At 43.1% G+C, this 121,896-nt stretch overlaps 1 protein-coding gene across 3 annotated transcripts; it reads left to right on the forward strand.

Annotated features, from left to right (window-relative positions):
• Window positions 1-21,520: 21,520 nt before the first annotated feature.
• WASL (WASP like actin nucleation promoting factor) lies at window positions 21,521-121,459 on the forward strand. Of its 3 annotated transcripts, none has more exons than XM_068135900.2 (11): window positions 21,521-21,769; window positions 57,348-57,479; window positions 57,715-57,798; window positions 64,925-65,021; window positions 65,109-65,174; window positions 65,436-65,604; window positions 69,812-69,854; window positions 71,784-71,937; window positions 79,563-80,152; window positions 115,342-115,450; window positions 118,176-121,459. In XM_068135900.2, exons 1-11 carry the CDS (start codon window positions 21,662-21,664, stop codon window positions 118,235-118,237), a joined length of 1,614 nt encoding a protein of 537 aa, XP_067992001.1. In that variant the 5' UTR covers window positions 21,521-21,661; the 3' UTR covers window positions 118,238-121,459. The 3 variants fall into 3 exon arrangements, with proteins under 3 accessions (XP_067992001.1, XP_067992020.1, XP_067992010.1); XM_068135919.2 differs by having other exon boundaries at window positions 65,460-65,604; XM_068135909.2 differs by having other exon boundaries at window positions 65,109-65,165.
• Window positions 121,460-121,896: the final 437 nt, after the last annotated feature.

Genomic DNA, 121,896 nt, shown 5'->3' on the forward strand with positions numbered 1-121,896 from the left:
AAAGGGACATAGGAAATAAATTACAGAGGTAACGACGTACTGGGGATAATTACCCATAATCCCTGGGCTAATTAACATAACCCACTCCTCGTAATGGGGACGAAGATACACCTATTCCGAACACACGGTCTACCGGATCCATACTTATGGTACATTGAGGTGGTTCTTCTTCTTCGCGACAGTTGGAGCACACTAAACTGTACATTCTACCTGGCGTATGGTATCCCTACACCCAACAAACGTAACAATATTCTCTAAAAAAAAGTCTCAAGGGGGTCTATATTGTCTAAAAAAGTCAAAATGGATCAATATTGTCCAAATAAGTCGAAATGGATCTATATTGTCTAAAAAGTCTAAAGGGGTCTATATTGTCTAAAAAAAGTCGAAGTGGATCTATATTGTCTAAAAAAGTCTAAAGGGATCTAAATTATCTAAAAAAGTTTAAAGGGATCTATATTGTCTAAAAACGTCTAAAGGGTCTAAAGCTCTAAATGGTCAAGGGTCCAAGCAGTCCAAAGGGGATCTAAAGATGTCTAACATGTCTAAAGGGTGTAAAGGATGTTAAGGGACTTGGTTTTGTCAGAACACAAAATGTTTTTCCACATGGCTTCAGAATGTCCGCAGTGTTTTTTTGCATATCTCAAACCGGACTCAAGGTGGGCTTTTTTGAGTAATGGCTTCTTTCTTGCCACTCTACCATACAGGACAGATTTGTGGAGTGCTTGGGATATTGTTTGTCACTTGCACACAGTGACCAGTCTTTGCCATAAAGACCTGGAGTTCTTTCAAAATTGCCATTGGCCTCTTGGTGGCCTCTCTGATCAGTCTCCTCCTTGCTTGGTCATCCAGGTTGGAGGGCCGGCCTGATCTAGGCAAGGTATTGGTGGTTACCATACGCCTTCCACTTCTTACGGATTGTCTTGACTGTGCTCCAAGGGTTATTCAAAGCCTTTGAAATATTTTTATGCCCATTCCCTGATCTGTGCCTTTCCACACTTTTATCCCGGAGGTCTTTTTAAAGCTCCTTGGTGCTCATGGCGGAGTCTTTGCTGTGTAATGCACTACCCAGCAGAGGAAACCGACAGGAACAGCTGATTTTATTCTGAAATAATCAGAATCATTACAATTTAACACAGGTGGAGGCCAATTAACTTGGTGTGTGATTGTGAAGGTGATTGGTTACATCTGAGCTAATTTACAATTGCGATTATAAGGGTTGCACTGAAACAACCAAGATATTCTAGTTTTGTATTTTAATGAAGTTTTTGAAAGTTGTAGAATTGGTTTTCACTTGGAAGTTGTGGGTTAATATGTGCAAATAAAGGTGGAAAAAGTCTGATTTAATGCATTTTAATTCCAGGCTACAAGGCAACAAAAGGTGAGAATTTTGAAAGGGGATGTAGACGAGTAAGTACTGTATATGAGCTGAGCGTCGTATTATTACAAGTGGAAGGAATTCTGAAGGTTTATCATGAAACCACATTCTTCTTTTTCCCGATCTTAGAATGGAATTCTGAAGATTTATCTCTCAACCACATTCTTCTTTTTCCCAATGGAATTTGGAAGATTTATCTCTCAACCACTTTTTCTCAATGGAATCTTGAAGATTTATCTCTCAACCACATTCTTCTTTTTCCCTATGGAATTCTGGAGATTTATCTCTCAACCCCATTCTACTTTTCCAATGGAATTCTGGAGATTTATCTCTCAACCCAATTCTACTTTTCAAAATGAAATTTGGTAGATTTATCTCTCAACCACATTCTTCTTTTCTTCCAATGGAATTCTGAAGAATTACCTCTCAAACACATTCTTCTTTTCCCCAATGGAATTTGGAAGATTTATCTCTCAATCCTATTCTTCTTTTCCAATGGAATTCTGGAGATTTATCTCTCAACCCAATTCTACTTTTCAAAATGAAATTTGGTAGATTTATCTCTCAACCACATTCTTCTTTTCTTCCAATGGAATTCTGAAGAATTACCTCTCAAACACATTCTTCTTTTCCCCAATGGAATTTGCAAGATTTATCTCTCAACCCTATTCTTCTTTTCTCCCAATGGAATTCTAAAGATTTATCTCTCAACCACATTATTATTTTTCCCAAAGGATTTCTGAAAATTTATCTCTCAACCACATTATTATTTTTCCCAAAGGATTTCTGAATATTTATCACTCAACGACATTCTTATTTTCTTCCAATGGAATTTGGAAGATTTATCTCTGAACCACATCCTTCTTTTCCAATGGAATTCTGGAGATTTATCTCTCAACCACATTCTTCTTTCTTCCAATGGAATTCTGAAGATTTACCACTCAACCACATTCTTCTTTTCCCAATGGAATGCTGAAGATTTATCACTCAACCAGATTCTTATTTTCCAAATGGAATTCTGAAGATTTATCACTCAACCACATTCTTATTTTCCCAATGGAATGCTGGAGATTTATCTCTCAATCACATTCTTCTTTTCCCCAATGAAATCTTTGAATATTTATCTCTGAACCACATTCTTCTTTTCACAATGCAATTCTGAAGATTTATCACTCAACCACATTCTTCTTTTCCCAATGGAATTCTGAAGATTTATCACTCAACCACATTCTTATTTTCCCAATGGAATCCTGGAGATTTATCTCTCAATCACATTCTTCTTTTCCCCAATGAAATCTTTGAATATTCTACTCTTAACCATATTATTCTTTTCTTTTTATGTAATTCTGAAGATTTATTTCTCAACCACATTCTTCTTTTCCGCAATGGAATCTTTGAATATTTTTTTCTCAACTACATTATTCTTTTTCCCAATGGAATTCTGAATATTTATCTCTGAACCACATTGTTCTTTTCACATTCCAATTCTGAAGATTTATCACTCAACCACATTCTTCTTTTCCCAATGGAATTCTGAAGATTTATCACTCAACCACATTGTTATTTTCCCAATGGAATGCTGGAGATTTATCTCTCAAGCATATTCTTCATTTCCCCAATGGAATCTTTGAATATTTATCTCTCAATCACATTCTTCTTTTTCCCAATGGAATTCTGAATATTTATCTCTCAACCACATTCTTCTTTTTCCCAATGGAATTCTGAATATTTATCTCTGAACCACATTCTTCTTTTCCCCAATGGAATTCTGAATATTTATCTCTCAATCACATTCTTCTTGTCCCCAATGGATTCTTTGAATATTTATCTCTCAACAACATTCTTCATTTTCCAAATGGAATTCTGAAGAGTTATTACTCAACCACACTCTTTTTTTCCCAATGGAATTCTGAATATTTATCTCTGAACCACATTCTTCTTTTCACAATGGAATTCTGAAGATTTATCACTCAACCACATTCTTCTTTTCCCCAATGAAATATTTTATGATTCATCACTCAACCACATTCTTATTTTCCCAATGGAATGCTGAAGATTCATCTCTCAACCATACTCTTCTTTTCCCCAATGGAATTCTGAATATTTATCTCTCAACCACATTCTTCTTTTCCCAATGGCACTCTGAAGATTTATCTCTCAACCACATTCTTCTTTTACAAATGGAATTCTGAATATTGATCTCTCAACCACATTCTTCTTTTCTTCCAATGGAATTCTAAAGATTTATCCCTCAACCACATTCTTCTTTTTCCCAATGGCACCCTGAAGATTTATCACTCAACCACATTCTTCTTTTCCCAATGGAATTTGGAAGATTTATCTCTCAACCACATTATTTCTTTTTCCCAATGGAATTCGGAAGATTTATCAATCAGCCATATTCTTATTTTCCCAATGGAATTCTGTATATTTATCTCTCAACCACATTCTTCTTTTTATCAATATAATTCTCAATATTTATCCCTCAACCACATTCTTATTTTTCCCAATGGCACTCTGAAGATTTATCTCTCAACCACATTCTTCTTTTCCCCAATGGAATTCTGAATATTTATCACTCAACCACATTCTTCTTTTCCCAATGGAATTCTGAATATTTATCTCTCAACCACATTCTTCTTTTCTTCCAATGGAATTTCTAAAGATTTATCCCTCAACCACATTCTTCTTTTTCCCAATGGCACCCTGAAGATTTATCACTCAACCATATTATTCTTTTCCCAATGGAATTCTGAATATTTATCTCTCAATCAAATTCTTCTTTTCCCCAATGAAATCTTTGAATATTTATCTCTTAACCATATTCTTCTTTTCTTTTTATGTAATTCTGAAGATTTATTTCTCAACCACATTCTTCCTTTCCCCAATGGAATCTTTGAATATTTTTCTCTCAACTACATTCTTCTTTTTCCCAATGGAATTCTGAATATTTATCTCTGAACCACATTCTTCTTTTCACAATGCAATTCTGAAGATTTATCACTCAACCACATTGTTATTTTCCCAATGGAATGCTGGAGATTTATCTCTCAATCACATTCTTCTTTTCCCCAATGGAATCCTTGAATATTTATCTCTCAACGACATGGTCAGGTTCACTATGTCAATAAATTATATTTCGTTCAAAATCATGGTAGATTAGCAAACCTATACATTTTTGGAAAGGTTATAGCATAAGGAAACTAAAAATCAATGTTTACATTTGGAGAGATACCTGTATGGCGGCCATTTTGGATTTTCAAAATGGCCACTGTAAAATACATATTTTGTTCTATTTCTGCCTCTAATTACCCTAAAAACTTTTAAAAATATACTAAACCTATATTTTCAGGGACAAGGAATCCAATGAAAGTATCAAATTACTGCTATGGGGAATGGTAAGCCACGAATCAAAGGTTTTGAATTGCAAAATACTGTCTTTATATTCGCGATAAGTTGCATAATCAAATACATGTTATCATTTTGTACAGGCAGTTAATAACATCAAAATGTGTCACAATAATTCATATCACCAAACATACACAGGCAGTCAACAAAACCATATATACACATGCAGTCAGTATAACTTCACATCTACACAGGCAGTCAATGACAAAATATACACGATTACAGAATATGCCATTTAGAGTTCGTCATCACTGTCCTGTGTGTCGTATCCGACAATATAGTCCGCATCGTTTTCACAGTCCGTTCCACACAAGCAAAGGTCGGTCAAATTGATTGGCAAATCGAATTGGTCGAATGGTCGATCGAATCGAATTCGATGAATCGAATCGAATCGAATCGATCGAATTGGTCGAATGGTCGAATGGTCGATCGAAGCGATTGGTCGAATGGTCGAATGGTCGAATTGGTCGAATGGAATTGGTCGATTGGTCGAATTGGTCGAATCGAATTGGACGGAATTGGCAAATGTAAACATTGATTTTCAGATTTTCCATGTAATAACGTTTCCAAAAATGTATAGGTTTGCTAATCTACCATGATTTTGAACGAAAAAACATAGTGAACCTGACTAACATTTCTTCTTTTTCCCAATGGAATTCTGAATATTTATCTCTCAACCACATTCTTCTTTTTCCCAATGGAATTCTGAATATTTATCTCTTAATCACATTCTTCTTTTCCCAATGGAATGTTGGAGATTTATCTCTCAATTCCATTCTTCTTTTCCCCAATGAAATATTTTATGATTCATCACTCAACCACATTCTTATTTTCACAATGGAATGCTGAAGATTAATCTCTCAACCATACTCTGCTTTTCCCCAAGGGAATTCTGAATATTTATCTCTCAACCACATTCTTCTTTTCCCAATGGAATTCTGAATATTTATCACTCAACCACATTCTTCTTTTCCCAATGGAATTCTGAATATTTATCTCTCAACCACATTCTTCTTTTCTTCCAATGGAATTCAAAAGATTTATCCCTCAAACACATTCTTCTTTTTCCCAATGGCACCCTGAAGATTTATCACTCAACCACATTCTTCTTTTCCCAATGGAATTTGGAAGATTTATTTCTCAACCACATTCTTCTTTTTCCAAATGGAATTCTGAATATTTATCTCTGAACCACATTCTTCTTTTCACAATGCAATTCTGAAGATTTATCACTCAACCACATTCTTCTTTTCCCAATGGAATTCTGAAGATTTATCGCTCAACCACATTCTTATTTTCCCAATGGAATCCTGGAGATTTATCTCTCAATTACATTCTTTTTCCCCAATGAAATCTTTGAATATTTATCTCTTAACCATATTCTCCTTTTCTTTTTATGTGATTCTGAAGATTTATTTCTCAACCACATTCTTCTTTTCCCCAATGGAATCTTTGAATGTTTTTCTCACGACTACATTCTTCTTTTTCCCAATGGAATTCTGAATATTTATCTCTGAACCACATTCTTCTTTTCACAATGCAATTCTGAAGATTTATCACTCAACCACATTCTTCTTTTCCCCAATGAAATCTTTGAATATTCATCTCTTAACCATATTATTCTTTTCTTTTTATGTAATTCTGAAGATTTATTTCTCAACCACATTCTTCTTTTACCCAATGGAATTCTGAATATTTATCTCTCAACCACATTCTTCTTTTCACAATGGAATTCTGAATATTTATCTCTGAACCACATTGTTCTTTTCACATTGCAATTCTGAAGATTTATCACTCAACCACATTCTTCTTTTCCCAATGGAATTCTGAAGATTTATCACTCAACCACATTGTTATTTTCCCAATGGAATGCTGGAGATTTATCTCTCAATCATATTCTTCATTTCCCCAATGGAATCTTTGAATATTTATCTCTCAATCACATTCTTCTTTTTCCCAATGGAATTCTGAATATTTATCTGTCAACCACATTCTTCTTTTCCCCAATGGAATTCTGAATATTTATCTCTGAACCACATTCTTCTTTTCCCCAATGGAATTCTGAATATTTATCACTCAATCACATTCTTCTTGTCCCCAATGGATTCTTTGAATATTTATCTCTCAACAACATTCTTCATTTTCCAAATGGAATTCTGAAGAGTTATCACTCAACCACACTCTTTTTTTCCCAATGGAATTCTGAATATTTATCTCTCAACCACATTCTTCTTTTCACAATGGAATTCTGAAGATTTATCACTCAACCACATTCTTCTTTTCCCAATGGAATGTTGGAGATTTATCTCTCAATCACATTCTTCTTTTCCCCCAATGAAATATTTTATGATTCATCACTCAACCACATTCTTATTTTCCCAATGGAATGCTGAAGATTCATCTCTCAACCATAGTCTTCTTTTCCCCAATGGAATTCTGAATATTTATCTCTCAACCACATTCTTCTTTTCCCAATGGAATTCTGAATATTTATCCCTCAACCACAATCTTCTTTTTCCCAATGGAATTCTGAATATTTATCTCTCAACCACATTCTTCTTTTCCCAATGGAATTCTGAATATTTATCCCTCAACCACATTCTTCTTTTCCCCAATGGAATTCTGAATGTTTATCTCTCAACCACATTCTTCTTTTCCCAATGGAATTCTGAATATTTATCCCTCAACCACAATCTTCTTTTTCCCAATGGCACTCTGAAGATTTATCTCTCAACCACATTCTTATTTTACAAATGGAATTCTGAATATTGATCTCTCAACCACATTCTTCTTTTCTTCCAATGGAATTCTAAAGATTTATCCCTCAACCACATTCTTCTTTTTCCCAATGGCACCCTGAAGATTTATCACTCAACCACATTCTTCTTTTCCCAATGGAATTTGGAAGATTTATCTCTCAACCACATTATTTCTTTTTCCCAATGGAATTCGGAAGATTTATCAATCAGCCATATTCTTCTTTTCCCAATGGAATTCTGTATATTTATCTCTCAACCACATTCTTCTTTTTACCAATATAATTCTCAATATTTATCCCTCAACCACATTCTTCTTTTTCCCAATGGCACTCTGAAGATTTATCTCTCAACCACATTCTTCTTTTCCCAATGGAATTCTGAATATTTATCTCTCAATCACATTCTTCTTTTCACAATGGAATTCTGAATATTTATTAACTCAACCACATTCTTCTTTTCCCAATGGAATTCTGAATATTGATCTCTCAACCACATTCTTCTTTTCTTCCAATGGAATTCTAAAGATTTATCCCTCAACCACAGTCTTCTTTTTCCCAATGGCACCCTGAAGATTTATCACTCAACCACATTCTTCTTTTCCCAATGGAATTCTGAATATTTATCTCTCAATCACATTCTTCTTTTCCCCAATGAAATCTTTGAATATTTATCTCTTAACCATATTCTTCTTTTCTTTTTATGTAATTCTGAAGATTTATTTCTCAACCACATTCTTCTTTTCCCCAATGGAATTTTTGAATATTTTTCTCTCAACTACATTCTTCTTTTTCCCAATGGAATTCTGAATATTTATCTCTGAACCACATTCTTCTTTTCACAATGCAATTCTGCAGATTTATCACTCAACCACATTCTTGTTTTCCCAATGGAATTCTGAAGATTTATCACTCAATCACATTCTTCTTTTCCCCAATGGAATCCTTGAATATTTATCTCTCAACCACATCCTTCTTTTTCCCAATGGAATTCTGAATATTTATCTCTCAATCACATTCTTCTTTTCCCCAATGGAATCTTTGAATATTTATCTCTCAACCACATTCTTCTTTTCACAATGGAATTCTAAAGATTTATCACTCACCCACAATCTTCTTTTCCCAATGGAATGTTGGAGATTTATCTCTCAATCACATTCTTCTTTTCCCCAATGAAATATTTTATGATTCATCACTCAACCACATTCTTATTTCCCCAATGGAGTTCTGAATATTTATCTCTCAACCACATTCTTCTTTTCCCAGTGGAATTCTGAATATTTATCTCTCAACCACATTCTTCTTTTCACAATTGAATTCTGAAGATTTATCACTCAACCACATTCTTCTTTTCCCAATGGAATGTTGGAGATTTATCTCTCAATCACATACTTCTTTTCCCCAATGAAATATTTTATGATTCATCACTCTACCACATTCTTATTTTCCCAATGGAATGCTGAAGATTCATCTCTCAACCATACTCTTCTTTTCCCCAATGGAATTCTGAATATTTATCTCTCAACCACATTCTTCTTTTCCCAATGGAATTCTGAATATTTATCACTCAACCACATTCTTCTTTTCCCAATGGAATTCTGAATATTTATCTCTCAACCACATTCGTCTTTTCTTCCAATGGAATTCTAAAGATTTATCCCTCAACCACATTCTTCTTTTTCCCAATGGCACCCTGAAGATTTATCACTCAACCACATTCTTCTTTTCCCAATGGAATTTGGAAGATTTATCTCTCAACCACATTATTTATTTTTCCCAATGGAATTCGGAAGATTTATCTCTCAACCACATTCTTCTTTTCCCCAATGGAATCTTTGAATATTTTTCTCTCAACGACATTCTTCATTTTCCCAATGGAATTCTGAATATTTATCTCTAAACCACATTTTTCTTTTCACAATGCAATTCTGAAGATTTATCACTCAACCACATTCTTATTTTCCCAATGGAATTCTGAAGATTTATCACTCAACCACATTGTTTTTTTCCCAATGGAATTCTGGAGATTTATGTGTCAATCACATTCTTCTTTTCCCCAATGGAATCTTTGAATATTTATCTCTCAACTACATTCTTCTTTTCCCCAATGAAATCTTTGAATATTTATCTCTAAACCATATTCTTCTTTTCTTTTTATGGAATTCTGAAGATTTATTTCTCAACCACATTCTTCTTTTCCCCAATGGAATCTTTGAATATTTTTCTCTCAACCACATTCTTCTTTTTCCCAATGGAATTTTGAATATTTATCTCTCAACCACATTCTTCTTCTTCCCAATAGAATTCTGAATATTTATCTATCAATCATATTTTTCTTTTCCCCAATGGAATCTTTGAATATTTACCTCTCAACCACATTCTTCTTTTCCCAAATGGAATTCTGAAGAGTTATCACTCACCCACACTCTTTTTTTCCCAATGGAATTCTGAATATTTATCTCTCAACCACATTCTTCTTTTCACAATGGAATTCTGAAGATTTATCACTCAACCACATTCTTCTTTTCCCAATGGAATGTTGGAGATTTATCTCTCAATCACATTCTTCTTTTCCCCAATGAAATATTTTATGATTCATCACTCAACCACATTCTTATTTTCCCAATGGAATGCTGAAGATTAATCTCTCAACCACATTCTTCTTTTCCCAATGGAATTCTGAATATTTATCCCTCAACCACACTCTTCTTTTTCCCAATGGCACTCTGAATATTTAGCTCTCAACCACATTCTTCTTTTCCCCCATGGAATTCTGAATATTTGTCACTCAACCACATTCTTCTTTTCCCCATGGAATTCTGAATATTTATCTCTCAACAACATTGTTCTTTTCTTCCATTGGAATTCTAAAGATTTATCTCTCATCCACATTCTTCTTTTTCCCAATGGCATTCTGAAGATTTATCGCTCAACCACATTCTTGTTTTTCTCAATGGAATTTGGAAGATTTATCTCTCAACCACATTATTTCTTTTTTCCCAATGGAATTCTGAAGATTTATCATTCAACCATATTCTTCTTTTCCCAATGGAATTTTTAATACTTATCTCTCAACCACATTCTTCTTTTTCCCAATATAATTCTGAAGATTTATCACTCAACTACATTCTTGTTTTTCCCAATGGAATTCTGAAGATTTATCTCTCAATCACATTCTTCTTTTTCCCAATGGAATCTTTGAATATTTATCTCTTAACCATATTATTCTTTTCTTTTTAAGTAATTCTGAAGATTTATTTCTCAACCACATTCTTCTTTTATCCAATGGAATTCTGAATATTTATCTCTCAACCACATTCTTCTTTTCACAATGGAATTCTGAATATTTATCTCTGAACCACATTGTTCTTTTCACATTGCAATTCTGAAGATTTATCACTCAACCACATTCTTCTTTTCCCAATGGAATTCTGAAGACTTATCACTCAACCACATTGTTATTTTCCCATTGGAATGCTGGAGATTTATCTCTCAATCATATTCTTCATTTCCCCAATGGAATCTTTGAATATTTATCTCTCAATCACATTCTTCTTTTTCCCAATGGAATTCTGAATATTTATCTGTCAACCACATTCTTCTTTTCCCCAATGGAATTCTGAATATTCATCTCTGAACCACATTCTTCTTTTCCCCAATGGAATTCTGAATATTTATCTCTCAATCACATTCTTCTTGTCCCCAATGGATTCTTTGAATATTTATCTCTCAACAACATTCTTCATTTTCCAAATGGAATTCTGAAGAGTTATCACTCAACCACACTCTTTTTTTCCCAATAGAATTCTGAATATTTATCTCTCAACCACATTCGTCTTTTCACAATGGAATTCTGAAGATTTATCACTCAACCACATTCTTCTTTTCCCAATGGAATGTTGGAGATTTATCTCTCAATCACATTCTTCTTTTCCCCCAATGAAATATTTTATGATTCATCACTCAACCACATTCTTATTTTCCCAATGGAATGCTGAAGATGCATCTCTCAACCATACTCTTCTTTTCCCCAATGGAATTCTGAATATTTATCTCTCAACCACATTCTTCTTTTCCCAATGGAATGTTGGAGATTTATCTCTCAATCACATTCTTCTTTTCCCCCAATGAAATATTTTATGATTCATCACTCAACCACATTCTTATTTTCCCAATGGAATGCTGAAGATGCATCTCTCAACCATACTCTTCTTTTCCCCAATGGAATTCTGAATATTTATCCCTCAACCACAATCTTCTTTTTCCCAATGGCACTCTGAAGATTTATCTCTCAACCACATTCTTATTTTACAAATGGAATTCTGAATATTGATCTCTCAACCACATTCTTCTTTTCTTCCAATGGAATTCTAAAGATTTATCCCTCAACCACATTCTTCTTTTTCCCAATGGCACCCTGAAGATTTATCACTCAACCACATTCTTCTTTTCCCAATGGAATTTGGAAGATTTATCTCTCAACCACATTATTTCTTTTTCCCAATGGAATTCGGAAGATTTATCAATCAGCCATATTCTTCTTTTCCCAATGGAATTCTGTATATTTATCTCTCAACCACATTCTTCTTTTTACCAATATAATTCTCAATATTTATCCCTCAACCACATTCTTCTTTTTCCCAATGGCACTCTGAAGATTTATCTCTCAACCACATTCTTCTTTTCCCAATGGAATTCTGAATATTTATCTCTCAATCACATTCTTCTTTTCACAATGGAATTCTGAATATTTATTAACTCAACCACATTCTTCTTTTCCCAATGGAATTCTGAATATTGATCTCTCAACCACATTCTTCTTTTCCCAATGGAATTCTGAATATTTATCTCTCAATCACATTCTTCTTTTCCCCAATGAAATCTTTGAATATTTATCTCTTAACCATATTCTTCTTTTCTTTTTATGTAATTCTGAAGATTTATTTCTCAACCACATTCTTCTTTTCCCCAATGGAATCTTTGAATATTTTTCTCTCAACTACATTCTTCTTTTTCCCAATGGAATTCTGAATATTTATCTCTGAACCACATTCTTCTTTTCACAATGCAATTCTGCAGATTTATCACTCAACCACATTCTTCTTTTCCCAATGGAATTCTGAAGATTTATCACTCAACTGCATTGTTATTTTCCCAATGGAATGCTGGAGATTTATCTCTCAATCACATTCTTCTTTTCCCCAATGGAATCCTTGAATATTTATCTCTCAACCACATCCTTCTTTTTCCCAATGGAATTCTGAATATTTATCTCTCAATCACATTCTTCTTTTCCCCAATGGAATCTTTGAATATTTATCTCTCAACCACATTCTTCTTTTCACAATGGAATTCTAAAGATTTATCACTCACCCACAATCTTCTTTTCCCAATGGAATGTTGGAGATTTATCTCTCAATCACATTCTTCTTTTCCCCGATGAAATATTTTATGATTCATCACTCAACCACATTCTTATTTCCCCAATGGAGTTCTGAATATTTATCTCTCAACCACATTCTTTTTTTCCCAGTGGAATTCTGAATATTTATCTCTCAACCACATTCTTCTTTTCACAATTGAATTCTGAAGATTTATCACTCAACCACATTCTTCTTTTCCCAATGGAATGTTGGAGATTTATCTCTCAATCACATTCTTCTTTTCCCCAATGAAATATTTTATGATTCATCACTCAACCACATTCTTATTTTCCCAATGGAATGCTGAAGATTCATCTCTCAACCATACTCTTCTTTTCCCCAATGGAATTCTGAATATTTATCTCTCAACCACATTCTTCTTTTCCCAATGGAATTCTGAATATTTATCACTCAACCACATTCTTCTTTTCCCAATGGAATTCTGAATATTTATCTCTCAACCACATTCGTCTTTTCTTCCAATGGAATTCTAAAGATTTATCCCTCAACCACATTCTTCTTTTTCCCAATGGCACCCTGAATATTTATCACTCAACCACATTCTTCTTTTCCCAATGGAATTTGGAAGATTTATCTCTCAACCACATTATTTCTTTTTCCCAATGGAATTCGGAAGATTTATCTCTCAACCACATTCTTCTTTTCCCCAATGGAATCTTTGAATATTTTTCTCTCAACGACATTCTTCATTTTGCCAATGGAATTCTGAATATTTATCTCTAAACCACATTTTTCTTTTCACAATGCAATTCTGAAGATTTATCACTCAACCACATTCTTCTTTTCCCAATGGAATTCTGAAGATTTATCACTCAACCACATTGTTTTTTTCCCAATGGAATTCTGGAGATTTATGTGTCAATCACATTCTTCTTTTCCCCAATGGAATCTTTGAATATTTATCTCTCAACTACATTCTTCTTTTCCCCAATGAAATCTTTGAATATTTATCTCTAAACCATATTCTTCTTTTCTTTTTATGGAATTCTGAAGATTTATTTCTCAACCACATTCTTCTTTTCCCCAATGGAATCTTTGAATATTTTTCTCTCAACCACATTCTTCTTTTTCCCAATGGAATTTTGAATATTTATCTCTCAACCACATTCTTCTTTTTCCCAATAGAATTCTGAATATTTATCTATCAATCATATTTTTCTTTTCCCCAATGGAATCTTTGAATATTTACCTCTCAATCACATTCTTCTTTTCCCAAATGGAATTCTGAAGAGTTATCACTCACCCACACTCTTTTTTTCCCAATGGAATTCTGAATATTTATCTCTCAACCACATTCTTCTTTTCACAATGGAATTCTGAAGATTTATCACTCAACCACATTCTTCTTTTCCCAATGGTATGTTGGAGATTTATCTCTCAATCACATTCTTCTTTTCCCCAATGAAATATTTTATGATTCATCACTCAACCACATTCTTATTTTCACAATGGAATGCTGAAGATTCATCTCTCAACCACATTCTTCTTTTCCCAATGGAATTCTGAATATTTATCCCTCAACCACACTCTTCTTTTTCCCAATGGCACTCTGAATATTTAGCTCTCAACCACATTCTTCTTTTCCCCCATGGAATTCTGAATATTTGTCACTCAACCACATTCTTCTTTCCCAATGGAATTCTGAATATTTATCTCTCAACCACATTCTTCTTTTTCCCAATGGCACCTTGAAGATTTATCACTCAACCACATTCTTCTTTTCCCAATGGAATTTTCAATATTTATCTCTCAACCACATTCTTCTTTTTCCCAATATAATTCTGAAGATTAATCACTCAACCACATTCTTCTTTTCCCAATGGAATTCTGGAGTTTTATCTTTCAACCACATTCTTCTTTTTCCCAATAGAGATCTGAATATTTATCTCTTAACCACATTATTTTTTCCCCAATGGAATTCTGAATATTTATCACTCAACCACATTCTTCTTTTCCCCATGGAATTCTGAATATTTATCTCTCAACAACATTGTTCTTTTCTTCCATTGGAATTCTAAAGATTTATCTCTCATCCACATTCTTCTTTTTCCCAATGGCATTCTGAAGATTTATCGCTCAACCACATTCTTGTTTTTCGCAATGGAATTTGGAAGATTTATCTCTCAACCACATTATTTCTTTTTTCCCAATGGAATTCTGAAGATTTATCATTCAACCATATTCTTCTTTTCCCAATGGAATTTTTAATACTTATCTCTCAACCACATTCTTCTTTTTCCCAATATAATTCTGAAGATTTATCACTCAACTACATTCTTGTTTTTCCCAATGGAATTCTGAAGATTTATCTCTCAATCACATTCTTCTTTTCCCCAATGGAATCTTTGAATATTTATCTCTTAACCATATCATTCTTTTCTTTTAAGTAATTCTGAAGATTTATTTCTCAACCACATTCTTCTTTTCGCCAATGGAATCTTTGAATACTTTTCTCTCAACTACATTCTTCTTTTTCCCAATGGAATTCTGAATATTTATCTCTGAACCACATTCTTCTTTTCACAATGCAATTCTGAAGATTTATCACTCCACCACATTCTTCTTTTCCCAATGGAATTCTGAAGATTTATCACTCAACTGCATTCTTCGTTTTCCCAATGGAATTCTGAATATTTATCTCTCAATCACTTTCTTCTTTTCCCCAATGGAATCTTTGAATATTCATCTCTCAACCACATTCTTCTTTTTCACAATGGAATTCTGATTATTTATCGCTCAATCACTTTCTGCTTTTCCCCAATGGAATCTTTGAAAATTCATCTCTCAACCACAATCTTCTTTTCCCAATGGAATTCTGAAGATTTATCACTCAACCACATTGTTATTTTCCCAATGGAATTCTGAATATTTATCTCTCAATCACATTCTTCTTTTTCCCAATGGAATTCTGAATATTTATCTCTCAATCACATTCTCCTTTTCCCCAATGGAATATTTGAATATTTATCACTCAACCACATTCTTATTTTCCCAATGGAATTCTGAATATTTATCTCTCAATCACATTCTTCTTTTTCCCAATGAAATCTTTGAATATTTATCTCTTAACCATATTCTTCTTTTCTTTTTATGTAATTTTGAAGATGCATTTCTCAACCACATTCTTCTTTTCCCCAATGGAATCTTTGAATATTTTTCTCTCAACTACATTCTTCTTTTTCCCAATGGAATTTTGAATATTTATCTCTGAACCACATTCTTCTTTTCACAATGCAATTCTGAAGATTTATCACTCAACCACATTGTTATTTTCCCAATGGAATTCTGAAGATTTATCACTCAACCACATTGTTATTTTCCCAATGGAATGCTGGAGATTTATCTCTCAATCACATTCTTCTTTTCCCCAATGGAATCTTTGAATATTTATCTCTCAACCACATTCTTCTTTTCCCCAATGGAATCTTTGAATATTTATCTCTCAACCACATTCTTCTTTTCACAATGCAATTCTGAAGATTTATCACTCAACCACATTCTTCTTTTCCCAATGGAATGTTGGAGATTTATCTCTCAATCACATTCTTGTTTTCCCCAATGAAATATTTTATGATTCATCACTCAACCACATTGTTATTTTCCCAATGGAATGCTGAAGATTCATCTCTCAACCATACTCTTCTTTTCCCCAATGGAATTCTGAATATTTATCTCTCAACCACATTCTTCTTTTCCCAATGGAATTCTGAATATTTATCCCTCAACCACACTCTTCTTTTTCCCAATGGCACTCTGAAGATTTATCTCTCAACCACATTCTTCTTTTCCCCAATGGAATTCTGAATATTTATCACTCAACCACATTCTTCTTTTCCCAATGGAATTCTGAATATTTATCTCTCAACCATATTCTTCTTTTCTTCCAATGGAATTCTACTGATTTATCCCTCAAACACATTCTTCTTTTTCCCAATGGCACCCTGAAGATTTATCACTCAACCACATTCTTATTTTCCCAATGGAATGGTGAAGATTCATCTCTCAACCATACTCTTCTTTTTCCCAATATAATTCTGAAGATTAATCACTCAACCACATTCTTCTTTTCCCAATGGAATTCTGGAGTTTTATCTTTCAACCACATTCTTCTTTTTCCCAATATAGTTCTGAATATTTATCTCTTAACCACATTCTTTTTTCCCCAATGGAATTCTGAATATTTATCACTCAACCACATTCTCCTTTTCCCCATGGAATTCTGAATATTTATCTCTCAAGAACATTGTTCTTTTCTTCCATTGGAATTCTAAAGATTTATCTCTCAACCACATTCTTGTTTTTCGCAATGGAATTTAGAAGATTTATCTCTCAACCACATTATTTCTTTTTTCCCAATGGAATTCTGAAGATTTATCACTCAACCATATTCTTCTTTTCCCAATGGAATTCTGAATACTTATCTCTCAACCACATTCTTCTTTTTCCCAATATAATTCTGAAGATTTATCACTCAACTACATTCTTGTTTTTCCCAAAGGAATTTGGAAGATGTATCTCTCAACCACATTATTTCTTTTTCCCAATGGAATTCTGAAGATTTATCTCTCAATCACATACTTCTTTTCCCCAATGGAATCTTTGAATATTTATCTCTTAACCATATTAGTCTTTTCTTTTTATGTTATTCTGAAGATTTATTTCTCAACCACATTCTTCTTTTCCCCAATGGAATCTTTGAATATTTTTCTCTCAACTACATTCTTCTTTTTTCCCAATGGAATTCTGAATATTTATCTCTGAACCACATTCTTCTTTTCACAATGCAATTTTGAATATTTATCTCTCAACCACATTCTTCTTTTTCCCAATGGAATTCTGAATATTTATCTCTCAATCACTTTCTTCTTTTTCCCAATGGAATTCTGAATATTTATCTCTCAATCACATTCTTCTTTTCCCCAATGGAATATTTGAATATTTATCACTCAACCACATTCTTATTTTCCCAATGGAATTCTAAATATTTATCTCTCAATCACATTCTTCTTTCCCCCAATGAAATCTTTGAATATTTATCTCTTAACCACATTCTTCTTTTCCCAATGGAAGGTTGGAGATTTATCTCTCAATCACATTCTTCTTTTCCCCAATGAAATATTTTATGATTCATCACTCAACCACATTCTTCTTTTTCCCATTGGAATTCTGAAGATTTATCACTCAACCACATTGTTATTTTCCCAATGGAATGCTGGAGATGTATCTCTCAACTACATTCTTCTTTTCCCCAATTGAATTCTGAATATTTATCTCTCAACCACATTCTTCTTTTTCCCAATCGAATTCTGAATATTTATCTCTCAATCACATTCTTCTTTTCCCCAATGGAATATTTGAATATTTATCACTCAACCACATTCTTATTTTCCCAATGGAATTCCAAATATTTATCTCTCAATCACATTCTTCTTTTCCCCAATGAAATCGTTGAATATTTATCTCTTAACCATATTCTTCTTTTCTTTTTATGTCATTCTGAAGATTCATTTCTCAACCACATTCTTCTTTTCCCCAATGGAATCTTTGAATATTTTTCTCTCAACTACATTCTTCTTTTTCCCATTGGAATTCTGAATATTTATCTCTGAACCACATTCTTATTTTCACAATGCAATTCTGAAGATTTTTCACTCAACCACATTCTTCTTTTCCCAATGGAATTCTGAAGATTTATCACACAACCACATTGTTATTTTCCCAATGGAATGCTGGAGATTTATCTCTCAATCACATTCTTCTTTTCCCCAATGGAATTCTGAATATTTATCTCTCAACCACATTCTTCTTTTCCCAATGGAATTCTCAATATTTATCCCTCAACCACATTCTCCTTTTTCCCAATGGCACTCTGAAGATTTATCTCTCAACCACATTCTTCTTTTTCCCAATGGAATTCTGAATATTTTTCTCTCAATCACATTCTTCTTTTCCCCAATGGAATATTTGAATATTTATATCTCAACCACATTCTTATTTTCCCAATGGAATTCTAAATATTTATCTCTCAATCACATTCTTCTTTTCCCCAATGAAATCTTTGAATATTTATCTCTTAACCATATTCTTCTTTTCTTTTTATGTAATTCTGAAGATTCATTTCTCAACCACATTCTTCTTTTTCCCAATGGCATTCTGAAGATTTATCGCTCAAGCACATTCTTGTTTTTCACAATGGAATTTGGAAGATTTATCTCTCAACCACATTCTTCTTTTCCCAATGGAATTCGGAAGATTTATCACTCAACCATAGTCTTCTTTTCCCAATGGAATTCTGAATATTTATCTCTCCACCACATTTTTCTTTTTCCCAATATAATTCTGAAGATTTATCACTCAACCACATTCTTCTTTTCCCAATGGAATTCTGAATACTTATCTCTCAACCACATTCTTCTTTTCTTCCAATGTAATTCTGAAGATTTATCCCTCAACCACATTCTTGTTTTTCCCAATGGCACCCTGAAGATTTATCACTCAATGACATTCTTCTTTTCCCAATGGAATTCGGAAGATTTATCACTCAACCATAGTCTTCTTTTCCCCATGGAATTCTGAATATTTATCTCTCCACCACATTTTTCTTTTTCCCAATATAATTCTGAAGATTTATCACTCAACCACATTCTTCTTTTCCCAATGGAATTCTGGAGTTTTATCTTTCAACCACATTCTTCTTTTTCCCAATAGAGTTCTGAATATTTCTCTCTTAACCACATTCTTTTTTCCCCAATGGAATCTTTGAATATTCATCTCTCAACCACAATCTTCTTTTCCCAATGGAATTCTGAATATTTATCTCTCAACAACATTGTTCTTTTCTTCCATTGGAATTCTAAAGATTTATCTCTCAATCACATTCTTCTTTTTCCCAATGGCATTCTGAAGATTTATCGCTCAACCACATTCTTCTTTTTCCCAATGGCATTCTGAAGATTTATCGCTCAACCACAGGCTTGTTTTTCGCAATGGAATTTGGAAGATTTATCTCTCAACCACATTATTTCTTTTTCCCAATTGAATTCTGAAGATTTATCACTCAACCATATTCTTCTTTTCCTAATGGAATTCTGAATACTTATCTCTCAACCACATTCTTCTTTTTCCCAATATAATGCTGAAGATTTATCACTCAACTACATTCTTGTTTTTCCCAAAGGAATTTGGAAGATTTATCTCTCAACCACATTATTTCTTTTTCCCAATTGAATTCTGAAGATTTATCACTCAACCACATTTTTCTTTTCCCTATGGAATTCTGAATATTTATCTCTCAACCACATTCTTCTTTTTCCCAATATAATGCTGAAGATTTATCACTCAACCATATTGTTCTTTTCCCAATGGAATTCTGAAGTTTTATCTCTTAACCACATTCTTTTTTCCCAATGGAATTCTGAAGATTGCTCACTCAACTACATTCTTCTTTTTCCCAATGGAATTCTGAATATTTATCTGTCAACCACATCCTTCTTTTCTTCCAATGGAATTTGGAATATTTATCTCTCAACCACATTATCCTTTTCCCAATGGAATGCTGAAGATTTATCACTCAACCACATTCTTCTTTTTCCCAATGAAATTTGGAAGATTTATGTCCAATCCACATTCTTATTTTTCCCAATGGAATTCTGAAGATTTACTTCTCAAACACATCCTTCTTTTCCCTCTGGAATTCTGAAGATTGGGCTCTCAACTACATTCTTCTTTTTCCCAATGGAATTCTGAAGATTTATCACTCAACCACATTCTTCTTTTCCCAATGGAATTCTGGAGTTTTATCTCTCAACCACATTCTTCTTTGCCCCAATATAATTCTGAATATTTATCTCTCAACCACATTCTTTTTTCCCAATGGAATTCTGAAGATTGATCACTCAACTACATTCTTCTTTTTACCAATGGAATTCTGAATATTTATCTCAACCACATTTTCCTTTTCCCAATGGAATTCTGAAGATTTAGCCCTCCCTCTCTTTCGCCGAAGGCAGACAGGTTTGGTGCTACCAAAGCAAAAATCTCATGGCAAGGATTACATTTGGTTGTTTATTTCTGCATTCGCAGAGGGCAGAGCAGAGAGTACTGATGTAAAAAATATATAAGCTCACGGTATTTTGAAGGAAAATTCCTGGTCGGGTGAAAACCTTTAGTTTATTGATAATTTTAAATCTTATAACTTACTGTCCGCTTGCATTTTTCATTCATATGTTCCATCGGAAGGATTTGTCGGTGTAGCTGGTGGTGCCGCTATATGCGGTGTATAAGTAGAGTACAGTGCGGTCGAACACGGTTTGTTCTAATTTTCTGTATTTTTATTTGCAGCGAAACGTTACGTTTTGAAACAAGTTATCCATTATTACAGCTACCATTATTTATATGCGAATACGTGCTTCCAATTCTTCCGAAACAGCCTCTCAAACCCCAAAGAAGGAGCAAAAGAACGCATGGAAAGCAGGATGTGTTGTATTAGCTTCAAAACATTGCGTTGTTTCTCGTAATGAACTACGGGCGGCGCTACCATTCTGGTCCGCCTCGCTCTTGTCACTCCCCGGCCCCCGCCTGCCTCGCCATTTTAGGCTGCAGCGGGAGGATCGCAAAGCTTTGCGCCGTTCCTCGCTGTCCACGTCGACCTCGCAGCTCGCCCATGATCCTCTGACTGGCATGACGACGTCCAGGCCAAAGCGGTCACCCCCGCAGAACGCGAATTCCCTCCTTCTCACACCACACGAGAACGACATCGTGTTCGGCTTCCTTGGACGGAAGTGTGTGGTACGTGGGTAGGCCTCGGGCTTTTCACGGGTTTCCTTGTGCCAACTCGCCAGACGTGAGCGCTCCCTCGGCGGGATTCATTCGCCTCAATGACCGAGTGCGTGGTTCGGATCTCGAGTGTCTTTGCGTGATCCTCGTCCTCGATCGATCAATGGGAAATTATCGTTTTTATTAAGAGGACCGGTCGGTCGGCGTCGGCGCAAAGTTACGATAATGAATGATGTTTCTCATCCACGTTGATGTTGCGAGTGCTATGATCACCGACGTGGGGTATTTAGATGAGAAAACTCATCTTCCCAAGTAAACGAGCCCAAATTATTCCGGGCGACGAGGAAAGCTTCATAATTGCCGAGAGATTAAAGGGAAAGGTTAAAACAGAACTTTCCAATTTAATCCTCGTGCGAACCGAACTGATCACCGTTTGAATCCTGATAAGTCGGATGTTAAAACATGTATATTGTTCCGAGGCCAAATTGGTCTTTTATGACGTATAATTATATTTATATATAATTATAGTATATTTTTATTTTATTTTACCTTTTCCACACTGGAAAAAGCTGTTCAGCATTCAGAGAGCCCACATTGGGGTCTCTGCGGCGTGCGAGATTACTGTACTCCATGGTGCGAGATTGCTGTACTCCATGGTGCGAGATTGCTGTACTCCATGGTGCGAGATTACTGTACTCCATGGTGCGAGATTACTGTACTCCATGGTGCGAGATTAATGTACTCAATGGTGCGAGATTGCTGTACTCCATGGTGCGAGATTACTGTACTCCATGGTGCGAGATTGCTGTACTCCATGGTGCGAGATTGCTGTACTCCATGGTGCGAGATTACTGTACTCCATGGTGCGAGATTGCTGTACTCCATGGTGCGAGATTGCTGTACTCCATGGTGCGAGATTACTGTACTCCATGGTGCGAGATTACTGTACTCCATGGTGCGAGATTGCTGTACTCCATGGTGCGAGATTGCTGTACTCCATGGTGCGAGATTGCTGTACTCCATGGTGCGAGATTACTGTACTCCATGGTGCGAGATTACTGTACTCCGTGGTGCGAGATTGCTGTACTCCGTGGTGCGAGATTGCTGTACTCCATGGTATGGTGTGAGATTGCTGTACTCCATGGTGCGAGATTGCTGTACTCCGTGGTGCGAGATTGCTGTACTCCGTGGTGCGAGATTGCTGTACTCCGTGGTGCGAGATTGCTGTACTCCATGGTATGGTGTGAGATTGCTGTACTCCATGGTGCGAGATTGCTGTACTCCGTGGTGCGAGATTGCTGTACTCCGTGGTGCGAGATTGCTGTACTCCGTGGTGCGAGATTGCTGTACTCCGTGGTGCGAGATTGCTGTACTCCGTGGTGCGAGATTGCTGTACTCCGTGGTGCGAGATTGCTGTACACCGTGGTGCGAGATTGCTGTACACCGTGGTGCGAGATTGCTGTACCCCGTGGTGCGAGATTGCTGTACCACGTGGTGCGAGATTGCTGTACCCCGTGGTGCGAGATTGCTGTACCCCGTGGTGCGAGATTGCTGTACCCCGTGGTGCGACATTGCTGTACCCCGTGGTACGAGATTGCTGTACCCCGTGGTGCGAGATTGCTGTACTCCGTGGTGCGAGATTGCTGTACACCGTGGTGCAAGATTCCTGTACACCGTGGTGCGAGATTGCTGTACCCCGTGGTGCGAGATTGCTGTACCACGTGGTGCGAGATTGCTGTACCCCGTGGTGCGAGATTGCTGTACCCCGTGGTGCGAGATTGCTGTACCCCGTGGTGCGAGATTGCTGTACCCCGTGGTGCGACATTGCTGTACCCCGTGGTACGAGATTGCTGTACCCCGTGGTGCGAGATTGCTGTACCACGTGGTGCGAGATTGCTGTACTCCATGGTGCGAGATTGCTGTACTCCATGGTGCGAGATTGCTGTACTCCACGGTGCGAGATTGCTGTACTCGATGGTGCGAGATTGCTGTACTCCATGGTATGGTGCGAGATTGCTGTACTTCATGGTGCGAGATTGCTGTACTCCATGGTGCGAGATTGCTGTACCCCGTGGTGCGAGATTGCTGTACCACGTGGTGCGAGATTGCTGTACCCCGTGGTGCGAGATTGCTGTACCCCGTGGTGCGAGATTGCTGTACCCCGTGGTGCGACATTGCTGTACCCCGTGGTACGAGATTGCTGTACCCCGTGGTGCGAGATTGCTGTACCACGTGGTGCGAGATTGCTGTACTCCATGGTGCGAGATTGCTGTACTCCATGGTGCGAGATTGCTGTACTCCACGGTGCGAGATTGCTGTACTCGATGGTGCGAGATTGCTGTACTCCATGGTATGGTGCGAGATTGCTGTACTTCATGGTGCGAGATTGCTGTACTCCATGGTGCGAGATTGCTGTACTCCATGGTATGGTGCGAGATTGCTGTACTCCATGGTATGGTGCGAGATTGCTGTACTCCACGGTGCGAGATTGCTGTACTCCACGGTGCGAGATTGCTGTACTCCACGGTGCGAGATTGCTGTACTCCACGGTGCGAGATTGCTGTACTCCACGGTGCGAGATTGCTGTACTCCACGGTGCGAGATTGCTGTACTCCACGGTGCGAGATTGCTGTACTCCACGGTGCGAGATTGCTGTACTCCACGGTGCGAGATTGCTGTACTCCACGGTGCGAGATTGCTGTACTCCGTGGTGCGAGATTGCTGTACTCCACGGTGCGAGATTGCTGTACTCCACGGTGCGAGATTGCTGTACTCCACGGTGCGAGATTGCTGTACTCCACGGTGCGAGATTGCTGTACTCCACGATGCGAGATTGCTGTACTCCACGGTGCGAGATTGCTGTACTCCACGGTCTGAGATTGCTGTACTCCACGGTCCGAGATTGCTGTACTCCACGGTCCGAGATTGCTGTACTCCACGGTGCTAGATTGCTGTACTCCACGGTGCTAGATTGCTGTACTCCACGGTGCGAGATTGCTGTACTCCGTGGTGCGAGATTGCTCTACCCCGCGGTGCGAGATTGCTGTACCCCGCGGTGCGAGATTGCTGTACCCCGCGGTGCGAGATTGCTGTGCCCCGTGGTGCGAGATTGCTGTGCCCCGTGGTGCGAGATTGCTGTGCCCCGTGGTGCGAGATTGCTGTGCCCCGTGGTGCGAGATTGCTGTGCCCCGTGGTGCGAGATTGCTGTGCCCCGTGGTGCGAGATTGCTGCGCCCCGTGGTGCGAGATTGCTGCGCCCCGTGGTGCGGGATTGCTGCGCCCCGTGGTGCGGGATTGCTGCGCCCCGTGGTGCGGGATTTCTGCGCCCCGTGGTGCGGCATTGCTGCGCCCCGTGGTGCGGGATTGCTGCGCCCCGTGGTGCGGGATTGCTGCGCCCCGTGGTGCGGGATTGCTGCGCCCCGTGGTGCGGGATTCCGGCGCCCCGTGGTGCGGGATTCCGGCGCCCCGTGGTGCGGGATTCCGGCGCCCCGTGGTGCGGGATTCCGGCGCCCCGTGGTGCGGGATTCCGGCGGCCCGTGGTGCGGGATTCCGGCGCCCCGTGGTGCGGGATTCCGGCGCCACTTGGTGCGGGATCCCGGCGCCCCGTGGTGCGGGATTCCGGCGCCACATGGTGCGGGATTCCTGCGCCCCGTGGTGCGGGATTCCTGCGCCCAGGGGGTGAGAGATTTCTCAGCTATGTGGTGCAAGATTTGTCCGCTCCTTTGTGCGAGATTTATCTGCTACATTGTGTCAGATTTCTCAGCAATGTGGTGCCAGATTGCTGTGCTCCATGGTGAGAGATTTCTCAGCTCGATGGTGCCGGATTTCTCAGCTCCATGGTGCCGGATTTTTCAGCTCCGTGGTGCTATATTTCTCAGCTCTGTGGTGCTTGATTTCTCAGCTCCGTGGTGCTTGATTTCTCAGCTCCGTGGTGCTTGATTTCTCAGCTCCGTGGTGCTTGATTTCTCAGCTCCGTGGTGCCAGATTTCTCAGCTCGATGGTGCCGGATTTCTCAGATCGATGGTGCCGGATTTCTCAGATCGATGGTGCCGGATTTCTCAGGTCGATGGCGCCGGATTTCACACCTCGATATTGCCAGATTTCTCAGCTCGATGGTGCCGGATTTCTCAGGTCGATGGTGCCAGATTGCTCATCTCCATCGTGCCAGATTTCTCAGCTCGGTGGTGCCAGATTGCTCTTCTCCATCGTGCCAGATTTATCAGCTCGGTGGTGCCAGATTGCTCTTCTCCATGGTGCCAGATTTCTCAGCTCGGTGGTGCTAGATTTCTCAGCTTAGTGATGCTCGATTTCTCAACTCCATGGTGCCAGATCTCCATGGTGCCAGATTTCTCAGCTGGATGGTGCCAGATTTCTCAGCTCCGTGGTGCCGGATTTCTCAGCTCCGTGGTGCCGGATTTCTCAGCTCCGTGGTGCTAGATTTCTCAGCTCGTTGGTGCCAGATTTCTCAGCTTGATGGTGCCGGATTTCTCAGCTCCGTGGTGCTGGATTTCTCAGCTCGTTGGTGCCAGATTTCTCAGCTCGATGGTGCCAGATTTCACAGCTCGTTGGTGCCGGATTTCTCAGCTCGATGGTGCCGGATTTCTCAGCTCGATGGTGCCGGATTTCTCAGCTCCGTGGTGCTATATTTCTCAGCTCTGTGGTGCTAGATTTCTCAGCTCCGTGGTGCTAGATTTCTCAGCTCCGTGGTGCCAGATTTCTCAGCTCTGTGGTGCAAGATTTCTCAGCTCGATGGTGCCGGATATCTCAGCTCGATGGTGCCGGATTTCTCAGGTCGATGGTGCCGGATTTCACACCTCGATGTTGCCAGATTTCTCAGCTTGATGGTGCCGGATTTCTCAGGTCGATGGTGCCGGATTTCTCAGGTCGATGGTGCCGGATTTCTCAGGTCGATGGTGCCGGATTTCACACCTTGTTGTTGCTAGATTTCTCAGCTCCGTGGTGCAGGATTTCTCAGCTCTGTGGTGCCGGATTTCTCAGCTCCCTGGTGCCAGATTTCTCAGCTCGATGGTGCCGGATTTCTCAGCTCGATGGTGCCGGATTTCTCAGCTCGATGGTGCCGGATTTCTCAGGTCGATGGCGCCAGATTTCTCAGCTCCGTGGTGCTGGATTTCTCAGCTCGATGGTGCCGGATTTCTCAGGTCGATGGCGCTGGATTTCTCAGCTCGATGGCGCCGGATTTCTCAGCTCGATGGTGCCGGATTTCTCAGCTCGATGGTGCCGGATTTCTCAGCTCCATGGTGCCGGATTTCTCAGCTCCATGGTGCCGGATTTCTCAGCTCCATGGTGCCGGATTTCTCAGCTCCATGGTGCCAGATTGCTCTTCCCCATGGTGCCAGATTTCTCAGCTCGGTGGTGCCAGATTGCTCTTCTCCATCGTGCCAGATTTCTCAGCTCGGTGGTGCCAGATTGCTCTTCTCCATGGTGCCGGAATTCTCAGCTCGATGGTGCCAGATTTCCCAGCTCGGTGGTGCTAGATTTCTCAGCTCCATGGTGCCATATTGCTCTTCTCCATGGTGCAAGATTTCTCAGCTGGATGGTGCCGGATTTCTCAGCTCGATGGTGCCGGATTTCTCAGCTCGATGGTGCCGGATTTCTCAGCTCGATGGTGCCGGACTTCTCATCTCGATGGTGCCGGATTTCTCATCTCGATGGTGCCGGATTTCTCAGGTCGATGGCGCTGGATTTCACACCTCTATGTTGCCAGATTTCTCAGCTCCGTGGTGCCAGATTTCTCAGCTGGATGGTGCCGGATTTCTCAGCTGGATGGTGCCAGATTTCTCAGCTCCGTGGTGCCAGATTTCTCAGCTGGATGGTGCCGGATTTCTCAGCTCTGTGGTGCCAGATTTCTCAGCTCTGTGGTGCTGGATTTCTCAGCTCTGTGGTGCTGGATTTCTCAGCTCGATGGTGCCGGATTTCTCAGCTCCATGGTGCCGGATTTCTCAGCTCCATGGTGCCAGATTGCTCTTCTCCATGGTGCCAGATTTCTCAGCTCGGTGGTGCCAGATTGCTCTTCTCCATCGTGCCAGATTTCTCAGCTTGGTGGTGCCAGATTGCTCTTCTCCTTGGTGCCAGATTTCTCAGCTCGGTGGTGCTAGATTTCTCAGCTCCATGGTGCCATATTGCTCTTCTCCATGGTGCCAGATTGCTCTTCTCCATGGTGCCAGATTGCTCTTCTCCATTGTGCCAGATTTCTCAGCTCGATGGTGCCAGATTTCTCAGCTGGATGGTGCCAGATTTCTCAGCTCGATTGCTAGATTTCTCAGCTCCATGGTGCCGGATTTCTCAGCTCCATGGTGCCAGATTGCTCTTCTCCATGGTGCCAGATTTCTCAGCTCGGTGGTGCCAGATTGCTCTTCTCCATCGTGCCAGATTTCCCAGCTTGGTGGTGCCAGATTGCTCTTCTCCGTGGTGCCGGAATTCTCAGCTCGATGGTGCCAGATTTCTCAGCTCGGTGGTGCTAGATTTCTCAGCTCCATGGTGCCATATTGCTCTTCTCCATGGTGCCAGATTGCTCTTCTCCATGGTGCCAGATTGCTCTTCTCCATTGTGCCAGATTTCTCAGCTCGATGGTGCCAGATTTCTCAGCTTAGTGGTGCTCGATTTCTCAACTCCATGGTGCCAGATTTCTCAGCTGGATGGTGCCAGATTTCTCAGCTGGATGGTGCCAGATTTCTCAGCTCGATGGCCAGATTTCTCAGCTCCGTGGTGCTAGATTTCTCAGCTCATTGGTGCCAAATTTCTCAGCTCGATGGTGCCGGATTTCTCAGCTCGATGGTGCCGGATTTCTCAGCTCGATGGTGCCGGATTTCTCAGCTCGATGGTGCCGGATTTCTCAGGTCGATGGTGCCGGATTTCTCAGCTCGATGGTGCCGGATTTTTCAGGTCGATGGTGCCGGATTTCTCAGCTCGATGGTACCGGATTTCTCAGCTCGATGGTACCGGATTTCTCATCTCGATAGTGCCAGATTGCTCTTCTCCATGGTGCCAGATTTCTCAGCTCGGTGGTGCCAGATTGCTCTTCTCCATCGTGCCAGATTTCTCAGCTCGGTGGTGCCAGATTGCTCTTCTCCATGGTGCCGGAATTCTCAGCTCGATGGTGCCAGATTTCTCAGCTCGGTGGTGCTAGATTTCTCAGCTCCATGGTGCCAGATTGCTCTTCTCCACGGTGCCAGATTTCTCGGCTGGATGGTGCCAGATTTCTCAGCTCGAATGTGCCGGATTTCTCAGGTCGACGGTGACGGATTTGTCAGCTCGACGGTGCCGTATTTCTCAGCTCCACGGTTCTGCATTTCTCATCTCGACCGTGCCGGATTTCTCAGCTCGACGGTGCCGCATTTCTCAACTCAAAGGTGCCGCATTTCTCAACTCGAAGGTGCCGCATTTCTCAGCTCGACGGTGCCGCATTTCTCAACTCAAAGGTGCCGCATTTCTCAGCTCGACGGTACCGGATTTCTCAGCTCGACGGTGCCGGATTTCTCAGCTCGACGGTGCCGGATTTCTCAGCTCGACGGTGCCGGATTTCTCAGCTCGACGGTGCAGGATTTCTCAGCTCGACGGTGCCGGATTTCTCAGCTCGACGGTGCCGGATTTGTCAGCTCGACGGTGCCGGATTTCTCAGCTCGACGGTACCGGATTTCTCAGCTCCGTGGTGCTAGATTGCTCTGCTCTGTGGTGCATTGCTGCTGCTCTCTGTAGTTGGATGGGCAGCCTATCTCTTGGGATTGTGTCCACCTTTTGTTTTGTTTAAGACAGCCTATAAATTGGAAAATATTTCTCCACTCTTGGAACTCTTACATGGCTGATGCTCATATCTGTACCCTTACCCATTGGGTGATGATCAAAAGCTCAGATGTTGGAGTGAGAAACCTCATAGGTGGGTTTAAAAAAAATAATTCACACGACACGGTCTATGGAGAACATCACATTTTCACATGACACGATATATCTATCTATAATTCCAGTAATCTCTGTGTGTATGTGTGTGTCTGTGTGTGTGTGTGTGTGTGTGTGTGTGTGTGTGTGTGTGTGTGTGTGTGTGTGTGTGTGTGTGTGTGTGTGTGTGTGTGTGTGTGTGTGTGTGTGTGTGTGTGTGTGTGTGTGTGTGTGTGTGTGTTTGTTTGTCTGTCTGTGACCGCTGTTTCTCGACAACCACGGGTCCGATATACTTGAAACTTGCCAGGTATATTGCTGGGGACCCGAGGATGTGCCTTTTCAAGGTTTGAAATTAATCGGACAAGTGGTTCCCAAGGTATGGTCACCGTACTCGCAAGCCGTTCGCTTTGGCTTTGCGAATGGACCAAACCATTTCATGTAAATAGAGGGGGGGGGGGGGGGGGTTCTACCGTACTCGCAAGCCGTTCGCTTTGGCTTTGCGAATGGACCAAACCATTTCATGTAAATAGAGGGGGGGGTTCTGTGGTCGTTACTGCCACGTGGTTTCAAAGTTTTTTTTTTGTTGTTGTTGTTTGCACGCATGTTTTTTTGCACCCACGTACGGGCACGCCCTAGTAGAGGATAATTAATGATTGTGTGCGTGCAATTTATTGTAAAAGAACAATTATAGTATCGGACCTACCTTTCCCTCTTTCATATTCGGATCTACTTTTGCGGACAGCTGCTTTGAACAACACATTTTCATGCTTTGTCGTAACCAGCCTTGACCAATCGAATGGCTGCGTACATCTTTTTCTGCGGTCTTGCTGACCAGCAAAACTGGGCTCTGCATACAATGCAATTTCACCTTTTGGAATGTGGTTTACAAACAAGAATCTGTACTGCACACTCAACAGTTCTTTTTATTTTCCCCCCCCCTGGCACAAGTAGTGAAAAGCGGGGTTAAGCTCTGGGCTCACTGTCTGTCTGTCTGGCTGTCTGTCTGTCTACAAACGTCAGATTATGATTGAGGAACACCTTTATTTCAATTGAATGTTGTATTCCCGTCAGTGAAACGACGGAACGAGAGGAAAAATATAACACGAGAACATGGATGGGTTCTACGAGCGGCAAATTTGATTGGTCGTGATGAGGAAAATTCCTTAATATTTTTCCCAAGTACTGCTAAACTCTAGGTTCGTTTTTCTGGTTATGTTACAATTCATGTTCAATTGACAACATATGATGAGGTAGCTTGAACAGCACACGGCGGAGCGTATGCCTATGCCAGGCTGAACAGTTAACGTTTTGTATCCCACTGATTGGCCGGGTCTGAATTTTCACCAAAATTTAATCAATTCGTGCTTGTCACCTGTCCAACAAGTTTCGTCAAAATCTGTCCATAACTTTTTGAGATGTCCTGCTCACAGACAGACAAACAGAGCACCCACATCAGGAGACTGGAAATGTGGAGTTTATTGAAAGTCCATACAAGGTCGATGGTGGTGTTACCCCAGATTGGCTGGTAAAGACCAACCTATCACCTTAGGTTTTAATTCAGAGCTTTCCTTTTCTAAGGCAGGTAGTCTTCATCACAGGTATCAATGCCTGCCTCTCTGACGCAGTCTGCTTTTGATGTGCCATAAACTCACCTTTCACACCTCTGCCATTTGTTGAAACAGTGTCGGCATGAGAAGCCAGGCAGAAGGGATTTTTTTGGCTAGCAGAGGCTATTTTAGATGCTGGCCATAAGGGGTGCTTTATTGAGTTGAGGTGCTGATCCCTCGATCCCCGCCCTGGTCAGTCCTCGCCCTTTTCCCCCAACGTTGAAGCAGGACAGGAAAAAAAAAAGATAGACAACAGCACAGTCCTGCATTTGCCCTCGTGTACTGTGAAATGAAATGAATGAATGATTGTTTTAAGGCCATTTTCCCCTCTGGAGCGGGGGTTAGCCTTGCGGGCCCCATGACAATCATGGTTTCCTGTTTGAGGCAATGTTTTTATGGCCGGATTCCCTTCCTGGCGCCAACCCTTAGTCGCCTCTTACGATGTGCAGGGATACGGTGTACCTATTCTAAATCGGTGTACACACTGGGATCATTCATCCCAGCAAGCTGGTACTCAATTTGCCGACCTCGGAAGGATGACAGGCTGAGTCAACCCCCCTGGCGTTAATTCAGCGATCGACCGGGATTCGATCCCAGGATCCTAGGATCCCAAGCCTACTCCCTAACCGCTAAGCCAACACCAGGCTACTGTGCTGCAGATATATTTTTGTAATTGATTAATGATGACGTGCTCAGTAAACGTGAAGATGATTGAAATAAAAAAAGAAACCATAGTGTTAAAACTCCTGCACCAACAGAGAAGGTGAACCTCAGCACCTATACAACACCTTTTGTTATCGGTGCTTGCTTATTCAGTGTCCACCAGTAGCCCGCGCATTCACTGAACAGTTAACGTCTTCAACTTTTATCAATGGTCAACGTGAAGGAATGCACTCGTGAGTGGAGGAAGGGAGGTTTGACTGGTCTCTTCAAGGCAAACCCTCCGTACTCCTCGAGTTTAAGCTTGTGTAACCACCTTCTTCTGGGCATCCTCTCTAAAGGTCATTCATGTGCAAATAAAATGGCTTGTAGACAGAAAGATACAACTCTCAGATAAGGAATTTGGGTTGCCACGGTCTTTCTCATTGCATTTATCTTATTGTCGGTTTCGCCATCGTTTCAGCTTCTTTGGAGCAACTTTCTGGGTGCCTTCAGCATAATCTCTTCCCCCTCCCACTCAGCCTTCATCTGCCAGACAAGATTGGAATCTGAGATTATAACTCCTTTTTGTGACGACTGTAAATTTATTGAGCACTGCCCACTTGTTATTCCACTTCTGATGTCGAAACTGCTGTTGCCATTTTTGTTGGCCATCAAAGGCACCGGCAGGCCTTTTGGTATGTTCCTTTGGCTCTGGATACAAATATTTACCTGTGCTTGGTATCCTCAAACCTAGTTTCTCACAGCACATGTGTCCCTGTACTGGTTGTTTTCGCAACATGAGCTGTGTCTAAGCATACAACTTTGGATGGGGGGGGGGGGGGGGGGGGTCGGGGGAGGGGGGGGGTCGGGAGGGGGGAACGTACCTGTTTTGTTGTTTTACAGTTTGAGATTATTTTCCACTTTATAAGCTTTGCTGCCATCTTTGTACTGTCTGGTTGTTCAATTTGAGGAATCCTTGGACTTTAGACAAAATAAAAATGGCTGGCAAGAAAACCAGCCCTAGTTAGACAAAGCGTGGCCCCACTGTTTTGGTCATTCCATCTGAGCACTTTAGGATCGTGGGGATCCCAGGTTCAAATTCCTATAATTAAATGTTGGATTTTTCTTGTCCATTGTCTGCTGCTGTCATTGTTCTTCATGTGATGTATGCCCTGCCATGATCCTTAGATTGTTGTATTTAAAATAAGAAAACTCATTTTTCCCCTCTCACACAAGCTGAAGGGTGAGGGGGAGGGGTCGAAGAACTGTCTCAGACAGACAGACAGACACACACACCAGACAACACGTACTTGGCTATGAACATGAGACAAACACAGCTGTCAACGTTCGATAAGGGAGGGTGGGGAGGAGTAGCTTCCCAGTGCCCTCTGGTTGCGACGAAGCTATCTTGTGACATTTCTTTTCTCTCCATAGTCAGCGGGGCAACTTAAGGAGAAACCTTACCCACTCCCCCAAATTGGAATGCCAACCCACAGGGTTTTTCCATGTTCTGTGCCCTAAATGCTGACCATCAAGCAAGGAAAGCCTGGTGTTGGCTTAACGGTTAAGGTGGCAGGCTTGAGATCTCAGGGTCCTGAGTTTGAGCCCCGTCGTGCTGTTGAAATAACTCCAGGTGGGTTGACTCAGCATGTCATCCTCCCTAGGTCGGCAAAATGAGTACCAGGTTACTGGTAATGGGGGGGCATTGCATCAGCGGCACAACCATGCCCCCAGAAAATGATGCAGCCAAGGAACCCCTCTAACTAGAGTACCACAGTTTGGTTGTATTGTCACAGTCGTTTGAGATGTCAGACACTATGTATATACCTGAAAATAGTTATCATGTTGTCACTTGTCAGAAAAAAAGAAATTTAAAAATATTGATGTTGTCGAACTCTTTTTACGGTTTTAGTATTTTGTTGCTTTTTCTGGTTGAGTCTGATAGCTCTGGATAAAAGAAAGCGTGTGCGTGGGGGACGGGGGTTTGCAACCATGTGTGTCTTTTAGTAGTTATATCTCCATATGCAAGTTTCAAAAGCTGGAACGGAGCCCTCCTAGGTCTCAAATTATCCACCTTCGTGTGCGCCCAAGTTGCTGTTATTGTCTGCTATCTCTGCGTTGGTGGGTTTCAGAAGGTGGAATGGAGACCTACCGTTATGGGCTTTGCATTTTGAGATGCTATCTAGTCTGATAATGTAAGAGCAAATTGGTGGTTCTCTTTTTCTGAAAGTGATAAATAATCCTGAGGAATGCTGATGAAAATGGCTAAATGGTAATGGAAAAATGTCGTGAAGATACATCCCATTTTCTTCCATGCATCCTTCCCCACCTCCACCCGACACCCGGCCTCTCCCCAACCCCGAAAAGAAAAAATGTCACTTCCAGATTAATTATTTAAATCAAAGTTGTAATTTAATGATGAAGGCATGAGTTTTCTGGCTTGTGAGTTAGAAGTTCAATTTGGGATAATATTATGTCCTTTCTTCAGAACCAAGTTATTTTGCTTTGTCCATTTTTAGGATTGGAACCTGTGTATCATCACATTGGGATTTAGTGTCCAAATGCCCTATACTGACTGTACTGTGCTGATTTGCACTTTCGTGTGATCGTCTAAGACTAGTATGCATTTGTTTTTGCCCTCGAGTGTTCTCACTATCAGAGCTTCGATTAACATAAGTCGAATCGGTCTCATTCCTTTGCGAGTACGCACTTGCATGTAGTAGCTTTTACTCACTCAACCGGATTTAGGATTTGAATATGTCATCGTGGGTGGATCGCTGGGTGTGGTAGCACTTACTATGGAGTAACGAGTTGAAATTTGGAGATTTGCCTTTTGCTAAACCTCATTTTGAAACTATATTTTACAGTACTTGGCGTTTTGACAATTGCTAGTCGATCATGTATCTCATGGTGGAAGGGAAAGGATTTGTGGTGGGAGAGTGTCAGGGAGGTAAAGGCGTTTGTGGCTTAAAGCTTCTCAAACATGGTCATGGGATATGGTATATTGAAGAACTACTCTTGCTCGTGAAGACTAGTGTTGGTGGACAGGTAGAACAATGGATAGAATAGTCAGAATGTTCACCATGTGTGTTAACCCGTCGAGGGAAGTAAGGAGAAGCTGATGTTTTGAGCTTTCACCCCTCGTTGGAGCAACAATCAGAAAAGCTCCGACGAAGGGTTAACTCACAAAAATGTCAGCATCTTTCTCCCCACAGTGGTCCCCTTGATTTTGTCAATTCTTCTATAATGGGATGTAGGCCTTATTTCTCAAGACATTTAGTTTTCCTGTGATATACCAAGGAATTTCAGCTTCATTGTTGGAATTTTTTCCTATTTAAGTCATGTTTACAGTCTGCAGGTGGTTTTAACGTTATTAAATGGTGCTCCATGAGATTTATTACATGGAATTTTTTTTTTTTGTTCTCTTTTGGCATACACTTTGGCGTGGTTGTCTGCATCCAAATTAAGATATATATTACCTTGACTTCCTGGCTGAAGATGATTCTTCACAACACCATATCCGTCGACATTCGGTGCCGATGTGAATTCCAACAGTTTTTTAAAATAATCTGGGGAATAAAATGATGAGAACTTGTGTTGAATTCAGGCTGCGATTACAGTTTCAGAGAGGTCACCATGAGTGAGTCAGGCTGGATTCCTTGCTTGGCTCTGCGGTCGAGCCATACTCGGGGTGGGGAATGCAAGCATTTTTTTTTTTGATTTCTTTTCAAGTTGGATTTTGTTTGGTTTGCTAATTTAATACTGCGTTATGCCTTGGTTGGTGGAAGAGGACTGGCACAATGTTCCTGCACTTGAAGCAGTTGGCGAGTGGGAGGGGGATTCATGAAAGATTGTTGTTATGGGATCACGGGTGAATAGTTGGGACCTGGAGGACTAAAGAGAAAGGCTGACACTATTAGGTTGTGGGATTGAGAGAGGAAGCGTTGTCAGCAACAAACATCCTAAAAAACAGCTGGGAGAGACATTCCCTCAACCTCGTGCTTTCGGCTGTGGAATGACAAGTGGTTGTGTGAAGTGTATTGTGACGTGCTTTTGTTTTTGCTTTGTGGACTTATTTACGGCCCCTGTTTTGACTCGGTTGTTTCTGATGAGCCACAGTTTTTGAATTGCAGTTTCTGCTGCTATTTTGTTACAGGAAGAATTTCTTGTGATTGTGATTTACTGATTAATAATGAAACTAAATAAATGTTATCATAAAATAATAAAATTATTAATCAATCGGCTAATAGAATACCTAAACCACCACCGTTTCATCTGAATCTGTAACTTAAAAAAAACAATTAAGTACTTAATCGAATAATTTAATAAGTAATTGATTAATTGATTAACCAATAAATCAAAAATAGCATTTACAGCCAAATCACTTGGTCATTGTCATGTCCAAATATCAGCTTCCTAGCTCAAAAGGTGCCTGAGATAATGCCCAGAAGAGAAAGGAAATCAATAAGTACTTAATCGATAATAATTAAATAATCAATCAATTAATTGATCATCATACTAAAATATGCCATTTCGTGTCTGTCTGTCCGTCTGATGAAATTTTGACGCCAATACATTCCGTCGTTACGTATCAAATCTCAACCAAACTTGATAGGATGACAAAGGCTTACTCTATGAAGGTTATAGCGCATTCATTTGCCCCCCTCACTCCCCAAGGGGGTTTTCTCCCCCGAGTGGGTTTTCCCCGCCATTGCCGTCAATGGCGTTGCGTGTTGAGGTGTATATCGATGTTTAAATTAGCTTTATCATGGTGTTTGTCCAAAGAAGAAGATTTATCGTGGCATTTTTCCAAAGACTCTTTTAATAACAAAATTAATGGTAATCGCATATTGTTAATGTTATTACAAAACAATATTAATACTAATAATGTCCCACTTCCCCAAGGCGTTTTTCCTGCAGTGATAACATGTATAAATAGCTTATAGTTATAATGGCATTTCCATGGGAACAACGGCTTCTACAGGAAGTAAAAATATTATAAGCCACAAACACGTATGCTGAGCTTTTTAAACAATCACTAATGTTCTTTATAACACGAAATGAAGAAATTTGGAGGAACCGGACATCCGTGAAGTAAGGTTTACTTAAAGAACTGAGCGAAGATCTACTGTACTCTATATAACCCACAAATGTTGGGTTTAATAACATGGCCCTTTCTGCTGCTATCGTGGCATTTTTCGTAGCGAACTTTTGAAACTCACTCCTGCTGTTTGATACGAAACTGAAAGGGAGAAGCTTGGGTTGTGCTCCTTTACCAAGCAGCTAGCTAGCGCTTGCCAAGCCAGCCATTCCTTAACGGTTTTGAATGCAGTGCTTGCTCAAATGCTTAAACCAAATGGTGATCTCTCCACAAGAAACTTGGGAAATGAAAACACACCCAATGTTCTTGAGATCCGACCATAGATCGACTGTAGTCTACATATTCCAAAGAGGAATGACCCTTTTTTCCGCTCCCTTAGTGAGCGGGTGTACTAGTTAATAAAAAAAACAAAAAATTACTGTTTTGCCAAAGCACTTTGCCAAAGCCTATTCTGCTGAAATTTCAGCTTCAAAGCTCAAAGGATGGCTGAGATATCTCCCGGACAAGGAAACGAACAAGAAACCGGAGTGAAAACTGAGTACTCACTTTCAGCATGTGTTGAGGCCCAGCGATTGTCATGCAGTGTCTGGAGATGGAATAGGAAAGGAGCGGTGCACAAAAAAAATTAAAATAAAATCAGATAATTGGCCTTCAGGCTTTTTTTTTTTTTTTTTTTTTTTTTTTTTTTTTGTATACTGAATCGAGGCTCGTGAAAGAGCTAACATTTACTTCACAAACAAATCAACCAGACAAACAAAATATATAAAAAGCGGGAGCGGAAAACAAGATGGGGAGAGAAGGTGAAGCACACAAACACAACATTTGAGAGCAGGGAGATGTGTGGAAGGGAGAGGGCTTGGGGGGAGGAGGCATGGGAAGGGGGGGGGGGGGGTGGAGGGAGAAGTATAAAACACAAGGACACCAATGACTTCCAGGACAGAAGTTGGTATTTCAAAAAAGTGGAATTGGGGTGAAATTAGCGGGGGTAGAAAAGATCAAGGTTTTGGATGGGGGAAGATAAGAGATGGTGGTGAACAGCTGTTTTAAAGACCTGGAGGGTGGAGTGGGATTGAAGAGAGTGAGGGAGTTTGTTCCAGAGGCGGGAGAAAAGAGGAATGAAGGAGTGAAGGTGAGCAGAGAGTCTTGATTTTGGCAGTTTGACCATAAGAGGGTTGCAGGCAGATGTTGTGCGACCTGTAGGAATATTTGCGGGACAGAGCCCAGAGAGAGCTGGGGGGGCAAGGCCAGAGAGGAGTCGGTAGAAGATGGAAAGACCACCAACCTGCCTGCGGTGAGTGAGTGAGAGGCCCTTGGAGTTAGCTTCATCGCGGGAGATTCCAATGATTCTGAATGCTTTGGTTTCAACAGCGTGAAGACGAGCTAGGTGTGAGGCAGGAGCACCAGCCCAGAGGGGAGAGCAGTATTCCATTGAGCTGCGGATGAAAGCCTTGTATGTGGTGAGGAGCTCAGGTGTGCCAAGGAAGGACTTCGCACGACGGAGGATGCCCAGTCGGCGACTGGCTTTGGAGGCCAGATTTGAAATGTGGTTTTCCCAGGAAAGATCATGGCAGATAGTGAGACCCAAAAGCTTGAGTGACAGAACTTCTTGGAGAGGATTATTCAGAAAGTGGATGGGAGGGTTGTCCAGTCGGTCTTTTCGGAGAGACATCGTAAGAGTGTGAGATTTGTCAGGATTGAAAGACATGTTCCACTTGTTTGCCCAGTCTGTGATTTTGTCCAGGTCTGCAGAGAGTGAGGAGGCAGCAGACTGCCGATCTGAGGGATGAAGAATGGAGCGACAGAGAGTAGAGTCATCAGCAAAGAGATACAGAGGATTTTCAAGAGAGTCAGAGAGATCATTGATGAAGACCAGAAAAAGGACAGGGCCTAGAACACTGCCTTGTGGAACTCCAGCCTGAACAGGAAGAGGAGATGAGAGAAACCCATTCAGGGCCACACGTTGACTACGACTAGAGAGGAAGTCCGCCAGCCATGCGTGGAGATTTCCATGGATACCAAAAGAGGAGAGTTTGGTGAGCAGAGCGGGGTGCCAGACCGTATCGAAGGCACGTGATATGTCAAGAGAGACTGCTCTAATTTCCTGTTTGGCATTGAGGACCTCCATCCATTGTTGAGAAAGCAGAAGCAGCATGTCCAGAGTAGAGTGTCCAGGTCTGAAACCAAATTGATGATCAGAGATCAAGCCATTGGAGAAGAGGAAAGATTTCATATCTGAAGCAATGATGGATTCCATGACTTTGCTGATAATTGGGAGAAGGCTGATTGGTCTGTAGTTGCTGGGATCTGTTTTTGCACCTTTTTTGTGCAAAGCGGTGATGTTGGCAGATTTCCAAGCAGATGGAAGATGACCTTGAGCAAAAGAGAGGGTGAAGAGAACAGAGAGAGGGAGTGAAAGAGCGGAAGAACAGGATTTTAGGACCCGTGGGCTGATGCCGTCAGGTCCAGTTGCAGAATCCGAGTCGAGGGTTGACAGAAACTTTTCCACCTTGTCAGGAGGAAAGGACACAGAGTCCAGGAGCAGCTGGGTACGACTGGGTACGGTGGGTACAGAGAGGGATGGGTTTGGGACACAAGATTTAGAGGCAAACACAGAGTTGAGGCATTCAGCTTTTTCGCGTGCGGAGTCAGCCGTGTGGCCATTTGAGGTGAGGGAGGGGATGGAGGGGGAACAAACACCAGAAACAGATTTGACCAGACGCCACCAGGATTTGGAAGAGGGAGACAGATAAGAGAGTTCGGTCCTGAGAACGGAGAGATATTGTTTCCTGGCTCTCCTGAGCGTGGACACACACTTGTTTCGGGCTTTGTGAAAGGAAATGAGATTTCCTTCCGTTGGATTTGCTTTCCAGGAGACGAAAGCAAGTTGTTTCTGGGCAATAGCCTCACCACAAGATTCCGTGTACCATGGACGGGAGGAAGGGTATGACAACAGAAGACGAGATGGGATAAATCTGTGCATGAGAGAGAGCAGTTTCCTTTGGAAGAATTCCCAGGAAGAATTTATGTCAGAGGCAGTAGAGATGGGAGACCAGTCCAGATGATTGATGGCTGCTTGAAGACCATGCCAGTTGGCCTGAGTGAAATGCCAGACTCGTCGACGCTGAGGAGGCTCTCTGAGAATGGTCAGAGAGATGTCCACTTTAACAAGCACATGATCAGAAGAACCGATTGGAGCAGAAGAAGAGCAGCAGACATTTTCAGGGAAGTTAGTCATAACCAAGTCCAGAAGAGAAGATGCTCCGTTGACTGAAATCCGGGTCGGGAAATTGACAGTTTGTGTCAGTCCCAGTGAGTCACAGAAGTCCTTTGCTGAAGAGCCATGGCTGGTGAGAGAGGTACCCACACCCAGCCAACTGGCATGGTGACAGTTGAAATCACCACATATGAGGAAGAGAGAGTTGGGATGGGTAGATAGAAGTTGGTCCATATTCTCAGACAGCGAGATGTAGATGGAGTCATCACTGTTTGGTGGACGGTACAACACACATATGAACAAAAGGTGGGAGCGAAGGGGAAGCCGTAGCCAAAGGTATTCCTGGGGGTGAGGTGGAGAGAGGGCAGTGCAGGGCGAGTGAGGAAGAGAGTTTTTTATAAAGATAGCAACCCCACCTCCAGGACGAGGCTCAGGTCTATCATACCGGAGTAGGGAGTAACCTGGGAGAGATACCAAGGAATCAGAGACATCGTGAAGGAGGAAAGTTTCTGTTAAGCAGATCACGTCTGGTTTGTCAGAAGCAACCTGTATGGAGAGATCAGACATGTTTGAGCGAAGGCCCCGGATGTTTGAGGTCCATACTGTTAAGGAAGAGGAAGGGGGAGCATCGGATACAGAACAGGGGGGGGGGGAGCGGTAGGGTAAGATGTGGAAGAGGAGGAAGAGGTAGGGAGAGCTGTTGAAGGTGTGTCAGAGATTACAGAATAGCTCGGAGAAAGGGAAGGATGGGGCAGACAAAAGGTTTGATGGTGATTGGGAGAGGCGCAGTGAGGTGTTATTTGACGAGGGGGAAGAGCGAGGCAGAAGGTTGAGGGAGATGAAGGTGAAAGTTGGAAGGGGGAAGAAGCGGGGAGGACGCTTTGAGGGGGAGGGGTGAGAGGGGAGTCTAGGAGGGGAGGAGTGAGGGAGAGTCTCGGAGGGGAGGGGTGTGGGGGGAGATTTGAAAGGAATGGGTGATTGGGAAGATTTGGAGGGGAGGGGCAAGGGGGAAGATTTGAAAGAGATGGGTGATGGGGATGATTTGGAGGGGATGGGCAAGGGGGTAGATTTAGAGGGGAGGGGTGATGGGAAATGGGATTTTGGGGTGATGGGATTTTGAAAAATGTACGATTAATGGGAAACGAACATTTATTGCAAAATGAGTTTCTTGAGACATTCGAGTCAAAAATACGTTTGAGGACGCTGGAGGGAGGATGGAGTGCTGGAGAGTTTAGGGAATGAATGAAAGATGCACTATAAGAGATGGAATTTTTTTTTGGAATGAATGGATTTGGTGAGCAAGTCGAAAGCATCCTTTTATAGAAGAAGAAGAAAAAGGTGTTATAGAATATGACAGAATATAGGTCTTCAGGGTTCAGATGAGACATTTTTTAACAACGTGATCACAAACAGCGTGGTCGAAGAATGAACGAACGAACAACTAAGAACGAATAAACGAATAAAAACGGAAGGAAATATTTTTGGGTTTTTTTTTTTTTTTTTTTGAGATTTTAAAACAAGGAAGTATGGGATGAAAAGACCGTGAAAACAGAGACCGGAAAAAAATTTCAGCGTGATCGGAGAACCGCTGAGACAAAAACAAAGCCTAAAGCCAAGGTTGGACACAGTAGCCTAGTACTACACTTAGGCCTCAGAATACACGATGAGAAAGACCGACGATTCTGTACACAGGTACAAAAAAACCAACGCCAAGAATACTATTAAAGACACCCCAATAGGTATATACAAGACCAGTTTCGACAAAAACACAATTGTGAAAAGTTACTTAACTTCGAAAGCGAACGTGCATGGACAGCTTTGAAGAGACGAGACCTCCAATCTTGCGCATGCGCAGATCCAAAGGTATACGGCTTCGATCGGGTCTTGTGCTAATACACTGCCTGCATTTTTCATTATCGTGTTTACCTGTTATTAAAAAGATTGCTATTCATAGGTTTATTTTAACACTAAGGTGTTCAGGCCTCGAGTGACTGATGCTCAAACACTGCTGTGATTGAGTAATATACAACAAACAACAACAGGCATTTTAAGGCCATTTCCCTGCAAGAGCGGGGGTTAGCCTTGCGGTCCCCATGACTATCTTCTCCATTTTACCCTATTTTCTGCATCTCCCCTTGTTATAACCCCCTTGCCCGCATTTCTTCTTCGACCATCTTTAGCCAAATCTTGGTCTTCCCCGTCCTCTACTTCCTTCCACATTCATTTCCATCACTCTTCTCAACCAGTCACTTTCATCCTTCCTCAACACATGACCAAACCATCTCAAACTGTTTCTCTTCACAGCATCCATCACAGGCTCTATTCCCATCATCTTTCACAATTCATCATTTGGCTTCCTCTTTCTCAACGATACTCCACACATCCACCGAACCATTCGCATTTCCACCCTTTCCAGCCTTCGTTGCTGCTCTACGTTCATTACCCATGTCTCGCTCCCATAAATCATAACACTTCTCACACATGCAGCATACACCTTTCCCTTCCGCTTCAACGACACTCCCCTCCTCGTCAGCATGCCACTCAGTTCCCGAAACTTCTTCCATGCACATCTCACTCTTGCAACCGTTGCCGAGTCTGATCCACCTTCTCCATTCAGCATGTCTCATAGGTAACAAAATGTTTTCACACCTTCCAGCTTCACGCCATCTCCAAGATCCAACTCAACATTTCCTCCATCTGCAGCTCCCTCTGTGCACACCTTACACTTTAATGTAGCTGCCACACTGGTTAATGACCCTCTCAAACCACTACATTTTTGATGAACCCACTCAGCGCACATTTTACATTGAATGGAGTTCACTCCGACACCCTTCCTGCACACAGCACACGGCCACTTCCCAGTTCCTTCCACCTCACCACATGCTTTACCACTTGCCATCACCTTAGTTTTTCCGATATTCACCTTCAGACCTTTTGTCTCCATACATTCCTTTCACTTGTTCATCTTCTCCTTCAGTCCATCCATACTTTTTGCAATCAACACCAGATCATCTGCATACAACAACTCCCACGGTAAACCCTCCTTTACGTTCCGAGCCAGCACCTCCATCACAGCTACAAATAGTAGTGGACTTAGTGCCGACCCCTGATGCACTCCCACCTTCACCTCAAACTCACCACTGTTCCCGTCCTTCGTACTTACAGCTGTGCGCTCTCTTTTGTACATTGCCATCACTCCTCTGATCAACCATTCCTCCACTCCTAACTTCCTCAAAGAGCATAATCTAGGAATAATTTAGTTTAGAAAACAAATAATGATGACGTCATCGGTCACGTGGTTTGGCCGCCATCTTGGAAAAACCGAAAAACTTGATCCAAAATGGCCGAATAAAAAAAGTACATTCCGGCAAGTCCTCGGTCTCTGACCGATTTTTCATTTGTTTGTTTGTTTATTTGTTTGTCCAGGTGATATCTCAGCCACCCTTCTTGCTTGGAAGCTGAAATTTCGGCACAATAGTGAGCAAGTACTTTGTCAAAAACTGTATTTTTTGTTTTTTGATTAATTAATTGATGAATTATTTAATTATTAGCTATTAATTAAGTACTCGTACATTCCCTTTCGCTTCTGACCATTATCTCATGCACTTTTTGAGCTGGGAAGCTAATATTTGGACATGACAGTGACCAAGTGATGTGGCTATCAAGGATATTTTTGATTTATTGACTAATCATTTAATCGATTAATTATTTATTGATTAATTGATTAATTATTGATTAATCAATTAATTATTTAATTTTTTATTAATGCCTTATTTAATTAAATTTATAAAAGATACATCTTCGGATGAAGCACTTGTGGTTTCGTTATGCTATTAGCCAATTGATTAAGAAAATATTTTGTGATAATCTTTTATTGATTTTAATTACACAATTAATCAATCAATTAGTGTACACCTTTCCCTTCCAATGCAGCGTCTGTGAGCTGCACTGCGGTATTGCCGGGCGCCGGAGGCACCCCGGCAATGCCGCGCTATAGGATATTTAATTATTTGGCATGGGGCCGGTGTACTTTGAATGTATCTGTACTTGTTGTACACCGCACCTTTCCGATGCCATCTCCAGGCATTGCAAATCGTCATTGCCGGGCACCATAGGGGGCTCGGCAGTGACGCACGCTGAAAGGGAGTACTCAGTTTTCACTCTGGTTGTTTGTTTGTTTGTTGTACACCGCTCCTTTCCTATGCCATCTCCAGGCATTGCAAATCGTCATTGCCGGGCACCGAAGGGGGCTCGGCAGTGACGCACGCTGAAAGAGAGTACTCAGTTTTCACTCTGGTTGTTTGTTTGTTTGTTTGTTTTCTTGTTTTCTTTCTTGTTTTCTTTCTTGTTTGTTTGTCCGGGCGATATCTCAGCCATCCTTTGAGCTAGGAAGCTGAAATTTCGGCACAATAGTGAGCAAGTCCTTTGTCAAAAACGGTATTTATCTTGCCAAAACGAAGTTTTTGCAAGATGTATTAGTCAGCTTGTATGTTTGTTTTTTTGTTTGTTTTTTTGTTTGTTTTTTTGTTTTTTTGTTTGTGGTTAATCATTTTTTTTCCACGTTTAGATCACTCTGTAGACCACAGTTATTATTGGAAACTCCTGTAACTTCGCATATCAGAGTCCTATAGAGATACCCTTCAGCACACAAAATTTTGAAGGTCAAGGTCAAAGGTCAAGGTCACTTTGTGGTCAATCATGGAGGTCGACGAAACCCTTATTTTTTGAGTAACTTTGATCGGATCGTCTCCAAACTTCATGGGAATCTAGTATATGGTCCGGCGCTCAGCTGATTAGTTTTTGGTGGCGATCGGCCTTGACCTTCATGGTTAGCGCTGGAGGTCGAAAATTATTGACCCCAAGGTCAAATGTTGAAGCCATTATTTTTTGAGTAACTTTGATCGGATCGTCTCTAAACTTCATGGGAATCTAGTATATGGTCCGGCGCTCAGCTGATTAGTTTTTGGTGGCGATCGGCCTTGACCTTCATGGTTAGCGCTGGAGGTCGAAAATTATTGACCCCAAGGTCAAATGTTGAAATCGTAGGTACCATATCTTCGCATATCTTCGCATGTAACTTCGCATATCAGAGTCCTATAGAGATACCCTTCAGCACACAAAATTTTGAAGGTCAAGGTCAAAGGTCAAGGTCACTTTGTGGTCAATCATGGAGGTCGACGAAACCCTTATTTTTTGAGTAACTTTGATCGGATCGTCTCCAAACTTCATGGGAATCTAGTATATGGTCCGGCGCTCAGCTGATTAGTTTTTGGTGGCGATCGGCCTTGACCTTCATGGTTAGCGCTGGAGGTCGAAAATTATTGACCCCAAGGTCAAATGTTGAAATCCTTATTTTTTGAGTAACTTTGATCGGATCGTCTCCAAACTTCATGGGAATCTAGTATATGGTCCGGCGCTCAGCTGATTAGTTTTTGGTGGCGATCGGCCTTGACCTTCATGGTTAGCGCTGGAGGTCGAAAATTATTGACCCCAAGGTCAAATTTTGAAATCGTAGGTACCATATCGAGTAATACCTCATATGAATGCCCTTGATGAGTGCTTCCCAGATCTGTAAACAGTTTGACGCTATGACGTCATTTGATGACGTCATGACGAAAAAACGGAATTTTCATGAAAAAATTATTTCCTCAGTTCTCATCAAAATCTTTCAATATCTCGTGGGCAGACATTCCTCAAAGAGTCGCTTCTAGTGGATAGCAGTTCTGTTCACCTCAGTGTGACCTGAAGCAAGTCACTCATGTTCACATTTTGGCAAGATACGGTTCACCCTGTGGGTGAGTTTTTTTTTTTTTTTTGATTAATCAATAAATTGAGGAGTTATTTAATTATTAGCGATTAATTAAGTACTTATTTAATTAATCAAATTTAATTTCTCTTCTGACCATTAACTCAGGCACCTTTTGAGTTAGGAAGCTGATATTTGGACATGCCAATGACCAGGTGATTTGGCTGCAAAGGATATTTTTGATTTATTAATTAATGAATTAATCGATTAATTATTTAATTATTCGATTAATGACCAAAAAATTTTTTTTTTTTAAAGTTACAGATTCTGATGAAATAGTGGTAGTTTATGTGTTCTCTGACCAAATTGATAAATAATTTAATTTTTTTATGATTATTATTTATTTATTTTCATTATTAATCATTTATTTATTTTCTTTCTCATTTGGCCAATATCTCAGGCACCTTTTGAGCTGGGAAGCTAATATTTGGACATGAGTGACCAAGTGATGTGGCTATCAAGGATATTTTTGATTTGTTGATTAATCATTTAATCGATTAATTATTTATTGATTAATCGATTAATTATTTATTGAGTAATCAATTAATTATTTAATTTTTTATTAATGACTTATTTAATTAAATTTCTGAAAGATACATCTTCTGATGAAGCACTAGTGGTTTAGTTATGCTATTAGCCAATTGATTATGAAAATATTTTGTGATAATCTTTTATTGATTTTAATTATACAATGAATCAATCAATTAGTGTACACCTGTCCCTCCCAATGCAGCCTCAATGAGCTGCATTGCGGTATTGCCGGGCGCCCGAGGCGCCCCGGCAATGCCGCTTCTGTAGGATATTTAATTATTTGGCATGGGGGCGGTGTACTTTGTATCTGTCCTTGTTTGTTTTCTTGTTTGTTTTCTTGGTTGTCCGGGCGATATCTCAGCCATCCTTTGAGCTCAGAAGCTGAAATTTCGGCACAGTCGTGAGCAACTCCTTTGTCAAAAACTGTATTTTTTGTTTTTTGAATAATCAATTAATTGAGGAGTTATTTAATTATTAGCGATTATTTAAGTACTTATTTAAGCCCTGGTGTTGGCTTCGCGGCTAGGGTGCCAGCTTAGGATCCGAGGATCCTGGGTTCGAATCCCGGTCGATCACTGAATTAACGCCAGGGAGGTTGACTCAGCCTGTCATCCTTCCGAGGTCCGCTAATTGAGTACCAGTTCACTGGTAATTCCCTGCTTGTCGTCAAAGGCGACAAACAGGGTTGGCGGCAGGAAGGGCATCCGGCCGTAAAACATTGCTTCAAAAAGGGGACCAACAAAAACAACAACAACCACGGTGCCCGAAAAAGGCCAACCCCCGCTTTGCGGGGAAAAATGGCCTCTAAAAGGTGGTTATTTAAGTACTTATTTAATTAATCAAATTTCCTTTCTCTTCTGACCATTAACTCAGGCACCTTTTGAGTTAGGAACCTGATATTTGGACATGCCAATGACCAGGTGATTTGGCTGCAAAGTCTATTTTTGATTTATTAATTAATCAATTAATCGATTAATTATTTAATTATTCGATTAATGACTAAAATTTGTTTTTTTTTTAAGTTACAGATTCTGATGAAATGGTGGTGGTTTATGTGTTCTCTGACCGATTTGATTAATAATTTAATTTTTTTATGATTATTATTTATTTATTTTCATTATTAATCATTTATTTATTTTCTTTCTCATTTGGCCAATATCTCAGGCACCTTTTGAGCTCGGCTGCTAATATTTGGACATGAGTGACCAAGTGATGTGGCTATCAAGGATATTTTTGATTTATTGATTAATCATTTAATCGATTAATTATTTATTGATTAATTATTGATTAATCAATTAACTATTTAATTTTTTATTAATGACTTATTTAATTCAATTTCTAAAAGATACATCTTCGGATGAAGCACTTGTGGTTTAGTTATGCTATTAGCCAATTGATTAAGAAAATGTTTTGTGATAATCTTTTATTGATTTTAATTATACAATTAATCAATCAATTAGCGTACACCCCTCCCTCCCAATGCAGCCTCTGTGAGGTGCACTGCGGTATTGCCGTGTGCCGGAGGCGGCCCGGCAATGCCGTGCTGTAGGATATTTAATTATTTGGCATGGGGGCGGTGTACTTTGAATGTATCTGTCCTTGTTTGTTTTCTTGGTTGTCCGGGCGATATCTCAGCCATCCTTTGAGCTCAGAAGCTGAAATTTCGGCACAGTCGTGAGCAACTCCTTTGTCAAAAACGCTATTTTTTGTTTTTTGAATAATCAATTAATTGAGGAGTTATTTAATTATTAGCGATTATTTAAGTACTTATTTAAGCCCTGGTGTTGGCTTCGCGGCTAGGGTGCCAGCTTAGGATCCGAGGATCCTGGGTTCGAATCCCGGTCGATCGCTGAATTAACGCCAGGGGGGTTGACTCAGCCTGTCATCCTTCCGAGGTCGGCTAATTGAGTACCAGTTCACTGGTAATTCCCTGCTTGTCGTCAAAGGCGACAAACAGGGTTGGTGGCAGGAAGGGCATCCGGCCGTAAAACATTGCTTCAAAAAGGGGACCAACAAAAACAACAACAACCACGGTGCCCGAAAAAGGCCAACCCCCCACTTTGCGGGGAAAAATGGCCTCTAAAAGGTGGTTATTTAAGTACTTATTTAATTAATCAAATTTCCTTTCTCTTCTGACCATTAACTCAGGCACCTTTTGAGTTAGGAACCTGATATTTGGACATGCCAATGACCAGGTGATTTGGCTGCAAAGGCTATTTTTGATTTATTAATTAATCAATTAATCGATTAATTATTTAATTATTCGATTAATGACAATTTTATTTATTTATTTAAAGTTACAGATTCTGATGAAATGGTGGTGGTTTAAGTGTTCTCTGACCGAATTGATTAATAATTTAATTTTTTTATGATTATTATTTATTTATTTTCATTATTAATCATTTATTTATTTTCTTTCTCATTTGGCCAATATCTCAGGCACCTTTTGAGCTCAGAAGCTAATATTTGGACATGCATGACCAAGTGTTGTGGCTATCAAGGATATTTTTGATTTATTGATTAATCAATTAATCGATTAATTATTTAATTATTCGATTAATTACTAAAAAAAAAAAAACTTTTTCAGTTACAGATTCTGATGAAATGGTGGTGGTTTATGTGTTCTGTGACCGAATTGATTAATAATTTAATTTTTTAATGATTATTTATTATTTATTTATTTTCATTATTAATCATTCATTTATTTTCTTTCTCATTTGGCCAATATCTCAGGCACCTTTTGAGCTGGGAAGCTAATATTTGGACATGACAGTGACCAAGTGATGTGGCTATCAAGGATATTTTTGATTTATTGATTAATCATTTAATTGCTTAATTATTTATTGATTAATTGATTTATTATTTATTGATTAATCAAATTAATTTTTTTATTTTTTATTAATGCCTTATTTAATTAAATTTCTAAAATATAGGTCTTCGTATGAAGCACTAGTGGTTTAGTTATGCTATTAGCCGATTGATTAAGAAAATATTTTGTGATAATCTTTTATTGATTTTAATTATACAATTAATTGATCAATTAGCGTACACCTCTCCCTCCAAATGCAGCCTCTATGAGCTGCACTGCGGTATTGCCGGGCGCCGGAGGCCGGAGGCGCCCCGGCAATGCCGCGCTGTAGGATATTTAATTATTTGGCAAGGGGGCGGTGTACTTTGAATTTATGTGTACTTGTTTGTTTTCTTGTTTGTCCGGGTGATGTCTCAGCTGTCCTTTGATCTAGGAATCTGAAATTTCGGCACAATAGTGAGCAAGTACCTTGTCAAAAACGGTATTTTTTTTTTGATTAATCAATTAATTGATGTTATTTAATTATTAGCGATTAATTAAGTACGTATACATTTCCTTTCTCTTCTGGGCATTATCTCAGGCACCTTTTGATTTAGGAAGATGATATTTGGACATGCCAATGACAGTGATTTGGCTGTAAAATATATTTTTGATTTATTGATTAATCAATTAATTGATTAGTTATTTAATTATTAGCGAATAATTAAGTACTTATATATTTCCTTTCTCTTCTGGTCATTACTTCAGGCACCTTTTGAGCTTGGTAGCTGATATTTGGGACATGACAATGACCAAGTGATTTGTCTGTAAAGGGTATTTTTGATTTATTGATTGATCAATTAATCGATTAATTATTTAATTATTCGATTAATGACAAAATATATATATATTTTTTTTTAGTTACAGATTCGGATGAAATGGTGGTGGTTTATGTGTTCTATTAGCCAATTGTTCTTGTTTTTCTAATGATTATTATTTATTTATTTTCATTATTAATCCTTTATTGATTTTCTTTCTCATCTGGGCAATATCTCAAGCACCTTTTAAGCTAGGAAGGAGTACTTTGAATGTATCTATACTTGTTTCACCTTTATTTACCCATCGTAACCCACAACTTCCAAGTGAAAAACAAATTCTACACATTTCATAAAATTAGTTGAAACTATAACTACTAGACTACCTTGGTTGGATAAGTGTCAACAAAAGGTGAAAATTTCGAAAGGGGGTGTACATTTTCCATAGGCACTGTACATAGCCATATATACATCTGCTCCATTGTCGATGAATTGCCAATGCAGTGATTTAGTACACCACCCCATTCCACCTTTATTAGTCCCCTACCCGGATGACATGTATGCTCTCCATCTGTCTGTCCGTCCATCTGTCTGTCCATCCCACCTGTAGTTGTCTGCACTTTTTTCCATACCCTTTAACATAATCAACTGAAACGTTTGGCTTTATTATGATAAGTTTGAGTTTCGGGGCATTTTGCCAATTTTTCACGAGTGATGCCTTTTTTGCTTTTGGGACCGATAGGGGACATATATTGCAAAGCAATTCTCCCTCTTCTTTTAATATAAGTAGTGTACTGCAAAACTGGAGGTTATTGGAAGTATTATGACAATAAATTTGTGTTCTACGGTCATCAAGTTTTTAATTCAATTGAAATAAAATAAATATTGCAGAACTTGTATAAATAAATTATTCCCAGTTTTACTGCCATTTTCCGCAGTGTCTATTTCATCAGCCTATCTAACACATACATTAGTTATACGTGCCTGTTGTATGTGTCCATTATGACTTCCTTAAAAATAGTAAATTTCCTGTTTGGAATGATTTTCATTTTTGTTTGATGCCAGACAGAGTGACTGAGTAAAAATATTATCTCACTCCTCTCTGCGCATGTGCGATCCGGACGAATTAAGAGACAAAGTATGGTAAAACTAAAGACTTGGCTTCATATTCATGGTCCGATTCTTGTTCAAAATATAACATTTGATGAAAATAAGTTGTTCCTTGATCATAAATGACGATCATAAACTGATGATATGGATGGACATGAACCAATCGCCTCACCCTGCTCTTTGCTCCTCTGTGTGCTGTACCGGTAATTAAAAAATTTACTCATATCCCGATCCTGGTCTTTACCAAAACCTAATAAATTCGCCCTTGGGGCCTACCCACCCTCTCCACCAAATTTCGTCCGAATCCGTTTTTAACTTTTTGAGCTATCCTGCTCACAGATAGACACATAGACAAACAGACAGGGGTGAAAACATAACCTCCATCCACCTTTGGTGACAGAGGCAACTAGAAAGCATCTCAAAATGCAAAGTCCAACCACGTCCACTTTGTACTCAAACTAAACTTAAACGAAAACCACACCGAAAAAAATAATAAAAAACGAATTCACCTAATAAAGGTTTGTTGAAAATTTGATGACAAACGCTCAAGTGGTAAAAACATTGTGGCTTGGATAGACACACTGAAGCTCCATAAGGTAAATAAAAAAGCACTGACGTGATTTAATAAAAAATAAAAAACTAGCCATCGTGCAAGGGGGGGGGGGGGGGGCGGACTAATTAAAATGCTCCAGAGACGTCATAAAATTGGGGGTAATGAACCCATCCATAAAGATGGGTTCTTTGCTAGTTGAAATATTAATTTGATCACCAAACGTGTGTAACATCCAGATTTACGTTACATCTGGCAAGCAGCCACAACAGAATTTATAGCACGTTCAAATGACATGCTGTTTGGTACATACAGTATTCGATTTGTCAGTTCTGGCTTTTTGGGGTTCCTTTTGATGACTCCAATGCGGTATTTGGTCTTCCTTTTGATTTGCTCGTCGAAGACGATATTCATGTTTGCATATCTGCAATGCCAATCCCACTGAAAGCTGAGAATGAGCTACATTTTAGAACAATGCAACAATTCTCCTTCATTCCTCTTTTCTCCCGCCTCTGGAACAAACTCCCTCACTCTCTTCAATCCCACTCCTCCCTCCAGGTCTTTAAAACGGCTGTTCACCACCATCTCTATCTTCCCCAATCCAAAACCTTGATCTTTTCTACCCCCGCTAATTTCACCCCAAATCCACTTTTTTGAGGTGACTTTTGACTTCTTTCCTGGAAGTCCTTGGTGTCCTTGCGTTTTATACCTATCCTGCCTCCCCCCAGGCCCTCTCCCTCCAAAAACATCTCCCGATGTCCCTGCTCTCAAATGTTGTTTGTGTGCTTCCTCCCCTTCTCTCCCCATCTTGTCGACCGCTCCCCTTTTTATATACTTTGTTTGCTTGTTTGTTTGATTTGTTTGTTTGATTTGTTTGTTTTGATAAATGTTAGCTCTTTCACGAGCCTAGACTCTGTATACAAAAAAAAAAAAAGGCATTTTGCTTTTTGGGGCAACAGTACAGTGCTTTCATGCCTATTTTAGCTCACCTGGAACGTAGTTCTGGGGAGCTTATGCGATGGCTCGTTGTCCGTCCGTCAGTCAGTAAACACTTGCAACTTCTCTGAAACTGCTGATGGGATTGTGACCAAACTTGGCACAAATGATATTTACCTTCGCCTGAGGAGAGGGCATTGCATTTGAGTCCGTTTGTTACTTGCTGGAATAGATTCCAGCAAGTATGTTGGTTGGTTTGTTTGTCTGTCTGTTTGTGCCCAGTACTACGTCTACATCATTGTACATAGCATCGCCATACTTTACACACATATTTGCCTTGCTATGGAATAGACTGTGCCCAATTTTTAACTTTCTCGGCCCAAGGCCTCCATTATGATGTCATAATTCGACAAGTACAAAACTTTATCCAATCAAGATGCAATTTCTTGAGCGCCATGTCGGCATAAACTGGTGGAGAAAAAAAATAATGATGTCATCGGTCACGTGGTTCGGCCGCCATCTTGGAAAAACCGAAAAACTTTGCACCTCTATATCTCCGAAAGTGCTGAATAGAAAAAATTGAGACATGGCTCATTGTAAAGAACTCTCCATGGGGAATAAAATATGTTAATGATGATGTCATAGGTGCCTCCATTATGATGTCATAATTCGACAAGTACAAAACTTCATCCGATAAAGATGAAATTTCTTGAGCATAATCTAGGAATAAATTAGTTTAGAAAACAAATAATGATGTCATTGGTCACGCGGTTCGGTCGCCATATTTGTTTTAACACAAAAGCCTTAAAAACCACTGAAAATACATCCTGGCGAGGGTTTGCAATCTCTGATTGCTCTTTTTCTTGTTATCCTTATTGTCAAGGTCACCCAAAACGTGAAATCAGGGGGGTCGAGTTTTCTTTTAAAATATATTTCAAACCACTATAACTCTAAAAGTACAAGAGATATGCATACACTTACTGTTACTGACATATAGGAAGGCACATACGTCATTTCATTTGGTACCATGACCTTTGACCATGAGTGACCTTGAAAGGTCAAACTCGAGGTCAAAAATTGTTTTGTTTTTTACGAGTAACTCTTAAATATTATCCGATTCCCTTCTAACCAACACCAAAATGTTCATTATTCAATTCCCGAAATATAACGTGGCATAAAATGGTCAACAATGCTTAGTTTTAATTATTTTTGGGGTCAAAGGTCAGGGGGCCAAGTTTTCATTGAAAATATATTTCAAACCACTAACTCTGAAAGAACAAGAGATATGCATACACTTACTCCGTTACCTTCCATTGCTTAGCGTATGTACATGTATAGATTTCCCGCCATTTTGATCCAAAATGGCTGATTAAAAAAAAAAAAAAGAATACATTCTGGCAAGTCCTCGGTCTCTGATTTGTCTGTCTGTGTCTGTCTGTCTGTTTGGCTGTCTGTTTGTGCGCAGTACTACGTCTACATCGTTGCACATAGCATCGCCATACTTTACACACATATTTGCCTTGCCCTGGAATAGACTGTGCCAAATTTTTAACTCTCTAGGCCCAAGGTCAAGCTCAAGGTCACCCAAAACGTTTGAATTGAAGCCCCGCCCTCAGGGCGGGTACCGTTGCTCGTAATATATAATGGCGATACAACAATTTTTACGGCTTTGCTTTGAAGAACGGAATTGAAGGGGGAGGACCGTGTTAATATGTCTGGTTGAAGGCTTCTGGGTGGTGAGGGGGCTTGAAGCCAGATTTTAATCTTACAGCCGCCATGTTGGTGCTCGCCGTCACTGCGATGCGAAGCAAAACACGCCTCAGAGCTGTCACATTCACAATCGCTATGTCGTATGTTCTCCCGATGTTTCCTTCATTGTAAAAACTACCAAGTCAACAGTTAAAAGAATTTTGAGCCGATAGGTGTTACGGCCTTGGCAAGATTGATGGAGACAGTGATCTGTTAGCTTATACACCGCCCAAATAGCAATGTGGAATTCTCATGTGGGGATCAAAACCCACGTCGTTTGAACTTTGGCAGAGGTCATTATTTACTTTTAATGATGTTTATATACGAATCGAAAAGAAGATAATTGGTTTTGGGTCATCCTTTCCACATATCTCGTGGGATTGTGTGTTGGAGACGACCATGATGGCGGGGAGTGATTGGCAAATCAAAAAAAAAAGTACACTCCGGCAAGTCCTCGGTATGACGGTTTTTTTTTTTTTTTTTTTTTCCGTTTGTCTGTCTTTGTCCACACAGAATAAATATGATTTTCTCTGCAACCGTTGGTCCAATTGACATGAAATTTTCATCGTAGGTGCAACTCCACCTGCAGAATTTTTTTAATGATAATTATGATGTCATCGGTCACGTGGTTTGGCTGTCATCTTGGAAAAACCAATAACATCTGCACCTCTATATCTATGAAAGCACTGCATAGAAGAAATTGAGACATGGCTCATTGTAAAGAACTCTCCATGGGGAATAATATTGTTACAGACGTGGCTTAGATGTTAGTTTACCGAGCGGTTTTGGTATGACCACGTCTGCACAAGTTACCGATTATACTCGACGTTGACGGAGCCGCGCTACGCTGGATCAATAAGGAAAAAGAAGACACCCGGCTGGGTTATAATGACAGACACCAATGTTTCGATTCTCAATTATATTCGTACGGAAAAGGTTAGATTACAGGGGCTAGAGGTATATCACAGGAAGACAGGCACTTAGACACACTTATATTAACCCCGGACAGACGACAGGTAAACGGGACAAGGCTGACTCACACGGGGGTTGATGGCAGGAAAGGCAGATAGCGATGGCTCAAGGTGCACTCTTGGCTCAAAGCAGGGTACAGTCCGGTCCAAAGATGCGGGGAGGTCACAGCGCTCGGAGGGGGCGTTCTTTCTCAGGCGGGTCTTTCTCGCTCAGCGATCGCAGGCAACGTTCTTTCTCAGGCGGGGCGCATCTGACTCAGCGCTCGCAGGTACCTCTTTCTCCAGCTGGGGGCGCATCTCACGTCACGTCCGCTAAGTCGCCACGTATATCCGGCGGGGAGTGACACGCCCTCGGCTCGTTAGCTCCGCCCCAGATGGAATCGGTCCGCCCTTCTGATTGGGTGCGGGGGGGTTACCAGGCTCCGCCCTTGACGAGGAGCTGACAGCCAGCCCCTCTGGTAACCCCGTGGAGCGCCGAGCCGGTGTGAGGACGCATCCTCCCCCGCGCCGCCGCGCCGCCCCCATCTCCTCTGTTGTTGTAGTTATAGTTGTGGAAGAAGATGGAAGGAGGTATGGAAGATGGAAGGAGGTATGGGGAAGGTCCTAAACTCACTACTGATGCCATATAATCACATTCTGGTGCAACGAAGAGTCATAATTAATGGAAACGAGGCCTTAACTGACATAGACTAAGAATAACTAGCAAGATGTCCGAAAGTTGTCTACGTGTGGTGCGGTGGACCTGGGCACGACATTTAATGGGGGAATAAGGGGAAGGTCGGCTCTACTGATTGTTGTTTACAGACAATGGGACTAGGGAATGGGGGATTGGGGATAGTTGGGGAGTATTGGGGAAAATAGGGGAATATTTACAAGCGGATATGGAGGCCAAATTCCATATTCGCAACAATATATATGCTCATGATGATGTCATAGGAGCCTCCATTATGACGTCGTAATCCGACAAGTATAAAACTTCATCCGATCAAGATGAAAAAATAATGATGTCATCGGTCACATGGTTCGGTCGCCATATTTGTTTTAACACAAAAGCCTTAAAAACCACTGAAAATACGTCCTGGCGAGGAGAAAAATTGTGGTCTCAGGAGGTACGAGGTGGGGGGGGGGGGCGGGGGGGGGAGGGTTCCTTTTGGAGTGAATGAGATCCAAAGTGGTGGTTTCCCCCCCCCCCCCCCCCCCCCCCCGAAATAGGTATTTTTTTTTTGTTTGTCTGTTTTAAGTCTTATGATTATGTTCGTTTGATTGTACATGCTGCCCTGTCTTCTAGTTCTAGCAACCATTGAAATCGGTTTAAAATACAGTGATACTGTTTAAAATACAGTGATACTGTTTAAAATACTTTGTCATTGCAGTATACTGCTTTATTCTACCAGGTGAGCGCCCAGGGGGTATTGCCCCTATTTCTTTTTTATTGTTATCTTGTTGATTTGTCTATAGTCGAGAATAACAGTCAAGCAGTTTTTAAATAAACACATTTATTGAGGAGCATCTTTGGGATTTTTACACCAAAATATTTTCTTGAATGGAGTAAAACAGGTTGCCATCGTTTGAATAATTAGCTCCTTTAAAATAGCACCTATAAATCGGTTCACTCGCTTTTAATTTGCAGTGCATTGTGTAATCTGGCTTGCAAGGAAGTCATGTGCATATCTTGACATTGAAATGTGTCATATGCATTGGCCTATAAAAATAAGTCTGAAGTCACTGTGTAATTTTCCATCCATCTTTCTTTTCTAAATGGAGGCATAAGTTGAGTACGATGTACTGACTTGCTTTTGTAATGCCAAATGTATTTTTGTCATTATTTTGATTTATAGACTTTATTGTACAACCACCTCCTCTTTCTTTCCTTAATAGAGCCTGGCGACAGCCGTGGTGCAAGTTTTCTGGGCAGAAAATGGATGTTGGCAGAAGAAGCATTGTGGGGTCCTTTGCTTTGTCAAGGACAACCCGCTGCGCTCGTACTTTTTTCGAGTTTACAACCTCAAGGTGAGAGCACCATGAGGCAACGTGTTGTGCTCCTTTTCTTATCTTTGTAACGCAATGGTTTGGAGGAATTTTGATGTGATGGAAGTCAAAACCAAATGTGAAAAATAATGTCAGAGTTCCCACTGCCCCCTCCCTCCCAAGGAGATTTCCATGATGTGCAAGCTCTCGTCACCATAGTTTGCAAATGCATGTACATGTTGTAATCTTCATTTTGTTTTTGACTGTCTTGCATTAGGGTGGACTTTCCTTTGAGCAAGAAATGTACACTTCGTTCACGTACAAAGCTCCGGCTGAGTTTTTCCACACGTTTCAAGGGGATGTAAGTATTTGTTACACATGAACATTCACAGCTGATGAGAGGTTTTGAAGGTAGTGATTTGTGGAGTTATGGTTTTTTTGAAGGAGGCGAAGAAAGGACTACGTAAACTGTGATTAAATTTGAATGGCAGTGGTGATTGCGGGTTGGTTGAGTTTCAATTAAAGGTCGATGGTAGGGCAATGTATTCGTGCAAGACTTTTGTGACAATGTTGAGTCGCGGTGATTAACCCTTTGAACCCTAGCGGTCAGTTTACCTGCTGCTATTCAAACGTCTATCTACCCTTGCTAGTGGTGAGAGCACTGTGAAGTGCTCTTAAAAGTAGCTCCTGTGGAATTTTCATGCTAAAATTGATTGTTTTGCTTTTCTGTATTGAATTGTGGTCAAACTATAGGGAAATGATTGGGTTCAAATTTTCCTGGCCCTGGGTCCTTATCCAGCTGGGCCCTTTCTGCCCTATGACCCCCTGGGCCTAGCTCTTCTTAAAATGAACCTACTTTCATAATCTTAGAGTTGTTTTCGGGGTTTCTGACGATCCTGAATCCATTTTTGACACTTTTAAAGTGACATATACATTCATTGATCCCCCCCCCCCCCCCCCGTCATTGGCAAGGTCGGGGGGGTGGGGGGGTGGTCCGTCAATGTACCCCTGTCCTGTAATAACCCTGTGCTTATCTTGGGGTAAATAAGAAATCAATGTGTCCGACATGAGTTGCTTGGGGGATTTTTATTTATTTATGAAGATGAGTCAATAAATGACACATCCCGAGCAATCTACACAGTGCATCATCAAGGGACCCGACTTAAACTGAACCGTCTGATGAGATGATCCAGCGATTTTTGCACAAGACTATATATGAAATAAAAACTGAAAATACCAATCACAATGTACACCTTTATTAATGGGTTTTTTCACAATGTAATCCAACTAGGATGAAAAACATGCTTTACAAGAATTGTTGTAAAAATTGGCAATGTACCTTCGGTTTGTCCTTTTTTGATAAACTCAGAATGTTTTAATTTACACAAGTACATAGTAATATTAAAAATACAAATACAAATCAAAAACGTAATTATTTATCATCCTTGTCCTTATCCACATCAATCGTCATCACATTAAACTGTTTGCTAATTTATTCATCATCCTCATCGTCGTAGGTATCATCCTTAATTACGTTTCCACAATCGCTGCCAAAGCACTTACAGAGAGAAGTAGAGGGAAGTCTGTTCTTGAAGCAGCTGCACCTTCCTTTACACCCTGATTTACATGCACATTTCGTCAGTTCAATCACAGCTCGAGGGACGGGCAGGGCGAGACACCTCACTGGAACATAAACACCTTCCTTAACATTCCAACCATTTTCTTCAATGGGAGGAAGAGCCGGACAGTTGGTAGTGTATGATCACGCATGGCAATGTAATTTGCACGTGTGATATGTGGTAGTAAGGCAGCACGAGTAGGAGGTAACATCTCTCCCTCCAAGTTCTTGGAACGAAACGTTTCCCATCTTAGAGCTGATACGGTTGTGGGACCTGCTGAGCAGTACACACGGCAGATGAACTGCTCCAAGCCTTTGACCTGTGGTGGCAATTCGCCATTGACCAGGACACTCGGAATAGGACCTTCACCAAGCACCCTGAAGCAGTTGATTGCTGAGTCATCTTCTTCAAGCTTCATGTAGGCGCACCAACCCAGGACTTCTTGGAAATACCCACAAATTTCCCACCCCAGGCAGCGCCGGTGGAATTGTGGAGTCCAATGAGTCCTTAGCATTTGTGACATCCAATAACTTGCACTCGCTCTACTACATCAATTTCTCTGTATTTTCTGCCCTTACCGGTCAAGAACTTGAGGCAAGTTAGAGCTCCCAGTCGACCATGAGAGACCAGGTCAAGAAGAAACGTGAGAACGTCAGTGTCTGGTGACCAAACACATATCTCCCGCCAAGCGTTCTCAGCTACAGATGACAGGACTTGGTGAGAAATAAGCGTATCGGCCTTTTCGTGTGAATGTTCTTCAAAGTTGTAGCCCTTTATCTTGTTGCTGGACACAACAACCAGCTTGAAGGTCATGTTATCAGCAAAGTTTTCAAGCAAACCCTGGGTGAACATGGTTGTCAGTCTACTTTTGGTCTTTGAGGAAGATAGACTCTCTTTGAGAGACATGGTGAGCTTCATTTCTGGGTGAATTTCAAATTCAGTGGACGTTGCTGCTCTCTTCTGGCATGCCTTGTTCTTCAAAGACTGCTCCAGGTAACGGTCAAATACCACTCTGCCGTCATCGTAGCCAACCATCATTATCTCAATGCGCTTGATGAATGCCTGTTGAAGATCAGAAAGCTTGTGCATGGTCGGTGTTTTCCTCATGCCCTGCAGCACAGCCATTGTGTCAACAAAATAAGCACACAAGGTGGAGAACCCTCAGATGCTCTTTCAAGAGCAGGGACAGATTGAGACAGTTTAGCCTTGGTTTCTTCAATGGTGAGGGGCAGGCCAATTGAGAGAGGTGTCTGGACATTCTGCTGAACCCCATCTTCCTTCTTTGGTTGATGCTTCACCTGACGATCAGTTCGAGTATTTTGGATGAGGAACTGGCAAGTGACGTCGACAACTTTGTCTACTTCTTCATTGCGAATTCCAGAAACTTTGAGAACATGACGGCCAAAGAGTAGATGAGTGAGGAAGAACTGGAGTGGCGGAGGATTCTCAAAGTCTTCAAAGCTACCGTTGAATGATCAGTTTCGGTACTCCATCATCTCCTCTCGTAGAATGTTTGCCTTGCTCCAAGTGGTCAATTGTGTCGTCATTATCCAGCATCGCAGACCGAAATTCCATAGCAATGCTAGCTGCTGTTGGGAGGACGAGATTGGCAGGCTCATTTTTGTGGAGCGATTTGACGAACTGGACATTAGGAAGCCGTTCAGATATCAGTTTTTTCAGATGCTTTTTTTTTTTTTTGTATTTTTTTGTATACTGCATTTTTTTTTTTGAAACTGATTTCAAACTGTTTCAAACAGTTTTCAAACTGTTTTGAAAACTGAATTGATGTTTTTTTTGTATACTGAATCGAGGCTCGTGAAAGAGCTGACATTGACTTCACAAACAAATCAACCAGACAAACAAATTATATAAAAAGAGGGAGCGGAAGACAAGAGAATGGGAAGCACACAAACACTTGAGAGCACACAACATTTGAGAGCAGGGAGATGTGTGGGAGGGAGAGGGCTCGGGGGAAGGAGGTGTGGGAAGGGGTGGGGGGTGGGAGAAGTATAAAACACAAGGACACCAAGGACTTCCAGGTCAGAAGTTGGTATTTCAAAAAGTGGAATTGGGGTGAAATTATCGGGGATAGAAAAGATCAAGGTTTTGGATGGGGGAAGATAAGAGATGGTGGTGAACAGCTGTTTTAAAGACCTGGAGGGTGGAGTGGGATTGAAGAGAGTGAGGGAGTTTGTTCCAGAGGTGGGAGAAAAGAGGAATGAAGGAGCGAAGGTGAGCAGAGAGTCTTGATTTTGGCAGTTTAACCATAAGAGGGTTGCAGGCAGATCTTGTGCGACCTGTAGGAATATTTGCGGGACAGAGCCCAGAGAGAGCTGGGGGGGCAAGGCCAGAGAGCCTTATGCTTGCGGTAGTTTTCTATCTTATTAACCTCTACCTGGTAGTACCTCTTCAAAATTGGCTGAGGTGAATGATGCATACTTGTCATGTTTAGGATAACATCATCGTCAGAGAGGGTGTCCTGAATGGAGAGGAGCAGCTGTTCATTGCATACAGAGCGAATGAGCTGGGCATTACTGTAATCTAATGAAGCGAAGCTGTGCTGTGCATAACACAAGCATTTCCTATGATAGTACCCAGAAGACAGCGGGGCTCCAGAATGAGATCTTGGGACAGGAAAATTTGAACTCCATCATTTTTCAACAACTAGACTCCAAATCAAACTGAAAATGCAAAAATATCAATTTTAGCACAGAAATCCTACGAGATTACACTTCATACCACACTATGCGACTGGTCTACTGGCTGCCACATGCTATATATAGATATATATATGCAACTTCCTGAGCAATTAGCGGCTCCATTACACTACACCTAATCTTTGGTCTGTGTTGACGCTAATTGCTCAGGAAGTGCGAGGGAGGCTTTTTATGGAGAATTATTGTGCATTGGAAAGCCGAGCAATAACTGCTGGTTTGACTGTCAGCACAAAGTAGAGTGAAATGAATGAATGAATGATCGTTTTAAGGCCATTTTTCCCCGCTACAGCGGGGGTTAGCCTTGCGGGCCCCATGACAATCATGGTTCCCTGTTTGAGGCAATGTTTTTATGGCTGGATGCCCTTCCTGATGCCAACCCTTAGTCGCTCCTTACGATGCGCAGGGATACGGTGTACCTATTCTAAACCGGGGTACACACCGGGATCATTCATCCCAGCAAGCTGGTACTCAATTTGCCGACCTCGGAAGGATGACAGGCTGAGTCAACCCCCCTGGCGTTAATTCAGCGATCGACCGGGATTCGAACCCAGGATCCTAGGATCCAAAGCCGGCACCCTAACTGCTAAGCCAACACCAGGCCTAACCGCTAAGCACAAAGTAGAGTACTGGTGCTAAACTCAACAACAAGAAAGCAAGACGGTCCATGATTCAAAATATCATTTATTTGCAATTACTGGGCTATAACAACATTTTACAGGCAGAAAACTGAAATAAAACAAATTCAACTTTTCAGTGATTTTTATCCAGGGAGCCCAGGGTGGGGGAGCTGAAAGTCCAAGGAGCTCAAGGTTCAAACGGTTAAGTAGATTGGAATCTTTGAAGGATTTAAACTTGTTTCATTTGATCAGATTTATTTTCCTTGTCTGGTATTACCCCGCGCACCAAAGCAAAACGGGGTTAAGCAAAAGGTTAATGTCTGTCCATCTGTCTGTCTGATCAGTTTATGATTGTCAGTTTATGATCTTGGAACAACTTGTTTAAGTCAAATGTTACATTTTGAACACGAATCAGAACATGTATCGAAAGACAAGTTTGCTATTGTACCTTGTATTGGCTCAGAATGCGCCCTGGCCACACATATACAGAGAGGAGTGAGATAATATTTTTTACTCTGTCTGTCCTGCAGTTAAACAAAATGGAAAATCATTCCAAACAGGAAATTTACTGTTTTTAAGGATGCTTTAAAGGACAAACAACAGGCACAAATAACTAATGTGTGCAACGGGTTGGATTGGGTGATGCAATAGACATGGGTAAAACGGTAGTAAAACCTGGAATTTATTTATTGATATGCCTTTAAACCTTTATTACCCTCGCCAGAGGAGAGGTTATTGCATTTGAGTCCGTTTGTTTGTCTGTCTGTCTGTTACTTGCCGGAAAAGATTCCGGCAAGTATGTTGATCGGTTGGTTTGTCTGTTTCTGTCTGTTTGTTCGCAGTACTACGTCTACACCGTTGCACGTTGAATCGCCAAACTTTACACACATATTTGGCTTGCCCTGGAATAGACTGTGCCCAATTTTTAACTCTCTTGGCCAAAGGCCTCCATTATGACGTCATAATTTGACAAGTACAAAACTTCATCCAATCAAGATGCAATTTCTTGAGCGACATGACGGCATAAATTGGGAAAGAAAAAAATAACGATGACGTCATCGGTCACGTGGTTCGGCCGCCATCTTGGAAAAACCGAAAAACTTTGTACCGCTATATCTCCGAAAGTGCTGAATAGAAAAAAATTGAGACATGGCTCATTGTAAAGAACTCTCCATGGGGAATAAAATATGTTAATGATGATGTCATAGGTGCCTCCATTATGACGTCATAATTCGACAAGTACAAAACTTCATCCAATCAAGATGAAATTTCTTGAGCATCATCAAGGAATAAATTAGTTTAGAAAACAAATAATGATGACCATCGGTCACGTGGTTCGGCCGCCATATTTGTCCAAAATGGCCGATTAAAAAAAGTACATTCCGGCAAGTCCTCGGTCTGACCGATTTTTCATCTGTCTGTTTGTTTGTCCGCACAGAATACATATGATTTTCTCTGCAAAGGTTGGTCCGATTGACATGAAAATTTCACCATAGGTGCAAATCCAACTGTGGAATTTTTAAATGATAATTGTGACATCATAGGCCACGTGGTTCGGCCGCCATCTTGGAAAAACTGAAAAACTTTTCAACCTCTATCTCCGAAAGCACTGAATAGAAAAAATGGAGACATGGCTCATTGTAAAGAACTCTCCATAGGGAATAAAATATGTTGATTATGTCATAATCGACCAGTACAAAACTTCATCCGATCAAGATGAAATTTCTTGAGCATAATCTAGGGATAAATTGGGGGAGAAAAAAAAAATGTCATCGGTTACGTGGTTCGGCCGCCATATTTGTTTTAACACAAAAGCCTTTAAAAACACTGAAAACACATCCTGGTGAGGGCATGCAAACTCTGGTTGCTCTTTCTTGTTTAAATTGAATTATGTACTTGAACATTGTCGAACACAAATCGGCGTTTTAATACTTGCAAGAACCATGATATATATAGATACATAGTCGACCCTCGTTACTCCAGACTACTTTGTTCCCAGCACCCAATGTCGGATTAGCGAGATTGTCGGATAACCGATTTTGCAGATTAGAGGGATAAAATGAATGGTGGAAATCTGTTCCGAGATGTTTTGGTCAGATAGCGAGATTTCCAGATTAAACGGGGTCGGAATAACGAGGGTTGACTGTATAGCATGAGACGGCGTAGCATGTGAGGGTGTAGAGTCGATCGGGGTGAAGAAGAGGCCGTGATATGCCAATGTAAGATGCCGATTGACGCTGAATTCGATGGTGATCAATAAATAGACTGCGACTCAACGTCGTCTTATTGCAGTGTATAAGGGTGGTGTATAAGATGACTTCAGTAGCACAAAACTTTTGGATTTTTTTCCTGATCTTTAAAATCTGTATTTAATTAGAATTGAAGTTCAGTATATACCTGAACACTGCATGGGGTATCGTGTTCTATGAACTCTCTAGTCTGTTGTGTTCTCAGACTGGCTTTTTTGGAACAATTACGGTTTGCTTTCAAGTGATCTTAAAAGTTCCCCACCTCCCCACTCGTCCATCTTGTAGAAATTTCAGATGGGACTGAATTTTGCACAAAATCAAGAAGCTCGACTTTTTCGATGCGCCGTCGAGGATAAGTTAAGGCTACAGCAGCAAAGGAGCGGTAAGTGGCAATTTGCACAGCTACTTGAAGACCAAGAAATGTATGTCGTTTGAGCACCGATTGACACATAACTTGTGTTGCTTACAGAGCGAAGGCGGGAGCCACACGCGAACCACGCCAATGTCTCTCAGCGTGATGCCGCCAGTGAGAAAAGCAAGTCTTTAAGTTTGCATGGTGGCTTGCTTTGTATCTCATCACTTCTGATGTGGGGTTTTTACTTCCTGGACATTTTAATTTGCTGTATTGAAATTGCCATGCCATATGATCAGTGTGAAAAGGACATTGATATAAATTGTAGGTGCTTATGATCGGCAGAATGGCTCTTTACGAACCTGCTGAAAGATCTTTTGAGCAGCGTTCACACAGCAATTTCTGAAGGGAGTGTGTATGGTGTTTTTTTGTGACTGCCCTAAGGGTCTAACCTGCGGTTGGCTGCAGTGGATATCAAGAATCCGGACATCACGACAAATCGTTACCCCAGCAACGCGTCGGTGTTTGTTGCCACCAGGGAAAGGATCAGAAAGACTAGAAAGCCGAAAAAGAGGATAACGAAAGCAGATATTGGTGCACCAAGTAATTTTCAGTGAGTGTTTCCCAGCTTTCATTTTGTGTGCATTATTTGTGTTTGCTGAGCTATTTTTCTTTGTTTGGGGTTATCCATATGGCTGTCCATCCATTAACGTTATTTTGGTTACCATGATAACTTGTGTACCATTGAAGGGATTTCAACCAAATTTGGCAGATGTATGGACTGTAATACAAAGATAAACCGATTATATTTTGTGTTCAAAATCTCAAATGTCTAAGGTATCCTTTCACTGAAAATCTTTGTTGCCGTGATATATTGCGAGCCACAGAAGGGATGTCAACCAAACTCGGCCCAACTAAGGTACAGTACTGTGATATGAAAATGAACTAATCCAATTTTGGGGTCAACAGGTGAACGGTCGTGTGCCCTTTGAAAATCATTTTGCAGACCATAACATGAGTTACTGAGCATTTGATGTCGTTTCTCTTCCACTTATCTCCCTTTTCTCTTTTGCAGTCTTTCTCAAGTGATCTTTAACTTTCCATGTGACCTTCAATTGAGATCATATGTAGCAGTGGGTGGACATCTAACCTGGACAGAGGTGTATTCATTGACACATTCCCTTCAAATTATATATTTATTCCCAGGCTTTTTGAAAAAAAAATGGGGGAGATATTGTGATCTGCTCCGTCTGTCTGTCTTGTCTGTCTGTCCGTATTTATGTATGTATGTCCCCGCAAATGTATACCAATCGGAGCTGAGGATCTGGTCACATGACAGGGTGATGTGATTACGTCTGATGTCATTACGGCGGTACAGCGGCTGACTCTCCACCGGCATTTTGATTCCAATTTCGTTCAGGCCGAACATATCATCGAACCTGTCATGTCACAATCACCAAGCTCTACCTGTACGTTTTTCATTCAGTGTGAAACACAAACAAACTGATGGTTAAAATGACCATCAAATATCGAAATCATCGATGTTACGGCTCTTCCAACAAAATGGTACGTGTCGGCCTTCGGCTTCTTGCCTCATTTTCAGGCTGTTTCAGACAAATTCAGCCCAGGTTTCTTAATACAGTAGTGTATTGTTTCAGTAGTATCGTTTTTGTAATAGTAATAATATTAATGTCACGTGATTCCCCTTGGTGAAGACCGGGAAATCACGGATAGCAATCGAGTGTTACTTCGAGGCGTTATTCAATCGCGGATTTATTATCTACGCGTGAGAGGAAGAGAGAAGATGAAGAAGCTGGAAGCTTTAACCTGACGCGATCTCCGAGCAGTCTTCAAACCTGCAAAAAGTAACTCGAACGAAAACCGATTTAGAATATACAAAAATAACAGGTTTATTTAACGGAACCCGATAACAAGGAAACGCACCGGTCAACTAAATGTCCTACATTGGAGTGCTCCCACACCAGATGTATAACACACACAAGGGAAGAATATATGAAAATAAAGCGTCGTGTGTGTGTGTGGGCTTAGCTCAACCACTCGGGTTTCGTCCGGGATGGCGTCGGCCCTGTGTGCGCAGTCCGGACGCGGCTCCGTGCGCGCCAAAACGCCTTGGCGCCAACAAGGCCTCGACTTGCCCTTGTTCGCTCGGCCCCGATGAAGGCCTCCTGCACGAAGCGAACGAGCGTGCAGCCCGCTTGCTCCGCCATGCAATGTCCTTACGAATTTGGCACGGAACTGCGATGCACCCAACATCTGTATCAGAAGGGATCGAGGGTCGAGGGTGAAGGAAGGCTCGAGGGCAAGAGGTCGGAGTGGAGGAATCGTGAGGGCAGTAGCGAACGAGGGCCGGCACCAAGGGATCCAAAAATGAGAGGGCAGAGAGAAAAATGCCGGTTTCTCTTCACCGTTTTATAATCTTCCCTTGGCCAATCAGCTGGCTCCTTCTTGCCTCGCCCCTGGCCAATCATAAGTCCTTCCTTACTCTGGCCTTTCATTGGTGTGATTTCCTCATCAAACCCCCTCGACCAATCTGTCGCGAGGTGGGCATGGCCTCAGCCTGCCTGAGCAATGTTTTATAGCCATGCTGGCGCAATGCATGGGCGCTTCCTGCCTGCACTTCCGGTGAGTTTTATTGTAGGGGGATTTTAATTGGTGTGTGTGGTAGTTTTGGACCTTTCCTGCTCTACCTGTCTCATGCGTTTCCATGTGGGACGAAGGATAAATCACAAGGTCTCACAAACAGGGAAATTAACACAACCCCTACGATAATTATCACAAGGCCATCCTCGTATCACCACAAATATACAAGCGTAAACCGACATTCGGGCTAAACAGGTCCTCTACTTTTGTACATCAAAATGGTTCTTAATCTTCACAACAGTCGGAGCATGATACCTACACAGATCTACCTGATCTATATATTACTCCACCCCAAAATTCATAACAATAATATCGCAAAATATAACCATAACACTTTAATCCCAATGTCGTGAATACAAAGTAAATGGATTGAAGCGGTGTATGGTTCATGAGTCGATGATAAGCGGTGTACGGTACTAACAACCGCAGAAGTAAGGAATTTGCCTCAGTTTTTTGATAGCATGTTATTAACCCAATCCTTGTGGGGTATATAGATTAAAGTAGATCTTCCCTCGGTTCTGTAAGTAAAACTTACCTTATGGATTTCGGGATTCCTCCAAATTTATTTGTTTAATGTTATAAACGGCATTAGCGACAGTTTAAAAAGCTAATCATGTGTGTTTGTGGTTTATAATATTTTACAAGCCTGGCTACGCCACTGTTAGACTTTCGGTCTTGTTCTTTTTTATTTGAACCCTGGTTTAATTTTTTAATTTGCTCTATTTTAGTTTTTGTTTAATTTCCATGAACCTCTAATGATATTACTGTTTTTGATAATGCTCTTAAACATGCATCGCAACCTTGGTGGGGAGAAATCCAGGAGCCATCCCTTTGCATGACCTTTGCATTTTACGGTGATAAAGCAATTGGAGGTTTCCCTTATCACAGCAGTTTTTATTTACTTATTTTTGGCCAAGGGGTAATTCTGAATCACTTGGAAGAGTTTCTGTCTGGATTTTAAATGCATGGAATTCTGCAACTGCCAAAGATGAATTTGCATTGTACAATTTATTAACTTCAGGAGTCCCTGGTGTTGGGCTAGCGGCTAGGGTGCCAGCTTAGGATCCAAGGATCCTGGGTTCGAATCCCGGTCTATCGCTGAATTAACGCCAGGGGGGTTGACTCAGCCTGTCATCCTTCCGAGGTTGGCTAATTGAGTACCAGTTCACTGGTAATTCCCTGTTTGTCGTAAAAAGGCGACAAACAGGGTTGGCGGCAGGAAGGGCATCCGGCCGTAAAACATTGCTTCAAAAAAAGGGGACCAAAAAACAACAACCACGGTCCCCGAAAAGGCCAACCCCCACTTTGCGGGGGAAAAATGGCCTCAACGGTGGTTTTAATTCATTAACTTCAGGGAAAAAGATGGAATTATTTTTGAAATAGTTTTTTTTTTTTTTTGCGTTCAATGTGAACCCACTGTTGCGTTTGATCTCAATGTAAGGTCACATGACACATTAAAGCGTGCAAAGGAGAAAAGAGAGAGATAAATGGAAGAGAAACGCCATCAAATGTTTCTAACTTGAGTGTTGGTCTGCAAAATGATTTTCGAAGGGCACATGACCTTTCACCTGTTGAATCTAAACTAAAATTGGATCGGTTCATTTTTGTCTGGTTTTTAAATTTTATTATTGCAGGCATTGCTAAACATGCTCTAATCATGTGTAGTGGTTGCTTTTTCTTGTGTACAAATGTAACTTCATGGAAGCGCTAAACTACAGAAGACAGACTGCAGGTTCACAAGCTCACAAGAGGATCAAAGGGGGGAACAGGGGGACAAAGACATCACACAGGGTTGGCAAAATTCTGAACACTGGTAACCCTGTAGCGTGTAGCAGGCACATCCGGTGCGCCATAAGTTGTAAAGCTAAAACTATGTGAGCCAGTAAAGCAACCTGCAAACAGTTATTGGTTGATCAGGAATCAGCAAAAAGTAAAACAAATGGGAGAATAAAATAATCCATTGCACCCAACATTCAATGGTCATTATTGTTTGTTTTAATTATTGAATTTTTATACATGGATGTTTGGCTCTTATCGGGTTACAGTTTGATTGTATTAGCGATTTTGTGATATTCTGACACTAGTCAGTTACTCCCACAATGTATTTGTCTTTTATCTGAAACTCTGGTGAAGTAATCCTAACAGGTTCCATATTACAGGCATGTTGGACATATTGGCTGGGATCCCAACACAGGATTTGATGTGAGTTATCGCCTGTTTTAAATTGTTTGAGAAATGATGTTACGATAAACCCAATGAAGATTGTACATGTGCTGCATCATTGTGTATAGGTGTTTTTATACTACATATGCAGCGTTGCATTTCTCAGGGATTTTACCAGAAGCAGCTGGATAACCTCTTAAGCAAGTGCCATAATCTGATTATATACCATGGAGTCCAAAATCACCAGGATGAATGGGACACCTTGCCTATATTGCCTTGCCTATATTTGCATGGTCAGTTCAGTCTCTTCAACTTCTCGGCCTCACTATCAACGATCACCTCTCCTGGGCTGACCATATGGCCTCTAAAGCCTGTTGTAGACTAAACATCTTCCGTCATTCCAAGTCGTTACTTGAAAAATCAGAACTGCTCACGGCTGACGCCTTTGTCTGTCGCTCAATGGAAACCTGCTATCCCCTATGGCCTGATGCCTCAGTATCACATTCGTCTCTCCTTCATTCTGCCCAATCTATAGTTCTCATCATAATTGGCATCACCTGTAATGAAGACGTAGTACAAGGCCTGCTGCTCTCGTTGCAGACAAGTCCATGACCTCTTTGTTTTGCACGCTTCTCCTCTAATCTAGCTCCCACTTTTCTCTCAGTCCTCTGACCCTCTCCAGCTCTTCTAGGAAGCACGAGTTCTTGAAGATGGTTAAAATCACAAAAAAAGAAAAGAAGAAGAAATCCAGCCTTATCCTCCATTCTTTTGTTCCTCTTTTGTCCTGTTTGTGGAATGAGATTTAGTTATCTGTTCAATTACAGTCTTTCCTAAGCTTTCAAGCAAGTGGTGCACCAACATCTCGCGTCACCCCCCCATCCCTATCCGTGATCTTTTCTACCCACAGTAGCCCTGTCTAACCAACCCCCTTACAGGCAGGGTACTGTGTTTTCTCACCCCCTCTTCTCTATCCTGTTTGTTCGTTCATTCCCTTGCATGTTGTGTCCAATTGTCGGTATGTTGTCTTTTCACCCTTTGTCATCTTGTTATTCCATGAGCTTGGATCTTGCATCAATAATAACACTGTACATCCAAATGAGATGCATCATATTTAGAACTAGCGGATACACCTGTCGAAGACTCGTGATGTGATGTGATGGTATGGAATTTGATAGGACAGGAGGACTATAGAACGACAACAAGAACAATCCTGTGACAAACGGAGTAAAATAACAATTGATTTACAGAAACGAGGCTCATGGAAGAGCAAGGTAGAGCTGACAGTTTGACAAACATCAAGGGAATGAACGAACAGGAAAAGAGAGGAGCGCAAGTAACAGACACAAGCAAGTAAGATGGTTGGGTTAGGAAAGATGAATGGGGGGGGGGGGGGGGTGTAATAAAGATCAAGGGTCATTGGGGATGAAAAGACATGGTGGTGCATTGCTTCCTTCAACTCCTGGAGGAAAGAGTGAGACAGAACAACATCTGGAAGGTTGTTGGTGAAATTAAAATGCTGGACACCGAAATGCTGTGATGTCATCACTCAGGAAGTGCAGTCTGCCAGACGCTCTGACGTCATCCACCATAATGACCGCTTTTGAGATGGTCGATTTAATCGGGGACGCTCAGCATACATGGAGAGTTTATGCTCTACCTGCCAAGGATGGGTGATGCGATGACATGAGGTTTGATAGGGTGGGAGAACCACACAAGAAGAAGAACAACAACAATCCTGTGATGAACTGATGAAATGAAGACAACAGCAACAATTTTGTGATTAAATCATTTGATTGAGCTCATTCTGCATTGCATCCTGATTTTATAATGGGCTTTCATTCTCTGTCGTTTAAAAAGAAGAATACAATGACATCTTCAAAATATTTATGACATTCTTTGAGTAACCCACTTTTATATGGTCAGTTGCCACTGATCACTGTATTTGCTCTGTGTTTTTTGTCTCCATAGCTGAACAACCTCGATCCTGCGCTAAAAAGCCTTTTTGATATGGTTGGCATTACGGATTCACAGCTCCAGGACAAGGAGACATCACGTCAGATCTACGATGTGATTGAGAAATTTGGGGGAGTAGAAGCTGTGAGGAATGACTTGCGACGTACAGGTTTGGAAGCATCCTACTGCTGTTGTTAATTATTTCTAATCCTGAGTGGAGGAGGGAGGTTGGGATTGTGTGCACAATCATATTTCTGGAAATTATGAAGGCCTTGATAACAAATCTCGGTGCTGTTACCTCGCATTTTTATTTTCACTTTAATAAACACCAGGGTTCACTGAAGGTGTAAAATAAGTCGCAGCCTCGCCATTGTCACAAGGACTGGCATGAGAAAAGAATGGAGAGTAAGAGGTGCAGAAATGAAAAATACAAAGTGTTGATGGATAGCCGGCTTTTGCTCACCTGTACCTGAACAAAACCACTCAATCTGCAGTCACAAAAGCAACCGTAACCCCTGCCTCACACAGGCAAGCGATCAAACGCCTGCAAGCACTGCTAAATATCTTGATTTGAGATTAATCAGAGTTGACTCCCTGTTTTGACGAGGCCTGTTGTCTGCCTTTCTCTTCCACATGGAATTAACTGACCATGTTTTAGTTGGTCCTGGGAAATCATCCCAGCACAATGGCAAAATGATGCTAAAAATAAATCTTTCAATTTGTAGATGCCACTGAACCGACAGAACATTTAACCACGTGCATGAGCCCACCACTGTGTGTAGAAAAGCAAAGTGCAAATTGAGCAAGCAATCTCCACACAGGAGCTTAAGGCATGGTTTTAGTGGAGAAGGGTGGAATATTGTAAATATGTTTGGTAATACATGTGGCATGCATTGATATCGTTAATGGGTTCTTATTGGCAACCTCGGCTGGTTGCCAAGATAGTTGTGTTTCATCTGTCCTTGATGTTTGTGTCACTTACCATGCCATTACGCGCGTCATGGCTGTTGGCCGGGCGTGAGAGTATTGCGATAATCCCGTCTCTGTTGTTTGACTGTCTGTCAGCAGAATAACTGGACAACGAGGTCATCTCAAATCGCAAAATGTGACAGTGCCTGGGATATTGTGAATATCTGGGCCGAGTTCAATGATGTGCTCACAAGGACAAATACAAAATGAAAATTTCTGTAGGATGATATCACACTGTGACTTTGCGACAGTATCGGTATTGCACTTGGAGAAAACGGCGGGAATCAGCACATCCATTGTTATTATTATTATTATTTTTATTTTTTTTGCATACAGGATCGAGGCTCATGAAAGAGCAAACATTAATCACACAAAAAGTCAAACCGACACGTAAAACATATAACATGGGGAGTGGTAGACAAGATGGGGAGAGAGAGGGAAGGACACAAACACAACATTTGAGAGCAGGGACCGAGAGACATCGAGAGATCGAGAGATCTGTGGGAGGGAGAGGGCTTTGGGGGGAGGGGAGGAGGCATGGGAAGGGGAGGGGGGGGGGGTGGGAGAGGTATAAAACATATGGACATTGCCAGGACCTCCAGGAAAGAAATTGGAATTTCAAACAAGGTGGATCTGGGGTGAATTAGCGGGGGTAGAAAAGATCAAGGTTTTGGATGGGGGAAGACAAGAGATGGTGGTGAACAGCTGTTTTAAAGACCTGGAGGGAGGAGTGGGATTGAAGGGAGTGTGGGAGTTTGTTCCAGAGGCGGGAGAAAAGAGGAATGAAAGAGTGAAGGTGAGCAGAGAGCCGAGATTTCGGCAGTTTAACCATCAGAGGGTTGCTGGCAGATCTTGTGCGACCTGTAGGAATATTTGGGGGACAAAGCACAGAGAGAGCTGGGGGAGCAAGGCCGGAGAGGAGTCGGTAGAAGACAGAAAGACCACCAACCTGCCTGCAGTGAGTGAGTGAAAGGCCCTCGGAGTTAGCTTCATCGCGGGAGATTCCAATGATTCTGAAAGCTTTGGTTTCAACAGCGTGAAGCCGAGCTAGGTGTGAGGCAGGAGCACCGGCCCATAGGGGAGAACAGTTCCATTGAGCTGCGGATGAAAGCCTTGTATGTGGTGAGGAGCTCAGGTGTGCCAAGGAAGGACTTCGCACGATGGAGGATGCCCAGTCGGTGACTGGCTTTGGAGGCCAGCTTGGAAATGTGGTTTTCCCAAGAAAGATCATGGCAGATAGTGAGACCCAAAAGCTTGAGCGACAGAACTTCTTGGAGAGGATTGTTGAGAAAGTAGATGGGAGGGTTGTCCAGTCGATCTTTTCGGAGAGACATAGTAAGAGTGTGAGATTTGTCAGGATTGAAGGACATGTTCCACTTGTTTGACCCAGTCTGTGATATTGTCCAGGTCTTCAGAGAGTGAGGAGGCTGCGCTGAGGGAAGAGGTATGGAGTGGCAGAGAGTAGAGTCATCAGCAAAGAGATAGAGAGGATTTTCCAGAGAGTCGGAGAGATTGATAAAGACCAGAAAAAGCACAGGGCCCAGAACACTGCCTTGGGGAACTCCAGCCTGAACAGGAAGAGGAGATGAGAGAAATCCATTCAGGGCCACACGTTGACTACGACCAGAGAGGAAGTCCGCAAGCCATGCATGGAGATTTCCATGAATACCATAGGAGGGGAGTTTGGTGAGCAGAGCTGGGTGCCAGACCGTATCGAAGGCACGTGATATGTCAAGGGAGACAGCTCTGATTTCCTGTTTGGCATTGAGGACCTCCATCCATTGTTGAGACAGCAGAAGCAGCATGTCCAGAGTAGAGTTGAATCCATTGAGTGTTCTCGTTGAGATCTGCAATGACAAAACTATTCTGCAGGCTTCATCCTTTTTTTTTCTTTTTCTTTTTCCCCTGCTTTATTGTCTCGTGTCCTCAAAGGACCGGACCCCACGAGGCTCCTGGACTCTGTTTCCTTCTCTCCTGACAAGGTGGAGAAGTTTCTGTCAAACCTCGACTGATTCTGCAACTGGACCAACGGCATCAGCCCACGGGCCCTAAAATTCTGCCCTGCCGCTCTATCTCACCCTCTCTCTGTTCTCTTCACCCTCTCTTTTGCGCAAGGTCATCTGCGATCTGCTTGGAAATCGACCAACATTACTGCTTTTCACAAAAAGATGCAAAAACAGATCCTTGCTACTACAGACCAATCAGCCTGCTCGCAATAATCAGCAGGGTCATGGAATCAATCATCGCTTCTGACATTAAATCCTTCCTCTTCTCCATTAGCTTGATCTCTGATCATAAATTTGGATTCAGACCAAGTCACTCCACTCTGGCCATGCTGCTTCTGCTGTCTCAACAATGAATGGAGGTCCTCAATGCCAAACAGGAAATCAGAGCTGTCTCCCTTGACATATCTTGTGCCTTCGATACAGTCTGGCACCCCGCTTTGCTCACCAATTTCACCAAAATTCCTTTCTGTTTCCCAAAAGCCCTTGGAGTGTCCATCTTGCTTATCCCGTGTACCCCAACCCAGCCCTCTCCCTTCCACAGATCTCCGGATGACCCTGTTCTCCACTGTTGTTGTGCTTCCCTCCCGCTCTCTCTCCCCCTCTTGTCTCCCACTCCCTTCATTGTATGTTTTATGTGTCTGTGCATGTATTCATGTTGAATGTGTTAGCTCTTACACGAGCCTCGATTCTGTATACAAAAGAAAAAAAGGTGAAAAGCATTCACCAACATTTATTTGAATTCTAAAATAACAATATTACTTGATCAGTGTCGTTTCTGTTTCCAGAAATACAGCAAAAACGAGAACGGCACTCAGTAGAGAGCATACCTCCGCCTGGTTGGCCATATCACTCAATGTTGAAGAATCACTTTGAAAGTTATACTTGCTGTATCCGGATCCGGATCTTCACTAAAATCGAATCGATTCTTCCTTGTCACACACACAACCGGTCCAACAAGTTTTGTCCAAATCCATCCATAACTTTTTGAGATATACTGCTATGTATCGTTTTTGGCCCTATCTCTCAATGGTGAAGAATCACTTTAAAACTTCTAGTAGCTGGATGCGATTCCAGATCTTCACCAAAATCGAATCATTTCGTCCTTGTCACATACGCTACCTCCCTGCCAAATTTCGTCTGAATCTGTCCACAACTTTTTGAGATATTTTGTTCACAAATGCACAGACAGTTTCCTTAAAGTTTCCTTGAAGTTTGCTGTTTTAATTGTGCAAAAAGCATGGGCTGATTAATTATGGGTTGTGGTGATTGGATAGTCAGTGGGAAGACTGGCCAAAGTGGATTCTTATTGGCTGATATGGTCATTACCCTCGCCAGAGGTGTTTGTCTGTCTTTGTTACTTGGCAATTTTTGTTTTTTTTTATGCAAGTATGTTGATCACTCCAGTTTGTGTGTGTGTGTTTGTCTGTCTGCTCACCTATACTTGCCTACAGGTCACAATTTTAAACCGATCTTTACGAAACTTCACCAAATGGTAGAGTTCGTGGTCCGACAAAATCCTGTATATTTTTGGGGTCAAAAGGTCAACATCGGCCAAAGGTCAACCACTTTTTTTTCAAATTTCTAATATCTGCAATTTTCATCAGATTGACTTGAAATTTGAATAGGATTTTCATATCGGCTAACTGAATTCAACCACAAACTATTTTTGAGATCAACATCGGCCAAAAGATCAACATCGGCCAAAAGATCAACATAGGCCAAAAGGTCAACAATTTCAATTTTTCTAAAATCCTCAATTTTCATCCGATTGACTTTGAATTTAAATGAGATTTTCATATCAGCGAACTGAATTTAACCACCGTCTATTTTTGAGATCAACATAGGCCAAAAGGTCAACATAGGCCAAAGCTCAACCATTTTTTTGTCCCCTGTCGCACAGCGGAGCGAAAGGGTTTTCCCCTCCGTCCGTCCGTCCTTCCGTGCGTGTGGGTGTGCGTGCGTGCGGGCGTGCGTGCGTGCGTAAGCGAAGGACCGCCTTCGAATTTGGTGTGTGGGTGCAACCCACGTCAAAATCAAACATGGCCGCCGCCATGTATGTCTGATGCCATGTATGTCTGAACCTTGTGAGCTGAATATCTTGAAAAATAAGCGAAGTACCAACTTCTAATTTGGTGTGTGGGTGAATCTATTGGTGTGTGGGTGCAACCCACGTCAAAATCAAACATGGCCGCCGCCATGTATGTCTGATGCCATGTATGTCTGAACCTTGTGAGCTGAATATCTTGAAAAATAAGCGAAGTACCAACTTATAATTTGGTGTGGGTGTATCTCGGCATAAGGAAGAACGCGATTGAAAATTGGATCGCCACGTCAAAATCCAAGATGGCCGCCACCATATATATGTCTGAACCTTGTGAGCGAAATATCTCGGAAAAATAAGCGAAGTACCAACTTCTAATCTGGTGTGTGGGTGTATCTAGGCACAAGGAAGAACGCTGTTTAAAATTGGGTCGCCACGTCAAAATCCAAGATGGCCGCCGCCATGTATGTCTGAACCTTGTGAGATGAATATCTTGAAAAATAAGCGAAGTACCAACTTCTAATCTGGTGTTTGGGTGTATGTAGGCACAAGGAAGAACGCTATTGAAAATTGGGTCGCCACGTCAAAATCCAAGATGGCCACCGCCATGTACGTCTGAACCTTGTGAGCGGAATATCTTGAAAAATAAGCGAAGTACCAACTTCTAATCTGGTGTGTGGGTGTATCTAGGCATAAGGAAGAACGCTATAGAAAATTGGGTCGCCATGTCAAAATCCAAGATGGCCGCCTCCATGTATGTCTGAACGTTGAGCGAAATATCATATCATAGCATGTTTTCTGCGTCTTCCACTTTGTCAACTCACATCACTTCCCCGACGGGGGACCGAGGCGTAACGCTTGTTTTTCATATTTCTAAAATCTTCAATGTTCATCCGATTGACTTGAAATTTGAATAGGATTTTCATTTCAGCTAACTGAATTCAACCACCAACTATTTTTGAGATCAGCGTAAGCCAAAAGGTCAACATAGGCCAAAAGTCAACAACAACTTCAAGTTTCTAAAATCCTCAATTTTAATCTGATTGACTTGAAATTTGAATAGGATTTACACATCGACTAACTGAATTCAACCACTAGCTAATTTTGAGATCAGCGTCGGCGAAAAGGTCAACATAGGCCAAAGGTCAACCACTTTTTGAATTTATAAAATCCTAAATTTTCATCCGATTGACTTGGAATTTGAATGGGATTTTCATATCAGCAAACTGAATTCAACCACTAATTATTTTTGAGGTCAAAAGGATGCTCTACTGAGTGCCATTGTACTTTGTTCTGTTTTGCCAAGTGTCGCTGTACGAGTGATTTTTCATTTGTTTGTTTGCTTGTCTGTTTGTTTGTCGGCACAGAATGAGTATGCTTTTCTCTGCAACCCTTGGACCGATTGCCAATAAATTTTCACCATCGGACTGCATCCTCCTGTATAATTTTATATTGATGATTTTGATGTCATATGTCACGTGGTACAGGCGCCATCTTGGAAAAACTGAAAAACACCATATCTCCAAAACTGTTCCATGGAAAAAAATGAAACATGTCTCATTGTCAAGTACTTCCCATGGGGAACAACCTATATTCATGATGTCATCAGTGCCTTCATTATGACAGTGCTTCATAATGACGTCATAATTAGACAAGTGGAATGCTTCATCGGGTCAATTTGAAATTTATTGAGCATGATCGACACAAAAATGATATCGGAGAATTAAATTGATGACGTCATTGGTGTCGTGCTTTGGCAGCCATATTAGATTGAACATAAATCTACGTTGTCAATAAACCACACAAACACAGCAGCTAATAAACACCCACAAAATATACCACACAAACACAGCAGCTAATAAACACCACATAAAATATACCACACAAACACAGCAGCTAATAAACACCACACAAAATATACCACACAAACACAGGAGAGAGCAAACCTCCGCCTGGTTGGCCGTATCACTCAATGGTGAAGAATCACTCAAAAAATTCTACCAGCTGGATCCGGATCCGGATCCTCACCAAAATTGAATTGATTATTTATTGTCTTGTCACATACACAACCTGTCCAACAAGTTTCATCCAAATCCATTCATAACTTTTTGAGATATCCTGCTATGTATCGTTTTTGGCCCAATCTCCCAATGGTGAAGAATCACTTTTAAAAAATTAAATAACTCTCGTATCCGAATCCATATTCAGATCTTCACCAAAATCGAATCATTTCGTCCTTGTCACATACGCTACATCTCTGCCAAATTTTCTCCGAATCTGTCCACAACGTTTTGAGATATTTTGTTCACAAACGGACAGACAGGGGTGAAAACATAACCTCCATCCACCTTTGGTGGTGGAGGTAATAAACACCACACAAACACAGCAGCTAATAAACACCACACAAACATGTCCTGGTGTGGGTCTACAATTTCTGATTGCTCTTTCTTGTTTGAATTTGATGTGGGTTGGATTGAGATGATGGAGCAGCAATATGGGAAAGAGGAGTCTGGAGTGAAGGTGTGGAAAGCTATAGTTAAGAGGGTGAGATATGAGATTTTTGAAGGATGAAAAAAAAAAAAACATGTTGGGAAGATGTACACCATTGGTTAAAGGGGTGACTATACTGTGATAATTTTTACTCTCTTATTACTTCATACTGCACAATGACACCCCCACACTAGCTGTGTATATTTTTGTGATAGAAAGCAAGTACCCTTTGTTTGTGTTTATTCAAACATCTCTGGTGACATATTATTTATGTTCATTGTTTTACAGCTCCACCACCACCACCACCACCACCTCCACTTGTTCGCTCGATGCATCCTCAACCTCACGTATTGATTACCGGAGCCCCCACCCATCCACCGCCCCCTCCTTCTCGTGGCCGCTCTGCTCCCCCACCTCCTCCCAATAGAGGCCAGTCCTATTCCTCAAACCCTCCTCCCCCACCACCTCCATCTCGCAACCCGATTGGTGGAGGTTCTCGACCTCCACCTCCTCCATTTGGCAGACAACCTCCTCCAAATCTGCCACCCCCAATTGTTCCCATGACTGCACCCGTGGGTCCCCCACCTCCACCACCTCACATGTTTGGCTCAACAGCAGCTCCTCCACCTCCCGCACCACCGCCACCTCCCCCCCCTCCACCAGCACCTTCTTACTCTGGGCCACAGCACCCCCCAGCGGGGCAGCCACCACCCATACAGGCACCACCAATTGGGGTGGAACGGGGTGCATTGCTTGAACAGATCCGTGGAGGAAAGCACCTGAAGAAGGTGGAGGGCAGCTCTGGACCTCAATCAAACTCTACATCTGGTCGGAACGCACTCCTTAACCAAATCCGGCATGGCATTCCACTGAAGGCGGTATGTGAATCCAGATATTCCCTATGCACTAAAGTTTGTACCTGGAGCATATGCCAGGAAGAAGGGTGTTGTTCAAATATTTTTTGATCCAAGCCAAATTTGCTATCTGTAGCATTGAACTGTAGCTTTGAACTTTGTTTTGAAAGTATTTTTTATGGCGTAGCCCATCGGGCAGAGCCGTCTAGAACAGTGTTTGTCTGTCTGTATGTCTGTATGTATGTATGTATGTATGAATGCATGTATGTATGTATGTCCCCTCAAACGTATACCAATCAGAGCTGAGAATCTGGTCACTTGACAGGGTGATGTGATTACGTCTGATGTCATTACGGCGGTGATGCAGCTGACTCTCCACGCACCACCATTTTGATTTATATGCCGTTCATGACAAACATATCGTCGAACCTGTCATATATCAATCGCCATGCTCTACCTTTACGTTTTTCATTCAGTGTGAAACATAAACGAACCGATTGTTAAAATGACCATCAAATATTGAAAACATCGCCGTTACGTCTTCCAACAATACGGTACCCAGGCGTTATGACTAGGCCTTAGGCGTTATGACTCACCGCCCGCTTCAGACAAATTAAACCCAGGTTTCTTAATACAATGGTATTGTTTCAGTAGTATCGTTTCCATAGTAATAATAATATTATAGGAAATATAATCATAACACTTTAATCCTGATGTTGTGAATGGAAAGTTGATGGATTGAAGCGGTGTAACCACAGAAGTAAGGAACTCACCTCTGTTTTTAAAAAATAATATAATTTTCGTATTAATAACGTAACGTTATTATTATAGTAAATCTAATCGTAACACTAATCCCTTTGGAGTGACTGAAACAATACTGGAGGTTAAATATATATATATATATATATATATATATATATATATATATATGTCGGTCAGAGACCTCAAGGGAAGGAAGGAGAACAAGGATCAGAGCAGCAATGTTTAATGAAATCGATTACAAACACACAATGTGGAGCAAGGCTCAAGAATGCACTGCCTGACACGCAGCAGGCATTTTCAAGACACTCGCTCCAGAATCAGTAAATAGGCATTTCATATATAGCAAGAAAATCAGATAAGAGTCTGCGCTAAAGACAAAGGAAAATAGGGCCGTAAAGACCCCCTACCATCGTCCCTTCCTGCAGAAGGCCAAACTTAGACTGAAAAGATGTAAGCATAGGATAGGGTGACCTTTTCTGGCTCTTTATCTAAACACATCAGACCCGAGCTTAGGCCGAAGGAAATGTTCTCATAATACCTTCAATGGTTTTCTTGACACTAGGCATAATAGTAGATTAATGATTGAATACACATGCTGAATACATAACAATCAAAGGATATGTAATGACTATATTCCTCCCAAGGTTGGTTACGTCCTTGATTTAGGAGACACACTGGAAACTACAAAGATATATAATTAATTATTCCCTTTGTGAAGAAGGCGTTTGGCAACATGTTTTTCCCTGTACGTGGGTTGTGGGCTCCTTATCTCTGTCTGGCACATACATTCAAGGACTTGTTTACTGGGCTAAGGAACCACAGGTTTTTCCTGTATCCTGCACCTCGAGCCTGGAAACCACATTTTGTCCACCAGCCTCTGCAGCTGAGTTCAAATCAGTTTTCAGAAGCATAATATATAATTTCAGATGTTATGATCAATTGAGTCATGGGGTTTAAACCCTAATGGCTAACATTTCCTCCCTTTGTCTTTACAAGACAACTCTTTGAAAAGACACCGTATACCCCAGTGGTCAGCATCTCAATCAGTCACATGCCAGGCGCGACAAAGCGTCACGCATGCTCAGAGAGAGATACCGGCCCTAATTGTGGCCGTCTAACATTCAACGCATAAATTGTAAGCCATAATTCGCGACGAAGGCGCCTGGTTAGGAGATAGCTGCCACCCGGGCGGATTCCGAATCCACCCTCGACACGGCGGAGGTGCGACCCAGTCGCCAGCCAGATTAGGGGCCCTCCTTATGCAGGTGTGGTCCTCGCGAATCAGGGCAAACAATCGACGTCCAATGCCATCAAGCCTTGTACGTGTGATTGCTCTGTGGAAGAAAAGGAGGCACATTCATCAACACCAATCTCCATCTCCTCATAATCACAAATCTCCATCTCCACATAGTCTGTATCAACGTCAGTATTCAAGGTGTTGGGTGCCTCAAGCTGAGACGATCCCAAATTGCTTGTTACGGGTGGTGTGGGTGGTGGTGTAAGTGGTGGTGAAGGTGGTTCTCCCGGATATCCCGGATACATGTTTGCCATCCGCTCCTCACTACTGGCATAATAGCAATAGCTCTTAAAAGAACCTACCCTACTTAAATCACAGGTAAAATCATCCCAATCAAAATCATAATCATTGTCAGAATCCCACGCATCAGCAGGTTCATTGATTTCAAGCCAGGAATCATAGACCCCTAAAGCCACATCCTCTTGCCACGAAACGTCGAGGCCATCAACCCACTCGTCGGGGTCCGAGACGATAGAGTTGGCCGGTTCACCAATGGCCTTTGGATCCTTCCCATATAGTGAAAGTAACATCTCGGTGGTGGCGGTGGATGGGGTCCATCCTGTGAAACATTTTCTCACACAAATCATGATTAGGGATTTCATTATAACCACGGCGAGTACGATTCCCACGACTATGGCCAGGCCTGTCAACAGCCATTTTACAATGACCCCTGTCCATCTTCGGAACCAGGCTGTTATGCTGGACCATACATTATTGGCTTCTTCCCTTCCCCTTCGGCTATCCGTGAGATCCTGGGTCGCGGCCTTAAGCCGAATGATTGAGGCCTCTATTCCTTCCGAGTGATCGGGGATATATGTGCAGCATTTTCCATCGATTACCCCACATACTCCTCCCTTTTCTGCCAACAACATATCTAAAGCCACTCGATTCTGCATCACCATCGTTCGCATATGCACTAATTCGTCTTCCAATTGTAGTTCTGCGATTCGGGTTTCGTTTCCAATTCGTTCCATTACTAATGCGAGACTATCTATTCGCCAATCATTCATAGTCACTCCCGCCTGGGGAAAAAATGCTCCTAGTAGGACCTGCCACCAACGTCCGTCCAGTCTTACTGTTCCATCCGGGTTCCAAAGAGAGAATCGTTTCTTCCTCTCGTGGGTAGGGGTGTACCCTGTTTCATTAAAATGATCTACCAAATTTACCTTGGGAAAGATGGATCCCAGATAACAAGTCCCTCCCCACTGTTCGGGCAGGTATGGATATGCCTTATTTCCGCAAATAAACATCACTCCATGGGGTGGGATAAGGGCCGAGGCCATGCACTTACTAATTTTAACGCGGGTGGCGCTTGGTGCTCCCCAAGATATTGTTAGCTTGGTTACGTTATGCTGGGCCTGGTCATCTATGGTTATTACAAGGGGGCCTCCCTTTTGTCTCCCTCTGGCGTCGGATGGCAGATTAGCGGATGGCAGGGTATGGGTGCATTTCGAGGTTCCCATCTGGACGTGTCCCTTTCCTATAAGACACACCCGTCCCTTTTGCTCTGTCACCCAGACTGGGTCAGGTGGTTTGTCTAACAAAGCCTGCTTAATGGGTGGGGTATATCGAAACTCCCGGGAACACACTGCTGGGGGTTTTGGGCCTATCAGCTCCAAGGTTGTGGTCAGACATGGGGTACGCAAGGGTCCTGAGCACATATCTCGTAGGGACAGGGGCAGCACTACCATTTCTATCCCTGTCGTACTGGTGTGAGGAAAATGCATACACACCCAACAACGTGATCGGTTTTGTACCTTCGCCATTGCACGGGTCACTGTCCAATACGTGTTTTCCTTTGGCTTTTTCTTGCTTTCGATCCGTGGGTGCGGAGTCAATATGTGTGAGATGCATGGTGGCCTGTAGGCGTAGGGGGAGCTCTGTGAGGTCATAAATTCACATTGTAATAACAGGGTAGTGTCGCTGTTCAGTAATACATGCGTGGTTAAATTGTTTGAGTCCTTTCCCCATTTGTAACCTGCCCTGGCCATGTTTACTATTGGTGTGCCGCCTCTTCGTGGCGCTTGCTTTATACGACTGAGGGCAGCAAAACCTGTCTTCCTTCCATGTGAGTCTGTGTACAACGCCCTCCACATTATCTGTGTCCATACGTCTTCCTTTACGGGGCAGCAGGGTATATTTATCCTCTGACCCCAGATGACTCTCTGCCGGTGGACCTTAACGGTTTGGTCGCCATATGCATATGTCTCCGTGTCCGCCCATGCCCTCATGTCCCCCCACTTGAGGCGTGACACGGCAGGTGCAGTGCTGGCAAAGCGGTATATTAAACTAAGTGTGATCGCCACCCCTAACAGGCGGTGGTGCGGCATCCTCGATCTGTGGTGGTGCGTTTGTGGTGTCTGTGTTTGTGGGTATGGCCAACTTACAATGCGTGGCATGTACCCAGGACGACTTGCCCTCACAAAACACCGCTGTTGGTGTGGTCAGGAGAACTTGGAACGGCCCCGTCCACCTTGGTTCGAGCGCAGTCTTACGGGTGAAATGCTTCACCAGCACGTAATCTCCTGCCTCGAAGGTGTGGATAGGCTTGCTTGTTGGCTCCGGCAGGGCCTCCCGAACACGTTCATGTATGCTGCGCGCCACATGGGACAGACCTATGCAAAACTTTAAAAGCATGTCATCCATGATAGGTAATTCAAGTGCTGCCATATCCACTGGCGCCGATACCGGCAAACTCATGGGCCGACCCATCAATATCTCGTGCGGAGAGAGACCAGTGGTGCGCCCTGGAGTGGAGCGCACGCTCATTAATGCTAGCGGAAGGGCCTCCGGCCACTTGAGGCCTGTCTCGTCGCAAATCTTTGCCAACTTACCTTTCAGTGTGCCATTCGTTCGTTCTACAAGTCCCGCCGACTGGGGGTGGTAAACACAGTGGAACGACTGTATCACCCCCAAGGCCTTTAACACGGCCTTAATGACGTCCCCTGTGAAGTGCCCGCCCTGATCGGATGACACTTTCTGCGGGACTCCGAATCGACATATGAAGTGCCGCAAAAGGCACTTGGCCACCGTTATAGCGTCAGCCTTGACGCATGGGTAGGCCTCTACCCACTTGGTGAACATGTCCACCACTACCAGTACATGCTTAAAGGACATACAAGGTGGTAAATTGAAAAAATCGAACTGGATATGACAGAACGGCCCGACCGGAGCCGGGTGGCCCGCGTTGTGGCGGCGCCTGGGGGGAGCCCCCCTATTGTGCCGTTGACATATAGCGCACGAGCGGCAGACCATGGTAACCACAGCCGAAAGGCCTGGTGCTGCCCAGGTGGAAGTGACCTGCCTCATCACCCCCCTATGGCACACATTGCCATTTTGATGCGCCATGCGTGCCAACCATGGCAATAAAGCTCGTGGTGCCACGGGTTTGTCGTTAATCGTCCACATTTGTCCTTCCGCGGGGCGCTGAGCTCCCAATTTAATCCAATCTTTATGTTCTACGTTTGAGGCCGCGGTTTGTAATTGTATTACATCGAACTCTGTAGGTGCGGGTGTCGGAACGTCTACCTGGGCGGTCGCCTTAGCGCCCTGTTTGCGCGTAACTACTGGCATATTATACCCAACCTGTTGGTTTGCCGCTTGTCCTGCTGCTTCGTCGGCTCGGGCGTTTCCGCGGGCCACAGCGTCGTCTGTACGCTGGTGACCTCGGCATTTAACTACAGCTATTTCACGTGGTAGCATAATACTATGAAGCAGATTTCGCACTAAGTCCCCATTTTTGATGAGTGCTCCCGCTGAAGTGAGGAACCCTCTCATTTTCCATATGGCCCCTTTGTCGTGGACCACTCCGTGTGCGTATGCCGAGTCAGTATAAATTGTTACTGCCTTTTTCTCGCTTACTTCGCACGCTCTCGTGAGTGCGTACAGTTCAGCTTGTTGTGCTGACCAGGTGGGCGGGAGGCGGCCGCTTTCGACCGTCTCCGTATCCGAGCATACTGCGTACCCAGATAACAGGGATCCGTCCCATGCCCGTTTGGCTGAACCATCGACGTAATAGGTGTGATCGGCTTCCTGTAGCGGAGTGTCCTGTAGGTCAGGCCTTACCGTCGATATTAACTGGACCACGTCCGTACAAACGTGCGGGACTCCCTCCTCCTTTGTTGGCAAAAGTGTCGCTGGGTTAAGAACGGTGCACCGCATCACCGTTACGTTAGGTGCCATAATTAATGCCGTTTCGTATTGCATCAGCCGAGTGGCTGTGAGGTGCTGTGTGTTTCGCTGTTGTAGTAGCGTATGAACGCAATGCGGTACCTGTAAAAGGACCGCATGTCCCATTACTATGTCGGCCGTCCGCTCAACTGCGTATCGGGCAGCCGCCACGGCTTGTAAGCACAGCGGAAAGCCTTGTTCTACTGCATCAAGCTTTTTGCTGAAATAGGCTACCGGACGTTCCTTATCTCCATGAGTCTGAGTTAACACGGATTGCGCGAAACCCCCTACTGCATGGGTGAAAAGTGTGAAGGGCTTTTTATAGTCGGGAAGGCCCAAGGTTGGGGCCGTTACCAGGGCTCGTTTGAGCCCTTCGTAGCAGCGTATTCGATTGTCAGTCCAGTTCACCATCCGTGGCTGGTCGTTTTTCATCGCCTCATACAGAGGTTTTGCTAGTAACGCATAGTCAATTATCCATGTACGACAGTACCCTGCCATACCCAAAAATCGCAACACCTCCCTTTGTGTACGAGGCAACGGGGTTTCCATGATGGCAGTGACCCGGCTCGCGTTGAGCTCGCGTTTCCCATGCGAAATCGCGTGTCCCAAGTATGTAACTATCTCCCGCACAAATTGCAATTTTTCCCGGCCTACCTTGTGGCCTTTCTCGGCTAGCGCATTTAACAGCGCTAGTGAATCCGTCTCGCAGGCTGCCTTGGATGGAGAGCAGATTAATAAGTCGTCGATGTACTGCAACAGCACCGAGCCGCCTTCCAACTGGACATCCGCGAGATCGCGGTGCAGCGCCCGTGAAAACAAGGTGGGGCTATCTGCGAAACCCTGCGGAAGCACTGTCCAGGTGAATTGTCGCCCCCTAAAGGTGAAAGCGAAGAGGTACTGGGACTCTGGAGCTATTGGCACTGAAAAGAAGGCGGAACACAAGTCTATGACTGTAAAATGTGTAGCCTCTGGCGGAATGGAAGTCATCAGAACTTCTGCATTTGGTACAACCGGATGAATACCCTGAATTATTTTGTTAATCTCCCGCAAATCCTGCACAAATCGCCACTTTCCTGTCATTGGTTTTGGCACTGGGAAAACTGGGGTGTTACATGGGCTGTTGGTTTCGATTATTATTCCCTGCTGCACGAGCGATTCTATCACCGGAAAAATGCCTGCGTCGGCCTCGTGCCGAAGTGGGTACTGCCGAATGTGTGGTAAAGGTAACCCCTCTTTAATTGGAATCACCAACGGGGGTGCATCCCTAATGCGTCCCACTTCATTCTCGTGTTGCGCCCATAGTGATGGGGTGACGGTGTCGAGCAACCCATCGGAGTCCCCTGGGGTCGTGGGGACCGCTCTAACCATGTGTGCCGCTTTGGGTGGTAGTTCCACCATCTCAAATTTAACTCGTCTGTCCTGAGGTGCCAAATTGATTATGAACCCTTCATTGTTGTCCAACACATGGACCGTTCGGTGTTCAACATCGTATCGACACCTTACTGGCGTTTTCCGCAGTCGGCCCATCATCCATCCAATGCTCTCGGGTGGCCATCCTCTGGCGGTGCTAAGGGTAACATGCGCTACCATCCCCTCGGGGTACTTAGCCTTCGGTCTCTGGCGCGGCGACAAGGTTACCGCAATTCCAATTCCCTCTCGGCCAATCCATATGTGTGATAATTGAAGATCAGAGGTTTCCCCTAAGGCTTCCGCAACCATGTCTAAATAATAATCATCGCTCCCAGTCGCGTCGTAACATGCGGTGCAGTGCGGCGGGTTGTATTTCAATTTTGTGGCTATGTGGTGTTCTTCTAGCCAATCGCGAATTTCTTGCGTCTGCGCGCCAATCATGTCGATCACATGGGTCCATGTTGCTAGAGCCCCTTCCTCCAACCGCCACCAATACACGGTGGGGCCGGCTCGCTGCAATGCCATCATTAACAAATCGCGGTTCGATTCTCCGACGTCGACGTATACGCCTTCTTCGGTGCACGCAATGTTACAACCTAATCGACACAGCAAATCCTGTCCTAGTAAATTAGTTGGGGCAGTAGTGGTCATGAGAAATGCATGCTTAGCTTCTAGTGGTCCGAACATTACTCGGGCTTCTTTTGATACGGGGAGAGCTTCTAATTTTCCCGAAACGCCCTGGATTTGGACGCTCTTGTGTGTGGGTTTCAAGGTAGGTAGTTGTCCCTTATTGATAGTACTGCGAGTCGCACCGGTATCCACTAAGAACTCTAGTGGCTGTCCATTTACATCTAACGTCAAGGTCGGTTCCTCATCTGGGGTCATCATTATCAATGGACATTCCTTTGGCGGCCCGCATTCGTCCCGTCAATAGGCATTTCCATATGATGGCCCTTGCTGTCCCTGGGGCCCTCGTGGTCCCCTTGGACAATTTGGATAATCCCGTCTCCAGTGGCCCATTTGCCCACATTCGAAGCATGCCCCTCTCCCTGGGGGTCCCTGTCCTGGAACCCCCTGTTGGTTTTGTTGGTTTGGCCTTCGCCCCCCTTTGTAGGGAGGTGGGTGCCCTTGCCCTCCCCTCGGCATCTGTTGGCCTGGGGCACAAGGCCCGTATGGCATGCCCGAATTGGGGGAAACCCATGGGGTGGGGCCCATATTGGAGGGTCCCCATTGCGGTGCCCATCCTGGCATGGGTGTTTGTGGTGGCCAATAGGCCGGCGGGGGACCTAGCACAGAACATGGTGGAGCGGCCCATTGGGGTTGTTGGGGTTGTCCCCACGTCTGATTCCCTGGCCCACTAGGCCCTTGTGGTCCCCGGGGTACTTGCATCACAGCTGCCTGCAGTGCCGGACCGGGTGTCTCGTCATCACTTGACCCACTCTCACTATCACTTCCCATTATTTCTGCCCCCTTTTGTTTCTTCTTCTTGCTCCCCGTTGTTCTTTTTGCTTGTTGCTGGGCCAATTTTTCCCTTACCAACATCTGCAACATTTCCTCCTTAATTTCCTTCTTTTCCTCCGAGGAGGAGCCCGGACATTGTTCGAGTTTCGTACATAATTCATTGGTCCCCATTCCTTTCCAACCGAAAAGGACGGCGTGCACTTGTTTCTTCAGTGCGGGCCGAAGCCCTTCTACTAGATGATTGTTCACCAGGGGAGCGGGTAGGTCCCCGATTTGGATTAACCCTAATCCGCCCCATCGAGCTATTGCTTTTTCTATTCTCTCTCGGTAATCGCCGATTGATTCTCCTGCCTTTTGCTTTATGTTGCCAATTTTTCCCCAATCTGGTCCTCCAGGTGGCGCTAGCGCCTGGCCAATGCTAGTCAGGAGAACATTTTTCAAGTTGACCCACTCGGGTCCTCCCAGGGGTGGCACTCGAGCTATGGGGTCGTCTGCTGGCCATAATGAAAGAGTTTTGGCCTTCTCCCATACCCTCGGTGGTAAGACGGATGCTCCCAAATGACAAATATCTCTCCAATCCGGGGCATCCTCTGTAATCCAATCGCGAAGCAAGTGTATTGTCTCCATGGGTTGGTCGATTAACATATCCTGAACCCTCTTTTGCATGGCCGTTAAATCAGATTCCTTCCAAGGCATCCGTACCCTTACTATGGCACCGTTTGCATCTATTCCCGCGCATCGCATGGGGAACACCCCCTTTATTTCTATCGCACGTTCCACTGGTGCCTGATACTCCACTAGTGAAGGGTATACTTTCCGACCTGGACCTATCGGGGGTGGAAACCCCGGGGTGTCTGTGCCACTATCTCCATTGTCCTCGACCTGAGGGGCTGATGGTTGTGGGGTCTTTTGGACTCGAGGGGGTCTCCCATTTGTTTCCCCTACAGCGCCCTGGTGTCGGGTCCGTGCCTTAGATCCTGGGACTGGACCATGGGGGGAATAGGAAACAGGGATTTCATCTTCCTCATCCTGTTCCTCCTCATCGGAATTAATCCGGGCTACCATTAACCTCTGGCTTGTCTGCGCCGCAAGCGCCTTCATCTGTTTATCCTGCTTCTTTCGACCCTGTTTTCGCTCATCCTGGTATTTCCCCAACTCTCCTCGCAAACTCGCTTGTCTGGAGGCTGCCTGTCTCTTCAAGGCCTCCACCTTCCACCAACTATAGACCTTCCATGAATCAGGTGGGAGACTCTTCTTCTTCTTCTCTAGGGCATCTAAAGCCCCATATAGCACTTCCAACTTGTCTATTGCAAATGACCCTTCCTCTGGCCAAGGCGTACTCAGACCCTTGGTCAATACAGCCCATGCTTTGCCCGGTTGCAAAGCAGCATACCCATATTCTCTTTTCATGTAAAACGCTGGAGTGTTCTTCAAAGGCTCTCCCTCCTTTCCTACCTTATTACCCATCTTCCTACCTTCTTTGGGTTAATCCCTCCTGGTAGTCCTAAGATCGGGTCGCCCCCCGATCTCTAACCTTAAACACAGTTCTCACGCCGGAGTAAACTTAACACCTATTATCTATCACCCACGTAGGGGTCTACCTGCTTCCCACGCAGGGGTCTTACCTGAGGGGTATCCCTCCTTATCTCGGGCGCCCTGTATAATCGATTCGTTACCCACTACTGCTCTGGTTAAACGAAATATGGTTCGGAATACAAGCCAGGTAGTACAGTCGACAGAGGTCCACACATCCAAAGTAAGGTAGGAGGCTTTCAATTTCAATGTGCAAAAACTGCTTACCCAAATTAGATGCCGGCCGACTGGGCCTCCTGCCCGACCTGGAATGTGAGGAACCACCTCGTCTGCACACCTGGAAGATCCCACCGCTGCCACCAGGTTTGTCGGTCAGAGACCTCAAGGGAAGGAAGGAGAACAAGGATCAGAGCAGCAATGTTTAATGCAATCGATTACAAACACACAATGTGGAGCAAGGCTCAAGAATGCACTGCCTGACACGCAGCAGGCATTTTCAAGACACTCGCTCCAGAATCAGTAAATAGGCATTTCATATATAGCAAGAAAATCAGATAAGAGTCTGCGCTAAAGACAAAGGAAAATAGGGCCGTAAAGACCCCCTACCATCGTCCCTTCCTGCAGAAGGCCAAACTTAGACTGAAAAGATGTAAGCATAGGATAGGGTGACCTTTTCTGGCTCTTTATCTAAACACATCAGACCCGAGCTTAGGCCGAAGGAAATGTTCTCATAATACCTTCAATGGTTTTCTTGACACTAGGCATAATAGTAGATTAATGATTGAATACACATGCTGAATACATAACAAGCAAAGGATATGTAATGACTATATTCCTCCCAAGGTTGGTTACGTCCTTGATTTAGGAGACACACTGGAAACTACAAAGATATATAATTAATTATTCCCTTTGTGAAGAAGGCGTTTGGCAACATGTTTTTCCCTGTACGTGGGTTGTGGGCTCCTTATCTCTGTCTGGCACATACATTCAAGGACTTGTTTACTGGGCTAAGGAACCACAGGTTTTTCCTGTATCCTGCACCTCGAGCCTGGAAACCACATTTTGTCCACCAGCCTCTGCAGCTGAGTTCAAATCAGTTTTCAGAAGCATAATATATAATTTCAGATGTTATGATCAATTGAGTCATGGGGTTTAAACCCTAATGGCTAACATATATATATATATATATATATATATATATATATATATATATATATATATATATATATATATATATATATATATATATACAGTGGAACCTCGACTTACGAGTGCCCCAACTTACGAGTTTTTCGAGATACGAGCCGTCACTCTGGCAGTTTATTGCTTTGAGATGCGAGCCGAGATCCGAGTTACGAGCTTTCGCCACCCGGTCACGTGGTTATCTTGCCGTGCACGTACAGTATCTCTGTCGTAGTATAGCGCTGCATTTTAGTTTTCGCATTTCGGTTATTTTGAGTTTCCGCCGCCAGGTGGGCTCCGGTCACGTGGTTATCTTGACGTGCACGTACAGTATCTCTGTCGTATAGCGCTAATGATATATAACGCCGCCGATAATGATATGATAATTTATGATAATCTATGCAGCACGACGTGGTCCTCACGTCACACAAGGCGCCTTTGCCGGCGCAAAACGGCTCTCTCAGGGTCAAACTCGGTATCGTTTTGAGCGCACGGTTCAGACCTTCAAGAAAAAGTTTATTTTGTAAACATCGAGCCACGCGTTCAAAAGATATGACCGGTTTTGTTCGCCGGCACGTCGGCGCTCGAATCGAATCGAGTTAAAACGAACACTGCCGTTGTCGGGTCCGTCTGAGACAACCACCGGGCCTAGAACGCTGGGACCGGTCTCGTTGGATAGGCCTGGATCAGATCTCGAAACGCTGGAAGCTGCACCTCTCTGTGATAATCTTGTGGACCATGACAAGAGATCGTGCGACACGTGGTTATCATGCCGTGCAAGTACAGTATCTCTGCCGTCAACTTGTTCAGAGTGCCGGCGATAGCTCGCCTTCTCTTTGTGGAAAACACGGTGAGATCCTTAACATCCAACAACTAATGGGACGCAAACGGGGCGCCCAGTTTAGCGGTACACCCATTGATGAATCACCCTGCCTGTGATTCACCCATGACAGGTTATAGCTGGGTCGGGATTCAAACCCAGGCTGGACAGTTTAGACTTTAGAGTCAAGTGTGCGTACCTCCAGTCCAGGCCATCCTGCCAACTTGTATGCTGCATACAGGTGAAATATAAAGCGCGAGATATTTTTATATATACTGTATATTTAAAAAAAAATTGGTGTGGTTTTTGGCGGGCTGGAACGGATTAATAGCATTTCAATGCATTTCAATGGGGAAATTTGATTTGAGAAACGAGCAATTTGAGTTACGAGCTCGGTCACGGAACGGATTAAACTCGTAAGTCAAGGTTCCACTGTATATATATATATATATATATATATATATATATATATATATATATATATATATATATATATATATATATATATATATATATATATATATATATATATATATATATATACAGTGGAACCTTGACTTACGAGTGCCCCAACTTACGAGTTTTTCGAGATACGAGCCGTCGCTCGGGCGGTTTATTGCTTTGAGATGCGAGCCGAGATCCGAGTTACGAGCTTTCGCCACCCGGTCACGTGGTTATCTTGCCGTTCAAGTACAGTATCTCTGTCGTATAGCGCTGCATTTTTGTTTTCGCATGTTGGTTATTTTGAGTTTACGCCGCCAGGTGGGTTCCGGTCACGTGGTTATCTTGCCGTGCACGTACAGTATCTCTGTCGTATAGCGCTGCATTTTTGTTTTCGCATGTTGGTTATTTTGAGTTTACGCCGCCAGGTGGGTTCCGGTCACGTGGTTATCTTGCCGTGCATGTACAGTATCTCTGTCGTATAGCGCTGCATTTTTGTTTTCGCATTTTGGTTATTTTGGAAAATTTCTTAGTTTTAACCATGGGGCCTAAGAAAGTGAGTGGCAAGTGCAGTGCTGAGAAGAAGAAGAGGATGATGAGCTTGGCTATGAAACACGCAATCGTCGAACAACATGAGCGAGGTGTGCGTGTTGTCGACTTGGCGAGGCAGTACGATCGTAGTACTTCTACGATATGTACGATTTTGAAGCAGGAGTCGATAAAGGCTATAATGCCAGCCAAGGGCGTTACGATTATTTCAAAGCTCCGGACCTCTATCCATGAAGACATGGAGAAGTTGTTGTTTGTGTGGTTGACGGAGAAGCAGCTCGCAGGAGATACCGTGACCGAGAGCATCATGTGTGAGAAGGCACGAGACATTTACGGGGATTTGGTGCAGCAGACGGCGGGAACATCAACGGACGAGGCATCGGAAGAGTCATTCAAAGCCAGTCGGGGATGGTTTGATAATTTTAAGAAGAGGACCGGCATTCACTCTGTCGTCAGGCATGGTGAGGCAGCAAGCTCGGATGTGAAGGCAGCTGAAAATTTTATTATAACTTTTGCCAAACTGATAGAAGCTGAAGGATACATCCCCCAGCAAATCTTCAACTGTGACGAGACAGGGCTCTTCTGGAAAAAGATGCCGAGGAGGACGTATATAACGGCAGAGGAGAAGAGCATGCCAGGCCACAAACCCATGAAGGATAGGTTAACCCTTGCACTGTGCGCGAATGCGAGTGGTGACTGCAAGATTAAGCCGCTACTCGTATATCACTCTGAAAACCCCAGAGCCTTTAAGTCTCATGGGATACTTAAAGAAAAACTGCAGGTTATGTGGAGAGCAAACGCAAAGGCGTGGGTCACCAGGCAGTTCTTTGTGGAGTGGGTAAACCTGGTCATTGGTCCTGCCATCAAGAAGTACCTTTTGGAAAACAACCTACCCCTGCAAGCCCTTCTCGTCCTTGACAATGCTCCCGCACACCCACCAAACCTCGAAGACGACACCCTTGAAAAATTTAAGTTCATTAAGGTCCTCTACCTTCCAGCCAACACCACCCCTATCCTGCAGCCCATGGACCAGCAGGTGATTTCAAATTTCAAAAAGCTCTTCACCAAGCACCTGTTCCGGCGCTGCTTTGAGGTTACGGAGAGCACAAACCTCACCCTTCGAGAGTTCTGGAAGGATCACTACAATATCGTGACCTGCCTCAGAATTATCGACATGGCCTGGCAGGGTGTTACAAGGAGCACCTTAAAGTCTGCATGGAAGAAGCTGTGGCCTGAGGTTGTGTCCGAAAGGGACTTTGAAGGATTCGAACCTGAAGAGTCAGTGGTGGAGGAGATTGTGTCCCTCGGAAAGTCCATGGGCCTGCAAGTGGATGAAGAAGACGTTAACGACCTCGTCGAGAAGCACAACGAGGAACTGACAACGGAGGAATTAAAGAAGCTACAGCAGCAGCAGAATACGGAGCTTTTGCAGGAAATTAACGCGGAGGAGCCAGAGGCGGAGGTGGTTATCGCTACAAGTGAGATTAAGGAAATGTTGGGAATGTGGGAGAAAATTTCAGAGTTTATTGAACAGAAACACCCTGAAAAAGTTGCAACAGGTCATGCGTTGGCGCTGTGTAACGACACTTGCCTCACTCATTTTCGAAACATTTTGAAAGGGAGGAAGAAACAAACCTCGTTGGACAGGTTTTTCTTGAAACGCCTGCAAGTTAAAGCGAGGAAAGTGTGGCGAAAAAGGCAAAAGTTATCCCCTCCACCTCCGCCAGCATCTTCGTCTGATCTTCAAGGTAAATACACTTAATAAAACCAGTTTATTTCTTTACATTGTCTTTTATTATGTACAGTATATACGAGGTCGTGCTTGTTTATACATTATTTGTTATTTATAAAGTACATTTTTCTTATTTAAAAACACGTAACAAAAAAAATTGGTGTGGTTTTTTGGGGGCTGGAACGGATTAATAGCATTTCAATGCATTTCAATGGGGAAATTTGATTTGAGATACGAGCAATTTGAGTTACGAGCTCGGTCACGGAACGAATTAAACTCGTAAGTCAAGGTTCCACTGTATGTATGTATATATATATATATATATATATATATATATATATATATATATATATATATATATATATATATATATATATATATATATATATATATATATATATATATATTGTCGCGTGACCGTCTTTGAATTGATTAATATCAGGCGGTCATGGATGCCGATCGCGAAGGCCTTAACCCCTGAGGCGAAAACTCGATGGCGGATTCCAGAACCAAAAAGCTACACCAAGCGCGCGGGATAGAGGGGAGCGGCGAGAGCCCTGCAGCCTTATCTATTAAATCAATCACCCGGAAACTGCGTTCAAGTATGTACAGCAAAATAATATAAGGGTTTATTGTAATAAGAACCGGGACAGGGAAACGTAACGATAAACCTAAGTCCTAATTTGGGATCCCACACACACAGATATCAAATACAGACGAGGGATGGAATACGAAAGAAACACGTTCGTTATGTAAAGTGTAACCGTGGAGCTTGGGCTTATCTGGTCTTTGTCATCTTGTCTTTGGCTGCCGTCCAACACGGCTCCGTTTGGCCTTGATGTACCCACGAGGCCTCGCTCCAAACTCCAAAGCACCGAGCACCACGAAAAAGCACCGTGCGTCCAACGCAGGCCGGGAACTCCAAACGAGGTCAAAAGCAAGCGAACTCCACTCGGGCTACGACCCAACTCGGGTTGCGCCAGACGAAGAAAACCGAGCGCCGCTAGAGACTGCCAGAGCACGAGCGTAGATGTCTAAACACCAAGAGAGCAACTCAACTACTGGTCAACTCAGGCCGTGAACTGTGAACGAACGCAACCAGGGACAGGACTCTCCCCACTCGAGATCGCACCGGGACTGCCAGGGCCAGGAATCTGCCAGGAATCTGCCAGGAATCTGCGCGCAGAGTCCCGCGCGCTCTTTTTTATAACCTCGGCCGGTGACGCAGCCTAAGCGCGGCACCCAACCAGAGCCTCGTAACTTCCCGCCCTTTGTCGACCCGCTTCGCGCCTTCTGCGTTCATTCACGCCAACAGATCACAGCCCTCCTGGGCGTGGTACTCAAGGTGGATAGGCCTGTCGGAGGTGTACATGGCGGCGGCCATGCGGCGGTGTCCTGGCCTGGTTTCTTCCTAAGTCATGTCAGGGGGAGGGCGTTATTTAGTGTTGCACTAAGGACTTGTCGTAATGTCTATGTTGGTCTGCAGTGCCAAAAGGGACAAAGGTTTGGCTAACCAGGTGAGGACACACAGGGGCGCTACTCTTTAATCCCTAACCCTACTTAACACACAAACCTCCTGGTAGATTCACAAGTATACTCTTTACCTGCCAAAACGCCTACACATGAACTTATTACAGGTAGTTTTTCTTACCGCGACACCTCGAAGCATGTTACCTACTCAGCTCTATCTGCTCTACATATCACTACCCACCAGACATAACACAGCCCCCCCCCCCCCCCCCCCGGAACCGTCGCTCTTGCAAGGTTCACTGCCGGCGCTACCATTCCAGCCTTAACACTTAGTCACACACTTAATTAACCTGTGAAATAAATCAGGAGGGCAGTAGGAAGTGAGTTAGATTACATACCTACACTTCCTTAACAAGCTAAACCCCTTAAAAATCATGCAATCATGTATTTACATTTTCTTCTTTGTTCCTGCGGATGGAGGAAACAAACAACACACAAAAATCGAACTTCACCACAAACTCAACCTTACAAAAATTCAAAAACTCTAAACATTTGTACAACCCCGGTCTACAGACTGCGTCCCCTGGTGGATGCCACAAGACACAACCTTACCTGCGGGGCCATCCCCAATGTGCCCCATAATTTCCACTGGCCCTGTCCAGATGTTACAGGTGAGTGACATGGCTCGGTGAATTTCGCCCACATTCATGCAACACAAACCCCTTATCCACTCATACCCATTCCAAAAATCACTACGACACCATATCATTTCAAGCACTTATTTCACCCCCCCTGCAGGACCATGGCATTGATGTCATAATCATTTGTGTGCATTCCTCAACTAGGCAGCGGGGAGGTACCGCACAAAAAGATGGTGGGAGCGCTTCAGGCTGTGGTGCCCGCAGTCCCAAAGACAAGTCAACCGACTTACAAGTTCATACCCCCCCCCCCCACCCCCCCCTTACCTCTTGGCCCGTGACAGCCCAACAGCCCCTTTCCGCCGTTACCTCGCCGGTGAGGGTCTCCACAGACACCAGACTCCGTTGCCTCCTGCTGCCGCGCAGCTCCACGGGTCGCCGGGGGTCTCCTTTACCCGAGGGCGCCCAACCAGACCCTCCACCGACGAGCTCCAATTTCCAGATACCACTGTCTGCCAGGGGTAATTGCCGCAGAGGGGGGCCGCAGGCATAGCTCCTCAGAGCTTGATCCGTACCTGCGGACACACACACCTTCCCCACCCACAAGACCCCAAAACACGTTTCCTCCCCTGCTGCTATTCAATTCTCAACACAACTCAGCACAATTCCAAAGATGGTGTAAAAGATGTTACAAAGGTTTGCCATGGCCTGCCTTCATGTGAAATCCCCAATTCACATTTGCCATTACACATTTCCAAAAGCACAATAATCACCACTCATTGTCTCTAATAATCATCACTCATCCATTTCCTCCAACCTCACGACCACAAAGAAACACATAACTACTACACAAAAACATACGCCACCCACAAGACACTGTGTGGCCCCCATTCCATCCCCTCACCGACCATGTCATCACTCTCACCCGTCTCCCAACTCCAAATTACCTGTCCCCAAAATTTCCACAAGCAAGTCCTGAAGCCTGGGACAGTAACCATCAAGGCCTTACCTCTGCCTTGATGCACAGGTAACTTCTGGTTGGTCAAGCCCAAAGTGCCATCCACCCTTCAAAAATCCCAAAATTTCACATTGGACCAATCAAATTATTCCAAATTTCACTTTTGTCCCCACGACACTGGCAGGTATGTGGATCCGCATCCAACGGTGATCATCACTACACAATAACCTGTGGCCACGACAGCTCTGCACCTCTGCCGTGCAAGGGTCATCAAGACAAGGTGAGCAGTCAAAACGCCAACATGGCCCATGAGTGTCCACAAGGGTGCGACCCACCATCCATCCTTCGGCCCCCCTGCGAGGAACACGGCTGCACCAGCCCCAGCTGGCCAATGTGGTGAGCACCTGCTGCCAAAAACACACTACCGCACACACAACCTCGGCCCTGGGGGGCACGGTCGCAGTGCGTGGCATCCCTACAGCCGCGTCCCCTGCACCTCCACATCATCCCCCAGTCCGACCACAGAACTGCAGCCCCCCCAGTGCTCACCCACACTTGACCACACCAAGGTCCAGTCAACAGCCATGCTCCACCAGGAGACCCACCCAGAAGACATGGTCCACACACCTCGGACACGCACAGCACCACGTTGACCCTCAACTACACAGCTACATCCCCACGACTCCGCGTCCCAAATATCAGCACAGTCGCCCCCGCAACCAGTTGAAAGCTGTCTCCTGCTACCCTATCAATTTTATTACAGCCCCCAACACTTTGGTCTACACACCTGGATCACTAATGGTGTCACATAACAGTGTCCACCATTTCTCTTCACAAAATTCACCCTTAAATTTGCATCTAACCCACAGATTACCCATGCCAAACATTTTTCACATTTTACTAAACTCGCCAAAGAGAGATGCCTTGCCATACACATGCCAGCCGAGCATGGCCCACATACTCGGCTCGTTACACATCTCCCAATTCATCAACCCCATGGCTCTCTTCCCAAACCGAGAGTCCATAAATCATAACGGAACATCTGTGGAAGGTCACTCTCACACCATCACGTTCCACAGATGCCCCAATGGTTGTTCGGAAGGCTATCTCATTCCTGTCCAATCGGTTCGACCCGCGTCCATAGCCCAACACAGCATGCCAGGTCACCACATGCTGGTTGTCCTAAAGTCTCAGGGAGAGGGTGCAAGGCCGCATGCCCAGGTGGTCACTACATCAGGCCCAAGTTGGCCATCCGCGGTGCCACCACCAAAGCGCGACCTACAACACCTCCCCCTCGTAGTCCTCAATATAAATGGCATCCCAGGCTTGAGAAACCACCTCGGACCCCCCTGAAGGTCTTAACCCCCACCAGGGTCTGGTGACACTGCCGGCCCGAGCCACATGCCCGGACGGCGCCCCGACGGACAAGGGATGCAACACTCCACCAGACCCCCGTGGGGCCCAGGTCGTACCATGCCACCCATGGCTGGACCCCACGTCCAAATCTCGCCAGCCCAGCCCCCCAGCTGGCTGGCATAACAAAATTTCCAAAGGGGCAAATTTTGCCCGAAGCCATCCTCGATGACCTCTCCATGTCCAAATCCCGCAGCCCCGGGACCAAATCCAACCAAGGCTGCTCCAAATCAATTTCCCATTTTAATTTTCTTTTCGATTTTCTTTTAAATTTTTTTATCTCATGTTAGTCCGGCAGCTAAGCTAAATATAGCATAACAATTGTGCATTTTGTGAGGAAAGCACCAAATTTGGCATACTAGTAGACTATCATATTATGAAAAGATCTAGATATTGGGCCATCTCAGATTCAGAGATTTGATTTTTGCAATATTTGCAGATTTTGCAGATTTGCAAGCTGAGATTGCAATGCCAGGGACGGCCGACTCCTTCCTGCGAGCTGCCCACGTCACCTGCACAAGAAGAGCTCATCAAATCACTGCAGCGGCACTGCACATCCTGCAACACCGTGCGTATGAACGCCACTGTATGACATATGCTGATGATGCAGAAGACCTGTCTGAGTTCGAAGACGGGTGTCACCAGAGAGGAGAAGACATTCCCAACTTTCAGTACTGGGCAACTGTGCTGGAACTAGAGATGTTGGTACTGGTCTACGTGCGTTCTCTGCGGCAGGCTTCATTCACGATGTACCTTGATGCCCTGACGGAACTGGTCCCATGGTTCCATGCCTTAGACCACACACACTATGCCAGGTGGGTCCCTGTTCACTTGAGGGACATGGTTGCACTCCCAATGAAGCACCCAGATGTAGCCAGATAATTCAGGGCTGGCAACTTCAATGTACAGAAGACGAAGAAGGTATTGTCTTCGATCCCAATCGAATCGAAATCTTGCAAAAATCAAATCTCTGAATCTGAGATGGCCCAATATCCAGATCTTTTCATAATATGATAGTCTACTAGTGTGCCAAATTTGGTGCTTTCCTCACAAAATGCACAATTGTTATGTTAAGTTGCCCCACTATGTCCCAAACCGCAGCTGCAGGTAACAACTCCCTCAGGTTGTTCTGCCCCTCCCTGCAGCTGTTCCACATTCCCTACGGGGACCAAATCTCCTGAGGCTCTATCTCCCGATCCTCCAAGGTCCAAATCCAGCCCAGAGTCAAAACACCCCCAGCTGGGTATCCAATTTCGGAGCCTCCTGTTCCCAATTGTTATTGACAGTGAGGGTCCCCACGGTCACCACAACCACCTCCACAGACCAACTCACCTCATCACCCAGGCTCCTTTGGGGCTGGTCAACCTTGTCCTCGATGGTACTGTTCAAGGCCTCCAGCCGCTGAATCACATCATCCTCATCATCACCCCCCCATCAATTCCGGCTCCGACAGGTCTTCCCCAATATCCCCAATAAATACCTGGTCCGGCTCCATCACACGGACCCCAAATAATGTTATCCCCTCTTGCTCCACACCACCGCCCTGGTGCTGCACAATCCGAATTCATTCCCCGGTTGCGGTGTTGACATCCACACGGTCCCAATAAACAACCAGGCCCGGCTCCCCGGTAGGGGAGGGGGATAAGTTGGTGCTCGGAACGGGGGAGGTTCCAAGACTCGCCTCTAATTCCCCTATTTCCGGCTCACTCCCTAAGCTGACAGAAGCCTCGCTATGCACCTCCATTTCATCGACCTCCGACATCCGCTTTGAGGAAGGTTGTTTCCCGCGTGCGTATTTATTTTAATTCCAAAACGAAATTTAAATTTGTCGAAGACGCGATATCACGCTCCGTATGTGCAATCGACTTGACAAATTTCTCCGCCTCGACTACAAAAAATTTTGTTTCCCAATTCTCCACACTCTGACACCAATTTTTTTTTTAGGGTTCAATCCCACTCCTGACACCAAATGTCGCGTGACCGTCTTTGATTAATATCAGGCGGTCACGGATGCCGATCGCGAAGGCCTTATCCCCTGAGGCGAAAACTCAATGGCGGATTCCAGAACCAAAAAGCTACACCAAGCGCGCGGGATGGAGGGGGGTGGTGAGAGCCCTGCAGCCTTATCTATTAAATCAATCACCCGGAAACTGCGTTCAAGTATGTACAGCAAAATAATATAAGGGTTTATTGTAATAAGAACCGGGACAGGGAAACGCGACGATAAACCTAAGTCCTAATTTGGGATCCCACACACACAGATATCAAATACAGAAGAGGGATGGAATACGAAAGAAACACGTTCGTTATGTAAAGTGTAACCGCGGAGCTCGGGCTTATCTGGTCTTTGTCGTCTTGTCTTTGGCTGCCGTCCAACACGGCTCCGTTCGGCCCCGATGTACCCAAGAGGCCTCGCTCCAAACTCCAAAGCACCGAGCACCACGAAAAAGCACTGTGCATCCAAAACAGGCCGGCGACTCCAAAACGAGGTCAAAAGGAAACGAACTCCACTCGGGCTACGACCCAACTCGGGTTGCGCCAGACGAAGAAAACCGAGCGCCGCTAGAGAATACCAGAGCACGAGCGTAGATGTCTAAACACCAAGAGAGCAACTCAACTACTGGTGAACTCAGGCCGTGAACTGTGAAACAACGCAACCAGGGACAGGACTCTCCCCACTCGAGATCACACCGGGACTGCCAGGGCCAGGAATCTGCGCGCAGAGTCCCGCGCGCTCTTTTTTATAACCTCGGCCGGTGACGTCAGCCTAAGCGCGGCACCCAACCAGAGCCTCGTAACTTCCCGCCCTTTGTCGACCCGCTTCGCGCCTTCTGCGTTCATTCGCGCCAACAGATCACAGCCCTCCTGGGCATGGTACTCAAGGTGGATAGGCCTGTCGTCGGAGGTGTACATGGCGGCGGCCATGCGGCGGTATCCTGGCCTGGTTTCTTCCTAAATCATGTCAGGGGGAGGGCGTTATTTAGTGTTGCACTCAGGACTTGTCGGAATGTCTATGTTGGTCTGCAGTGCCAAAAGGGACAAAGGTTTGGATAACCAGGTGAGGACACACAGGGGCGCTACTCTTTAATCCCTAACTCTACTTATCACACGAACCTCCTGGTAGATTCACAAGTATACTCCTTACCCGACAAAACACCTACACATGAACTTATTACAGGTAGTTTTCCTTACTGCGCCACCTAGAAGCTTGTTACCTACTCAGCTCTATCTGCTCTACATATCACTACCCACCAGACATAACAGTATATACAGGTTGAGTCAAAAGTAGTGCCCGATTTCTGTTTGTATATATATATATATATTTCTGTGAGTTGATTGTTTGTCATTTGTATTACAGTGTACGAGAAGGTAGAAATAAATGAATGACATGTTTATCTAACCATTTATTCGGGGGAAAATTATTACGGAAGTGCACCAAGCTGTTTTACTTGCAATTTTCAAAGTGCCCTCCCTCGTGGTCGATGCACAAATTTCTCGACAATGTTACGTGCTCCTCCCCGAGCCCCTGGTCACGGTGTACCTCCGAGCCCCGAGAGGAGTCACGGCAGAAAAATGTGTTGTTCTGTGTGTCAAAGATCAATGGAGAAGCCACCCCAATTGTTACTCACAAACAAATATTGTATTAAGATCACACAAGAATAACAGTACAACAACAATAGTATTCAAAAGTACAATCAATATGTCCTATGATGGTACCATCAGTTTTGTAATATATTGTAATGTATAATATTTTGTAATCAATTGTAATATATAATAATATATTATTTTGTAATAATGGCACTCACTGTGCTCCAAGTGAGAAACAAGAACATTCCCCAATGTCTCTTATTCCCGGCTTCAAGACGAAGTTGATTCGCTCCAGCGATCGCCAGAACGATGTCCAATCGAGACCGGAATCCCGTGCGGATGGCAAGTACAGTCACACCGCCGAAGCGGTACAAAGGCGCCCTCAAGGCGACTGGGAAATCCAAAAGCGCCCTACAGGCGACTGAGAGATCACACCCTCGGGTATGGACGAATTAACCTTCAAAAAGCCACGTCACACACATGCCCCAGATCGACGTCTGAATGCGGTGAAAATGGTCGAAAAGAGACGAAACCGCGAGCGAAGCACAAGTCCTGCGCGAGTCAAAATGGCCGACGACCCACTCTTGAGACGTAACGGCCCGGCGATAATTCTCCTCGGAATCCACCACCAAAAACCTGACACGCAGGTTGATCGGTCACAGCGATGACAACTGTCGCAGGGACCACTTTCGCGGGAACCCGAAAGTTCGCTCGTGACTGTTGCTCTCCAACGTTCGCTTCAGAACTCGGAGCTCGGCTCCTTCTTGTCCGACTCCCATGCTCCGCCCCTTTTTCTTCTTCCTCTTCATCGTCCGGTTCCCGATCCGGTTTCCTGTTTCTTTTAACATTAACTTTTTTACCTTTTGAAAACAGTTCATGGACAATAAACCTTTTGAAAACAATAATAGTACCTGGAATCAGAAATATTTACAGTGGATGCAAACCACCACAACGGAAGTGACGAATCCGTAACAACAATCAATCGTATGTTTCTTCCCTGGGGTGGGTTAATATCGAATTCCTGTGCCAAACGGCGTGCCGCTATCGTTGGTTGTTCATTACATTTGTAGTCATGTTTCACGGCCGCAATGCGTTGATTCATTGAAAGGTAATTCATGGTTCAATTTGGTGCAAATTCAGTAACTTTCCAAACTCAGCAATAACCTGCAAAACAAAAACAAAAATAAATTAATTAAGAAAATTAATAATCTGCAAGACAATTATTAACAACATGACATCCCAGAAAGAATCTGACAGCCGTAAAAACAGAAATCGGGCGCAAATTCGGCGCAAAAAAACAGAAAATTGGGCGCAAAAAACCAGAAATTTTTTTTTTCGCCGTGAACAAACATTGGTACATCACAGGTGATGAAGGTTGTGGTAAAGTTTCATCGAAATAGTGTGTGTAGTTTCAGAGGAAAAAGCAAATTCCTATTTTGGGGGATCAAACCTGGATCCACTTTGACCCCCGGTAGACCCCCTTAGGCCCCAATGTTGTTTTTTTTTTTTTTTTTTTTTTATGCCGTGAACACACTTTAGTCGTAACACAACAAATATCATTTGTGCCAAATTTGGTTGCAATCCCATCAGCGGTTTCAGAGAAGAAGTTTCAAGTGTTTACGGATGGATGGACGGACATACTGACGGACATACTGACGGACATACTGACGGACATACTGACGGACATACTGACGGTCGGACTGACGGTCGGACTGACGGTCGGACTGACGGTCGGACTGACGGTCGGACTGACCGTCGGACTGACCGTCGGACTGACCGTCGGACTTACCGTCGGACTGACCGTCGGACTGACCGTCGGACTGACTGACTGATGGTCTAACTGACTGATGGTCTAACTGACTGACGGTCTGACTGACTGTCGTATGGACTGACGGACGGATGACGCGTCATCGCATAAGCTCCCCTGAACTTCATTCCAGGCGAGCTAAAAATCGGGCCGTGAGGGGTCTTCTGGGGGATTGCCCCCCAAAATAGGTATTTGCTCTCTTCCCTGAAACTACATACACAATTTCAATGAAACTTCACCACAACCTTCATCAGGATGGGGGGAGGGGGGGGGGGGTTATGCAGGATGGGAGGGAGGAGGGAGGAGGGAGGAGGGAGGTAAGGGTTGCCCCCCAAAATATTTTTTTTTTTTGTTTGTTTAAAGTCTTATGATTATGTTGGTATGACTCTCCATGTTGCCCTGTCTTCTAGAAACCATTCAAATTGGTTTAAAATACCTTTAGTCAGTGTAGTATACTGTTTATTCCACCAATGAGCGCCAGTGGTATTGCCCCTATGTTTATAAAACTTATATGAATGCACGGAATGACCACCCCTGCCATCTTTTCTTTAGTCCTTTATTTGTTTATTATATCAGGATGCTTGAATGCGTACAGTGCATTGAGAAAGTATTCAGACCCCTTCACTTTTTTCACATTTTGTTGTGTTGCAGCCTTATGCTGAAATCGTTTAAATTCATTTTTTCCCTCATCAATTTACACTCAATACCCCATAATGACAAAGAGAAAACAGGATTTTAGAAAATTTTGCAAATTTATTGAAAAGAAAAAACTGAAATATCACATTGACATAAGTATTCATCCCCTTTGCTCTGACACTTGAAATTTAGCTCAGGTGCCTCCCATTTCTCTTGATCATCTTTGAGATGTTTCTACACCTTGATTAGAGTCCACCTGTGGTAAATTCAATTGATTGGACATGATTTGGAAAGGCACACACCTGTCTATATGAGGTCTCACAGCTGACAATGCATATCAGAGCAAAAACCAAGCCATGAGGTCGAAGGAACTGCCTGCAGAGCTCAGAGACAGGATTGTGTCGAGGCACAGATCTGGGGAATCCTACAAAAAAAATTCTGCTGCATTGAAGGTTCCCAAGAGCACAGTGGCCTCCATAATTCTTAAATGGAAGAAGTTTGGAACAACCAGGACTCTTCCTAGAGCTGGCCGCCCGGCCAAACTGAGCAATTGTGGGAGAAGGGCCTTGGTAAGAGAGGTAACCAAGAACCCGATGGTCACTCTGGCTGAGCTCCAGAGATCCTGTGTGGAGATGAGAGAAACTTCCAGAAGGACAACCATCACTGCAACACTCCACCGATCTGGGCTTTATGGCAGAGTGGCCAGACGGAAGCCAAACAGTTCAGTCTTGGTTTCATCAGACCACAGAATCTTGTTTCTCACAGTCTGAGAGTCCTTTAGGTGCTTTTTTGCAAACTCCAAGCAGGCTTTCATGTGTCTCTCACTCTTACCAAGGCCCTTCTCCCCCGATTGCTCAGTTTGGCCGGGTGGCCAGCTCGAGGAAGAGTCCTGGTTGTTCCAAACTTCTTCCATTTAAGAATTATTGAGGCCACTGTGCTCTTGGGAACCTTCAATGCAGCAGAGATTTTTTTCCTCGGCTTCCCCACATCTGAGCCTCGACACAATCCTGTCTCTGAGCTCTGCAGGCAGTTCCTTCGACCTCGTGGCTTGGTTTTTGCTCTGATATGCATTGTCAGCTGAGACCTTATAAAGACAGTTGTGTGCCTTTCCAAATCATGTCCAATCAATTGAATTTACTACAGGTGGACTCCAACCAAGATGTAGAAACATCTCAAAGATGATCAAGAGAAATGGGAGGCACCTGAGCTAAATTTCAAGTGTCATAGCAAAGGGTATGAATACTTATGTCAATGTGATATTTCAGTTTTTTCTTTTCAATAAATTTGCAAAACTTTCTAAAATCCTGTTTTCTCTTTGTCATTATAGGGTATTGAGTGTAGATTGATGAGGGAAAAATGAATTTAAACGATTTCAGCATAAAGCTGCAACGTACAACGTGTGAAAAAATTGAAGGGGTCTGAATACTTTCTGAATGCACTGTATATGAGCTATAGCCCTTGAACGTGGGGAAGTGGTCTGGTGTAAGTCTACCTGGAACACTACCACTATTTATACAGCTGGATAGCTTGTTTTTGCTAAGGCATACGATTTCCAACTAAATATGCCTGTCTGTATTGAAGGGGTCTGAATATCATGTACAGGCCCATTCATTGGATGTATTCAGGCCCATTCATTGCCATCGATGGAGGACCACTGAAAACGACTGATGCCATCACTTATCTTTGTTGGTATTCTTTTAAATGGTACTCAACTTGATAAATAAATAGGAAATCGGATTTCCAAGGCCAACCAAGCCTTTAGTCACCTCAGTCAACGAGTATGGCAGAACCACAACATCAATTTGGCTCCAAAGGTATCACTATACAATGCAATAGTGCTAAATAGGGCTGGGTGATATTTCAATATCAGCGCGATGAGATATTGAAATGAAAAAAATATCGTCAACATGATATTTATTTTATCCAAACTGTCGATGTATCGGCACATATGATAATGGGAAATCTGTTGGGAGCCGTTGGTGAGGTATGTGGATGGACAAAAGGACCACCGAGGCACTCGGAAACATGGTGGTGGGATGATGAAGTTGGAAAGAGGATTGACGAGAAGAGGAAGAAGTTCAAGGAGTGGCAGAAGGCGAAGGGTACGGGAACAGAAACAGCAGAGCATGAAAGTTATAAGGCAGCCAAGAAGGCTGCAAAGAAAGAGGTAGCAAAGGCGCAGGGGGCATGTAGGAAAATGTTCGGAGAACGCTTGGATTCGGAAGAGGGTCAGAGAGCAGTATTCAGGATTGCAAAGCAGATAGCGAAAGAGAGGTGTGATGTGATGGGGGTGAGTTGCTTGAAGGATGAAGTGGGACAAATCGTTGTGGACCCAGATGGAATTAAAGGAAGATGGAAAAGATATATGGAAATGCTGTTGAATACAGAGAATGAATGGGATGGCAACATCGAGAGTAACCCAGTTTTAGGACCGGCAGAGAAGATAACTGAGAAGGAGGTTGAGGAAGCAATAAAAGCAATGAAGAGTAGAAAAGTGGGATGGCCGACGGGAGTTGTGGGAGATATGTTGAAGGCAGCAGGAAGTTGGGGTGTGAAGAGAATGGCAGAGATCTGTAATCTGGTGGTGAAAGAAGGCCGCATTCCAGTGGATTGGGAACTGAGTACCCTCGTCCCTCTATACAAGGGGAAAGGTGACCCTCTGGAGTGTGGCTCGTACTGAGCGATAAAGTTATTGGAGCATTGAATGAAGGTATTGGAAAGGGTGTTGGAGAGGAGGATAAGGAAGAAAGTGAAGATCGACGAAATGCAGTTTGGATTTATGCCAGGAAAAGGAACGACAGACATGCTTTTTATTGTGAGGCAGTTGCAGGAGAAGTACATGGAGAAGAGGAAGAAGTTGTTTCTTGGGTTTGTTGATCTGGAGAAAGCATTCGATAGGGTTCCACGCAAAATATTGACATGGGCATTGAGGAAGTTCGGAGTGGAGGAATGGTTGATCAGAGTAGTGATGGCAATGTAGAAAAGAGCGCGCACAGCTGTAAGGACGAAGGACGGGAACAGTGGTGAGTTTGAGGTGAAGGTGGGAGTGCATCAGGGGTCGGTACTATGTCCACTACTATTTGTAGCTGTGATGGAGGTGCTGGCTCAGAACGTAAAGGAGGGTTTACCGTGGGAGTTGTTGTATGCAGATGATCTGGTGTTGATTGTGGAAAGTATGGATGGACTGAAGGAAAAGATGAACAAGTGGAAGGATTGTATGGAGACAAAAGGTCTGAAGGTGAATATCGGAAAGACGAAGGTGATGGGAAGTGGTAAAGCATGTGGTGAGGTGGAAAGAACTGGGAAGTGGCCCTGTGCTGTGTGCAGGAAGGGTGTCGGAGTGAACTCCATTCAATGTACAATGTGCGCTGAGTGGGTTCATCAAAAATGTAGTGGTCTGAGAGGGTCATTAACCAGTGTGGCAGCTTCTTTTTTTTTTTTTTTTGTACGAGGCTCGTGAAAGAGCTAACATTTATTTCACAAACAAATCAACCAGACAAACAAAACACACAAAAAGAGGGAGCGGAAGACAAGATGGGGAGAGAAGGGGAAGCACACAAACATAACATTTGAGAGCAGAAAAGCTACATTCAAGTGTCAGGTGTGCACAGAGGGAGCTGCAGATGGAGGAAATGTTGAGTTGGATCTTGGAGACAGCGGTGAAGCTGGAAGGTGTGAAAACATTTTGCTACCTCGGAGACGTGCTGAATGGAGAAGGTGGATCAGACTCGGCAACGGTTGCTGGAGTGAGATGTGCATGGAAGAAGTTTCGGGAACTGAGTGGCGTGCTGATGAGGAGGGGAGTGTCGTTGAATCTGAAGGGAAAGGTGTATGCTGCATGTGTGAAAAGTGTTACGATTTATGGGAGCGAGACATTTGTAATGAACGTAGAGCAGCAACGAAGGTTGGAAAGGGTGGAAATGCGAATGGTTCGATGGATGTGCAGAGTATCGTTGAGAGAGAGGAAGACAAATGATGAATTGCGAAAGATGATGGGAATAGAGCCTGTGATTGATGCTGTGAAGAGAAACAGTTTGAGATGGTTTGGTCATGTGTTGAGGAAGGATGAAAGTGACTAGTTGAGAAGAGTGATGGAAATGAATGTAGAAGGAAGTAGAGGACGGGGAAGACCGAGAAAGACGTGGCTAAAGATGGTGGAAGAAGAAATGCGGGCAAGGGGGTTAACAAGGAGAAAAAAAATACCACCTTTAGAGGCCATTTTTCCCCGCAAGCGGGGGTTGGCCTTTTTCGGGAACTGTGGTTGTTGTTGTTTTTCGGTCCCCTTTTTGAAGCAATGTTTTACGGCCGGATGCCCTTCCTGACGCCAACCCTTTTTGCCGCCTTTAACGAGAAGCAGGGAATTACCAGTGAACTGGTACTCAATTTGCCGACCTCGGAAGGATGACAGGCTGAGTCAACCCCCCTGGCGTTAATTCAGCGATTGACGGGGATTCGAACCCAGGATCCTAGGATCCTAAGCCGGCACCCTAGCCGCTAGCCCAACACAGGGGTTAACAAGGAGAGATGCAGAAAATAGGGTAAGATGGAGAAGATTGTCATGGGGACCGCAAGGCTAACCCCCGCTCTAGCAGGCGAAATGGCCTTAAAATGCATGTTGTTGTTGTTGTTGTTGTTGTTGTTGTTGTATATGATAATGGGAACGGTGGTGTGTGCTATCGTAAACTGAAGATTTTGAGACTGTTTTCATTGAATTAGTAAGAATATCGACATGAAGGACTCAATTTATCACAACACGACAGTCTCAGTAAAAAAAAAAAAACAAGATATACGCAACTCCATTCTCTCGCCTTTCATGCAAATGGTGAGAAAACTTCATCCCATCTCAGTTGCCAGTTCTCCTGCCTCATCATCTCGGTCTTCCATTGAGGATCCTGAGCCTGTGCTCAAGTATTTGGGGGATATTTGCCATTTGCACCGGTACAATCACCCCATCTGAACTCCGACTCAGACCCCGTCCAGGAGATAAAAAAACAAAAAACTACCACGAGAGAGTTCATAGAACACCTTACCCTGTGCAACGTTTTAGTGTATAATTCAATTGAAATAAACTAATGATTTTAAAGGTTGTATAAAAAACAATCCAGCAGTTTACTGATGTAGATGCCAGCGTCTTCTACACCATATTGTTTAACACGTTACTTTAGTTCTTCATGCCTGTTGTTTGTCTCCTTTATGACGTCTTTAAAAACGGTAGGTTTCCTGTTTGGAATATTTTTCAATTTTGTTTTACTACCAGGCAGGCAGAGTAAAAAAAATTATTTCCTCTGCACATGTACGATGGAGACTAATTCAGAGCCAAACTACTGTTAACCTACAGGTTTGTTTTTCCAATTCATGTTCCGATTTGTGTCAAAATATAACATTAAATTGAGGTTAAGTTGTTCCTTGATCATAAACTGGCATTTGTAGACAGAAGGACAGACAGACAGAAGTGAACCAATTGCTTAACCCACACCTTTTGCTTCGTGTGTGCAGGGTAATTAACAACAAAAACAGAGGCCCGTCTGTGATGCAAGTATAACAGGCATTGAGGCTTCTGCCCCATCATGGTTAATCCATATAGAATGGAGAAAGTGCTTGTATGTATGTATGTCCGCTCTTCACCCATTGCTTGGATAGCTGACCTGACGCCACCCACAAATTTATCTGGAAAAAAAAATCATACGTCTGTCATTTTGGTAAGAATAAGACATCTTCGGAAGTGTCGTAATCACAATCGCCATGCCCTCCCTATAAGTTTTCTGTTCAGTGTAAACCAACCAAAGAAATTGTTCAAAGAATCATCAAATATAGAAATGTTGGAGCCGATAGGTATCATGGATCTTGTGAAGGCGACAGGACATATAGGCTTCAGGCCTTCGGCCTCAGATGTCAGCCGATGGTAGTCAGGTTCACTTTGTTAACAAATATAATTTCGTTCAAAAATTTGGAAGATTAGCAAACCTGCACATTTTTGGAATCAGAGCATGGAGAATCCGAAAATCAATATTGGCATTTGCACAGACACCTGCATTGCCGCCATTTTGGATTTTCAAAATGGCCGCCATAAAATACATATTTTGCGCTATCTCGGCTTCTCGTCAACCTATAAACTGAATTAAATATGCTAATCCTATGTTTTCTGGGTCAAGGAATCAAATAAAGTCCTCAAAATAGTGCTCAGGATTATAGAAAAGGAACAAACAAAGGTAATTGAAAACCATTATCTTCATATTTGTGATATCACTGTATTACATAATACATGATATTGCAAGTCCTTTGAAGTTATAGGTATGGGTTTATAAAGCAAGAAAGCAGCCTTGTTAGTATCAGATTGAACTATAAGTCCTGTACACAGGATCTACTCGGTCCATACCGTTCAGGAATATGCTTTTACCGATCTTCATCACTGTCCTGAGTGTCATTTTCGGCATTACAGTCCGCGTCATTTTCACAGTCACTTCCACACAAACAAAGGTCTGTGCAAGCCAAGTTGTCTCCTGCATGAACACCTCTGGGTTGTGCAATGGGCTTTACACTGACATCTGACCAACTCCACAATGGCCTGTGGTGCAGGTGGAACCTTCGTGGTGGCAGGTAGTATCTCACCATGGTCATTCTGATAATAGCCATGTTTGAGTGGGTCGAACAGACGTTGCCACATCACGGTGGCTTGGCACCACACCCTACTCTATACGTGCTTGTACGATCTGTACAATCTTGTGAATGGCATTGATGTTCCTGGTGTATCTGCTTCCATTTCTGAACTTGATCTTTTATAGGCACGTTTTTTTACGGCATACCGTCCCGAGGACATTGAATATTCAAAGCGGTGTCTGGCTCGCTGCAACTCTGTCTGGTTTGTGGCAGAAGAATAGCAGCTTTGATGCCATGTTGTTTCCTTGTCGAGCAGCATTTCTTTGGTACATCCTTGGAGACGTCTTTGAATTGCAACAAATTGTCCATCATGTACGCCGGCTCAGTCCGTCACCACGTCAAGTCGTTTCTGGTAGGACTCGGTCCTGGGATTCAGAACAACTGCCCCTTTACTAGTGTTAGACTCCTGACAGAAGACGCATAGTTTCCAGTCGACAGGCTCCTTGGAGTTGTTGTCATCAGGGCTTTCATCCATCATGAGTTATGCCCTGAAAGTACAGAACAACATCCAGCATGTATTAATTGTATTATACACCTCCACCAAGATAAGTGTTAGTTCAGTTAGAAAGACTAGGGCATGCCCGTACTATATATATGCCCGTACTATATATATATCTAAAATTATATCCCCCCCCTCTATTTACATGAAATGGTTTGGTCCATTCGCAACGCCAAAGCGAACGGCGAACGGCTTGCGAGTACGGTGACAATCCCCCCCCCTCTATTTACATGAAATGGTTTGGTCCATTCGCAACGACCACAGAACCCCCCCCTCTATTTACATGAAATGGTTTGGTCCATTCGCAACGCCAAAGCGAACGGCGAACGGCTAAATCGCCATAGCTCGGTAACTACTTGTCCGATTAATTTCAAACCTTGAAAAGGCACATCCTCGGGTCCCCAGCAATATACCTGGCAAGTTTCAAGTATATCGGACCGGTAGTTGTCGAGAAACAGCGGTCACAGACAAACATACATACATACATACAAACATACAAACATACAAACATACACACAGAGATTACTGGAATTATAGATAGATAAACAGAACTGCTGCCAAGATACATATTTCCTGAAAATGAATCACGTGTTAGAATAATTAGGAGTTGAGCTATACTACATGTGTATTCCTTGTCTCTGGAAACATGGAATAGGCATATTCAATGAAAAGTTTATACGTAGGAAGATGTGAGCAGAATATTTTTTGTATCCCTCACATCTGGAAAGTCCTAAAAGTGAGACAAGTGTTAAGATTAGAAGTCTAATGATCCCACCAATGGTTTTCCTGACCCAGAAAACATAGAATTAGCATATTTAAATAAGATTGTATGTTGACTAGAAGCCGAGATAGCGCAAATTATGTATTTTATGGCGGCCATTTTGAAAATCCAAAATGGCAGCCATGCAGGTGTCTACGCAAATGCCAACATTCATTTTTGGATTCCTCATGCTCTGAATATTCCAAAAATGTGTAGTTTTGCTGATCTCCAAAAATTTTGAATGAAAAAACAGTGAACCTGACTATGGGCCAGTGCAATTGTAATTATCCGAGCTATACAACCACGATGTATCATTTGTACACATAATCAATAGGCATGTTTCTGCTTCATTTACGTAACCCGGCTTTTTTTATATTTTTATTTTCCGGGAGCTATTGAGGCAGTGGTCTATTGCCTATACACCGCCCAAATGAAGGGTTGTGTCAGAAGAACGGGTTGTACACTTGGAACAAGATCCACCCATATACTTTGCTCGTGCTAATGATGTTGATAGCTTTAGATTCCACAGATTCCAGGAGAAACAGATGTAAAGCTAGGGCACCAGGCAATAAAGAGAGCACTTCTCCATTGAGGTATGGGTTCATGCCATGTAAGCTGTGAGTACTTCTGATTTTTGAAGTTCTGATCAAGGAGTATCAGTAATTCAAATCGGGCTACATTTTTTGTTGATTATTAGTTTACAATAATGTTTACCATCGCCAGAGGAGAGTGAGTGCATTGTATTTGGGACTATTTGTCTGTTTGTCCGCGCAGAGTGTCACCTAGTGAAAGCCAGTAATACACGTTCTCTTTTTCAACCGAGCCCCTCTACGAAGTATGTGCAATTAGAATACGAGTACATCTATAAAGTATGCTCGGTGCAATTAGAATGAGAGTACGTCTTTAAGATACGTATTACAAAACCTCACAAAACAAGTCCGAGCGAGGGTATGCAATCTTTGATTGCTTGGTCAGGTTGTCCATGTAAATACTGCTCAAACGTTTTGTTTGTGTCTTCCTTTTGTGTCTTCCTATTCCATTTTATTCTCAAATCAGTGGAAACCTTAAAAAGAAAACAAAAAGGGTCCTGATCCTACTTTTTTTTTTTGATGTCCTGAAATAAAAACCCTTTTTGATTTGATGATGTAATGCTTCGTTGTCAAAGTCGGAACTTGTCTGTGAATCTGCATTCAAGCATCGATAAAACACAGAAGCATTATGCTCGTGGTCATTGTATAATTAAGGACATAAAACGTGCACCGACATTGAATTGTTATACTTTAAGGAGTGCAGGTGGCAAAGCTACTGCACAATTTCAACGCATCACAGTGATTGTTGGTGTGGTGCATACTTGGTTGTACTTGCATCTTGGTCACTTGCAAAACATTGCTTTTAAATCGAATTGCTCCCCTGCCTCGCTGTCTTTACAGGTAACAGAAACGAACGAATCGTCAGGCTCCACACCTGAAGTCTCTTCAGGAATCGTTGGTGCTTTGATGGAGGCCATGCAGAAGCGCAGCAAAGCCATCCATTCATCTGGTAATGTTTTGTTTTCGTGTATTTTGCTGCTAGAATTTAGCCACGTGTGAAACATGGTGACATGGTGAAAAACGAGGCATCTTTGTGGAAAAACAATCAACCGTTTATTCCTATTTTGCATTTGAAGGGCAGAGGCGTTATGTTTTCCGGTTGTCCGTCCATGCGCCCGTCCTTCCCAGTGATCGCTTTTGTTATCATGATAACTTGTGAACCGTTGTGGGGATTTCAACCAAACTGGGCACAAGCAGAGATTGTAATACAAAGTTGAACTGATTACGTTTTGGGTTCAAAATATCATAGGTCAAAGGGCATGTGCCCTTTAATTAAAAATCATTTTGTAACTGCAATAACTTGTGAACCACTCAAGGGACTTCAACCAAACTTGGCACAAGTACGGACTGTAATAGAAAGATGAACCGTTTCAATTTTCGGTTTGACAGGTCAAAGTTTAAAAACACATTTTTTTAGATCATATGTCCTTTTGAAAATCATTTTGTGGACCATAACTCATGTTAGAAGCATCTGATGTTGTCTCTCTTCGACCTCTCTCTCCTCTCTCTCCTTTCTCTCTCTCTCACACTCTCAAGTGACCTTAAAATTTCGATGTGACCTTCAATTGAGATAAAACATATCAGTGGGTTGATGTCTAACATGGGCTGAGGAATATACAGTACATTGACGCATTAGTATCCAATTATATTTTATAGTTCAAAAATGGTTTTTGGGTAGAATATGGTATGGGTTGAACAAAATGGCTTGCACATTGTTTGCACTATCAACATTGCTGGGACTGGAACGTTATTCTGCTCTTTACGCAACCTTTTGCCACACACACTTAAACCTCATCTTTTCCTGATCGGGTCCCATGGCCTCGTGACATCGCAAGCATCCTGGTGCCAGCCCACAATAATAGTTTGGCTTGCATCATTTGTTTGCAGTGTTCGACCCTTACAGACAAAACAAACCGTTTGTGTACGACAAATATGGATCATTACGACTTGGGAAGGTTCATGGAAGAGTGATCATTATGACATTACCACTCATAGGTCAAGGTTAAATTGAAAGTGGAGTTGCAGGGCAATAGTTCGGCAATGTGAGACACACAGACACGAGGGGAGGAAAGATTGGAGCCAGCAAGTAAGATGGTTGGGTTAGGTAGGGTTGGTGGGAGTAATAAATATCATGGGTCAGGATTGGGAATGACGAGATGGCGGTGCACTGCTTGCTTGAAACTCCGGAGGGAAGAATGGGAAAGAACGGCCCCTGAGAGATAGTTCCATGGATGGGAGAAGTGAGGAATACAGTTGAGGTGTGCAGTCGGCTTGGATTTTAGAAGTTTCACCATGAGCGATATACTGGAATAACACGTGCATCTTCAAGTTGCTGGGTGGGGCGGAGGACAGAGAACATCGGGAGCAATGTTGGGGAATAGATTATATAAAACGGAGAAACCATCTACCGGCCTGCGATGTGAGAGCAGCAGACATTGTGCTTCGGCCTCGTCGTGAGAGATTCAATAATGTTGTGAGCTTTCATTTCCACCGAATCCAGGAGAGACAGATATGAGGCTCGGGTTCCAGTGCATTAGCGGAGATGAGTACTCCAATGAGCGTTGGACAAAGGCCTTCTAGACTTTGAGTACCTTTGATTTTCCAAGGAAAGACTTGGATCGATGGAGGATGCCAAGTCTGCTCCTGGCTTTGGAGGCCAGCTTTGCTCTGTGGGTGGCCCAGGAGAGGTCATGGCTGATGGGGAGGCCAATAAGATCAAGAGATTGAACCTTGTACAGTGGCTGACTATGGGAATGGACAGGTGTGTTTGTTTGACAAATGTGACGGTGAGATCTTTTGAGATTGAAGGACTTGTTCCATTTATCAGACCAGCATCTAATCAATTGCAGATCAGCAGTGAGTGACACAGCTTCAATCTGCCTAACACTGGGGTGGGGAACTGTACGACACAACGTGGAGTCGGCTGCAACAAAGAAAGGGTTTTCCAGAGCATCGGAAAGGTCATTTATGGAGATGAGGATCAATATTGGGCACAAAGCACTGCCCTGGGCAACTCCAGTTTCCACTGGGAGAGGGAAGGAGAGGATTTCAGTGATGGCAATGTGTTGCCTGTGTGAGTGGAGGAAGTCATAAATCCAGGAATGAGGGTGGCCTTGTGTGCCACAGTCAGAGAGCTTGGCTATGTTTAAAAAATAAAGTTGTATCATATATAGGTTACGTTACTTGTCAGAAGATGGTGATAAAACGACATTCCTCATGTTCTTGCATTTCCATCTAACCTCGATATCTGCATGTGTCTCTCACCAGCTTCTGGCTGTCTGCACTGTCTGACGTCTATCATAAGGCTTATAGCCCAGACGTGGCCCAGCTAGTATCGCAAACCTGAAAACTCCACTTGTCATGTGCTCATAAAAGTGTGGCCTTGATAAAAACGTGGCATTGGATCACATCGTTGACTTGGAAAAGCTCCACCATGGTGGCTCAGCTCGTATTTTATATCGCTAAATGAATGGGGGTCGGATTGGTATTCATGGGATGTGGTATTATTGAAAGTAAAGGCTTGAATGGAGTATCCATACCATGTTGACCTTTGAATTATCTGGTGCTCAGCTGTACTCCACAGTTGATAAAATGATAAGCATTCCGTTATTCCTTCATTTCTTTTGTTCATGTTCTATTTTAACGAATCTGCGTGCTGTCGTTTTGGTGTGAAGATGAGGATGAAGAGGATGACGAAGAGGAAGATTCTGAGGAAGACGACGAGTGGGAAGATTGAGGGGCTTCTCCATTTAATTTGAGCAGTGGTCTGCTTGTCTGGTTTCCACCTGCTCCCCCATCCCCATTTGCCTGTGACCTTTGAGCGGTCTTTGCAGGGCTTGCAGGAAGCACTTTGGTGACGGTTTGCTTTTTGGGGGATGGGTAAGTCGTCGTTCCAGATGTGCGCTCAATGTGGGTCGATGGACTGGGTTTCCGAAAGACTGTCTCTGATTCCCATTCATTTGACGTACGACATTTCATCACCTTTGGGTGCTGTATCCTATAGTGTATTTTGTCAACCTTGTACAGGAAGAACCTCTATTGTCCTCGGAGCTCAGGTCCACCATGACATTGGTTGGGCAGCTTTGGTTGCACATCTTTATTATATCTCTCAATCTGATAAAAGAACATTAAGCTTTTTCTTTCTTTTTTTTCGCAGTTCAGAGTGCGATAAAAATTTGTTACCGGGTTCGTGTAGGTTGTCTGGAGGAGATTAAACTATCTCAACAAAAGGTTTTGGAGGATGTTTTTGCTAACTCGGCAGCATGGATCAATCTGAACGTGAGTCGCGCTCGCTGCTCCTTATTTTAATGGGTCTCGTCATTTGTGATACTTGCTATTATGCAACTGTATCCTTCGATGATATTTTATTATATTGTTATCTTAAAAGCTTTGAGCTGATTAAGTGAATGATATCATAATGGGTATACGTTCGGGGGGAAGACCCTAAATTATATCGGATGTTTCACCGAGTTCGTTCTCTGTGCACTTGCATACACGTGCACACACACACACTTTCGTTGATGTATTGCCATCAAGTGCTAGTCGGAATACGGGATTCTAATGTAATGTGGAATGTAATGTAGAATTAATATTTTTCTAGGCGGTGCCAGAGTTTTGTGCTTTGTGTGACTCCGAAGCAGTATTTTAATTTTTTGCTCGCCACTACTAAGATTAGTCTGACGGTACTTTTACTATCAGCAGTTTACCCTCTTTGCTTTATCTACCTTTGGTAACATTGCAAAGTCGATAACTTTTCCCAAGCTGGTTGTTGGATGCAGGTAAGCGACGGTAAACGCCTGTCGTTGGTAGTTGAGAATATCGCAGGCTTATTCGGTTTAGCAAAACGATCCTAACCTCGAAAACAGAAGAAGCATTCTGCTTCGACCAGGTGGATTTAAGGGTGAAGATCGAACTGAAAAATGCCACGGTCGGATTTTTGAGACCGATCTGAGAATGGTGAAGGTGAGACGCGAGGCATGCAACTTCCTTTTAAGTCTTTGGACCCTTCTCCAAGCACTGTGAAAGACCATATTTAGCCCGGTGTTGCTTCGCTTGTATATTTTTTTGGCCAATTTTTGTTGTTTTCTTTTTAAATTCGGATAACACTAAACTTTTTGGTAACCAGCTGTTGGCACAGAAGAGTTGAGTGCATGGTGATTAAAGGAAACCTTTAATTTTTGATAAGCTACCATTCTTTAAGGTTGAACTTGAATAGACTCTTGAACATTCTGTTCCTTTATCTTGTATACTACACGTGCTATGGTGATGGTCAAATTTTTTTAAGTTCCTTCTCGCGGTGGAATATGTATAAAGAAGAGCAAAACTAAGCTGGGCTTGTCAGAGTGATTATATGAATAGTCAATTGATGTTTGTTGTTTTGTTTTTTTCTACCAAAGATGCAACGATTGGGATTTTTTAATGATGCATGAAACGGGAGCACATCTAAACTACAGACTCCCCCCGTCATCCCCTCCGCCTCCCCAACCGTCTGATTATGAGTCGGTATGTTCTGCAAAAAAAATATGTGTCAACTTGGTGGCAAAAGTGTGCATCTGTGTTGAGATGGTGTGGATGCACAACTTTTGCTTTATATTTTAAGCCGATGGTCGGTATTTGCATTTTGCCAAAGAGGACGTCATTTGGGTAATATTAATCGTCAAGGCAGGGCATTTGCAAAAAAAGGAGGAAGAGTCGTAATTATATGAATGCAGTACTTGGGTTGAAAAAATAAATAAATAAATGGGGTGGGAGGGGAGTTGGGAGTGGAAGGAGTTCCAAGCAAGAATTGTTCATATGGAAGCGCCCGTCAGATGTTCTGTCACTGAAGACTCAGGTGGACCGTGTTTGTTGGAAGTATACCTACCGCAACTGTCGGTGAATGTCCAGTTAGTTGATTTTGGTGTCTTGTTTTTTTGGGTTTTGTTTTTCAACATTCCGTGCTTGTGCCTAACCCCAGCTGCTATTGACTTGCACGTGAAGAGAGTGAATGATTCTGGTGAAGGGGGAAGTGTGTTTGATGGGGGTATCGTCTTGGGCTTTGAGCGATAAACGTTTGTCTTGTATCATGGACCCAAATGGAAAACGGAGGGAGAAATAGAGGCGCCTTTAAAAAAAATTTTTTTTTAAAGATCAGTATTTTTTTTGTAACTCCTCTGGTAGGACGGATTGTTTAATGTGTACAGACAGATGTTAGATATTGCATCAGGCCACTGGAAATGATGACACGTGCACACAAAAACAACAACTGGTAGCTTCGACGATATCGGAATTGAGACTTGGGGGGGGGGGGGGGGGGGGGAGGATGTGAGTGGGGTTCTCCCTGGTAATTTCCAAATTGTATTTTAAATGCGATTGGTTCGGGCTCGGCACGATTCATTTGGTCGCTTGTGCAGATTGTCACCGTTCATTCGGGTCGCCCTTGTGTTTGGTGTCCCCAACCAAGTAATCTGGCTTTCGACTTGGCCCACCGGCGTCAAGGTTTCATGTCGACTTTGCTGCGTGGCCTTCATTCCTTTTTGGTACAAAGCAAAATTCTCGCGTCCATTAAACTTCGGCTTACCTCATACGTTATTATTGTTTTGTTTCCTGAACGACTTATGGGTGTACTTTTCAAATGGTTGTGCGGAAAGCACCCAAACTGTCTGTGTAATTACAGTGCTTATTGGAATCGAAAACAATGTGCGCCATCATTGTAATATTTTACATTGTATGAAATGCACTAATCATCGAGCATGTATTCATTGTACGCTATGGCTTGCGGTTCTTAAGTTATGGACGTCGTGGGCCAACAGTTACATTTATGGACCTCTGAGACTTTTATTTTTTTTTTGGCAAGTGTATTGTATGGCCTTCACATTGTCACATAAAAAAACCCTTTCCCTGCTGTTTTCTCAGTGCCTTATAATACACTTGTTTGCCTGTCACTATGCTAATGTTAATAAAGCCCTTTTCCTTACAATCGTGTCGTTTCCACTGACCCTGACAGCTTGGACAACGGTGGTGGTGAGTGACGTTAAATGTTGCAAAAGGAGAGACACCGAAGAGCTGGAGACGACCTAGGAAAGGGAAGTTTCTGATAAATGTGCTTGGCAGGTCATGACCACCCACGGGGCGTATTCAGGTGACCATGTATGGCAGCGGCGACACACCCCGAGTCATGGAGCTGGCTGTAGCCCGATTACGTGTGGTTGGAGTAAAAATGCAGCTTAAACAAACACAAGGGAGACAGAACTCGTCTTGGTAATAGAAAACGAACTTATTTACAGGTTGCACATCTCATCAAAATTACCTAAACCTGTCCTTAACTCGATAAATACACAAAAGCAACAGTTCAATAAAATGTGTCGCCACGACCTCTGATTTCTGAAAGCCGGACAGCAGTCACAGCACGTTGAG

The sequence above is a fragment of the Myxine glutinosa genome, chromosome 1 (assembly GCF_964187855.1).
Source record: "Myxine glutinosa chromosome 1, kmMyxGlut1.1, whole genome shotgun sequence".
NCBI classification, from domain to species: Eukaryota; Metazoa; Chordata; class Myxini; order Myxiniformes; family Myxinidae; genus Myxine; species Myxine glutinosa.

Coding starts and splice junctions, on each gene's coding strand:
- WASL (XM_068135900.2), top strand. CDS start 21,662: ATGACGACGTCCAGGCCAAAGCGGTCACCCCCGCAGAACGCGAATTCC. Junction 69,855..71,783: donor ATCCCAACACAGGATTTGAT/GTGAGTTATCGC, acceptor TTGTCTCCATAG/CTGAACAACCTCGATCCTGC. Junction 80,153..115,341: donor ATGGCATTCCACTGAAGGCG/GTATGTGAATCC, acceptor CTGTCTTTACAG/GTAACAGAAACGAACGAATC.